At 32.0% G+C, this 138,683-nt stretch overlaps 7 protein-coding genes across 7 annotated transcripts in view; 6 read left to right on the top strand and 1 right to left on the bottom strand.

The window, feature by feature from the left end:
• The first annotated feature begins 13,551 nt into the window (after positions 1-13,551).
• Positions 13,552-26,910, top strand: LOC134684206 (mucin-2-like). Its single transcript, XM_063543480.1, has 6 exons — positions 13,552-13,670; positions 17,276-17,462; positions 20,008-20,090; positions 22,802-22,888; positions 24,420-24,440; positions 25,007-26,910. Exons 1-6 carry the CDS (start codon positions 13,616-13,618, stop codon positions 25,297-25,299), a joined length of 726 nt encoding a protein of 241 aa, XP_063399550.1. The 5' UTR covers positions 13,552-13,615; the 3' UTR covers positions 25,300-26,910.
• Positions 26,911-44,746: 17,836 nt separating this feature from the next.
• On the top strand, positions 44,747-50,028 carry LOC134684931 (E3 ubiquitin-protein ligase DZIP3-like). Its single transcript, XM_063544249.1, has 4 exons — positions 44,747-44,975; positions 45,726-45,955; positions 49,062-49,326; positions 49,667-50,028. Exons 1-4 carry the CDS (start codon positions 44,747-44,749, stop codon positions 50,026-50,028), a joined length of 1,086 nt encoding a protein of 361 aa, XP_063400319.1.
• A 9,440-nt stretch (positions 50,029-59,468) lies between these two features.
• Positions 59,469-64,385, top strand: LOC134684932 (E3 ubiquitin-protein ligase DZIP3-like). The gene is made up of 4 exons (XM_063544250.1): positions 59,469-59,691; positions 61,002-61,231; positions 63,623-63,908; positions 64,369-64,385. Exons 1-4 carry the CDS (start codon positions 59,469-59,471, stop codon positions 64,383-64,385), a joined length of 756 nt encoding a protein of 251 aa, XP_063400320.1.
• A 1,792-nt stretch (positions 64,386-66,177) lies between these two features.
• On the bottom strand, positions 66,178-78,412 carry LOC134684933 (uncharacterized). Its single transcript, XM_063544251.1, has 10 exons — positions 77,975-78,412; positions 75,195-75,438; positions 74,647-74,798; positions 73,978-74,048; positions 72,647-72,733; positions 72,065-72,154; positions 70,039-71,013; positions 69,184-69,405; positions 68,345-68,493; positions 66,178-67,495 (listed from the first exon to the last, which is right to left on the bottom strand). Exons 1-10 carry the CDS (start codon positions 77,991-77,993, stop codon positions 66,178-66,180), a joined length of 3,327 nt encoding a protein of 1,108 aa, XP_063400321.1. The 5' UTR covers positions 77,994-78,412.
• A 2,591-nt stretch (positions 78,413-81,003) lies between these two features.
• On the top strand, positions 81,004-82,509 carry LOC134684934 (uncharacterized). The gene has a single exon (XM_063544252.1). It carries the CDS (start codon positions 81,004-81,006, stop codon positions 82,507-82,509), a length of 1,506 nt encoding a protein of 501 aa, XP_063400322.1.
• A 101-nt stretch (positions 82,510-82,610) lies between these two features.
• LOC134684935 (ankyrin repeat domain-containing protein 50-like) lies at positions 82,611-83,855 on the top strand. Its single transcript, XM_063544254.1, has one exon. It carries the CDS (start codon positions 82,611-82,613, stop codon positions 83,853-83,855), a length of 1,245 nt encoding a protein of 414 aa, XP_063400324.1.
• Positions 83,856-127,800: 43,945 nt separating this feature from the next.
• LOC134684936 (uncharacterized) overlaps positions 127,801-138,683 on the top strand; it is a 115,354-nt gene continuing 104,471 nt past the window's right edge. The window contains exons 1-2 of the mRNA XM_063544255.1: positions 127,801-127,978; positions 130,008-132,559. Of these exons, the coding sequence (XP_063400325.1) occupies positions 127,801-127,978; positions 130,008-132,559 (2,730 nt within the window). The remainder of the gene's footprint in view (positions 127,979-130,007; positions 132,560-138,683) is intronic.

Here is a 138,683-nt window from a genome sequence, read left to right on the forward strand (position 1 = left end):
ATCCCCATCACATGTCAAAGCAACAATCCCATCACTAGTCACAGCAACATTCCCATCACATGTCAAAGCAACAATCCCATCACTAGTCACAGCAACATTCCCATCACATGTCAAAGCAACAATCCCATCACATGTCACAACAATTCAATCACTTGTCATTACAACAATCACTTTACATCTCACATCAATCCAATCTCTAGTCACAACAACGATTCATTCATTTGTTATAACAAAAATACCATCGCATGTCACACCATCAATCTTATCTTATGTCACGACAAGAATCCCATCACATGTGACAGTAACAGTTCCATCATATGTCATTACAACAATCCATTCACATGTCACAGCAACAATCCAATCATATGTCACAACATCAATTCAATCACTAGTCACAACAACAGTTCCATCCCAAGTCACAGCAACAATCTCATAACTAGTCAGAGCAACAATCCCATCACATGTCACAGCAAGAATCTCATCACTAGTCACAAAAAAGTCCCTTAACCTGTCACAGCAAAAATTAATTCGCATGTCACAGCAACAATCCGAATCACATGTCACAGCAATAATCCTATCGCATGTCACAGCAATAATCCCATCACTATTCACAACAACATTCAAATCACTATTCACAGCAACAGTCCCATCACATGTTACAGTAAAAGTCCCAACACATGTCACAGCAACAGTCCAATCACATGTCACATAAACAGTTTCATCGCATGTCACAGTAACAGGCTTATCACATGTCACAGAAACAGTCCCATCACATATCAGAACGACAGTTCAATCACATGTCACAGCAACAATCCCATCACATGTCACAGTAACAGTCCAATCACATGTTACAGTAGCAGTTCCATCACATGTCACAGTAACAGTCCCATCACATGTCATTGTATCAGTTCCATCACATGTCACAGTAAGAGTCCCATCACATGTCCCAGTAACAGGCCCATCACATGTCACAGTAACAGTCTAATCACATGTCACAGTAACAGTCTAATCACATGTCACAGTAAGAGTCCCATCACATGTCACAGTAACATGCCCATCACATGTCACAGTAACATGCCCATCACATGTCACAGTAACAGTCTAATCACATGTCACAGTAAGAGTTCCATCACATGTCACAGCAACAATCCCATCACATGTCACTGTAACAGGTCCAACACATGTCACAGTAACAGTCCCATCACATGTCATTGTATCAGTTCCATCACATGTCACAGTAACATACCAATCACATGTCACAGTTACAGTTCCATAACATGTCACAGTAACAGTCCCATCACATGTCATTGTATCAGTTCCATCACATGTCACAGTAACAGGCCCATCACAGTAACAGTTCAATCACATGTCACAGTAACAGTTCCATCACATGTCACAGTAACAGTTCCATCACATGTCACAGTAACAGTTCCATCACATGTCACAGCAACAGGCCCATCACATGTCACAGTAAAAGTCTAATCACAGGTCACAGTCACATGCCCATCACATGTCACATTAACAGTCTAATCACATGTCATAGTAAGAGTCCCATCAATGTCACAGCAACAATCTTATCATATGTCACTGTAACAGTTCCATCACATATCACAGTAACAGGCCCATCACATGTCACAGTAACAGTTCCATCACATGTCACAGTAACAGTCCAATCACATGTCATTGTATCAGTTTCATCACATGTCACAGTAACAGTTCCATCACATGTCACAGTAACAGTTCCATCACATGTCACAGTAACATGCCCATCACATGTCACAGTAGCAGTCTAATCGCATGTCACAGTAAGAGTCCCATCACATGTCACAGCAGCAATTCCATCACATGTCACTGTAACAGGTCCATCACATGTCACAGTAAGAGTCCCATCACATGTCACAGCAGCAATCCCATCACATGTCACTGTAACAGGTCCATCACATGTCACAGTAACAGTCCAATCACATTGCATTATATCAGTTCCATCACATGGCATTGTATCAGTTCCATCACTTGTCACAGTAACAGTTCCATCACATGTCACAGTAACAGTTCCATCACATGTCACAGTAACATGCCCATCACATGTCACAGTAGCAGTCTAATCGCATGTCACAGTAAGAGTCCCATCACATGTCACAGCAGCAATCCCATCACATGTCACTGTAACAGGTCCATCAAATGTCACAGTAACAGTCCAATCACATTGCATTGTATCAGTTCCATCATATGGCATTGTATCAGTTCCATCACTTGTCACAGTAACAGGCCCATCACATGTCACAGTAACAGTTCCATCACATGTCACAGTAACAGGCCCATCACATGTCACAGTAACAGTTCCATCACATGTCACAGTAACAGGCCCATCACATGTCACAGCAACAGTTCCATAACATGTCACTGTAACAGTCCCATCACATGTCATTGTATCAGTTCCATCACATGTCACAGTAACAGGCCCATCACAGTAACAGTTCAATCACATATCACAGTAACAGTTCCATCACATGTCACAGCAACAGGCCCATCACATGTCACAGTAAAAGTCTAATCACAGGTCACAGTCACATGTCCATCACATGTCACATTAACAGTCTAATCACATGTCACAGTAAGAGTCCCATCAATGTCACAGCAACAATCCCATCACATGTCACTGTAACAGGTCCATCACATGTCACAGTAACAGACCCAGCACATGTCACAGTAACAGTCCCATCACATGTCATTGTAACAGTCCCATCACATGTCACAGTAACATGCCCATAACATGTCACAGTAACAGTTCCATCACATGTCATTGTATCAGTTTCATCACATGTCACAGTAACAGGCCCATCACATGTCACAGTATCATGCCCATCACATGTCACAGTAGCAGTCTAATCACATGTCACAGTAAGAGTCCCATCACATGTCACAGCAGCAATCCCATCACATGTCACTGTAACAGGTCCATCACATGTCACAGTAACAGTCCCATCACATGGCATTGTATCAGTTCCATCACTTGTCACAGTAACAGGCCCATCAAATGTCACAGTAACAGTTCCATCACATGTCACAGTAACAGGCCCATCACATGTCACAGTAACAGTCTAATCACATGTCACAGTAACATGCCCATCACATGTCACAGTAACAGTTCCATCACATGTCACAGTAACAGTCTAATCACATGTCACAGTAAGAGTCCCATCACGTGTCACAGCAACAATCCCATCACATGTCACAACAGCAATTCAATCACATGACGTAACAACAATCCCATTGCTTGTCACAGCAACAATCCCAACAAATTTCACAACAACAATTCCAACACATGCCACAACAATCCAATCAAGTGTCTCTAATGATTACACCGCATCAATTAGCAACAAAACTTTAAAAATAACGTGGTTTGCTTTGCAGAATATATACAACTGTTTTGGAAAATAACAATGCTGCTGAAATTATTTTCCATTTTGTCTGCATTTTGGGTATTCTTTAAAAAAAAAGAACTATAAGAGAAACGTACTGTGCTAAATGCATTGATGCAAAAGTTACCTGATAAAAAGCAATAGCATAACCATAATCAGTAACAGGAAGGATGTTCAAGACAGTTTCCCTGGTGAATCATACAGTTAATCTAATATATGCCGACCATTTCATTTAATACAAGTTATCTTCACCATATTAAATAAATTTCAAAATAATTACACGGGTATATCTGTCAGAGAAAAGATCCCTCATGAACCAGCGATAACAAAATATATTACATTGGTTGCAATGAATTTGATTGATTTCTCAGTGAAATAAAAACCGATGATTTCACATGTGAAATAAACGTTGTTCTTTCACTCCTCTGACGTCATACATCAATAGACGTTGTCAAGACGTCAAGAACGTCGGATCAAAACAAATGCGTAGACAAAGACATAATTCCTTACATTTTCTACTCTAATTTCATTTAAAAAAGCTATTTGCCAATGTAATAAAAAGAATTACTAATCAAAGAATTTAAATCTCGAAAAATATTCAACTCGTGAGCGAACAACAATGATAATTTACTATGACGGAATTAGCCGTTTTAGTAAACACTCTTACTGTATGAAGGACATATGTGGACATATGTGCAGCATATTTACCCCCTGCTATTTCATCTTATACTAAGAAGTTAGATTTTGATATAATTGATCGAATAGAAAAGGACATTATTTCCTACAAAAGTAAAGGGGCTATTTTGATTTGTGGTGATTTAAATGCTCGCACCGCCACTGAAGAAGATTACATTACAAGATAGCTCCAGATATCTTCCATTGTTTGAATCTTATAAACCTGATAATCAAATTAGATTTAGAAAGAATTGTGATGAAACACTTGATAGTAGAGGGAAAGATATTATTGATTTATGCATAAGCAATCAAATGCGAATTGTAAATGGTAGATGCATGGGTGATTTACTTGGTCATTTTACTTATTTTAATAACCCTTTTAGCATTAAATTAGGTGTAAGACAAGGAGACAACTTGAGTTCTTCATTATTTAAAATTTTTATAAACGACTTCCCATCTTGTCTAGACTCCTGCCTGGATGCAGTTTCCCTGCACTCCGAGAAATTAAATTGTTTGATGTATGCGGATGATATTGTGATTATGTCAAAATCAGCCACAGGGGTTCAAAGTAGACTTGATCAGCTAGAAAAATATTGTGCTGACTGGTGCCTCAAAGTTAATATTAAAAAGACTAAAGTCATAATTTTTAATTAGGCTGGAAGGAAAATTCAGGTGAATTTTCGACTGCAGAATAACTTGATTGACCGTGTCGCTTATTACAAATATTTAGGTGTTCACTTTACTGCATCTACAAGTTTTCATCTAGCTAAAACTGAACTTTATAATAAGGCTCTTAAGGCCTACTATAAACTTAGAAAGGATTTTATCAATTTGTCTCCTGGAATAAAATCTTGTGTTCATATTTTTGATCATACCCTTAAACCCATTATGTTATATAATTCAGAGGTATGGGGAGGTTATATTGTTTCTTGTAATAAATTACAGTCTTCCTTATTTATCTTTAAAATATTTTTAAAAATCTTAAGTGTAAGAATCTCCATCTTAAATTTTCTAAATTTATACTTGGTGTACACAAAAGGAGTGTCAATTTTGCTATATTATCGGAACTGGGGCGTTTCCCCTTACATTATGATATTGTAAAGTCAATTGTAAAATACTGGTATGGATTTGAAAATCTTACAACTGAATTCAGTCTATTGAAAGATGCTTATAAATGCAGCCAAGAGCTTCACAAAAAGACACAGAAATAAATGTCTACTCAATTAATTCAAATGGTATTCAAAGTATTCATGAATAATGGATCAAGACATATTGGTTCTCATTTGCTAAGAAAGTATTAGTTTAAAATTAAACAAGAAGTAAAACATTTCGGACAATATAAATTTTTGAACATATCTAGCAAATTAATTCACACTAAATATATTATAATTAGCAATTGGTATGCTAGCCAAAATAAAGCTTCTGATGGAAACCTGTTTAATTATGTGAAATGTAAGCAGAATTTTCGTTATGAAAATTATCTTTCTTTAATAAAGGACTTTGATTTAAGAAGATCTATATGCAAATTACGTATTTCTGCTCATATGCTTCAAATTGAAGTTGGACGTTTTTCAAATATTCCACGAAATGAAAGAATTTGCAAAAAATGCTCCTCTGGCTGTGTTGAAGAGGAAATCCATTTTTTTAACTAACTGTGAAAATTTTAAATCAGATAGAGATGCTCTCTTTGACTTTCTTTGCCAAAGAATTCCTAATTTTTCTATACTTGATAATCAGCATAAATTTATTTATTTATTAAACTGTGAAGAGATTCAGGTCCTTAATGCTGTTGGTAAATTTATTAAAGTAAATATGAGTTAGTAATTGTATTGTTACTGTATGTACAAAAATGTTGTATCTATATATCTATCAAATAATATTCTTTTTCCTTATTCATGTATGCTCTGTATGCCCCTTGTGGGCCCTTAATTGGTAATAAAATATGTTCTGTTCTGTTCTGTTCTATGTGTCCTTTTCTGTCTTACTGCGGGAAAGACATATATGGCCTTTGTGTAAACAAATAATTATTTTTATCCCTTTCGTAATGTTTCTGAAAAACACCTTTCCTTCAATTATTGAATACATTTTATATATTTTATTCATCATATGGTTATTATTTTTGTTGCTGTTTTCTTTTTATCCATACTTTTCATCAATACGTCATATATTATTTGACGTCATTCGACGTGGTAATTGATTTGACGGCATGATAGTTGCTTTCAAATTTTAGAATGAACGATTTTTATGCTTTTATTGATAAGATAAGAAAGAATCATAGTATGAAGTAGAACAGTCGGAAAGCTGACCCCGGTTTGACCCCATTTCTTCAAGCAATAACGAACGTTAAGTGATTACCATATATGGGCATTTTTTTACGAAAAAAGTGAAGTTCGTTTTTTGGTATTTGTAGTTTTTTGCATGAATTTTAACTAATTTCCTTTCAAGTAAACATTCTTGATTATATAAGAAATATCTTACTCAACTCAATTATAGATTAAACTCATTTCTTTCTCTCAAAATGTGTCTTCAAAGTCAAGGTGTTGACGAAAAAAATTGGTCACATAAAATTAAAATCGTAATTTTCTTTCTTAACTTCTCGGGAAGCTATGCTGAATTTAAATTATGTTATGTAACATAACTTGGACTATGATATGTAAAATTTGTGCCACTTGATATGCCTAGATAAACAAATGTGGCACTTCGATGTGTCGATATTTTTGACGATGCGGGGCTGACGGTAATTCACTAGCTACGTCCCTTTGTTTGACACTATTTGGAACAAGATATTATTATATCAAGCACCATGTGCTGTTATTGACATGTGGATATTATCAAAATAATCTTATTTAAAATATTTTGATACTGTAAAACATGTGCCAAAAAATTAGAGAAACACATTTTATCACTTTTTAGAATTAATTCCCAGTGAAATAGACCCTATTTGTCCCAATGTGCCATAATAGGGATAATAATTTAATATTAATTTGATGTTCCAAGAGTTAATTTAATATTTATGTTGTGGTAAGTATTTTTACTGCTGTAACCAAATTATTTTTACACAGAAATAAATGTCTACTCAATTAATTCAAATGGTATTCAAAGTATTCATGAATAATGGATCAAGACAGGATTAAAATGATAAAAAAAAACAGGAGTTCCTTATCATTACTGATACCTGGGAAGGTGTTCTCGGAGGTATCATAAGATTCGTCCTAAGTCATAGGTAAGACCGATTTAAGGATGGACTTAGGATCGACTTAGGAAACTTTTAAGTTGCGCCTCGAAGCTATCTCAGGCGCATCTTTTGTTAGAACGTCCTAAACATATCCTATTTGCGAAATTTTACATAGTTAAGTAATTTTTCGATAAAAAAAATTTCAGACGAAACCATTTAATATAATTATTTACAACATTTTGTAATAACATGTATTTAATCAAATGCATGATTTCAAATGTATTTATGAAATATTATCAAATAGGATTTTGATATAAACTGTTTAACAATTAAGAAATAATTCATGGGGGCTTGAATATATCGTGATTTTACCACGGGTTGGCCCTTTATGACAAATATTTTACCCTGATCGAAGCGCTCTAGGTGTAGGCAAATATTTGCCGTTCCCATAAATTAACGCACTTTTAGATTGGCGTAAAAGAACGGAGCAAACAGAATTGGTGACATGCTCAAACTATTTACAAAAATATTATTTAGATAAATTTGAATGAATTTTAATGATAGTTTACGTATATATCTTGTATATATATTAAAAAAGGTCTTATACCACATTTTAGAACGTTTGTTCACATTTCCCTGTTGTGATGATTTTCGGAGTCAGAAGCGTGTATTTTCCCGTAAAATGCTTAAATTATTACGTCATCATTCTATGACGTCGTGTAATTCATTCATAAACAATCATATGACGTGGGAGAACAATCGGAACAGCCCAACCAATATATTCATATTTTACCACGGGTGTGTACTCAAAGCGTTTGAAGGACGTCATGTTAGAATTCGTCTTGAAATGAGAATATTGAATTCGTAGTGTCATCGTATTGTAAAAACACGAAGTTCAAAGTTTAAAATCATGCACACTTTCTTTATATGAGTTGATAACCGATGGTGAGTTTCTTTTCACGTTCATCTTATCGTAAAAAATAAATGAGAAAAAAGCCTGCACACAATTAGGATGAAGGTATGATGATCTTAAAACAACTAATTAGGTGTCCTAAAGATAGGACGACACATGTGATATATCATATGTTAAGAGAGCTTCGAGAACACGACTTCGGACAAAGACTTGTCATAAAATAGTCTTAGGACACGTCCTTTTCCTAAGGCAGCTTCGAGAAAGAAAAAAACCAATAGCCGCTCAACGCCCACTCCCCCCCCACCCCCCACCCACATACACAACCAGAAAATAAAATGAATGTTGGCTGTCTTAGTTCAAATTTAGGACTATACTTTTTCATTTACTTTAGCAGTATTCCTTTATCACAAAAAAATATATTATTATAAACAATGAATGAATTTTAAAAGAATGACAGTAAAAGATTTCTTTACCTTGTTTTTAGTTAAGTCACTGACTTAAAGAGAATTGTTAATCCAGTCAAATATTTACAGCTGAACTCGTCATTGTGGTTTTTTTTTCAAACTAACAGACTAAATGCGTGTACATTGTGTTCAAATGCCAGTTGACCAAAAATACTACAATGTCAAAAAAAATGTCTTTCGTTTGGAATTTAGTTCCAGTGGTGGAATTCTAAGGGGTGATAGAACGTAAGACTTGTTTTTTTTTTTATATTTGATATACGTATTAGTTATCTTTCATATTTCATATAGTATATATATATAAATTTTGTTTATCTGTGAAAAAAGAAGAAAAATAACACTATTAACAGACAATTTCGCATAATTTATAAACTTCGATCAACGGCGTTACGTTCTTATTAAAAGACGGTCAATTTAACATATTTAAGTAATATTTTCTTAATATAAGAACCATGATCAACCATGCTTTAAAAAATTATAAGGAATCTATTTCTGACCTTAATGGCAATTAAAAAACAGACAAAAGGAAAAATCTAAATTAGCGCCAAATGGTTTTTTCCGCGAAATTAACGCAATTTCAGAATTGCGGGTTTTATTATCAGTCCTATTGTTGTCTTAAGAAAGTAGCATCAATGGTCGTTTCTAAGGGCTTGTTTTCCAACTGTTAGTTCTTGTTCCCAACAATTGATAAATGTTTTAAACAAATGGCACCATAGCTTGAAAACCTTTCAGAAATGTTGTCTGTTTCATTGATATAGAAGTAAATACAAAGATCAAATTTATGGGTACCAAAATAATACACTATAATCTTTTCATTTATCAAAAATATAATCAAAGCTGATAAAAAATACTTTCAAAGAAAAAAAATCCGTGATTTTTATTAGATCTCTATGAAATCAGGAGTAGAGATATCGAAATGATTATTCGATAACATAAAAAAATGTTTGGACTTTATCGGTGTTTTTGTGGACTTGAACGGAACGTGTTATTGTGAACTTAAACGGTGTTTTTGTGAACTTTGGCGGGTGTAATCTTGTGGCTTTAGCGAAAAAAATGTGGTCTTTACCGGACTAAAGCAGAACATACATGTTTCTCTTTTTCTATATATAGATTATACCGTTGTTTTTCCCATTTGAATGGTTTTAAACTAATAATTGTGGGGTCCTTTATAGCTTGTTGTTCGGTGTGACCAAATGCTCCGTGTTGAAGGCCGTACATTGACCTATAATGCTTTACTTTTTTTAAATTGTTATTTTGTTTGGATGGAGAGTTGTCTCATTGGCACTCACACCACATCTTCCTATATCTTTATGTTTCTGATAAAAATCATTTCTGTTATCCCTCCATCTGTTTTCTCAGCACTTTGGCTAATGAGACTAACTTGATTTATATAACAATTTCAAAAAACAAATTACAACAAAACAACTTATTGTAAATACGCATTTTTTTCACAGAGTCAAGCTTGTTATCAAATTTTGTGTTTAGCATTTGCTCTAATTAACATAACTACATTTTACAATAGACTTCAGAGACAAAATATACCATTGAAATATATATAGGAAAACAAGGGCTGTAACAAATCATGATCACATTCCTTGTCAGTTCAAAATATACCATTGAAATATATATAGGAATACAAGGTCTGTAACAAATCATGATCACATTCCTTGTCAGTTCAAAATATACCATTGAAATATATATAGGAATACAAGGTCTGTAACAAATCATGATTGCATACCTTGTCAGTACAAAATATACCATTGAAATATATATAGGAATACAAGGTCTGTAACAAATCATGACTGCATACCTTGTCAGTATCATTTTTTATTTTAATTTGCGAGTACTCAAAAATATCAAGACCGAATGACATATTAATAAATACAAGAACTATTACTGTTTCCGTAAACTATTTTCTATATCTTTACCAGGCAAAATTATTTGTTTTGATGTTTAGATATATAAAAAAAAATAATCACAAGTGCTGTAAACCTTATTTCTCTAACTCTATGGAAATTTATCCCTTTCCGAACCCATTGTATAAAAATATTTAATCAACGTGTGGTTGCTGGTGATCTCAAAAGATCATTGGATAATTTTTAGGGTCATGACCGTTTTAGCTAACTGGATGATTCAAAATATGCTAACAGGTGTAAATGAAATTGACAACTTCGTGCAATGTGAAAGGCACTCGAAGGGGATTTTCGGTTTTCGTGGATTATCGGATTTATCCAATCTCGATAGTTAAATAATAAAAGGCGGCTCGGACTTTTTTTTATGTGTATGAAGCACTTCGTGGACATACGTATTAAGATTTTCACATTTAAGTCTTGACTACAAAGAAAAATATATAATTATACTTTACATATACATTATATTTACTCTTTAAAGGAAACATGTAAAAATTTGCTGATAAAATCACGCAATGATTATGTTGATCAAGAAGTAATTTAGAAAGTTTGTATAAGATATTCGAGATGCAACAAGTGTGATATCCAGATGTATATAATTTGCATAATCAATTTGATAAACGAAGAAAAACACAGTCTGTTACAAATCATTGTTGTATAACTCGTGATTTAAGTAATTTAATTAGCCTTTACTTGCAATTACAACGAAAAAGTACCTTTATAAAAATATCATAACAAAATGATATACTACCAAATTATTGAACGAACAGAGTTTCTGTTAACGAACCTCAACGTCAGTTTCAAGCAAATAAATTTGTAATAACTTGATCAGTGATAATGTAAAATCCACTGTACATTAAATTCAGCTGATTACAAATACATTTCGACAAAAAAATGTATCAATGTCAGGAATAATTTTATACCTGCATTTTCACACAACCCATGAGCAACAAAACTGTGACCGTTCTCTGAAATGTGAAATATAGAGAAACACTACTTTATCACACACTTTATGTCTTCATATTTAATTCTAGACTAAGCAGTAAATATATTTGCGCTATATATAAAAGTAAGAACAAATAGGTCTTCAACACAGATAGACAATTCCGCTTCCGTCGGCAGGCTTTAGTTGGCCCCTCAACAAAATGTGTACCAGTTAAATAAAAACGGACGTAGTACTAAACTACAAAACATATAAATCATGTGTTTTGTTATGCTATTGTTTCAGAAAAAGGGAGAAGGTTTGGATCCATTAAAACGATTTATCCCGCTGCAAATGTTTGCACCTGTCCTAAGTAAGGAATCTGATGTACAGAAGTTGTCGGTTGTTTATGTAATTTATACGTGTTTCCCGTTTCTCGTTTTTTTATATAGATTAGACCGTTGGTTTTCCCGTTTGAATGGTTTTACACTAGTAGTTTTTTGGCCCTTTATAGCTTGTTGTTCGGTGTGAGCCAAGGCTCCGTGTTGAAGGTCGTACATTGACCTATAATGGTTTACTTTGTTTAAATTGTTACTTGGTCGGAGAGTTGTCTCATTGGCACTCACACCACATCTTCCTCTATCTAAAAGAACTAAAATTAAAAAAAAACTTCAAGAGTAAGAGAGACCAGAGGCTCCTTACTTGCAAAAGAGGGACGAAAGATACCAAGGGGACAGTCAAACTCATAAATCTAAAAAAACCTGACAGCGCCATGGCTAAAAATGAAAAAGACAAACAGACAAACAATAGTACACATGACACAACATAGAAAACCAAAGAATAAACAACACGAACCCCACAAAAAACTAGCGGTGATCTCAGGTGCTCCGGAAGGGTAAGCAGATCCTGCTTCACATGTGGCACCCGTCGTTTTGCTTATGTGATATCAAATCCGGTAAATAGTCTAATTCGGTAGGTCACATTCATGAAAGGGAAGGGGTTGTAGTTACGACGTAAGGAACATATCCGATATCTTTTGTGAAACGGTTATTCCATAAGGGTAAACCAACTCGTGATGGCGTCCGTAAAATTTACGAAGGGATGATTTCAACTTTACCATTTGAAACTCTTGGTTTAATAGCTTCCTTGTGAGCAGCAACCCTCTATCAAGAAAATCATGATAGGAAATGCAAGCACGGGAATATCGTATCAATTGGGAGATATATACCCAGTATGCACAAATGCAACGGGTTTGATATGTTTTGTGAAATCTCAATCCCCTCTTTAAAAGAGACATGTAATATTTTGCTGACATTTGCCCTAATTAATATAACTAAATTTTATGAACAATGATAAAGTCTCTTAATCATATGTATGTTGAATTACGGTTTAAAAAGTGCGTTCATAAGCCTATTTGGCTGGCTGAAGTTTTATATCATGTATTTAATGTAACAATATACTTTAAATTCAGGTTGCGCTATAATAGAAATTCTTCTTCTTCTTCATTTTCTTCATCTTCTTCTATAATGATATTAAGAGACTTTTTATAACTTTCAAATGCAAATTTCAAAAGATTTCTGTAATCATCACAATTTTAATAACTTTATATAAAAACAATCAGTGATATTCTAAAGTGTTAACACCCTTTCTTGCATTAAATGAATATTTCAAAGATTCCATGACAATCTATTTCTATTCAAATCCTATAAAGTTTGAATGGTCTTGGGAGTTTAAGCATTACAAAATCCAATAAACAACACAACATATTTGATCGTAATTGTATACCCTCAAAGTTGACAATCAGTATTAATGTTTTAGAACTTTCTGAAATTTCCCAAAATCGCCGATCAGAAGACAAAACAGAAATACTAATTTAGGAGAGACATGTGAGCTTACAGTCGGTAGAATTTGCCAATTCATCAGACAACACATTTGTGTGTCCACACTTGTTATCAAGTAACTGAAAACGTAATTACAATTGATTTTTTTGTTTAATGTAATCAAGGAAATTGAAGTTGCAACAGATTTGGAAAAAAACATCGCTCAATTAAGGTATATATCTATAGATAACACGTTGTCTTTATTTACGTGTTCACTGAATTTATGTGATACAGACGTACTGTAAGGAGCAAGCAACATGCAAACAAAAATGTTTTTATATTTGATGTTCTTCATTTTTGAAATTTCTGCAGGTAAGACATTAGTTTATATTTCTTCATTTCAAATGAACAATTTGTTTGTGAAATATATGTACATAAAAATACTCAATGTGTGATGTGTTTAATCTTACTTCTTGGATGGTTAAAATTTAATTTTGATAACAGATTATTTTGCTTTACTCTGAATTTGCATCTGTGTCCATGCCCGGTGACATCACATATATAACTTACTATTTTTTTTCGGCAGATCATTGAATTTGGTGAATGGTTAAGATTAACCGTTTCACAAATGATATCGGATATGTTCCTTACGTAGTTTCTACAATCCACTCCGCTTTCATGAATGTGGCCTACCGAATAAGATTACTTAACAGATTTGTTATCACATGAGCAAAACGACGAGTTACACATGTGGAGCAGGATCTGCTTACCTTCCCGGAGCACCACAGATCACCCCTAGTTTTTGTCGGGGTTCGTGTTGTTTATTCTTTAGTTTTCTATGTTGTGTCATTTGTAATATTGTTTGTCTGTTTGTCTTTTTAATTTTTAGCCATGGCGTTGTCAGTTTATTTTCGATTTATGAGTTTAAGATTAAGTTTGTCTTCACCTCGCAAATAAACCAATAGAGAAACAGACTTCACCAAGTATATATATTTATTCTACCACTATATCTCGTGTAAAACGATCTTTTACTCTCACGACATTAACATTTCAATATTTAAAATACTCGGCAAGCCTCGCATTTGTTCAATATCAACATTTAACTGTCTTCGAGTGAAGAAATGTTATTTCACACTCGATTAAGTTTTAGAATCTTAAGTATATCTCAAATGTACCTTAATTATTCCCTGATGTAATGTTATCTTTTACTCAAAAGATGCTTAACATGACAAGTATAATATCAAGCATTTGGTTATTGATAATCCAAGTAAGCGTGTGAAGGTAGAGGCGATAGATAAAATGCAAATTTCATTTGATATATCAGAGTACTACCATATGAAATAATGGTATGAATATTCCAATGTATCTAGAATAAAATATCTAAGCCCTTTGTTGAAAAAATTATTTTAATAAAATTCAATGATTTTGTGGAATTCGTTCCAAATACCTTATAAAACTATTTTCCAAACATCGTCAGCTGTTAGTAATAACTAGAGGCTCTAAAGAGCCTGTGTCGCTCACCTTGGTCTATGTGAATATTAAACAAAGGAATCAGATGGATTCATGACAAAATTGTGTTTTGGTGATGGTGATATGTTTGTACATCTTACTTTACTGAACATTCCTGCTGCTTACAATTATCACTATCTATAATGAACTTGGCCCAGTAGTTTCTGTGGAAAATGTTACCGGTAGTAAAAATTTACAAATTTTATGAAAATTGTTTAAAATTGACTATAAAGGACAATTACTCCTTAGGGGGTCAATTGACCATTTTGGTCATGTTGACTTATTTGTAAATCTGACTTTGCTGAACATTATTGCTGTTTACAGTTTATCTCTATCTATAATAATATTCAAGATAATAACCAAAAACAGCAAAATTTCCTGAAAATAACCAATTCAGGAACAGCAACCCAACAACGGGTTCTCTGATTCATCTGAAAATTTCAGGGCAGATAGATCTTGACCTGATAAACAAGTTTACCCCGTGTCAGATTTGCTCTAAATGCTTTGGTTTTTGAGATATAAGTAAAAAACTGTGTTTAACCTCTATGTTCTATTTTTAGCCATGGTGGCCATCTTGGTTGGTCTGGGGGGTCATGCCACACATTTTTAAACTAGATACCCCAATGATGATTGTAGCCAAGTTTGGATTAATTTGGCCCAGCAGTTTCAGAGGAGATTATTTTTGTAAATGATATAAAAAATTTACGAAAAATGGTTAAAAATTGACTTAAAAGGGCAATAACTCCTAAAGGGGTCAACTGACCATTTTGGTTATGTTGACTTATTTGTAAATCTTACTTTGCTTAACATTATTGCTGTTTACAGTTTATCTCTATCTATAATAATATTCAAGATAATAACCAAAAACAGCAAAATTTCCCTAAAATTACCAATTCAGTGGCAGCAACCCAACAACGGGTTGTCCGATTCATCTGAAAATTTCAGGGCAGATAGATCTTGACCTTATAAACAATTTTACTTCATGTTAGATTTGCTCTGAATGCTTTGGTTTTTGAGTTATAAGTAAAAAACTGCGTTTTACCCCTATGTTCTATTTTAAGCCATGGTGGCCATCTTAGTTTGTTTGGCGGGTCACGCCACACATTTTATAAACAAGATACCCCACTGATGATTGTGGCCAAGTTTGGTTTAATTTGGCCCAGCAGTTTCAGAGGAGAAGATTTTTGTAAAAGATATATAAAATTTACGAAAAATGGTTAAAAATTGACTTAAAAGAGCAATAAATCCTAAAGGGGTCAACTGACCATTTTGGTTATGTTGACTTATTTGTAAATCTTACTTTGCTTAACATTATTGCTGTTTACAGTTTATCTCTATCTATAATAATATTCAAGATAATAACCAAAAACAGCAAAATTTCCCTAAAATTACCAATTCAGTGGCAGCAACCCAACAACGGGTTGTCTGATTCATCTGAAAATTTCAGGGCAGATAGATCTTGACCTGATAAACAATTTTAACCATGTCAAATTTGCTCTAAATGCTTAAGTTTTTGAGTTATAAGCCAAAAACTGCATTTTACCCCTATGTTCTATTTTTAGCCATGGCGGCCATCTTGGTTTGTTTGGCGGGTCACGCCACACATTTTTTAAACTAGATACCCTAATGATGATTGTGGCCAAGTTTGGTTTAATTTGGCTCAGTAGTTTCAGAGGAGAAGATTTTTGTAAAAGTTAACGACGACGGACGACGACGACGACGACGACGACGGACGACGACGGACGACGGACGCCAAGTGATGAGAAAAGCTCACTTGGCCCTTCGGGCCAGGTGAGCTAAAAAGGTGAAAGGATAATTGCAGTTTTCATAGAGTTTGAAAGAGTTTTGGTACTTTTTCATGGCATTTGCTATGGATTATGTGCTTATCGAAGCATTAACATAGGATAATATATAATGTTACAATGTATTTACTAATTGCATGGAAATCAAATAATGTGTATTAAAGTTTTGTGCCAGGGTTCTTAAGTTATTTCATGAATGCTTGACAAGGCTATATGTATATATATATATATATATATATGTCAGATGCTGCTCTTATTTATACTTTGAAAAGAAAAACAATGGTAACAACTCTCTCAATCATGTTTGACAGTAGAATTATTTTGCTATTACTAATTATATTCGGGCACACGAACTATATAAATAGTTATTTCAATTAACGATCATTTTGTTGTTGGGAAGGCGTATATTCCTTATTCTTATCAGGTTCGTGTATGATAAACCTATTTGTAACGGCAAGATTTTTATAACATCATCCGATTTTTTTATATTGAGGTTTTACAAATTGAGTATTTATCCGTCGTTGATCACATTTTATATTGAAAGTTGAATATAGTATTCTTAGGGATGTGCTGTCATATTTCAGCCAGGGAATACATATAAGAAATGAAAGATTTTTCCTTGTTCATATATTTCATTTTTTTCGAATTATAAATTTCATATTCCAGGTGCGACTGAATTTCCCTGCAAATTTCCTTCTCCATGGCGCAATAAATTATTTAAGTTATACACGAGCGGATTCAATCCAGACTTCATTTTTAGTGCTGATGGTCTAACAAATAATATTACTTGGCATGGTTCTTTAGTAGTACAACAGCAATGCTATCAAATAACAGAACGCTTTATAATTGCCAGGTATGTAAATTATTCAGTTATGTGCTCCTTGAATTTAGTTTAAAGATATTTATTAATAGTGGATTGGGAAACAAGTTTTGCAACTAATATTAGTCCTTTTTCACTTTGCGGGTGCAAGTGCTGCCTTGTAGTGGCATTACCCTGCTCTTTTTTCGAAATCTACAAAGGTGTCTTTAACGTGCAATATATACATGATATATGGCTCTATCTTAACACGGGTCAGTCATTTATCGTGCCTTTAAGACGGACCATCATCGTTTCTGCCAACCCATATTCGCAAACGGTTTTTTGACGCTGTGGTTACATTTACTCATCTTAATAGTCCAATCAATCGAGCATAAATTTCACCCTGACCTTAAAGAAATTGCAACAGAAGATTTTATAGTTTAAATCTTTAGCATTATAACCTAAATATACACAGAAAAAAGTCCCATACAATCTTACTTGAGGAAGACTAGAAACAACATCACCATTTAAACTTTCTATGGAGATTTGCATTGAAAAGGGAGATAACTCTGCAAAAAAAGGCAGAAATATCAATAAAGATTGATACAAAATTATAACTTTACCTCTTCTATTCATCATAATGTATTGATATTTGATTTTTAAGCCGTCTTTAGAGTAAAACAAACAACTCGAAAGGTGTTTTCATATCCTTTATCATGCTATAATATAGATTTCGTCATTCATTAGATGAGCACTTATTGAATTTTTCAATATATCAACGTAAAGAAACTCAAATTTAATAAAACTTATTAACCATGTATTCTTCTATTTTGTGGTGTAAAGTTTCCTTAAACAAGTAAGATGCTGAAAAAATATAATAAACAGCTATAAACAATACCAAATTTTCACATTGTTTTTTCAAAATGGTCCCAAAGCCACAAATTAAACCCCATCAAAATAAAACGAATCTTTCCCTTTATATTTAAACCCAAATTGACGACTTTGTTGCACACATCCTGAATGTTTTCACCATTGTGAATGCCAAATCATATCTGAATTTAATATCAAAGATAACACAATGAAACTATTGAGGCAAATGTATAAAAAATATAAGATATTTAATATCCAGAAGCTAATAGTTAAGACTAGATTTGAATATTGATTAGTAATAATAAATGACACAGTATATTCATTTGGGGAGACGACAGTTTTTTATTAATATATTAACTTTTGAAACATAATGGAAAATTGCTGTTGACAAAACGCAAAAAATACAATTTTAAAAGACAAAAAAGTTAACAGTTCATAAAATATTTCGCAGAATATGTCATAATAATTGCCATTGTTTTACTAGTTTAGTATAACTCATTGCCTTTAGCTCTACATGTTGTTTCTATTGTTATGCTCGTACATATTTATACTACGTGGAATGCATGTACAGGAGTATCCTTACGCTGGTACTGCTCCAACAGAGATACGAGGAGATTAATAATCACACTTGGTAAATTTTAAGAACACCATCACGATTTGTCTGTGTCTAAACTAACTAATGTTTTTACCACGTCTAAGATTGTTGTTTAACATCTAAATGATCTATGTCAATTGTCTGCTTAGTACCTAACGTGACACAGTTCCGAACATAACTGTTTTAACGAGTGTGAATTTGAATTGCTATACGACGTGTCCCAGTATTATATACATCAAACATTTATGTATTTATTTGTTTTGTGTTTCTGTTGTGGTTTCAGTAGGATAATGTGATATGTGTGTAGTCCAAATAATTATAAAGTAGCTTTTCAATACGGTCATTGTCTTCATTGTTGTTTTGACTGGTTTTGTGAATTTTTTTACAAGAAGTTCAAGATTCGTTTATTATGCGAGTCACTGTTGTGATTTCCTGTTCTGTATGTCTGTATGTCTTTGGTGGAAGATATTCGTTGCTGTTGGCGGTTTTGCATTTTGTGTTGACTGTTATATTATTTGTTTGTGCGCATCTTGGTGAGGAGTATTTGTGCTGTATAATTTCATCTAGATAAACATTGTCATATCAGCGGGATATTTGGCTACCATTAAAACCAGGTTCAACCCACCATTATTGTCTTAAAATGTCACGTACCAAGTCAGGAATATGACAGTTTTACTAATAGTTCGTTTCTTTGTATGTTGTCGTTTGTTTTTCTTGCACTGAATTGTCCCTGCTGTTATATCCCTCTTATAGTTGATGTGTTTTCCTCTGTATTAGTTTGTTACCCGGATTTGTTTTCTTTCAATCGATTGATGCGTTTTAATAATTGGTATACTACTGTTGCCTTTATCTAAAAAATTTTTAACCGTAATGCAAAAACAATCATGCTCGAGGGAGGAAACCATTATTCCAAATAAACAGAGTAGTTTAGTTCTCTTTACATCTTAATAGCAGTTGTTGTTTTAAATTGTTTTATTTCTATATGTACATCTGTACTTTTCGTATAGGCGGTGAGAATGATAAACAATTAATTATGTTAGTTAATATACATGAATTAAAGACAAAAATTATGACTATTGATCGTTATTAATGTTATTCTGAACCAAAAAAAATAACGATTTTTACAAATTTCAGGAATTATGCTAATCACAATTATCAATGTTACGTGATCTTTTATGATATTGAAAATCCTCTGAAGTTTACTTTTGAAACTAAAGGTACGTGTTTATATTGTGTTGATCATCTTAATATATTATAAGATTTTTAAAGACTTAAGATTACATGTAACATATGGGTTCTGTTTATTCCAACGAATAATGAAGTTAATCTCCAGTAGGATATACATGACAATACAATTCATTAGATTTTCGTGTTGATGTATTGTAATAGATTGATATACTAAGAGGTCTGTCAATGGTGCAACTATCCACTATAGCCCAAACATGTTAATTTAAGCATCAGCAATTTGTTCAACAATGCAAAAATCAAATCATATGCATTGAAAATTCAGCTATAAAAGGAACTGGATACCTAAAAAATGAAAATCTCATCAAAGAAAACCCAAGCACAAGATCAGTATTGCCAAAGATGTCTAGGCACATGACACTTGCAGAGCATATGTTACAGTGAAATGTGTATCAATAATACTATAAGTAGCAAAATACAATATAGAATATAGAACTAAAACAATAATGTGTAAGGTAAAAAAAACAAGTAGAACTAAATTTGTAAGTAAATAAAGGTGCAATGTATACCAAGGAACATTTCTATAAAGGTTCACCCTGTCGGGTCTTAAAATGAAAGATTTGGATTTTTGTTTTACATTTTTACCGTTTCCATAGAAGCAGTGGCAATCTTGGACCATTCCATAGCAAGGCACACAACTTCACATAGGGGTCCTCATTATACTAGAGTTCCATTCACATAGCTCCATTGCATTTCGAGAACAAGCGCAGACAATATGTATGGGAAAAAAAAGGAAAAATAAGAAAAAAACATACATGTATAAAAAGAAAAGAAAATAGCTGTTATATTTATAACTTGGTACAGACATTTATTTAAGTAAAAAATGGTGGATTAAACCTAGTTTTATAGCTAGGTAAACCTCTAACTTGTTTGACAGTCGTATTCGTCATAATAAGCATTACAAAACAAACAAAATACATCTTACTTGTGTCTATTCTGTGTTGGTCTTAGCATTATGTATTCGGGTTTAGTTTTTTGTAATTAGTTAATACTTCAGTTTCATTATGTATATCTCTTTCATATTCATTTGATAAAATTTACTGTTTGCAATAGCAATAATTGTTCTAAATAATGAGGATGTTCTTATCACAAGCATAAAAACAACACCGTATTTGGCACAACCTTTTTCATTTTTTATCTTCAGTTCTGTACAACTTTGTACTTTTGTTTTCACTTTTGATCTTTTATATCTGGGCGTCATTGGTGAGTCTTGTGTGGACGAGGCGCGTTTTTGGCGTATTGAATTTTAAACCTGATGCTTTTTGTTATCTATCAATCCTGTGTTTCTTTGTCATATATGTTCTCCTATTTATTTGTATTGTAGTCCTGTAATATTGTGTTGTCATTTCAATGTTATATTTAACTTTGCCATTAAAGTGCGACGTTTGGCATGCCACAAAACCAGGTTCAACCCACCATTTTCCCCCTTTAAAAATGTCATGTACCAAGTCAGGAAGATGGCCATTGTTATATTATTGTTCGTTTCTGTGTGTGTTGCATTTTAACGTTGTTTCGGTTGTTTTCTCTTATTTTTGAGATATCAAGATAAGACGTGGCACGGTACTTGTCTATCCCAAATTCATGTATTTGGTTTTGATGTTATATTTTTTATTCTCGTAGGATTTTGTCTGATGCTTGGTCCGTTTCTGTGTGTGTTGTGTTTCTGTGTTTTGTCGTTGTTCTCCTATTATATTTGATGCCTTTCCCTCGGTTCTGGTTTGTTACCCCGATTTTGTTTTTTGTCCATGGAATTATGAGTTTTGAACAGCGGTATACTACTGTTGCCTTTGTTTACTTAATAAGGATAATAATGCTAGAACGAACCAAAATAATTTCCAATACCCTTTAGATGTTAATTTGATGATTTCATTTTCTCTCTCATTAAAACAAACATACATGTATAATTTCTCTGGATTTTATGTCTAAACGTTGATCATTAGCACCCAGAATTAAAAGAAGTAGTCTGAAATAACAGTTAACATTTTTATATAAGATGTATAAAACAAAAGAAAAAATATCTATGTACCAATTCATAAAAGGATAATTTCAAGTGAGGACTAATGTCAGCACATTGTGCAGGTAGGACGTCTGGAGGGATACCTTACCTATGTATCTAACATATTTTATGAATACATATTATGTTTTTGTACTGTTAAGATATGTTTTTGTACTGTTAAGAGATGTTTTTCTACTTAACTATTGTCATTCCTTTTTGAACCAGGTTTATTCACCAATGACAGATTCATAAATAAGGCCGTTAGTTTTCTCAATTGAATTGTTTCACATTTTCATTTCGGAACCTTTTATAGCTGACTATGCGGTATGGTCTTTGCTTATTGTTTTAGGCCGTACGGTGACTTATATTTGTTAATGTCTGTGTTATATTGGTCTCTTGTGGAGAGTTGTCTTGTTGGCAATCTTCGTTTTTTATAATCAGTAACGTCAGATACCTGCGGCGTTATTTATTAGTGATGAAATTGTTATGTTGAAAGACATCTCTATTTAATGAATTATACTCTTTAAAAACATAAAATACACGATGATAGTTATAGGGTGAAAACGTGAACAAATATAATAATACATGATTCAGTTGATTAAGTGTGTATTTAGTTTCTTTCTTCAAGCTCATTTACAAAAATACAGTGTTAAAGCGTGTTAAATAAAAGTATTGAAACTCTTTCAGCTTTAGTTCAATACCCAAACCAGTCAGGAGAATTTGAAGATATATGTACCGTTTGTGGAGGAGATGGTGGTATAAGCGAAGCTGTAGGTGAGAACAACCCTCGTAAAATGTCTTAAACATTTAATTGAATAAGATTACAAAGATGAAAAAAACAGATACCAATAAAGCAATCAAAAGCATAATTTATCTTTAATTAAAAGACCGACAAAGAAATATCCATCTTACCCGATTGCAGAACATTATTATGGCAGCACAAAATGAAATTGAAAATAAATCTAACCTAGATCCATGATAATCCTGATTGTGACGCATTTAAAGTATGTTTGTAGCATGACATATCTTTATATGATATGATTGAATTATTCATAAAACAAGATAAGATTACATTTGATAACCATTCTTTTCTTAAAGAAACAAATCTGTATTTATTCTTTCAATCTTTCATTCAGTTTATAAGAAGTAAAATAAGGAATGTGTCAAAGAGACAACAACCCAGCCATATAAACAAGAACTATCTTTAAAAAAGATATCCGACGTATTTAAATTGGAGTATATGTTTAAAACTTAAAATCATTTCGATAACCTTCGGAAGCACAATGACTTAATGATGCAGGACCTCTTTAATAAAATCTCCATCTGAATGTAACTACAAGAAATTCTTTACTAAGTCTGGTTATATTAAGGCAATAATATATAAGAATAATGATTGTGATGACACCTAAAAAAATTATTTGTCAAAAAATCCAGTGCAAATAACAAAAAACAAATATACATTTACTACTGTTTACATTAAACTTAATTAATGGTTAACAAAGCTAGAAACTATTCACAATCAGGATTATCATGGATCAAGGAAAACTAGAATTAAGGTGAAATGATTCGAGTGATTTTCTTGTTTGACTGCATAGATTCTTCTTTACTGTTTTGACCAAAGAATTTATTGGGATTTGTTATCCATTTTCGTGGTTTTCAAAAATATAGGTGTCTGTATAGTAACTTAAGTCATGTAAGTGCCTGCAAGTGTTTTAACAGTTGGCATGAACCTCATGGTTTTCATTGAAATGACATGCCATTTTATGTATGTGCGGCGAAGTTCAAAACTGTACATGGTGATTTGTTTCAGTAATTAACGGTTTATAGTAAGAACATAAAAACATATTTTACAACCAAAGCAATATATCTAAGTACAAACCTACCCGTGAACTTTCCATTTTATATTATATATCCAATCAACTTTATTCATAATTACTTCAGCATGAAATTCAGCCAATACCATTTCTGTTATTTGTAATGAGCCACTCTAATGTCACTAATATTCAAGCTTTGAAACGGATTTGTTGGGTCTATGCTCTAAGATTTCTGCGAAATATTTGTGAAATTTGTTTTGTTGTTTCGTTATTGAATGGCAAGAATATATACCTACCTTTTTGTTGAGAATAAACTGTTTACAGGAATATGGAGACACTGCCGTTCTAAAACATTATTGTGTGTTAATCCCAAATACAGAAGACACACATAAATAACTCCTAACGCGTGGTAAATTACGTTACAAAAAAGAATTTCTAAAATTAGATGCATCATTTTTGCCTTCAGAAAATTTATCTGATTTCTTTTGTAGCTTCAGGAGCAGTGCAAACATGTAGGTACATTCAATTTTGTCATTAGATTAAAAAATAAATGTGAATTGTTTTACTTCGTTAATTTTTATAAATTGATTTAAATAAGCACGTTAAATGCATTTTTCTTGAGGATTGTTGATATTTATATTTTCATTATTAATGTATTTATTATGTTTCCATGAGCATACGCCGCATAGAATATTATTTTCTGGAAAAGCCGTAATGGGTTCTATTTCCTACCGGGTCAATCCGACGATTTTTTGTTTTTTTGTTTACTTCAATTTGGTGGTAATTAAACTCAAAACGCAAAGGACTCGGTCTCGAATAGATCAAAACTATTAAATTGATTTACAAAAATACTTCTGAAGGTATATTTATAGTACACATCATTTTCTTTTTCGTTTATAAGCGATAATATGTGTTTCTTGGTATGAATTTACTTGTCTCTGGAGATCACTCATCCACGATTAATTTATACATATAACTGTCTTTTGAAAAATGTCACTGTAGAATCTCTGATTATACACACAAATGTTCCAATACAAAACTACTACCTGTTTTATTTGTCTATCTATCATCCTTTCAGCACCTTCCGTAACATCTGTTCCTTGTAATCTACCATCAACATGTACCTCTGGAACTGGTACACTTTGTGCTATGAGTGATATCATACCAGGCTCCGCAGTGGGAACGACTGAAAGTCCGACTTCCAAAACCGAACAAATATCAACCGTAACTGAGGCAACAACAACAAGAACTGAACCAACAACAACAATAACTGAGCCAACAACAACACTAACTGAGTCAACAACAACCAAAGAACCAACGAAACCTACAAGAAGGCACTGTAGATGGAAAAAACATCCACATACCAAATGAAAAATGCAACATTATAATATGCAAATAAATTGAGTCCAACAAACTTTCATATCAAAATTTCATGGAATATTGCAATTGTTGAAGGTAAATCACCAGATTATACTTTTTGAGACAGCATTTTTTTATAATTTGCCAAAATGAAGATTTTACTATGCTCTTTTCAAAATTTAATAAAAAGTATGGGTCACCGTCCTATTTTTCAAGCTATGAGTCGTTGAAAATTGCCAAAAATTGGTTAGTTTGTGCATGAAAATACACATTAATGGCATAAAAAAAAATCTATGAAATAGAATTTTTAAATAAATTGTGAGAAGAGAGGTTTCATAATATGTTTTTAGAAAATAAAAAGAAAACATGGTGTCACCGAACTTGTTTTTTTTGCTATAAGTAAAAATAAAAAATTTCCCTATTAGCCCAGTATAAATTTTGTACTAAAAGAGTTATCTCCCCTTAAACGGCACATTTGAAAAAAATGATTATGAAACAAAATAAAATGATATTTTGTTAAAATATTTGTTATAATACGATAAATTAATAAATTAATAATCTAACCATTGAGTTGAAAATCTGTCTCCAAATTTGCAGATTAAGGCAAATAATTAGATTTTGTACTGTGATTGTACAATCCAAGATGGCGGTATACCATGTATCTACCTTTACTTGTTACGTGGTTGGTTGTGTTTGATTTTGTCAGTTTTTATGGACCCCTTTTTTTTAATTTATATGAGGATTAATCAATGTAAATATATATTGATTAGTGCTCAAGTGAGGTATGCTATGTATATTGAAACGTGTGTGGGTCATTTTATTTGGTTCATTTATTTTTTTCTTTATATTTATTTTTAATTTTTTTCCCAGAAAGATTGCTCATTATCATTTTATTACTTTCCGATTATTATTTCATTCATTAAATTTTAGTGACGTAACGAACCTCGCATTAGCATCAAAAATGTTTTCCCTTCTCAACCAATCAGAGAGCTCGATTGAATTCCCGTGGAAAATTTAGCTTGTGCAGATATTGTCTGCTAGAAATCATTCTCAGCCCAGACTTCCAGGTGTATAGATGTAAGGCAAAAAGGGGAATTTTCAACAATGTGCGCGATATTTTTGGAGGTGGTCTCTGTAGGAATCACGCGCTATTTTTCATACTGAAATAAGGGTTTTGAAGTAAAGGTGTTCTACAATAGTTTTTAGATAAGAAGTTCCCCCTCCTATGATTTTCATGTACATATATTAAAGCTGGCTGGTTTTTGATCCCGGTTTGCATTGGAGATTTAGCGGTAAACTTTGAATATTTACGTGTTGGGGTTTTATTTATTTAGAAAGCGGTTCGCTGGTTAAGTTACGAGTTGAGTTTTTTTTTCAAAGTTCCTGAATAAAAGTTGTCAGTTGGCGAATAACGAGATTCGGTTAACTGTTCCGCTGTTCAGTTGTTAAGGTTAAAGTTATTTATAATTGTAATATTGTAGCGTTAAAAAGCGAAATCCATATGCAAGTCCTGATCAGAACGGCAGAGTGAGTCGTTAAAGGGAGATATTGAAAGAAATCATTTTTGGTCTAAAAAATCTTGTTATAGACTGCACAAATAGACCATTGACTCGCAATCTGTAACTAATAAAATGTGCAGCTGATTCATATGCGTATTGTTTAATAAAAGTTGTATCTTACTGAATTATTTTATTACAGAGAAACGCCTTGTCCCTTGCCTGAATTGACCCTTCGATTAAAACTCATCTGGATTACTTCCCTTTGTATTGGTAACAACCTAGATTTTGACCTTCCCGTGAGTCTGCGTTTCATGATTACCTGATTACAGATTATTTAAGTGAAAGCATATTCAGGACAGAACGAGTCTTATGTTGTTTTAGCTTCCCTATAGATGTTTTTTTTTTATTGCTGGTGTATTTGGTATATAAATCGAGTTACTTGTTTGGAAACCCTGAACTAGTTTTGTGTGTTATTTTCGTTGTGTCGTACTTGAAACGACCACACTTGTGCGGTCGGGCTATTTACATTTGGTCCGTCTGTCTGTCTACCCCTTTATTTATTGTTTAACTTCAAGTTTATAGGAAAGGTGTTTTTTTTCTAACTCCTACAGCTCTATTATATAGAATTAGCGTAGGACGGTACTTCATATCTGAGCAATAAAATTACCTTAACAAACTTGTTAAAGAGGTGCAGTATATTTATAGACTACTACACAAACTATAGTGTTGAGACTGTGATCTCTCTGGTAACCGGGTATTGACAGATCCTATATATTTGGTATCAGTCCAGACTGTCAAGTAAGTGGTTCATTTAGTCCTACACTATGATTGCATGATTGCGGTCAAGTTCAAAGGTTAGGATCTGGTTGGCCCTCAGAGTAGTCTAGCATTCTTTATTTACCATTGGTGACCGAATCCAGATGTCGCACTAAACTGAGACTTGGAGATTACTGAAAGTCAAGAGATCTTGTTCCAGAACACTTTATTGAATAAATTATAAACTGGTGGCATAGACCGGTAAAAAATATACCTAATAAAACTCTAACATAGTCTAGTCGGGCATCACACTAAAAGAAGTCCTAGAGCGAAAGCATAGGTCGAACCTACCCTCGAGATAGATTATATGAAAATTTGGGTTGCTGTCTAGTTCAATTAAGGTCGAATAGACAGTACCACAGTTTCGTTTCAATATTTAACGTAGAAATTCTTTGTGATAAAGAATGTTGCTTATGTAGATAATATCGATATGTTTGAAACTATTTTAAATGGACTTTTCTTTATTCATGGTGTTATTGTACCCATTTAACGAGTTTAAAAAGAAAAACAATTGCTACATTAAATTATTCAAAACAGACTGCATATTGGAAAGAATACATCTATATATTCAAATAAATTCAATTATAAACCCTAAAAGACATTTTAGTGTGGTCAGTCTTGCTATGATCATTATTGATATGTTCAAGATCATATATTAAGTATTTGGACTGTACAAGTACGTTTCGGATCGCACGCGTACTTTTCAGTACTTTCCAGTACGATCAAGGTCTGTCAGATTATAAGAAGTTGGACAAGTTTATTAGATAGATTATTAAATTGTCCTGTCCTCAAGTCCCTATGCATTTGAAACATATTGAAAGGTTTTCTTGAGAGTTATTCGAAAAGGCTTCCAAGTTTTTGCAAATTTGATGTGGACATGGATATCATAGACAAACTTCGTTCGAGATATACAAAATAGATACTACAGCTTTTCATACACTCAAATGTAAAAAAAAAATGAAATTGCTTTTAATTAATGATTTTGACAAGGTATTCATTAATGATTTGTAGCAGACTTTGTTTTCTTTGCTAGTCAAATTGATTATGCAAATTATGATTTTGTTTTATGTTGCAATTGTAACATCTGTTATATAATATATAACATTCCTTAATCACTTCCATTAGTCACACTTCCGCCAATGCCGTGAATTCATTCGTCACAACTCGGGTAATTCCGTGCCTCCATTCATCACAACTCGGTCGATTCTTTACCTTTGCATAGAAGTAGAGTGACCGATTCACCAGAGATTGGCGGTTGTAATCACTTTTTGATCAATATATTCTTTATGATTTCAGCAGCAAATGTTCTTATATTTCTTCAAAAAGCACAGAAAATCCTTTTTCAAAAATCCTTTTGTTTTGTCTTCCATTATTTTTTGTTATGTTCGTGTCTTGCAGTATAATATAAACATAAATATATAGGACTCAAATCTATGCTCAGTTCCAAATCTATGACAAACGTGACGTTACAAACGCCATATAAAACAGATCGATGACTGATTTTGGTTTTTCATAATTTTACGGGGAAAATATAACAAATAACTTAACAATTGAATAGCGCCATACCGGGTATTACATCGTCGGCGCCGCTATCGAAGGTGGAATCCAAAGGTTTAAACACCAGATGGAGGAATTTCCCTCGACAACTGTTAGTGGATGGTTTAAAGTTGGATGTGATCTGTTATCGGGAAGAGGGACAACATGTGATGTACAGGGCGAATCCAATAAGGATACAACTGTTTTCAGTGCTAAAAATTTTAGAAAAAGGGTTATTTAATAGTAAATATCATCGGCTGGCAAAATTAATTAAGTGAAAGGAAAAAATTACCAGATTACAATTGTTTTCAAATCGTTATTACATAAAAAAAAATATGGATAAATGATGAAGTTAATATTATTCAGAAGAACAAATGTTTTCAGACTTAAATTATTATGAACTAAGAGACTGAAATGATACTTTGATAATTATACTACACATACTTAGTAAAACTTTCCAATTTGGGGTACCAACGTTTACTAAAACTTCAAATTAGAGGTAAAAAGATAATCGTCCAATTAGCATTTGTCACAATTTTCTTGATGTTTTTTGTTTTGATGTAGTTAAATGCCCAGATATTGCTATCTTATAAGCTGCACATCCCACATCTCCGTTAGCATTCTATCAGCCAACTTTTGTACAAATAACATGTACACAAGTATTTTTTTGCTTTTATTGTACTTGTACTTTTACAAATAATATCTCATGTTAGCCCACTTCCATAATGAGCAAGCGATAACGTAGATATTTCGGTTTTCAAAACTGTTCATTCCATTCCTCTTCGCGGTCCGCGTTTAAAATATGTCGATTTCTTTGAAAACAGCCGAAGTTTCAAGTGACGGGTGTTGGCTGTTGGTTGCCTAACATCCAGGGGCAAATAGTTCGTGCATATTCAGGACGAGAACAAAGTTACTATACAATTACAATAGGTAGGTTTTGTTTTACTGCCGGAAGAAGACCAAGAGATGTATGTATATTTCCAAGTCACCTTCAATTGTAGGATAAAAACAAAATAAAAATTATGTGCATTGTCAGAAATATAAAAAAGATATGAGTTCTCACTGTGAAACAAGTGGAAAGCCTAGGCTCGTACAAATACATTTTATATTTTCTGACCATATACATACATATAGTATATTTATCCACACCAAGAAATACAAACAGTTCTATTTTACATGTGTATACTTGTATACTAGTTCTAAAAACTCCTTTTAAGACTGTGAAACTCCGCAGGCTCTTCCCGTCGCTTAGTATGTGAGCAATATGCCCCTCATGGCCCCAAAAGGCAACTTTGCCCATTCTATTTCAGTCGTTTTGTCTCCCAATTTGTACATGCACATTATTTCTAACTCAACTTTTCTCCACCTTCAACAACCCCCACTCCAAAAAAAATACACACATTACAACCGAGTACCCATGCAAGCCTAAATTAACACGACATTTAATCCTCGCAAGTGGATATGTATTTGTGGTTGGCTTTGATCAGACTGTAAGGGGACCTGATTTTTTACTTTTCATTTTTTGCTGAATCAAGTGCCCATGTATTTCGCAGCCTTTGTTAACTTTCTCACTCCCTATTCTGATGTTGCTGTCTGTATTGTGCAGACTTTGTTTATACGATTACGAAACTTAATTTCAAAGATGTTTCCCAAACTTTATCGGATATACAATATTTATTGCAAAAATACACAAAGAATAAAAACAAAAGTAATAAAGTAACAAAACTTAGTCTGTTATGTATAAGAAGAATATAGATAAATCGTGAAGATGTTTGAATATAAATATATAATATAATATAAATTTAAAAAGTATAATACAACATTTCAAAGGTTAACAGTGAGAAGAAGAATTGCCGGAAAACGATAGAACAATCTATGTCAAATTACCGTTATAAGTGTTGCATCAACCTCTCGGCACTACGCATCTAGGGAAAGTTACTGTTAAAAATGTCACATAGATTATATAAGATAAGATAAATAATCACATAGATTTTGAGTCCATAGATTTGAACACAATATGTTTGTTCTGCCTTTGTTAGCGGCGGCGACGATGTCATCTGTATTTGCTATTTAAATCAATTCAAAATCCCGCAGTTTTAGTTTGTAACCCGGATTTGTTTTTTTCTATACCAATTTATGAATTTTGAACAGTGCTATACTGCTGTTGCCTTTATTTACTATCAACAGCGATCACTGATATATTTTATAGAATGAAGGTAATGCAATTCGTATCTTATCACCTATTTTCCTAAGCGAATTTTAGGAGGAATCAATTTTCTTATTTACTGATATACATCAGTGGACCTGAATCGGTTCCGCATATATTCCTCTGTTTTGAAGTACCATCACTTTTCCTATCTTCGACGTGTATCGGATATGTTCCTTACGTCGTTACTACAATCCCTTTTCCCTTCATGAATGTGACGTACCGAATTAGACTATTTACCGGATTTGTTATCACATAAGCAACACGACGGGTGCCACATGTGGAGCAGGATCTGCTTACCCTTCTTGAGCACCTGAGATCACCCCTAGTTTTTTGGTGGGGTTCGTGTTGTTTTTCTTAAGTATTCTATATTGTGTAATGTGTAGTATTGTTTGTCTGTTTGTCTTTTTCATTTTTAGGCATGGCGTTGTCAGTTTGTTTTAGATTGATGAATTTGACTGTCCCTTTTGTATCTTTCATCCCTCTTTTATCCACAGAACGCATCAGTTGTTTGCTGTTCGAATCGTCGTATTTCGATTTTTAATTGACGGAAGTGTTGTTTTGGGCGACAGCTCTAAATCCGGTGGCTGCATCAGCTGTTCCGGTTGTTACTGAACAACATCATGAGGTACAAGAGTTCTCCTTTTCTACATTTGAGAATGCCTGTACCAAGTCAGGAATATGACAGTTCTTGTCCATTCGTTTTTGATGCGTTTTGTTTTGTTTTTTTTTTTATTTTGCCATGTGATTATAGACTTTCCAAATTGATTTTCCTCTGAGTTCAGTATTTTTGTGATTTTACTTTTTACAGTATAAAGAAAAATAAAATGTAAATCACCTGTTATTTATTTTTTTACTTTAAACTGTTATAGACAGCTCTGGTACCTTATCGTGTTGTTCAATACCATTAATAGTAATTAATTTATATGTTTCGGAGTTAAGTGTACCGACCATTTTCATTGAACTAGTACATACATATCTTTAGAGGCCAGCTAGAGTCCACCTCCGGTATTTTCTCGCTGTGCTTGTGCTACATTGGTTGTCCTGTTCTGTTGTTTAGTCGGGCTGTTGGTTCTTTGACATATCCCCATTACCATTCTCAATTTTAGTTACGATACGTATTTTGTTGAGGAATATTGAAGGTTTAAAAATCAATGGTATGTAAAATATAGATCATGTCAAAAACTCCCACTGGTTGAAATATATATTCATACACAAAAAAGGTTCTAATGGGACATATGAAATTATTTTACAACAGACTTCAGAGATAAAATATACCATTGAAATATATATAAGAAAACAAGGTCTGTAACAAATCATGATTGCATACCTTTTTTCCGAAAAGGGGGGCCCGGGCCCCCTGCCCCCCTTAATCCGCCTATGGTAAAAGAACTTTAATTTGAGAGTATTAAAAATATCATGACCGAATGACATATTAATAAATAAAAGAACGATTACTGTTTCTGTTAACTATTTTCTATATCTTTACCAGGCAAAATTATTTGTTTTGATGTTTAGATATATACTGTGCTGTAAACCTTATACCCATCATTTTCAGGACAAAATGTTATATTAATGAATAAAGGAAAGATCATAGTTTCTGTAAACATACTTTATGTTTATTGCTAGCTAACATGTCTATATCAACAGTTAAACTCGTCAAAAGAATGATCTCAACTTCTATTAACCACGTGTCCAATGACTCTTACATGTCCAGGACAACATATAATATTACCAGTTATAAAAAGAATCACAGGTTCAGAAATCTGTCGTTCATACCAAGTATCATCAACAGACAAATTATTTTTATAATGAAATAAAGAATAATTAAAAATTGTATGAAGCACTACGTGGATATTCTAATAAATCAAGATTTTCACATTTCAGTCTTGACAACAAAGAAAATATATAATCATACTTTACATATACATTATATTTACTCTTTAAAGGGAACATGCAAAAATTTCCTGGTAAAATCACGCAATAATTATGTTGATCAAGAAGTAATTAAGAAAGTCGAGATGTATACGATTTGCTTAATCAATTTGGTAAACGAAGGAACACAAAGTCTGTTACACATCATAACTTGTTGTATAACTCGTGATTAAAGTAATTTAATTAGCCTTTACTTGCAATTACAACCAAAAAATACTTTTATAAAAATATCATAACAAAATGATACACATCCGAATTAATGAAAGACCACAGTTTATGTAAACGAATCTCAACGTCAATTTCAAGCAAATAAATTTGTAATAATGTTCACTTTGGTGAGTGATAATAAAGTAAATCCAATTGTACATCAAATTCTGCTGATTAAAAATATATTTCGACAAAAAAAATGTAACAATGTCAAGAATAAAAATAAACATGTACAAATTATATAGACACCACTTTATTACACACTCAATATCATCATATTCCATTATAGACTAAGCAGTTAAAACATTTGTACTATATTTAGAAATAAGAACAAAAAGGTCACCGTATAGCCTTCAACAATGAGGGAAACTCATACCGCATATTCAGTCACATGCAGCTTTAACAGGCATAAAAACATATCAAAATAATGGTTGCAAACCATATGTTCTTTCTGCAATGACAGGAAATAATAGTATATTCATGTTTCTTTAAACCTTATGATATATCTTTTCCGGAAAAAACAAAAATATATTAATCATTGAACATGTTACAAAAGAATGATCTCAACATGCACAACTTCTGTTAATAACATCACTATCTACAATGGAAGAAACATATGTCATGTTAATGAATAAAAGAAAGATCACTTTATCTATATCAGGTAAATATATTTATATTAAGGATTAGACATGTTAAAACAATAATCATAGCTTCGATTAACAACATATTATATGTATGTAAAGACAAGATATCCTATTACTATAATAAAAGAAGGAGCACAGGATCAGAAATCTGTTGCCCATAAATTGTATCACCCACAAACAATTTTGTCTTAACCAAGTAAAGAAGTATTAGAAACGTTAATGAACTACTACGTATACTAGTTTGAAGGTGAGCTATCATATATGAAGTATGAATATATATATATATAGTGTGAACTTTGGTGATTGGTAATGTAAAATCAATTGTACAAAGAACTCAGCTGATTTCAAAAACATTTTGGTCAAAATGTACCAATTTCACGAACTGAAATGTACCGGCTTAATTTCACAATCGATGCACAACACTAGATGTGACTATTCTCTGTTATGTAAAATATGTGTACTGGCTACTTAAAAATAGACATAGTACTAAACTGCATAACATATAAATGAACTTGAATAAAAAAAAATCTTCAAAGGTAACAATTTAAGGCAAGTTATCCCCTAACTTGCAAAAGTCACACAAATGCGACGGGTCTAATATGTTTTATAAGATTTCATTCCCTCCCTCTTAAGAAGAGACATTTACAATTTTGTTGATAAAATTATAATAACTATATCCTAACTTACAAAATCGGTGGAATTACAGTAACTTATGATGTTTTTTTGAACTATGTAATAATTGAACGCGTATATAGACACAATATAGACCTTTGCCATAGATCTGTATAGCTATTTGCTATTGGACACCTAAATTACACGTTTCTCTTAATATATATTCGTATAGAATTTGGATTAGAAAGTATAAACTTTTATACCAAAATTATGTATTGAACTATTGTTTGAATATCGGAAGGTCACGTAGACCTTTAATAGTTCTTCTTTAAAACTGAATAGTATCTTGTGTTGTATTATCAAATAAAAACTATGGTAACTAGTCGTTAAGTATATTGCGCCAACGGAAATTGAGTTCGAATATTGATTTTAATGACTCGAAAAAGCTTCTACATTTTGTAAATGAATACACTAAACGAAAGTGTAAGATGAATCGAAAATTTGCGCGAAAGTATGTTAGTGTTTAACTTTTCGATCTTCGAAACGAGAAGAATTGATTTTAAGTCAAAAAAAGCGCGGTGTCTTATCTCAAATAGACTAAGCTATATATCATTAAACTTGAACGTTGAAAGTTTTATTACAGGCATAATATCCTTCAAATACCACATTTTCAAATGATACTTAAACTCACACAAAAAACATAAAATATTGTTTTGATAAATCTATTCGATTGCTTGTTTGATGTTCTCCCAAAACACAACTCTTTCGTTAGCGTCGCTCGGATATTCAATGTAAGACTGCTGTTGTACTATCTCCAGCATAACCAAAGGCAGATTTTTCGACGGTATATTTTCAATAAATACCAAAAATAAAATGTTTTGTCCTTTTCTAGAATATATACTCTGCATTTTAGCCATGTTAAATTCAAACATGCAATAATATGAATCTAAAAACGATTGAGTGACAATGCAGATTGTCCTTTTACTTTCGTGTATTCCATTTGTTATATTTTGAGTGATATCTTCTCCAGCAACAAAGTCACGCTGATGTATACATAGACTTAAGTTTCTGTTCCCTTCTAATTCAGGAATGCATTCGTTTTTAACAAAAGCTGACTCCTGATCTGCATACGAAATAAAGGCATTATATTTGTAAACATTATCTTCCTCAATCTGTTTGTATCGCTTGTACCTATTTCTTGTCATATAGTACACATAACGCAGCCTCCAACGATATCGGTATAACAATCCGCCTGATAAAATTAACAAAGCAGTTATTATTCCCACGGAAATGCATATGATCAATAAGGTATACGTTTCGCATTCTTTTTTAAGCATGAACACGATATGTTTAAGTCGATTTAAAATCATCACAGTTCCGTTTTCCGTTTTACATTGATATGAATTGATATCATAAAAAGAATTGTGGTTGTCGTGCATCCATTGTATAAAGGTAAAAGACGAACAGCTGCACTCTAATATATTTTTCGACAAATCTATTTTTAGATTGGTCTCTCTAGCAATTTTTGAAATATTTTGCATTGTCATGACGTTGGAAAATTTCTTAATCTTGTTTTTTGATAAATCAAGAAATTTTAGCTTAACCATTTCCGAAATGTCTGGAGTAAAATCTGTTAATGCATTGTAACTAAGATTCATTGTTTGAACATTGCAATGGCCATCAAATACTTGAAATAACAAAGTGTGAATACCGTTTTGTGAAAGGTCAACGTTTTGCAACGCGATTGGTCCTGGAGTTTTGTAGCCACCTTTATCCAACATTATCCCCAGTTGATTTTGTCTTAAATTTAACGTGAGCAAATCACGCATATAAAAAACTACTTGTGAAAGAAAATTATTAGAAAAATCTAAAACTTTTAAGGTCCTTGGTAGAATCCCAGTAATACCTCTATGTGTACCAACAAAGACATTGCTGCTCAAATAAATTTCTGTGATGCCACTTTTTTCTAAATAATCAAACATATGGAAAGGAGGGTATGCTGTGTTATAAAATGTTTCTGACATATTTATCTTTTTTATTTTCGTCTCTTCGAAATCAACTGCTAAATATCTAAAGTAGTTGAAATCACATACAACTTTAGATATATCTAGATAATTGAATTTTTTTAATTTACAAAAAATACATCCCTTTCCAAACTGGGATATTGTACACCCGGACAAATGTATTATTTCCAAGTAAGGTAAATGTATAAACGTATTATTGTTCACCATTTCTAGTTTACATTTACCCGCTTTCAGTAGTGTGAGATGTATAAGGAGGGAAAACTCTTTTCCAAAGGCCAAACCCTCTGTTGATGATATCAGATCGGCTTCGAAATGTTGTAAATGATGAAGTTTTCGGATCATTTTTCCAGGTAGAATGTTCAGTATTTCTTAAAGTTTCACATTTAAAAACAGAAGCGATTGTAATGGGTTAAATACAGTTGTATCACAAGATTCTTTGGTATAGTTTAGGCGATTGTCTTCTAGCGATAGTTTCGTTAATTTTCCTAATCCTATAAACGCATTCGACTCTATACGTATCAGTCTATTATGGGACAAATCAAGCTCCAATAGCTTTGTTAAATTTTCAAATGTGTTATTTTGCAAGACCTCAATATAGTTCGAATTTATATTGAGAATATCTGTTTTTGGTGGGAAGTTTGGTATATCTGTCATGTTAGCATTTGAGCAATCGACATGCCGCAAATCCCGATCAGTCCAACATCTGCACTTATTGTTAAAAAAAACATACTGTATTAGGCTGATCTATGGTTTCACAACGGAAGCGAGTGGTCAACAGCAATGCACAAAGAATTCCCAGTATCATGTTTTTTTCATAAAAGTTGCTGTAAGAAAAAATACGAATATTATTTAAACGATCTGTATTACAAAAAAAAGATATATAAAGTTATTAATAGTTAACTTTTAAGTAATTATTAATTAAATATGAAATTTCAGCATATGTTCATTAAGTTTAAAATTGTTTTTGATTACAATTTGCAGATGTCATATGACATGCAACATTGGCAAGACAATGAAAATATTAAAGACAATTTGAAAAAAGAGGAAATTGTCATAGTTACTGCAGTAAAATGCTAAAAAATAGAAATATTAAACCTACATTAAATATTGTCTCGAATGGGATAGACGTCGTTTAAGACATTATACATTGGGGGAACGGAATTATTTATATGTCTGTGTAATTATATATTGTGCAACCGGATGGAAGAACTGCACATCTGTGATACATTGTCCCGTGTCATTGATTTGGTAATGAACATCCATGCTACTATTGACCAAGTATGCCCAAGTATAAATCTTTGAACCAACGCTTTAAAAATCGCAGTTCACTGAATATTTCCTGATGCTTTTTTGGTTTCGAAATTCTTAGATGTATAGAAAATGTGTATGTATCTTATGCATGTTATGTTGCTATAAGTAGAATTATAACAAAGGTAAATTCAAAAAGTACATAAAAAACTGACAAATATCGTGTTCATCTTACTCCTTTTTTTGTTTCGAATTTTTTGAAACTACCTCCGCTGCTAGTGCTCCTGATGGAGTTCAAGGGTTATATGTGTTTGATGCTGCTGCTACTGCTCAATGGTAAGTGATTGTTTATGCTACTACATTGTAATACAGTTGTATCAAACGGCTGTTTAGTGTTCTCAATGCTGTTCAACTTTGTACTTATTTGGCCTTTTAATTTTTTTGGGATTCGAGGGTCACTGATGAGTCTTTTGTACACAAAATGCTCGTCTGGCGTAAGTATACAAATTAATCTGGGTATCTATAATGAGTTTATCTATTATTTCGTTATATTTTAGGATTAAATTGTCCTAAAGAAGTATTTCAACAAGTTTTTGGTAACCTATTAAAATAGTACAATTTTTAACAATAAATATAAAAAAAGGGGATGTGGTGTGATTGCCAATGAGATAACTCTCCATGATGGAACAAAAAGCACATAAATGAACAACTATAGGTCACCGTACTGCCTTCAACAATGAGCAAATCGCATACCGCATAGTCAGCTATAAAAGACCCCGAAATGACAATAATGTGAAATAATTCAAACGAGAAAACTAACGGCCTAATTTATGAACAAAAATGAACGAAAAACAAATATGAAGCATTTAAACAAACGACAACCTCTAAATTACAGACTCTTAACTTGGGACAGGCACATACATAAACAATATGACGGGGTTAAACATGTTAGCGGGATCCCAAATCTCCCCTATCTGAGACAGTAGTGTAATAGTACAACATAAAAACTAGCTATAAAAATCAGTTGACAAAGGCTTGACTCATCAGATAGATACAAATACTACAAATACAACTGAACGTGGCCGGGAACTTTTACATCCAAACAACAAAAAGACACCAATTACAAATCTCAAAGTACTCGCAGTAACTGGCAGCTAGTTCACAGTCACTAACAGCTAATAAAACAAATCATGCATCGAAGACTAAATTATCAATAAGTTTTCATCCAACATTAAATGGATTTAGTGTAAAGACGTCATAAACAGTCAGAGAAAAACATGACCTTGTGCAACGTCAAGATACAGGTATCGACAGATTGAAGACCCCTGAATGTGTATATGTGAATAACAATGATATTTAGTTTGCTCTTAATTTACTGATAACAAAATCAATATTCATACCTATAAAAATAATATTTAATGATTTTATTACAGTGTTGAATTGGTAACCTTTTACAGAAAGTTTAATTTTTTATTAAAAGGACCGATAAGTTTACAAGGATCGTTTCTAAATTTCGGGCACGGTAAACAACAGTTCCGTAAAAATGAGGATATGCTATCCCGTTTGAAAAAAGTTTTCTACTGGAACAAAAGTCTTTGAACATGTTTTTTTATCTTTCTGTATTTGCAAACATCAGTGTCGAATTTCTTAAGGCTACTCCAGATATATTTAGTGGACACATTTTGATTATTATCTGTTCCTGTAATAGAGATACTCCAGACCATTCTAAGTTCACTACAAGATACTCTCGTAGTGGTACAAATAAACAAACATTAAAAGCTCATGTATGTTGTTTTTGTTTTGTTTGTTACACTACTTATACTTACTCCATCAGATAATCAACACTTCAAAAAATGAAATTAACATAGAGACCTAATGAGAAACTTTTTTAATGATCGACCACAAATTATGAAATTAATATTCAGAGTTCATATATATCATATATAACTCTTAGCATAATCATCACCATCTAAAATAAATTCTTCGTTTTTCACATAGAAACATAGGGAAAACTGAGTTATGTTTCGTCGTAAACATGGAAAAGAAAGTACCCGATAAAGCTGTCAGTTCCTTTTCGATGAATACATAAGATACAGCAGCGGTATTTTATGGAATTTTTTAATGATAAATTACATAAATTGACTAATGTTCAAAGTTTAAAGTAGTTATTCTGAATGATGGATTCCAAAGTTTACCGAAAAGAATTAGTTGTGTGTAATCAATATAATGTAAACTTTGCAGGTATACAAAAAAGAATAAAAAACGTTCATGATAAATATAATAAACATACCTATGACACGTATCAATCTAGACTGATAATCTGATTGTTAAACAAAATTAAATGAAGCACAAAAAGGAAGTTTAAAATTTGAATTAAAAAATACGCACATTTATTAGGAACTGCATACAAAAGATTTTATAGATTACACATATTCGCACAAAATCATCATAATTATGGAAAAAATTTCCGCATACCTTATATATTATATTTCAAATATACAATAGATAACAATAATATTGCACTATTATATGTTGACAGAATCATGACACAAATGGGAAATATTATCTACAGTTGAAAGGTTTATAAAAAATACATCTTAAGAACAATTTGAAATGCAATGTTCAGATGTATATTAATGTTTATCTTAATATTTTCAGATAAACTCGTGTAGTATGACACCCATGTAGTTATACAACCTTGTCTTTCAACTGATTTACATTTGTTTCTGTAATTAGTGAATACTGTTTTATCATTTATATCTTTTATATAGTCATTTTATAAAATTTACTGTTTGCAAAAGTATAAATAGTTCTAAATAATAACGATATTTTTATCCCAAGCAGAAAACCTAGCCGTATTTGACAAAATAAAATTTGAACCTTTGATCCTCAGTGCTGTACAACTTTGTTTTGACTTTCGAACTTTTGTATCTGGGCGTCACTAGTAAGTCTTGTGTGGACGAAACGCATTTCTGTCGTATTAAATTTTAAACCTGTTGTGCCTTTTGTTAGCTATTATTCGTGTGTTTCTTTGTTTAATATGTTCTCTTATTTATTTGTATTGTAGTCCTGTAATGTCATGTTGTCATTTTAATGTTATATTTAACATTGCCATTAAAGCGGGAGGTTTGGCATGCCACAAAACCAGGTTCAGCCCACCATGTTTTTCTTTTAAACAAAATGTCGTGTACCAATTCAGGAATATGAACATATTGTTATATTATAGTTTGTTTCTGTGTGTGTTACATTTTAACGATGTGTTTCTGTTGTGTCGTTTATTTTCTCTTATATTTGAGTGTGAATTCAAATTACTATAAGACGTGTCACGTTACTTTTCTATCCCAATTCATGTATTTGGCTTTGATGTTATATTTGTTATTCTCATCAGATTTTGTCTCATGCTTAGTTTGTTTCTGTGTGTGTTACATTTCAATGTTGTGTCGTTGTTCTTCTTTTATATTGAAAGCGTTTATCTCAGTTTAAGTTTGTTACACCGATTTTGTTTTTTCCATCAGATTCACTAGTTTTGAACAGCTGTATACTACTGTTGCCTTTTTTACAATTAGAGCGTTCCTCATAATGTTTATACATTAAAGATTTTCGAATGCGCCAATTTTCACATGTGTTATTTTCAATATTCGATACGTTGGTTACGATATTTTTATTTTGAAACACGCAAATGTAAAGTTAAACATTAGGAAGAAAGTGTCCATTAATAAACATCTAACATCTGATCAGAAGTCATTTAATAAAAAAATGTCTTTTCTTACGCAAAATACACTTAACAGTATGTTTAGCTCAACCATGTGAGAATGGCAAATTTGCGGAAGCTAAATGCAAAATATAAATAAAACGAACACTTGATAACATTCGATAAAACCTAACAATATTAGGTATATGTCAATATTTGAACAACGAATCTTTATGGGCCTTGTATTGTAAAACATTTTCGAAAACTAATCGATACGGACACATTACATGTATACTTTAGACGACAGGTAATATTTTGTTTAGGGTCATCTCAAAGTTAACAATGATCACCAGTACGAAACATTCAAATATTTCAGTACCCCAATTTCTCTCACGCAAACGAAAAGTTGGTCTTGTATACATTTACACTATTTTAAAACTGAATTTTCCGTTAGTTACAAAATCATTTTAGAAAACATAAACTGACTATTATACAATATGCTGACTAAAAATAGAGGGTGTGTATCAAAATATGAAATTTTTCTTATTGTATATTGATTGGACTGCCATATTGTTTGTGGATAACTGAATTGGATTCTTCGGACGCTTTTCTGTGAATTTATTATAATTTAAGGATTTAAGGACACCATAATTGAGAACAGCTGTTGTACTTTAAATGGCTTATATTATAAATACGTGAATTTGTTTTGATCTATGTTATGGTTAGTTTGATAAATAAAAGTTAACTTTGTTTAGATAAAGTTGAACAACATAATAAACAAATATTGCAGCACAACAAATGATCTTTATACTATCAATCTTTTTTTAAATGGAATATTTCGATGTTAAAGTTCCTTTGTGTAAGAATGCAGGTATTCTTAAATGTACAATGTGCTTGTGTCTTTTGAATCATACTGAAGTCTCTGATAGAACTAACATCATGTCTTAAATGTGTACTTTATATATTGAAATTTAGATAAAATTGAGAAACGAAATGGTCAAAGCGACAACAACCCGACCACGATAAGTATAGTAGTAAAAGATGTATACAGCCCCATAAACTAATGACCAAATCTTTTAACAAAAGATACTTCATTATGAGAATGCCATTCAATAACGTTAGGTAACTTTATCCAGAACCTTGCCGTATCCTCCTACTTGATCATTTTGTTTCAAACATTCGAAATATATGCAGTGTCGTGGAACAGATGTTCATTAGGAGATATACAAAAATCACGTAGGAATTTGTGACATGATTGCTTGCGTTCCTTTATGCTTCTCAACTTCGTACATTATTTGAACTTTTGACTATTAACTTCTTTTAATCAAGTGTCATTAATTAGTTTTCTGTAGATGAATCTGCGTCTGGTGTACAAACTTATAGTCTATCATCTTTGATGACCTGTTGGGGTCATCAACATATTGAAAGCAACAGATTGAACTTTTGCACATAGCGTTGAAAATCATTCTTTGGAAATCGAAAAAAAATATTCAACTTTTACAAATTTAATTCCATCTGAAACTATACGACAAATTAGAGATGCACTTGGCTATAATTTTAATTAATCGCAAGTAACCTTTTTATGTTTTTATTGTTCTTAATCAATAACTCTTTTTTACCAATTTTATTTTTTCTCGTAATATTTTTAAAATTATGACTGACAATTTAACATCAGATACAATCAGTAACACAGGTATTTTAATAGTCAAAATTAAGGAAATTACCAATTAACTACGAACAGGATTGTTTACCATTTGATCCCGTTTCATTGTTACTTATTATTTTTAATCAACTGAAAGAACTACCTCCGGAAACTCATGTTTGTTGATGTTACAAAAATGATATAATCCTATAACAGTCCATTCTGTAAAATAGTGAAGGTCTGAGGCAGCAGTGTATTAAAAAATGTATTGAGGGAGGGGGCTTAAAGAAATGTTATAGATTAGGACTGTTGAAGACTTACATTACTTTTACAGAATAGAGTGTTAGAGGCTATAAAGTTAAAATAAAACGTAAGTGTTAACAGTCTGTAGTAATCACTTATTGATATACTTCTCACTATTTCGGGAAAATATGTCATATTTTAAAAGAAAAGAAACATGACCAATGGCAACATGATCAAGAAAACAAACAAACAAAAAATGATCATGTTTAAGATATCTACCAAGGACACTTCAACCCGTGATTAACGAATATACAAAATTTAAGCCTGCTTTATACAGACAAATAAAAATGGCTTCGGCGTCCCTGTCAATAGAAGAAGAAAATTATGTAAGAATGAACCTGTTACTTACTGGAGTTTCTCCACGTGGAGTAAGAACTTTGTTTGATAGTGAATTTGCACCAAATTGCCTTGATGCCTCAATAAAGAAGGAGTATACCAAACTGAAAGACCTTCAATTGAAAATTCAAATTCTATTTTAGAAAGCTACTTATTATGTGAAAATATTCCCTTGGATGAAATGAAACAAAAATAGGCCTTGTCATACCTTGTCCTTTTACATGTTCATCATTTATATAGTAATGACAAGAAAGAACTAAAAGACATTTGTGAGATTTAGCGTTTGGAATACATGTAATGTTTGTGAACATTGAAACGATCTTTTCGGATATTTAACTGTTAATGTGTTAATGGAAACGTAATCTTTTATATCAGTTAGCTTACAGTTCATGTTTTAATGATACACGTAAAACTGCTATCCATTTTGTTCTCATATGCAATTTACTTAAAATCACTTAATTTTGTCCTCAGACTTAAAATTAAAAAGGATGTTTGAAATTATTTCAGACATAGTTTTGTTTGTGAAATGAAATGATGTTTTCGAATTTGATAAGATAAGTTTCTTTTAAATTTCTTTTTTGTTGGTATATACCGGTACTTGAAAACAAAAACAGATCTTGAGATATACAGTAGTAAAGTACACAATACTTCAGATATACGGTACACTTTTTAATGATTTCTTACATTTCAGGTTCTGGGATTTGGTATAATACACGAATCTTTCTGAGAGGCAATATTGCGTTGATATAAAGTAACTAAAATGGCAGAGGCGTACCTGTCAACTGATGAAGAAAACTATGTGAGAATGTGTTTGTTAATCACTGGGGTTTCCCCACGTGGTGTAAGAGCTTTGTTTGATAGTGAATTTGCACCAATATGCCTGGGTGCCTCAATAAAAAAAGAGTATAGTTTTACCAAATTGAAAGAACTTAAATCAAAGCACATAATAAACCAGTCTCAGTGGAATCTATTGTTCCCAAGATTTCCAGGTTAGTAAAGAAAAATAATATGACAAAAAATAGATTTAGGTTAATGTCAATATGTGAAATGTTGACGAATATGTATGTGTTCATAGTTAATTTCATGGTATGAACTTTCATTTATTTTTTCAGGACATACAAGCGACTTTTACATTGTAGATCCTACGTATTGTTTTAATATTGTTTTAAAATTCCCACATGTCCTGAACAAGCGCAAATTATTTGCAACTGATCGCGAGGCAAACAACAACGCATGCATCACTCTAAAAACATTTCATTTTACTTGAAAGACGAGAATACAAAAATCACAACAACACAATAACTCAATAACACCATGATGGAATGTACAAGTACCGAGCCACGTCAAATTGATATCGCCAAAATAGGTATAACAGTGGAAGTGATAATTCAAAAAGCAAACAAACAATACCTGAAGCGTGATTTAGAAGATAAACAATGTTAACTAAACGTCCATACATAGAATCTATAATTTAAGGCTATTTGTGAATTTTATACGGAATATGTAAGGTTTTGGTATCTTCGAATTAACTTTTACGGAAAAGAACGAGTGTACTTTGACATACTTCATTGTTTCGTTTATGTGAAGAAAATTTAGGGCAAGGCAGTGTTGGGATAAGTGATTCTTACACATTTTAATGTCCCAAAGTATTAGTATTGATTTTAGTTTACAGCTCTCATCAGATAATTGAAATTTCTCAGTTTTCATATCATATGAATTCGATGTTTCATATTATCCAGATGTTCCGGATTCAAAAGCGTTTGACGTTACTTTGATGATAACATTACTGAGAAATCTAACTCCTATGACTCCTCCAGCTTGTGGATATGATATTTTACCACCAACAATAGAGGTTACTCCAGGTGCGGATTTGGCAAGAATCAAGCATTACAGGAACTTCCTGGCTCATCTGGATGATGGAAAAATAGACATTGCATTATTCACTGCTGCTTGGACTGATATAGCTGGTGTATGTAAAATTATTCGGTTGTCTTAAGATAATTTTAACATATGCTATAGCCTTAAAGAGCTCTATGAAATATTTTGATCATCTGGTGTCGAAATTATTCTATTCTCTGAAGCGAATTAAGCAGAATGTGACCAAAAGAGGGACAAAGTTAACAGAGTCAAACTCATAGATTGAAAGTAAACTGACAACTCCATCACTAAAAATGATAAGGACAAACAGACAAATAATAGTACACAAGACACAACATAGAAAATTGAAGACTAAGCAACACGAACCCCACCAAAAACTTGACTTGATCTCATGTCACATTCGTGATTTCGGAAGGAGAATGTAGTTACAACGTAGGAAAAAAGTAAAATCACAAAAATACTTAACTTAGAGGAGTCCATAATAACATGGCAAAATTAAATAACAAAACGCATCAAAAACAAATGGACAAGAACTGTCATTTCCTGACTTTGTACAGGAATTTTCAAATGTAAAAAATTGGTGGATTAAACCTGGTTCTATAGCTCTTACCCTCTCTCTTTAATGACAGTCTCATCTGATTTCCTTTATATTTACATTGATGCGTTAAATACATATCCGATATCACCTGAGAAACAGTTATTCCCTAACGGTCAATCAACTCGTGATGGGTCCGTAAAAGTTACGAAGGGATGCTTTCGTTTTTCCGAAAATATATATTTTAAGGATGTTTTCATATACTTAAATCATGAAAATATTGATCAGAGGATTTATCACCTTGTTTACTTTCTTGATTTCGAAAATAAAAGTAATACTTAATCTGGCAAATAACATTGTCCAACCTATATTAGACTGCCAGTTTCTATATTTTCAGTGTAGTCATTTTTGTTTGAAGGTTTCAATTTCTTAATTATGTACAAAATCCCACAAAAATGCTACAAATGTTATCAAATAATTACATTAGTTGTATGTTTTATTATGATACTTTGTTCTGATTGTCTAACTGCACATCATGTGTTTTTCCTTAAACAATTGCATTACTCAATAACACTTTTCATAATTTGATAACACGTGGTCCCACAATAAAGTGCACAGGTGAATTCAGTAAAATAATTATAGTATTCGTGTTCTCATGATCATAGCTTACCAATGTAATTATAAGTATTGAATGCTTCTATTTGTAACTTCATCATGTTCATAGGGTTGTAAAAACGTTGACCGTGCGCCACTTAAGAAAGAAGCGCTTCCGCGCTTCATACAAAATGTACTTCGGTGAATGCTTTTACAACCCAATGAAGTGACAAAAAGAAGCATTCAATTCTTCAATATCCATTCAGACTTGTACAATAAATTATTTTGTAATACACGTAAACGAGGCTTTCGTCATGATGTAAGATCAACCGTAAAAGACATGTTCATTGGCAGTCACCATACACGCTGTTGACTTGAACATATTTTATAGCCTTAAGGAACACTATGAAATATTTTCAGCATCTAGTGTCGATAATATTCATAAAATTCTCTGAAGCCAATTAATCAATAATAAACCCAGCGTTCGTCAGTTTGAAAGATTGACTGTCAAAGTTATTTCCATTGACAGTCATCATACATGCTGCTAAAAATATAAAACAAATAAAAACAGCGTATGAAAGCTTATTGCTATCAAATTAAAATTAAGTAGTATATATTTATTACATAAATCTGATTCACGATTTTTTTTCAGTCTTGATGAAGTAGAAGAGTTAAGATTTGGACTTTATGACCTTTGTGTCGACTCAAACTTCTTCTGGTAGTACACCGACTAAGAATGAACCACTTATATTAGTTTATGATATACTATGTGGCTGTTGAACGAAGTGTTGACTATTATTTTTGTAATCTCGTTTGTCAGTTTTACTCATTTGCTTTGTCTATATGCCTATTTGTTTCTTTTAATAGTGATTAAGATTAAAACACAATATTAACGGCTGTGCCTTTATTTTTGACATTTTTGCCTATTATGTCAGTTTTTGTTCAGAAATTCTTGTCAGCACAACGGACTTTTTGTGACTTTTTGTGACTGTCATACAAGTGAGAGGTTATGTCGCTATCAAACCAGGATAAATCAACATTTTTTCTAAATGTCTGTATAAAGTAAGGCATATACCGGTTGTTCTCCATTCGTTTGATGCGTTTGAACTTTTTGATATTGTCATTAGATTAGGGACTTGAATTTCCCTCGGAGTTAATTTTATTTTAAGTTTACATTTCTTTTCAACCTTTTAAATATCTACTGTATTAATGCTACCCTCGAGTACTAACGGTTAACCAGTAATGGATTCGACTCGGTGTAAGTAAATTAAAAGAAACACGTTACAGTTCCAATGAGCTTTTACTGATACAATTTCATCAAAACGATAAATCCTTAATATTTATTTTCTACGCAAGGGATATAAACTTACATAGAAATATTAAGACTGCAGTCCATCAATAGTCTATAGATATATAAAATGTGGTATAAGTGTCAATGAGACAACTCTCCATTCAAGTAACAATTTATAAAAGTAAACGCTTATAGGTCAAGTTACGGCCTTCAACACGGAGCCTTGGCTCACATCGAACAGCATGCTATAAAGGATCCCAAAAATTATTAGTGTAACAAAATTCAAACGGTCTAATCTATATTAAAACGAGAAACGAGAAACACGTATGGAATACACAAACAGACGACAACCCCTATACATCAGATTAGTCTACCTTGTGTAAATCCCGTGTTTCGGGAAAGCTGTTTGAAATTCAACAAGAAGTCCAAAAAAAATTTATGTCAGATGATATCATCAGGACTACCGGTTGATCATCAACGGTATTGACCCAATGTTACACAATAAATGTTATTTGATTCTGGTCACTTTTACAGGTATAAGGTATATACATTGTAACAATAGTTTTCTGGGATATATTGTTTTCTTATTATCTTTTATCTACATGTATTGATTCCGTATTGAATGCACCAATGCGCTGACCGATGAAAATAACCAGATTATTTAAGATTTTTTTGGTGTATGAGGTATTATTTTTTTATACTTGCTTTTAATTATTTTTTCATATCTAAAAATGTACGCGTCTTTTACAATCTTGGATACTATCATATCTATTGCAGGCCATAACTAGACTAGGAGGACAAATACTGAAAGAGGAATGTGATCAATTGAGAACAATACATCTTGATCAGACAAATCAAGAAATAATGATGGACATCAAGCTTTCCAATGATGAAATAAAATTATTAAAAGAATCATTGGAAAATTTGAAGTCGTCCCATAATGAAATGAAGAAATCTCACGAAGAAGTAAAAAAATCTTATGTTCTGCTAGAACAAAAAGTTGCGACTACTCAGCAGGATGCAATTGCGGGGAATGTTAGAGGTAAACATTTGCGAATAACGCTGTCAAGATAGATAATTGTGTATCGTTGAAATGATTGGATAATATTTAGCACGTCAATCTACAGATTAACACTCAGATTTTTGTTTCTAGTAATCCGTGAATTTCAGGAGTAAAAAATATCAACAAGAACACAAAAATATAACGAAATACATTTAGGTGTGGTATCATTTCACATTGATGCAATTGAGAAAAGAATTGTAAATTAAGATTTATACGTATAAGTTATATATAACAACTTGAATTGTCATGATCAGTTTTAAACTATAAGGTACAACCTTGTCAAGAATCCTTTTTTCTAAATTTATAATTTGTTTTGTAGCACAATTCAGCAAAGTTCTAGAACAATGGAAATACAAGGGTAAAAAGTTCGAAAGTACACAGGCTTATTATGTATTGAAACTTTTACAGGAGAAGAGTTCTGTAATCATAACTGCTAGTTCTATAGAAGGGGAAACAATCACTCTTCAACATGTGGCTTGTCAAATGCATACAGATGGGTACAGTATTCTGTTAGTAAAAGATCCAGGTGACATTGTAAAACATTACAATCCTAACCAGAAAACTTTGTTTGTGATTGATGTTTCAAACCAGACTGAAATAAACTTTCGGGACCCAGTTTTTGATCGTATAAGAGACATTCTTGAAGATAAACAAACAAAACGTATTGTAGTATGTAGATAACAAGTAAACCAAGATAACACTTTTTTACACATTATTAATTTTATTTCATCTGTGTATAATTTGTTGTCAATTAATATGTGATTAACAAAAACTGAAAAGCAATCAATAGCTGAAGTATACGTCGAAACAAAAGTTACTGAGTTATCCATTTATTATGGTTTGTACGATTGTTTTTCACTATTATGTAAATTGTATTATGAAAATCCTAAACATGATATTAAACATTTTGTCCAGCATCCATATTGGGTTTATGAAGAACAAATTGATCAGCTTTAAACGAAAGGATGTTTTGGTAAATACTGTGCTTTGGTTTTATGTGTCATCTTTAATAACAAGCTGAACGAAGATATTTTAACGAAAGGTATTGATGTATAAACTAAAACTGTCGTAGAGACAATCTCGAACAGTCAATAGATATAGGAAGATGTGGTGTGAGTGCCACGCTGTTTATGGCTTGTGATCAAATAATCAACGCTGTTTATGGCTTGTGATCATACAGATATAGCTAAAATGTTGCTAGACAGAGAACAAATTATGAACAAAATATGACTCAACAGGTTATTAATCGCCCGTAATTATGACATGCATACATGGGCATTTAGAGATATTAATGGCGATGTTTAGCTACATTTGTTACACGTGATTAGTATGGAATAATGGAAACAATAGTTTACCGTTGCTGAAAAGTAATTATTCGAGGAAGCAAAAAAAAAAAAAATCAGGATAACATACACCGAGAGAAACACATCAAAATTAAAAGATACAACAGAAGAACAGAAACACAGAACAAACACACATAGCAACGGATTTAGGTAAACAATTGCTATAGGCCTGACTTGTTACGGAACATTTAAAGAAAAATCATCAGTTTACAGCTCTTTGCATAATTTTTTAAACAATAATTTCCTATGAAAGCTCATTTTTTATTAATCTAAAGGGCCACAATTTTTATTTCCATTAGTTAGAATTATTTTCTATGTGTGTTGAAATATATGTAGTAAGGTTTTAATTTTTGGTTAATGAACTTTAAATATCTTTTGAATTTTAAGGGCTTTGTTCTCCTATTTATTTGTATTGTAGTCCTGTAATATTATGTTGTCTTTTTAATGTTATATTTCACATTGCCATTAAAGTGCGAGGTTTTGCATGCAACAAAACCAAGTTCAACCCATCATTTGTTTCTTTAAAATGTCCTGTACCAAGTCATATATGACCATTGTTATAATATAGTTCTTTTCTGTGTGTGTTACATTTTAACATTGTGTTTCCATTGTGTCGTTTTTTTCTCTTATAATTGAGTGTGAATTCACATTACTATAAGACGTGTCACGGTACTTTTCTATCCGAAATTCATATATTTGGTTTTCATGTTATATTAATTTTATTATTCCCATTTCTATTCTCAAATTTATTAACATTGGATGATGAGAAAAATTACAGAAAATGTTCAAATAGGAATATGATGGAACATTTCATCAACATATGAAATCTTGATTTTGCCGATGATATGACTCTATCACATACCCACTACGATTTAAAAGAGATAACAAACCGTCTTAATAATTTTGCCAGTCAAGTTGGACTAAACATCATGACCATTAACATCAATTACCCAATTTCTAGTCTTATAGATAGATAATTTAGATGTTCTTATCACAAAAGCATAACCATACATAAGAAGTACAAAAAGGAACAATGGAGATGTAGGAAAGGGCATCATGGACAGAATAAACAATGCCAGAAATATTTTAGATCACTAAACAATGTATGGAAATTATAAACTGTACCAGAGTTGTGTATTGTATACTATGTAATGCTGAAATCGAACAAAACACTGAAGAAGAATCCTGCGCAATTTTTTGTCAAACAAAATATCTCATGAACCCTTCTAAGACTGTAATCAAGATAGGTACAATTTTATTGAGAAGGCGTTGGACATATGATAAGAAGAGGTATGAATTACATCAATAGAATACAATTACATTTGACTCCAGAAGGAAGGCGTAGGCGAGAAAGACAAACAAATAATTGAAACGTATTGTTGAAGAAGAATTAAAAATAAACTCATCATAGATACCAGGACTAAATTTTGTATATAAGCCAGACGCGCGTTTGTCTACAAAAGACTCAACAGTGACGCTCGAATTCAAAAAAAGTTAAAAAGGCCAAATAAAGTACGAAGTTAAAGAGCATTGAGGACTAAAATTCCTAAACGTATTGCTAAATACAGCTAAGGTAATCTATGCCTGAGGTAGAAAAACCTTAGCATTTCAAAATTAAAAAAAAAAAAAAAAAAAAGAAGACCATAAATAACACATGGATCAGTTGAAGAGATGGCAAAAGAGAGACAATGGAATCCTTTGTTCCTGTCCTTCATCACATTAGCATGCCGGGTAGTAAGTATGTTTCGAATCAAATCCTTGGGTCTGTAAAGAGTATAAAAGTTATCATTTATTAAATTCACGACATCTGAACGTTTGGACGGTATTACTGTTTTTATCTGTGTACAAATTAATGAAATTTTGAAGTCTTAGTAGAGCTCTTTGTGTAGAATGGGGCAATGGCGATTTGATTTTTAAATCATATAATTTAATCCGGAAGTTAATTTTGATATTTTGGCATTCGAACTTTAACTGTGATATTAACCAAGGATTTATTTCCAGGAATGAAATACCAAGACGCATAGTCAGTAACCAATATCCCGGAATTCTAAGTGCGTGTAATCTAAATGTATTCCAAAAGAGGATGATTTAATGCTTTATTGACTCTCCAAAAAGCCTCATGACAATGCGTGTTTGGCAAGTAACAAAAATCAATTGATTACAAGTTGGAATACTAATGTACACTTTATTTCTCAATATCGTTGAAGGATTTTATGAAGTTCATTAATTCCTGCGCTCACATTATGAAATGCAAAATATATTTACAAGCAAAATTGGTTCATAAGCAGGTCGATTTATCAAATTTTAAAATACCTTTTTTTACCTATTACTAGTATGTCTGTTTAATTTGTTCACACATTGTTGACAATATAATAGAATTTGGTGTGACTATCATACCAGTGAGATGTTTGGCTAGCTACAAATCCAAAATTAAGATACCATAGTCTATTTAAGAAAATGCATGTTCAAAGTCAGGAATAAGTCCGTTTGATGTGTAACAGTTTTTCATGTTGTCATTTGTCATTTGATTAGGGACTTTCCGTTTTAAATTTTCATCTGGTTGTATAGCTAACTAAATCTTCCACTTGTATGACAGTCAGATAGCCATCATGACGTGAAGAAGGAATCTTATTTACCTTAAAAGTAAAAAAAAATATGGGGCCTTTTTGAGGACCATATCTGAAGCAACTGCCCCTGAAATGTATTTTTTACAAATTATCGGAGTTTTTGCCAGTTATCTTTACAAAATTCTATATTTAATGTCATATTCAGATATTTCTTTTAAGATATAATGGGTTCATTGATTCGATGACATTTAATCTCAAGAACATGTAAACAATCGCATCTGCCCTCTTTTCGCTTATCATCAATCGAGGTCATGTCAAGTAAACTTTCGTCCTTGGAATTTTATTAATCTACAGGTAGGAAAATTGAATTACAACAATATGGTAAGGAACTATTTTATTAGGTTTTCTACTCTTTAAAATCGTATTCTTATATTCCTATCTTTATGTAACGTCTTCTTTCCTTTTATCCACTTCTTATATTAATACCTTAGGAGATATGTCAGTTTATTTCAAAAATCATATCTTTCGTCTCTCTTTTCCAACAATTTGAAATAGGAATAACTAAATCTTAATATATTTTTTCAAAGTCGGGAATCTCATCGGTGCTTTCCGTTGCTTTATCATGACCTTGGAATATATTTTATAAATATGTATGTAAACAAGACCGATAAAGCCATGCTTCATTTAATATACAAATATGCAATCAAAATTTTAAAAAAAATGTAAAGAGAAATATCTATCAACTCTTCATGATGAATATTTGTTCTTTCTTTGGATAATTACAAATTATCAAATGGTATTGTCTTTGTTATTGATCGTACTAATATGTCATACGAGTAGTCTTGTGTAACAATAAGAATAAATTCCTGTGTCACTGATGATGCTTTTGGAGACAAAACGCGCGTCTGACGTAAATATGAAATTTCAATCCTGGTATCTATGATGAGTTAATTAATCACTCACAAAAATTTATCATTTGACAAGGATGAGATTTTTGCGAATTACAAGTCCGGGATGGCTTCAATGATAATTATATTGAACAGCAAATATTAGGACTTATTGTTTGTATTATATTCTTGAGTTTCACAAAATTCACAAAAAGAAACCCGGTACATTGCGGTCTCATCTGCACGTTCTAAAAAAGATGTTTCCATTAGATTTTTTCCGTACCGTGAAACTGTTTATTCGCGTAGAGGTATGAATCATAGGTCAATTCTAAAAAATACTATAGATAACTTCCAGAAACATATTATTTTCAATCAATCTCTGAAATTGATACTATCAAAACTTTTGAATTTTCAACCCAATATACCACAATTCCTTATAGGAAATTGACAAATTGTGTAAAAGAAATGATCTACAGTGCTTTTCATTATAAAAATGGCAGTATACGCTATGAATTTTAATAATTTTGGATACCATACGGCATTATTCGTTAAGAGTGAACAAAAAGGTAAAAAAACTACGAATACTAATAAGTGATCAGTAGAGGATCAAGGAAGGCAAATCCTTTAATTTCATATTTAAGTGTATTGAATTTTCTTTTTTCTTTCTTTTCATTAACAATCCAAATTTTTCTGATTGAGTTATTTTGATATATATTTTCTATTAATAGAATTAAAAACACAAAAACCAGACGCGGCTTTTCTCCCTGATTTTAGACTATACCTCAAATATGGATAACCAATAAGCTTAGTATCAGAACCAGTGACAAACAAGACGTTTTTGTTTTGTTTTAAATTATCACTTTTCCCCAGATTAAAAGCGAAATATCAACTTCACTTGCATATTTACGCTTTCCAACTTATTCGGTTTTTAAAAGCTTACAGCTGATAATTAGGTTTATAAAACGTCACCAGTGTCAGAGCAGAATGTAAACGAACTAGGAATATGACAGAGAGCGCCTCGTCTTAAAACAAGTTTAAATATACGTATATACATTGACCTTGTTGATAAATATTCTTTATCAATTTCACAAATGATACATAATGGTCCTTATATTCTAGTAGCTTGCGTTACTTATTATCTAATTGCATGTTATAGTGTTCTTGTTCGTCTTTGTAAATTATTAACCTTAACTGTTCAGTCCAGTATTGATAATATCCTTTTGGCGTGGGTGTGCATCCCGCCATTATAATGTTGTGCTATTGTCATTTGTTTGTATTCAAATTTATGGCTTTCATTTTTGCTGATGTTTTTTGTCTATATTGCATTTAGTTTTTCTTATTTTACATATTTGTTTGTTTTCATTCTGATTAAGATTAAGACACAATGTTGTATCCTTAACTTTTATATTTATTATGTCTGTTTGTTGTGTTCTTACTTTTTCTTAATATCGTGCAATTTGATGCAATTGCATATAAGCTAGATATTTAGCTAGCTATAAACCAGATTTTATCCACCATGAAAAAGTATCTGTAATACACCGGGAATGTGACAGCAGCTCCTTCCATTCGTTTGAAGTGTTTGAGCTTTTGATTTTGCCAAAGGATTAACCAATTTGAATTTTACTTGGAATTCGATATTCGATCGAATTTTTCTTGATTGTACCATTGGGCAAACATTTATCCAATCTTTGCTTAAAGGACTGCAGCACAATTTACCATGACCCAATATTTCGAATTATATTCAAAACTAGTATTTTCTAAAATCTTGAATACTCCACTTGTAATTATAGTTTTCATAACGAGTGAGAATGGGATATCGCATGATATCAACTCGAGTTGGTTATTTTCTATATAATAATAAACAAGCCTTCTTAAATAAAGTAACGAGAGTTGATATTCAGCGATATCCGAGTTCTTGAACCTATTCATCTTATATGAACACTTTCAATGTGTTGATTTGAATTCTGCGAAATGTTTGATCTAGTCTTTAGCAAATTTCAGTTTGACGTCATATGTCCTTATCTTGTATCAAACTCTAACATCAGAAATTTTTAAAGACTTTTTGTACATGTCTGATAAATTTGAAAAAAAAAACTTCAACCAAAAAAAGCGAATGTAGAGAATATTTCATGGTGTGGCTTTAAAAATGGAACACTATGGAATTTACTTTAATTTGTAAAAAGTGTTTTAATTTGTTGCACGATCGTCTTATTCTATAAAAAATCAGGATTTGTTGCTTAAAATCATATGAAGGTAGCACTGCTTGTTTTTTGTACATAGCCTTTATGTCGTAATTGTATGGAAATTTTGTATTTGTTTTATCAAGTATAGAAACAAAATTTCATAGACAGGATTCGCTAATTCACAATTACACACTCAAAAAAAAAATTACTAGGAATTACCAAAAAAAAGTAATTCAATTACTTGATTCAAGTAATTGAATCTGTCAAAATTATTGATCATTGATAGTAATTATTGGTAATGTTAAGTAATTTCAAGTAATCCAATTCAGTAAACAAAATAATCAACATAAGTAATTCTAAGTAATATTTTAAGTAATTTCAAGTATTTATTACAAGTAAATACTAGTATTATATCAAGTAATTGTAAGTAATTCACAGTAAAACGTCAAGTAATTCACAGTAATAATTCAAGCAATTTCAAGTAATCCTTAGTAATAATCTCAAGTAAATCTCAGTAAAAGAATAAGTAATTACAAGTAATTCTAAATAATAATTTCAAGTAATCCTTAGTAATAATTTCTAGTAATTCTAAGATTAACTTTTAGTAATCCTAAGTAATAATTGTAAGTAATCCTTAATAATAATTTTAAGTAATTCATAGTAATAATTTTAAGTAATTCTTAGTAATAATTTTAAGTCATTCTTAATAAAAATCTTAGTAATTCAAAATAATAATTCAAGTAATTATAATTTAAATTAATCTGCTTAAAGTACACTAGTTCAAGAAAACAAAATCTAATCAATGAAATATTTATTCAAGAACAATTTAAGAGTAAATTATATCTCTACTGATTAATCCACACTCCCATAGATTTGTGTGCCATGTGTTTCTATTTATAGGCACTTATTTATAATATATTTATAGCTGGAAATAAAAAATTCTACACTGTTTTATTATAAATGTATATAATTTGAAATAGTAACATACCTTTTTAAAGAATGATAATATACTATATCCTTTGTTATAATCCATTTCTCTTGTTTGTTGTAAGTTAACATGGGCAATCTCCCCAGCATCTCTTTGTGTTACATTTTCATTTAAATGAATAAGTACACAAAGAGTAGCCAGAAACATGAAAACCCACAAAGTGTCCTTTTTGTAAGGGTCTCCTTACCTTTCATTTGTGTAACTCGTGTAAGTATTTCAACAAACTCTGTAAACTTTTGTTCAAATTCAAAACTGAATGAGCTCCAGCCAATTTTCAAAAATAGCTAACCAAAGTCAAATGAAACCTTAATTCGGATTGGCCGAATATTTTTTCAGTCTCAAATCAAAAACTACTTATTAAAAATACAGGGAATATTGTACAATTTTGTACATTTATAATAAATAGTTATTTTTTCTATTTTAGTAAAACTAAGTCATTTTACATTATGAAATTATATTAAACATAGATTTGAGGATATTTTGATATGAAAATAGGTTAAGTAGTGACTAGTAATTCTTATACTAAGTAATTCCTAGTAATGAGTAATAAAAAAGAATACTTAATTCAAGTAAAATATAATTACTTAGTAATATTTTTGTGTGTGTGATATACAGATGTATACACGTCAAATACATTGTAATTCTTGAATTTTTACAACAAATAATACTTAGCAATTTGTATTAAGAAATCAATAAACAAGAGCTAAACTCACAATAAAGACATCATTACAGCAAATGGCTAGATACCAAACACCAAAATTGATATCAATCAAATTGAAATCTTATCTAGACGCAATATTCAATTCAGAAGTTGTAAATATATAGAGTAAAATTATATAGTAATCATTTTAATTAACCTATCTAATCCTACCTAGTAATTAGAAGTAATTTTAGTAAATCATTTACTGCATTTAAGTAAAAATGAATTACTAAGTAATTTTTGAAATAGTTTTACTAAATTCAAGTAATCAATTTTTACTTAAAACTATTTGGATTACTTAAATCAAGTAAAAAATAAATAAATTAAGTAATTACAAGTAATTTCTTCAGAATATTTAGTAAAACTAAGTAAAAGTAAGTAATTGTAAGTAATAGTAAGTAAATATGTAAGTAACATAATTACTCAAAATGAGTAAAGAAAAATTACTAAGTAATTTTTTTTTAGTGTGCAGTTAACACCATTAGCTGATTATTTTAAGTTATAATACGACGGGTACCACATGTGAGCAGGATCCGTTTACACTTAAGAAGCATATAAGATCACCTCGGTTTTTTGTGGGGTTCGTGTTTTTTAGTCTTTATTTTTCTATGTTGTGTTTGGTGTCCTTTTTTGTCTGTTTGTCTGTTTCTTTTTCAGCAATGGCGTTGTCCGTTTATTTTCGATTTCTGAGTTTGAATGTCCCTCTGGTATCTTTCGACCCTCATTAAAGAAAAGTGACTATGCTCAATAGTCACACAATATGCATAAAGGTCAAGGTGCGATAATGCCTGTTTTTGCCCTCCCCCTATTTTCTTATTTTTCAAATTCTATTTTGGAAAGCTACTTATTATGTGAAAATATTCCCTTTGATGAAATGTAACAAAAATAGGCCTTGTAATACCTTGTCCTTTTACATGTTCATCATTTATATAGTAATGACAAGAAAGAACTAAAAGACATTTGTGAGATTTAGCGTTTGGAATACATGTAATGTTTGTGAACATTGAATCGATCTTTTCGGAGATTTAACTGTTAATGTGTTAATGGAAACGTAACCTTTTATATCAGTTAGCTTACAGTTCATGTTTTAATGATACACGTTAAAAACAGCTATCCATTTTGTTCTCATATGCAATTTACTTAAAATGACTTAATTTTTGTCCTCAGACTTAAAATTAAAAAGGATGTTTGAAATTATTTCAGACATAGTTTTGTTTGTGAAATGAAGTGATGTTTTCGACTTTGATAAGATAAGTTTCATTTAAATTTCTTTTTTGTTGGTATATACCGGTACTTGAAAACAAACACAGATCTTGAGATATACAGTAGTAAAGTACACAATACTTCAGATATACGGTACACTATTTAATATCTTACATTTCAGGTTCTGGGATTTGGCATAATACACGAATCTTTCTGAGAGGCAATATTGCGTTGATATAAAGTAACTGAAATGGCTGAGGCGTACCTGTCAACTGATGAAGAAAACTATGTGAGAATGAGTTTGTTAATCACTGGGGTTTCACCACGTGGTGTAAGAGCTTTGTTTGATAGTGAATTTGCACCAATATGCCTGGGTGCCTCAATAAAAAAAGAGTATACCAAACTGAAAGAACTTAAAACAAAGCACATAATAAACCAGTCTCAGTGGAATCTCCTGTTTCCAAAATATCCAGGTAGGCTTTTATTCTGCTCAATGAAATCGCCTATTACCACGACATCCTTTTAAGAAAAGAGATGTGTTTGAAAAAATGGACACACGTGTAAAACATCAAAAGAACAACAAACTATCTACATAAATAATAAAAACCTTTATACTATGCAGATTATTCGTGATAAAGTAGATGAAAAGTCACGATTTTTTTCTTGCCAAAAAATACAGATTGCTCATCTTCGTCAAAATTAAACATGCAAGTTATATTGTTTGTTCCACAAAACAGCCTCTTAAAGTCATTTCATGATATGCAGGATAAAGATACATATACTGAAGGTATGCATATTGTTCGAATCTAGATTTTCAATAGATCTTTTTCACAAATGACAGGCTTTAAAAATCTTGGATTAATTATTCATGGACTTTCTTACTAACACCTCGAACAGGTGTGTCTAACTAGAAATGTATAGAAAGCTGAATGTTTGTTTTTGTACCAAACGTTGCTTTTTGTCATAATTGTGATTTCTTGTTATTGCTTACACATGACAATATGCTGAAAATAGTTAAATGTATTCCCAAGTGACAAAATTCAATAGTTTCCATTTGATTCTAATATTTAAAAATCACTTTTAATCTAAGACAGACAATGTTTTCTCATCAGTGTGCTATTCATCATAAATAACTGTTAACTGGTTGGTTTGAGTCACATTCATGATTTCACCCCTTGAGGAATTTGTGTCATGAAGAAAATTAAAAAAACTAAATTAATCCGTGAACATTGACGATGATGATGTTTCAATGGGCATCCTGATTTCTATTGTAAGGCATAAATGTGAAAGGTCAATTATCCCTTTTATTGTTGGGCACAAAATTATTCCTAGGCACAAAAATGCGCATCTTGATTTTTGAAAAGTGTGATAAAAGATACCTATAATGCTATGGGTTATGGCAAAAATACATAGAAAATACTCTTTTGTCATCTTCCTGATTAAAATCCAATTTTAACAAATATATCCCTCTGGGGAGAGATGCTTTTATTACCATGTTGAGGGGTTGTTCCCAACCTGTGTAACGTTGAATTTATAGAATTAAAAAATATGTACATGTAAGTATGAGTAAGTAGAGTTGAGAGTCTATTCTATTTCAATATTCTTATATAATTACACTTTGTAGGGATGAATGGTTTCATTTTACTATTTATGACTGTGTTTCAGATATATATGTTTAGGACGATTCTTATTAAGTACCTCCAGAACATGTTTTGTTAACCCCAACTAGACAAACATCACCCTTAAGTATTTGTTTTAAATTTGTCCGCTCACTTATTTTTAGATGTTCCCGATTCAAAAACGTTTGACGTCACGTTAATGATAACATTACTTCGACATTTGACTCCTATAATTCCTCCTGTTGGTGGATATGACTGTTTACCACAAACAGCTGAAGTCACGCTAGGTGCTGATTTGTCAAGAATTAAGTATTACAGGAACTACTTGGCTCATCTAGATAATGGGAAAATAGACACTACATTCTTCAATACTGCATGGATTGATATAACTAGTGTATGTAATGCTATTTTTTGTATAAAAAATGGTTACTTTGCCTTTTGTAATCACTTATATCTGGTGATTTTAATTTTAGTTCGTTATAATGTTTTGGGGTTTAATAGGACGTCCATTTTTACTGAACTAGTACACATTTTTATTAAGGACCGGATATGGTCCGTCTCTGCTTCTGTGATTTTCTAGCTATGTTGAAGACCATTTGGTGACTTTGGCTGTTTTCTGATTCTTTGTTCGGGTTGTTGTCTCATTATATAAAAAAGAAGATGTGGTATGATTGCCAATGAGACAACTATCCACAAAAGACACAGACATTAACAACTGTAGGTCACCGTACGGCATTCAACAATGGGCAAAGCCCATACCACATAGTCAGCTATAAAAGGCCCCGATAAGACAATGTAAAACAATGCAAACGAGAAAACTAACGGCCTTATTTAAGAAAAAAAATGAACGAAAAACAAATATGTAATACAAAAAAACAAACGACAACCACTGAATTACAGGCTCCTGACTTGGGACAGGCACATACATTAATAATAATACATTACCCATTCCAATTCATACCTTTTCACTTTTCTATCTGTGAAATAAAGATTCATATAATATGCAACAGGTGCGAAAGATACCAGACACAACATTAAAAACTAAAGACTAATCAGCACGATCCTCGTCAAAACATGATAGGGTTGATCAGGGGGGATAGGCAGATCATGCTCCACATGTGGCACCCGTCGTGTTGCTCAAGATATTACAAACCCGGTACATAGTCTAATTCGGTAGATCAAATTCGTAAAAAGGGAACGGGATTGTGGTAACGATATAAGAAACATATCTCATATCATCCATGAAACGGCTATTCTATAACAATCAACCATGATGGCGTCCGTAAAAAATACGAAGGAATGATTTCAACTTCACCGTTTAGTACTTTTTGTTTAATAGCTGTCTCGTCAGCAGCAACCCTCTATCAAGAAAGTAATGATTGAAAATATAGGCCCGTGATTATCGTAACAATTGGGAGATATATATTTCGTATGCAGTCGCTGATGGAATGTTGCTACATAGAAGTAGTAAGTTCACAAATGAGAAGCTGAAATCCTCTCTTTTGTCGTAATTTTTTGTCAACCTACCGTCATTGTCGATTGCTCAATTTAAGTCAAAATGTGAGGTAGACTTAAATGAATCCTGTATCTCTAGTTCGATGGAAAAGATGCGTTCACTTTAGTCACCGAATTTTTAATTATTTAGTGATAACATCATCTTTTTAACGGAATGGAAAATTAAAGGATATTGCAAACTTTTTTCTACCTAAGATATTCCTGTTTGCAGCCAGCCTCATAATAAAAGAAAGTAGTCTACAAGAAAAGGGGCACAATTAGTTCAACCTGGGTGAAGTTTAGATTCTGACGTCATGTGCGCGATTGAACGTTTGAGCCATGTTGATCTAGCAAGTCGTATTTGGTACAACTTTATTGAATTGTGTGTCCTCAATGCTCTTTAACTTTGTATTTGTTTGGCTCTATAACTATCTTGATTTGAGCGTCACTGGTGAGTCTTTATGTAGACGGAACGCGCGTCTGGCTTACTTAATTATAATCCTGGTATCTTTGATAACTATTAATATATGCCTTTTTGTGCATCTTTGTCAAATAAGATAATCTGATACTATTGTTTATGATATTCGTATTCTTGTCTTTTAGTTTGCTAATGTGCGTTGTCTATATGCCTTTTGGTGTTACCTCGATAACTCTGTTGTAGGTCGTCTTTCATTTGTGAAATGTGCTTCTTTGTCTATATTCCTTTTTATTTTTCTTTCGTTATATACATGTATATGACGTGGCTCTATACTTAAATATTCCGTCATTGTACTATTGTACAATAGTAACATTGGGTATTCTCGTCTTTTTCTTTTCTTATACGCTTGGTCTGTATGCCGTTTTGTGCTTCTTTGTGACATGTGTGTATGTTGTTTTGTGATTATAATGATAGCACAATGTGGCTGCTGTATTATTGAAATTTTCACCTATTGTGTCTGTTTGTTATGTTCACACAGCATTGTGAATATAAAGAAATTTGATACGACCGTCATAAAAATGAGAGGTTTAGCTAGCTTTGAAACCAGGTGTAATCAACCATTTTGCACATAAGAAAATATCTGTACCAAGTCAGGAGTTTGACAGTTGTTATCCACCTGTTTAATGTGTTTTGGCTTTTGATTTAACCATTTGTTAGGGATTTTCTTTTTCGAATTTTCGTCGGAGTTTATTATTTATTTATATAAAAAATTGTGTAATATAAATAAATATCTCTTCATTTTTCTTTAACATTTTAGACCGCAAATATCTAACTTTACCCGAAAATAGTGTTAGTACTTTTGTGTTTTTTCAGGCCCTTGGTAGATTTGGAGGGCAGAAAATGAAAAAGGATTGTGAACAGTTGAAAATCAAACATCTAGATCAGACCAGCCATGAAATAATGAACGCCATCAGACATTCATCTGATGAAATCAGAGAATTGAAGGCATCAGTTGAATATTTGCAGTCGTCTGAAAAAGAAATGAAGACGTCATATGAATTATTACAAGAAAACTGTGAAGAAGTGCAGCATTCGCATGTAAAGCTTCAAAAAACAGTGACGTCCTATCAGCAGGATACAGTGCCTTGGAATGTAAGAGGTAAATCTATGAGGCTTATAATTTTCATACAATTGTGTAACGAACAGTTCATAATTCTTCTTTGTTTTTTATCCCGGTGTGCTGTACTGGAGGTGACGTTGTTATTCTGTGGTGTACATATTGTTTTAGGCCAAGTCAGTAAGCACTTAGCTTCATAAGGAATGTGATTTTTTTTAATTCACATAAAAACTATGCTAAATCATAGGAAATATAACCTAAAAAACATTTTTTACCATATTTGTGCAAATATCGTACTTAAACTGTTTCCATAGTAACTAAGCTCATATAGCATGCTATATAGTCTATAACTTTGGGAAAATCATCAAAAATATGGCATTTAAGCATGTCAAAACAACAAAGAAACTGTAGATAATATTTATTTTCAATAATTCCCATAAGGATATGATCAATTATAACAAATAACAATATGCCAGTTGTAACTTTATATATTATTTTGTAGTTGCTATGGTAACTTGAAGAAAACATGTGTTTTCGGTTAAAAATCAAGAAAAATGCGTTACAATTGTTCAAGTCCCCTGCTTAAAAACGCAACAGAGCTGACTTTTCTAAAACACATTTTCTTGAAGCAAATTAGCTGTACTATCAACTTATCAAATAAAATTTGGTAGCCCATGATCTAAAAGAAAAAAAAATTTAACAAAAAATTTCCATTTTTTGGGTAATTTCACAAATTGATCAGGAAATATTTGGATACAATGTGATGACCTACAATATTTTTTTTGTCATTTTAGTAAACATTTTAAATGGAAAACATAACAGGGTCAAGGACAATATGATAACAGTCATTTTCACAAGTAAAAAAAGCCCATAGCAACTGGATTTACACCATAGCAACATTAAAAACTACCTTTGAACCAGGCCTATGTTGCTTAAATTTTAATTTCTGGTCATGTTCAAATGTTTTATCATGTATCTAGAAAGTATTTACAAGCAACATTGAATTACAACAATACTACAAAAAAAAAATATGACCCAACAGCCCTTTTAGCCATAACAAATATTCCATTTCAACATAATTGGTGTTCAGTAAAAGAAGTTTTTTGGTAAAAAATCACATTTTTTTTTACATACATGTAGCAAGGTATGATAGTTGTTTAAAAAAAAATATATACATGCAATGTCAGAAGATAACATCTGCACTGAAAGCAGCAAAAATGAAATACTAAGCAACATTTAAATTACCTTAACAACAGAGTAAAGTGTTTGCTAAAATTTTCAATCTTTTAATGTCACTTTGGAATTGCACCATTTTTTTTTATAATATTATTAAACAAGGTGTTCACATTTAATCCTGTATTCCATTAACAGTAAACACAATCAATAACAACCTGCACATCTTTCTTCAACACGGTTAGCTGTGAAAGTCCATACTTTATCAATCATTGTCAGCACAGAAGGTACACATTATCTCAATTAACTTTTTTGATATTCACAAAACCATGCTAAAATTTACAAACACGAGATTGTACCACTTTCTTTTAAAAATCAAGACAAAATAAGCCATGGCATGTGTTCATTGCACAAAAATGTATTTGTTTTACCAAAACCAGCTTGATCACACATCAAATTACATAAATACCTTAAAATTGCATCATCAGATGATACTATATAATAGCATCAGTTTTACATCAATTGGGACTTAATGTTGTTTCTGCTTAGTTCATTCACAATTTATGTAAATGGTTTTGATCTTCATATATTTAGTAAACTCATGTCTATTGTTGAAGGCTGTATTATTCCATTTTTGTATTCATAATAATAGTGGGAGTGAATTAGCTTTGTATTAAATATATTTAAGGGCAGGTAATTTTTTTACAGATAGTTGATCAGGTTTTTGGTCAATTCATCATCTACTAATTATTCAACTGAATATTTCTAAAATTGCAATTTTAACCTCAGTGATAATTACATCAGATATTTGTTAGATATCTTTCCATGAAGAAGTGAAATAATGCTATATAGGTCTATTGTTGGTTAAATATATATATATAAGGGTATGATTTTTTTTAATATTCAAAATACATGTATAGGAAAAAGCTGTGGTACTGGATATTTTGATGTCAGATCTAGAGCTTTTCACAAAAAAGATGAAAGTTTCAAATCAGATATTTGCTACTTGATGTTAAACTTACATCAAACAAACTAAAGTATTATTTTTTAAGCATTTATAGAGAAGATTTTTAAAAATTTAAACTACATGTATCAATCAGATCAGAGGTATTGGAAAAAGACCAAAAATGTTAAATGTTTACTGTACAGTATTTGCTAATACAGTTAGCTGAGACATCTCAGTTCTTGATTCTTCTGCTATCATATCACAATCGTCATAAACAGTATTTGATGCTTGTCTTTTTTTTAGTGAAAGTCTGCTAAAAAAACTAGCAATTTGAGAAGGAGAAAGAAAGTGTTCAAGTTGAAATTTCCGGATGCCCTTACTGTTCTTTACATGTCTCATCTCTTTTGCCACATCATCTGGGTCACACTTATATCCAGTAGATTCACCAAACTGAAATTTCTCTGTCATGTATTCTATTTGCTCTTTTGAAAATCTCTTTACCTCTCGCTTATTCTTTAATGCCCATCCTTTCTTTAATGTAGATTCTGCTTGTAATGCATGTGTTGTACCAGAATGAAGTACTTTTTCAGCAGAACTTTTGCTTTCCATTAAAGAAGCATGTGTGATTTGTGTACGCTCCTTTATATTCAAATTATTCTTAGGGAAGGTATGTTTACCTCTGTCGAGGTGGTTACATAATTGTCCATATTTCAAAAATGTTGCAATGCAACCGTCTTCAGGACATGTAAATACATTACTACAAATGTTGTCTTCTTCTTCGAGCTCTTCATTTCTAGTTACAGGTACTGGAATGCTTGTATTCAAGGATGATTGAGCAATGATTCTCCATATCACAGTACTTTCACATTTTTTAACAATAGATGGAATTTCATTTAAAGATTTGGAAGAGAAAAATTTGCCAATGCCAATTTCAAATTGCTTCCAAGCTGTAATTTCATTGTTTGAAAAGAAAAAATTGTACATAAAACTTATATTTTCAATCTTGGATGTTTTTAAACTTTTGATGGGACTAGGTGGCAATGCAACAACTACTTTAACATTTTTCATTGTTTTTTCTACAGCTGACTTGAATTCTATAGCTGTTATTACATTATTGCCTTCATTTACATATCTTCTTATGCATGCTTTGACATGGGCAGCCTTTCTGTCACAAATTGACTTTCCACCTTGTGGATCAGAAAAGTCCATCCTATTTACTTTTATATTGTACGGATTGTCATTCAGAGCAGTGACTGACAATATGCCATATGATGAATGGTAACATCCAGCATTGTCCGATCTTAAATACAGAGTGTCAACGTTGTTGTTAGTGGAATTGACATGGTGTAGTAGGTCTTTCAATATAGCATTAGAAGTGACAGCATCTTGCGTAGCAGTATCAAAGATGTGCAGAACTGTCAAACTGTTTTTTCCTTCTTTTTCTTGGAATGTTATGACACTGACATGCCAGGAAAGACCACGTTTGGCAAACCAATTAGACTGAGATTCTCTGAAAAATAAATTTACTTTGAAAAACAAAAAATAGCACAAACACAGGGTGTTCAAGTAAAATATGTATGTTAAGGTGCCTTTAACAATTTAAAAAAAATATTGTGCTAGCATATTTATAGGTGGGGTTGAGCACACACAAAACTGTAAAACACATGTCCTGTCATATGTTTTTGTGCCTGTCCAAGAATGAGAACCTGTAATCCAGTGAACTAAGATTGGGTTGATGTCTGCTATTTTTTCTCTTTTATTATGTGTACATGTTAGTTTTCTCTGTTGCATTGTTTTGCATATTGTCATACCAGCCCTTTTCTAGCTTACAATACATTATAGATTATGTCCATTGTTGAAGGCTGTAACCTGTATCTGTAAGCATCTTTGTCCTTTTGATCTAATTTGGATAGTATTTAATCACATCTCCTTATTTTTAAACAGAATGTGTGAAAAGTATTGATTTTCAAATGCAGAAACTAAAAATATAGACATACACAAAGGCTAGTCATTTTCTATCTAGACAGAACACTATAAAATCTTTATGACCAACTCACATTTTTTGGTCAGATTGTAGATTGTATAATGAAACTATGTATGCATCTATAACTTGTTGGACTGATTATCTAAATATTGATGTAATTGTTACATAAAATATGGCAATTATAGTTGTAGAAGAAATGTGAAAATATAGTCTATATCATGTGGCTAAAAAAGTATTTGCAAACAGGAAGTAGTTCTATGGCAGTTCCACATTTACAACTCTTCATTGTCATTAGTTGCAGACCAAATATGAATTCATTTAAAATACATTTAATTTAATAAAACACACATATATATATATAAAACATTTATATACCTATACTGTAATGGAAGAAATTTCATTGCCCAGTCTCTTTCAATTAAAGCTTCATTTGGTTGCAATGTGTCTAAAACTTTCCCCCTTGCCCTGTCTTGGTTGACAGATCTCACAATGTGTTTCTTCCACTCTATAATTGTTTTAATACCCTGTAATTAAATAAATAAAAATGTGTCAAAGTCTCAAAATAGCCAGGTTGCAAAATATATGACTTATCAATGTAGAATGTTTACTATGTAACTGCAATTACATCAAATATAAAAAAGAAGATGTGGTATGATTGCTCATGAGACAACAACTAACCACGAAAGATCAAAATGACACAAACATTAACAACTATAGGTCACGGTACGGCCTTCAACAATGAGCAAAGCCCATACCGCATAGTCAGCTATAAGTTTTACAATTTACTGAAAAGTTACCTCTCAAATCTGGACAAATAAGAAAAAAAACCTCAAACAATTCCTTAATATCAGGCAAACAATTTCATCATAAGTGCAGTCTTCCTTTTAAGTTTAAGGGATCTAGGTAGAAAACTCTAGTAGTTGGCTACACAAAATTTGTACTCTCTTTCACAAATTTTGCTGAACAAAGTTCCAAACTCTTAATGAATGAAAAATCATTTAATGCTGCTATTCGGGATTGTGATTATGATTAAAATTGTGTACATGATATGGGCATGTGCAAAAGTCTTTAGTAGTTGGGGCTAAATAATTTTGAACATTTATCATTTTTTTTTGCTACATTTTTAAATGTATCCTAGTGCATGTAGTGTGTAGACACTGTCCAATATAAAAAAAAAAAAACAAATAGTGCCCTATATATTGTTGAATAAATACCTGTACAATAATGTATTTTGTGTCATCTTGTTGTTCTTGGTTTGTATATGTTATGCTATCTGCAGCATCCTCTATCAATTTCAAAGTTGTGGTCAGAGCTTCACAGTCATTACAAGAAAGATGATGGGTATGTGTACATTTACTACAGAAACTGTTTTCTTCAGATGACAGGCCAAATCTGCCACAATGATCAGGAACTTCTGAGTCCAAACTAACATGTAACTGAAAAACAAAAAATATACTGTAAGCTTTACCTTTAAAGATAGTAAAGCAGTACGAGACTGAAAGTTTAAAAAAAGCCTCACTTTTGAAGGACGTACAGTGACATACACATGATACAGATGTAATTGTTTGTGTCAGTCTTCACTTGAGGAGAGTTGTCTCATTGGTAATCCTACCACATCTTCATTTTTTATATTTCGTATACACAAATACAACAATTTCTTATATTTTGGTATGCACAAAGAAATATGATAAAAATATCAACCAGATTCTCAAATTATTTACTAAATAATTACTGACAAATCATTAATTAGCTGAGTGTCATATAATTTGTTTTTATTGAAACATACATGTACCTGGCAGTCCTTTATTTATTGTAAAAGTTTGACTGCATTTAAAAATAAGTTACAATTATGACATATATACAACATTTGAACGAGATCCATCAAGAAATGAAGGTTATTAATACAAAAACCTATCTGGTCAAAACAAAATGGTTGAAGACAAGTGGTCTGACAGACAGGTCAAAATTATGTTAATGATGATCACTATTTGTAATTCACCAATCTTTTACCCTTTTCTGAAACAATAGTGTAACATTACAAATAGAAAGGGTTCATAATATAGAAATACCTTGTAGTGCAGTTTTAAATACTGCTTCCCTTCCATGAGCTGCTTGCTGATCTTTTCTGCCCATTCTTGTCCTTTACCTCCTTTTCCTAATGTCATTACCACACTTTTCAGGTTATCGAAAGCCTGGCTACCATCAGCAGCAAAATTGTCTAAACCTTTCATGGACTTTCTCACATTAGGCTCAATGGCTTCAAGCAGTCTCATGTAAGTCCTTTCAGATAGAATATCAGCGTTCTGGGTTTCTTCACAATACTTTAAATACAGTGTTACTGTTCTTGTACGTACACTATTTAGAATAATCTTAGGAACTTTGAGTGTAATACCAGATGAGATTTTATAAGTGCATTCTCCAAATGGTGAATCAGTCATTATAGCTGGTGAAAGTATGAACTCTAAAAAGTTTTCTATCTGTTGAATAGTAGCCTTTTCTCTAAATTGTTTTTTCTGTAAAACTGGCTTGCCAACACCAACAACCTCAGCATGTTTACGAGCAGATGAAAATTTGTATCTTGACAAATCTGGAATATAGTCTTTGAGTTGATTGTAACTGTAATCTTGTACTAGAAGAGAGAGAATTTGTCTCTGTGTTCCCCAACTTGACATACTGCTATATGCTTTTGAAAATGACTCAAGAGTCTGATCTTTGTATGCATTAGATTCATATAGAACCTCCTCAAATAGTGATTCCTGTTGTGGAACCAATATACCAAGTACACTGTGCATTATTCTTTTTGCTTTCCCGACATAATCATTTTTTGTCCTCTCAGATGCAAGATCAAAGTCAACAGTTAACGTTTTTTTCACAGGACTTATATCTACTGTTTCCAGAAAAGAATTCAGTGACATTTTCCTTTTTCTTGATGGACTTTCCTGTGAATCTTGCCACTCTGAATATTGAGATGACTGTGAATACACAGATTCTGATATGCAGTCGTCCATGCTGTCCATGCTAAGGCAGTCTGTTTGCAAATTTTCCTGAAACAGATGTAAATTATTTAATTTCCAATTTCACACGTATCAAATTCAAAAACAATTTAAGTCAATATATCTGATAGAATTGAATATTAAAAAACCCATACTCAGTGCCTTGCAAACCACTTTGATAATTGCATGTCCCATTAAAGATTAATCAAATAGTTTTGAAGCAGAAAATGTTATCACAACATACAATTTGCTTAAAATATGTGGTTTTGTTTCAAATATATATGATAAACATGATTTAATGGTTTCTTAGTTGAATAAACACTAGAAAACATTGAAAACGAAAATTTTCATTTCATATGGTTGAAGAGTAAGTAAATCAATATCAAAATATACATGTATAAAATTTGCATACCCTACAATTATAAGTACCCATTATGAATTTAAATATACAGTACTATCATTACAGTCTGAACCAATGAGCATATTGTGTCATAAATGAAAAGACAAATGTCATTGATTATTGAAATTGAATTTTTAAAAAGTCAATCAATTAAGAGTTATCTCCCCATGACTATAAATAAATTAGAGATTTTTTTGGCATGTCTTTTATTTGAAGCCTAGTTATAAATATGATTGTAATCATTAATTTGATTTCATCTGTTATAAAAATAGAGCCTCTAAAGAGCCTGCATCACTCAAATAATTCTATGTGCATAATTAGTAATAGACTCTCTCTTACAAACATTGCAACTAGAATAGAATTAATGACATCCATCTTTTATAGTTAGAAATAATAAACAGAGGACAACAAAGAAAAACAAGTACGGATAATGAAGGCCATAGACTAAATAAGCTTACTTGGCCTGTGGGTCAGGTGAGCGAAAAAAGTTATCGAATTATATAACCATGAACAATTTTTCAATAGCAATTTGTTACCAGCAAGACACAAGTCTAATATTTCAACTATTGCTGCTTTCTGTATAAATCTCAATCATTTAGGAGACAACCAGGTGTATACAGTTGCAAGCAGTCTACCATCAAATGGTTTATTATAAATAATTATATAGACTACCAAAATGTGATTGAATATGATGACTATTACCTCATCAATCTGTAAAAATGCAGCTTTCTTTGCACCCTGTACTGTCTGTTTGCATTGTGTGACTTCACCATAACCATCAATTTGTGAAATCTGTAAAAGAAAAATACCTTTACAACTATTTTATCATTTTTATTAGTCCCTACTGATGAAGAGTAGGCGACTTTAGGTTTGTCTGTCTATTTGTCTGACAAGTTTTTAACAATTTTTTTCTTCATGCTTGAAGATAATGATTTGATAATTGGTATATATTTGTTTATCATGAGATCAAGTTTGAAATTTTGTTCCGGTCTGATGATTTTGTACAGAGTTAAGTTCCTTTAACTTAGAAAATTTACTAAAATAATGAGTGTTCTGCCTTTTTTTTTTACCCGGTATGGGACTTTCTATTGCCATGCAATAGTCACAGCAATAGTCACATAATGCATGTTACCATATAATATGGTTATCATCAGTTTTACAGGACATAATGTGTGTACCATGTGGAATATAGACATAGAGTAACCTCTTTGGTTTTATGATTACAGGACTACAGAATGTATATATTATACTATTGTTCTTAAAACAATTGTATAAAAGACTTGCCTCTTCTTTTGTTTCTTCCATTATAAATTCAGCATTTGTAGACTCAGAAGCTTCAACATTGCAATTACTATTCATGCTACTTGAAGGCTGAAAAAAGATAACAGAGTGAAAAAGATGAACACACACATTTATCTCATCTTTACAACTTTAAACTGACCATTATTACTTATAGCTGACTAAACGTATAGGTTTTCTCCTTTTTATTACAAACTTGGTAAATGGTCTAATTTGGTAGGTCATATTCATGAAAAGGGAAGGGTATGGAAGTTACAATATAAGTTGCATATCTAATATCATCTGTGATACGGTTATTGAACTTTGGTGGATAGTTGTCTCATTGGCAAACATACTGCATATTTTTATTTTCATTATGCCATATGTCTATGTAGGTGACATAGAAGGATAATAGAGAAACCAAAGAAGGTCATTGACTGAAATGTCTTACAAAATGGTTTAATTATTATAATAACTGTAAATACTAGTATATAATAAGGGGTGGGTAGATGAATCATTGTCCATTTAATGTTCAAAGTCCATGGGAAAATATTACATGCATATCTAGACGAGAAGATGTTAGTGGATATTATTATGAATCCTGCTCTGAACTAAATCAACAAATGAAATTCAAATCTTAAGTAAATATAAATTTCAATACTTTAATAAATATTAGCTATCAGCTGAATTATAAATTACAGCTATTTTCCTAATACAAGTAGAGCAAAACTTTGGTTAGCTCGATTGCTTTGTTTGTATATGGTACAATCATATTAGAATATGATATTTACAGGTTAAACTTTGCCTATAAATTTATTGTTATAAGATGTCAATCTTGTCTACAAATCTTGTATAAACAATTATACAAACAAAGCAAGCAAGCCAACCAAAGTTTTACTTTGCAAGCATTAGGAAATCAGCTGTAAAGGTTTTATCTTAAGCCCTATTGCAATAATGAGTTAAATGAACCTGTCAGTATAGAAAGTTTAATGTGCTTCAGTCAGTATCCCATTGTGTCAAACAATTGAAACATGTTCCATTATCACACGTATCTAGTAGGAAATTATATGAAGGAGCAGACGTACAAATCTAATATAGGTGGCATAGTTACCAATGCAACCTGAATATCAATCTAGTACTCCAGATAAACAGATCTATGTTGCTTCCAATAATCATAAGTAGGCCAATATTTTTTTGGGTGATAATTCTTCTTAAAAAGCAATAATGACTTAACAGGAACTGATTTAAAGCAAAAGAGCACAGAACGTTAAATTTTTTTTTTTGATAGGAATAGAACATACTGGTAAGAAAATTTTCATATCCTTGTTTTGACTTACATTTGGTTCAACTCTGTTTTCCTTGTCTGCCATTCTTTGAACAAGTTCTTTTCTGCATCTTGAACACACCCCTGTAAAATTGAAATTGAAAATTTAATTGTAGCAAGAAAGCATATTTCAAGACATTCATTTTCATTTAAAAAATAAGAATGATCATATGGCTGATTCACTTCTCCTGGCTCCTTGGGCTAATTTGCTTATAAATGATAGTACAAAACGGGTGGTTCATTTTTTTTATATGCATGTCCCAAGTTAGGTACATCGTTAGTAGTTTTTGCATGTTTATTCTTTTATGTTCTTAAAATTTTTTCCTGTGGAGATTTTTTTGTGTACAACTTTTATAGACTTGGGATGATGTCTGACATATTGTTGAAATGTGTAATTTGGTGAAGATTGTATGTTTACCTCTAGTCTAGATGTATGTGTTTACATTTGTTATTGGGGGTCTGTCTAATTTAGCTGGGGTAGCTTATTGTATTCAGTGACACAATTTCTGATAACCAAATGTATGTCTGTATCAGGATCAAAATGACATGTACATCAGATTTTTTGTTCAAAGAGTCACATGCAGACTACCAAGTTATTGGTACTAGCTCACATGAACATTTGATTCATATATATGAGCTGGCAATTGGAACAGCAACAAAATACATGTAAGCATGCACAAACCTGATCCAATTCCAAGTAGGACATGATGATATTTCTTGAGAAAAATAGACTGCTCCTTTGTGATAGTGCCTTTCAAGTTGCTCTTACTGTTTGTACATTTCCATCCTATGGAACATAGTGTACTTGGTCTCCAACCAACACCAAGAGCAAACCTTTAAAAATTGAAAAATTAAAAGGTAATAACTTACTAGAACAATAAATTCTATGTAAAAATCACAACAAAAACAGCCATGATATCGAGTCAGAAAAAATCTTGTTATTACTTCAGTACAGATTGTTCATTTGAGGGTGGATTGACTTTTTTTCTTCTAAAAACAACTTATTTTTTAGACTCAAATAAATACAATGATCTAGTTACCCTAATCTTTATAGCACACCTCAATTTTTTTTTCTCATATACATGGGGTCATTGCACAAATCCTATCAGGAATGTGGTAATTGACATTTTCAGCAGTTACAACTTTAGAAAATTAATCATAATTTGGATAGACAAGGGCTCAAGTTCTGGAAAGTTATTCTTATTCTTAGAATAAAAGTAGCCTAGGTACCTGTGTTTCGGGCATATAGTTAGCGTATCATCATCTTCCTCAAAAAGACCAGCTCTTATCTTCAATAATGAACTTTCACTGTCAATACTCCTACGACTTATTGAATATTTGTAAAGATGCGAGTCCACTGAATCTTTACAACAAGTTAGTGGAAGAATTCGACTTGGCCAGGTCTTTTTATATTCAATTAAGCCACACTGCTGTACTGTTGAATTAACAAAACTGCAAACAAATTGTGACTCGCCTGTAAATACAAATACATGTATGAATATCATAATGTGAATGTATTTAAGAGAAGTTTAGTTAACAATGGTTAATAATAATTTGTTTTACACCTTTTAGCAAACTTTTATGCAGACTTTACTATATTATAATACAGTATTGTCAAATGATTGTGTTTTGCTCATTGTTGAAGACAATATCAAGTGAATTTCATTTGATTAATTATACTCTATGTTATTTGTACAAGCTGGTCTTATTGGCAATTATAATCACATTTATAATTGCTACCTAGATCATATACTGTAAATTCAGAAATTATTGCGTGCATTTATTTTTGCGATTTTGTCATTTTACACTTGAATGCGATTTTAATTTTTACGATTTTGAGAAAAGTCATGCTTAATTCAGTTAAAATTTTACAAAATGCGAGTTTTAATTATTGCGTTTACAACTCAGTCGCATTATTCGCAATAATAAAAACCTCGCAATAATTTCTGAATTTACAGTAGATGAAACAATTTAAGATTGTTTTCCCTTCATGATTAGAATAGGTAACTTATCAACTAGTTTGAACTCATATAAGCAACACGACTGCTGCAAATGTGGACCAGGATCTGCTTACCCTTCTGGAGCACCTAGTTTCACATCAAAATTTAGTGGGGTTTGTGTTGCTCAGTCTTTAGTTTTCTATGTTGCTTTTTATGTACTTATGTTTGTCTCTTTCTTTTTAAGCCATGGTTTATTTTCAACTTATGAGTTTGAATTTCCCTTTTGTATCTTTTTCCTTTTGATCTATTGAATAATAATAATATTTGTATTTTAAACAGTAAGCTATGGACAAATTAGATAATTTGCATAAAAATAGAATGGCATGAACTATATACTTTCAATAACAATGAAATTAGGGCATTTTTGGTAATGCATGTTTCATTATCATGAGTATAATACATTATTCTGATTGGCTAACTGCACACCACATGATTGTTATTCCTCAAGCAATTGCATTACACAATAAAGCATATATCAGTCATAATAACACAAGGTCCCACAATAAAGTCCACACTCAGGTGAATTAAATAAAAAAAAAAATGATATGACTTGTGGTTTCTTTATCCTAGCTTAAAAAAGTAATTATAAGAATTGCATGCTTCTTTTTGTAACTTATAGGGTTGTAAAAGCTTTGACTGTGCCCAAATTTTGGAATGAAGAGCTTACACACTTCATACAAAATGTACTTTGGTCAACACTTTTACATCCTAAATGAAGTTACAAAAAGAAGCATTCAATTCTTAAATAAATTTAAATATTTCACACTATAATGATCATGTGTACTGTACTACAAGTCAACATGCACAACTTGGGGGTAAATTTACCTTTAACTAATAATCTTCAACCTGATATGGAACAGAGCATCTAACATATGTACAGGCTTACAAATTAACAGACATACATACAGACCAGAAAACATAATCACCATCATAGGCACAGTGTAAAAAAATAACCATTGTTTAAACAGCTATGTGAACCTCTAGTCCAAATAGTTATGACATCTGGCAAGGCTTTTTAAAAAAATTTCTGGGAGTAGGAAGGCGTCCCAGAAAAAAAATAGCCTTTCCAGACGTCATCATTATTTGGACAAGTCAACCTCTAAATGTTTTTTGCCTAATTGAGTTATTGGGTTGATGTCCTCCTTGACCTGGCTTTTTTCTATTATTTACATTATAGACCAAAAAGTTATAACAAGCATGCATGAAGTCTTTAGTCTCAGCATGTGTCTCATATTATATTATAAACATATGTGCATGCAAAAATGATAAACCTGATTGTTATTTTTAAGCCCTTTTAATTCATCATGTTCATAGGTATAGGAAGATATGGTGTGAGTGCCAATGAGACCACTCTCCATCCAAATAACAATTTGAAAAAGTAATCCATTATACATGTAGGTCAATGTAAAGTAAACCATTATAGGTCATAGACATGATAAAAAAAATATTGCGTTAAATAAATAGGGTGGGCATCTTTAAATAACATATATATTAAAAGAAAAAGTTTGAGTCAGGATTCCTATGATAAATCTCATTATTGTGCTCTTTCCAATAAAATATTGAATTGAATTATGAATGATAAATTTACAAAATATATTTGTTTGTTGTTTGAGATTTCAAAATCACCCCCCCCCCCCCCCAAGTTTACTAACATCCATAATCTGACATATTATCTAAAACTTACCATTGGCAGATCAATAGGGGGGTCAGGGGTTTGGAACCCTCTTTTTTTTATGACAATCAATGGTGAATGCATTTGAATGGGAGCATATAGTTGGACACCCCTTTTACTCTGGGCTGGGCCCCCCTTTTTTAAATGGTTGGATCCTCCCTTGTTTACACTGAAGGAACAGTTATCACCTTCATTATGACATCATGATTATATTCAGGGACAAAGTCAGTCATTAGTTTAGAACTATCTTTTGAGAAACTTTTTTATTACCAATACCATGTTATAGTATACATGTTATACAGACTTTTAATGTTAATATGAATTTTAAAGAAACTTACAGGCATTGTTTTCTGTCATGTTTAATAACGATTCCTCCTCCTGTTCCACATTATCATTGCTTCAGAGTGTGAAAAACAAAACCGTCTGCTTGTCTGCTTGTTGACAATGACAATCTTGTCAACTTCCTGTGCATTTAGTTTATCTCTAGGCGAAGAGTTCAATCAGGGGAGATAATCATCTTCAATACAAGCACTTTTAGTACTATGTTCTGAAGCAAATTTTGTCTTTTCTAGTTGCTGGCTACCAATTTTTATTTTTGAACTTATTAGTCCAAATTATTCATTTTGGAGTACATATCGAATATTTCCACAACTGTGTTGCGTTTTTGAGTTTTATCATTTCACAGAAGTCAAGAAAAATTCTGATTTCGAATCAAAAAGGACCATTTTATCTAACAAACAACAAATTAACACATATTTTTGGGCTATTAATCACTATGAACACTTGAAAATGTCACATACAATCAGCCTGAGCAATATTTTTTTTATTTGTTATCTATATCAAAATAAAACACAATACTGTAACAATTCACATTTTTCAACAAAATTGTTTATCCGTTACCATGGAAACAGTGGATATACAACTTCAGTAACATGTATATGAATTACCAATCATATATGCTACCATATATCAAAACATCAAAAGGAAATATTTTTTTTCACTTTCCGGTCATAATATGGACAATACTTATAGTATAACTAATCGCCGTATTTGAATATCAAAAAATAATACAACGCGTGACCGAACGACGCATGGATTAAACGAGTGCGCAGCACGAGTTTAATCCATAGCGGCGTTTGGTCACAAGTTGTCTTATTTTTGATATTCAAATACGGCGATTAGTTATACTTTTTATTACATTGTCAAATTGCTTTTTTTACGAAATTAATGTACAAAATGTAAGGAACTATATGTTTTTCCTACGCATGTTTTGTTTCGACGTTATCGACGTCTTGACAACGCCTATTGTTGTATGACGTCAGAGAGTGAAATAACCACTTTTATTTCACATGTGAAATTATCGGTTTTTATCTAACTGGGAAATCAATGTAATTCATTGCAACAAATGTAATAATTGATAGTTACTGACACTGTCTCTTAACATGTTCTCTAATTTTGTTTATTTATGTTTTTCTCTGTCACATGTTTTCTTTAGTTTATCTGAAACGTAATGTTGTCATTTTAGCGGTATTTTTAACATTGCCATATAAGCGGGATGTTTTGTCATAAAACCATGTTCGAATCACCATTTTTGTCTAAACATTGTCTGTACAAAATGCGGAATATGGAAGTTGATAACATATAGTCTGTTTTTATAAATGATAATGTTTGTTTTAGTTGATATGTTTCACTCGAACTTGGGTTGTGATCCTGATTTGTTTTCGCTAAACGATTCATCAATGTTTGACACCTTGTAACTCAAAAATTAGAACAATGACCAATACGTTTGATTATATTTTAAAAAGCATGGCAAAATTGTCAAATTAGGAAAGTATTAGTATAAAAAATTTGATCTTAGCAAATATATAGTTTATATGGCTTTTTTTCCACACATTTTACTTTAAAAAAATGCCAAACAAAAGAACAGCAAATGTTTCGCACTACTAATATTTTATTTGTTTTCTCAAAATTCAAAGTATTGTTAGTTTTCTTGTTTTTCTGTGCGCTGTTGTTTGTTTGTTTGTGAATTTTGTCATGCTATGTCGGTATATTTTCAACTTATGCGTTTGCATGAGCCTTTTGTATTTCTCCTCTCTCTCTCTCTCTTGACATATGGATAATATTTTGACATCTGTCATTTAACTACATGGTAAATAATAACTGAGCATGCTGTAAAATTTACAAATTGTCAACATACATGTAATTCAAAAAGTAAAAGAATGTCATGTTTAGGAATCTGTCAAATAACTGTTAGACACTATTTGTTCATGATGTTTATTAATATTCTGTGATTATATGTCTCTGACATTTATTACTATTATGTAACATTTATTCTAAGTATTTTTTTTCAAATAAAACGGGAATGATATATGTTCTTGTTATTTAATAATTATATGAAGATGTGGTATGAGTAGTACCAGTGAGGTGAGACAGCTCTTCCTTTAAAAGTGAAATGCAAAGGGTTTTAAAAATTTTGTTTGTTTTATATTTCAATCAATTGTTTGAAATAAATACTAAAAAAAATGTTGGAAGTGATTTGTGTGTACTCGTATTACTGATAAAACTGGTAATTTTTTGTTGACCCGGAAAAGTGCAACATGATTATCTCCCTTTGTTTTGGAATCCTTGTGACGTCATCTGTGTCCATCCATTCGGAATTCACACATTGTAAAATGTAAACAAAAGTCAGGTCTTGACTAACACCGAAAAAGAGCTATTAAGGGTAACAAATGATGTGTGTAATACAATTTTCCGGAAGTCTTAGCTAAGACAGACTGCTACTTTAAAAAGGAGGCGAAAGATGCTAGAGCGGAATTCAACTCAGAAGTCGAAAATAAATTGACAACGACAATGATTAAAAAGAAGACAAGACCAACAGACAAACAGACAAACAATATCGCACAAAATATAGTTTTGACAAATCAAGAATCCCTCCAAACATTGAGGGTGTTCTTATGTGCTCTTTAAGGTTAGGAGAACCTGCTCGATATATGGCACCCGTCGGGAACCTGTTAATGAATTCTTGTCGTCTATTTCTATATATCATGTCATATTTGTTTTTCGTGTATTATTGTGCTCATTGTTCAAGTGCTGTTGTTTGTTTTTCCGTTTTGATTGTTTTACATAAACATTGCTTGTCCTTTTATGGCTAACTGTGCGAATCGAGATAGGTTCTTAGAAGCAGTACGTTGACCTATACTACTATGACATTTTGGTCTTCAGTGTAATTAGTTCTTATTAGTAATCATACCTTATATCAAACCTTTATGAATTTCTAAATTTAAATCAATGCCAATAATCTTGTGAAAAAAAATATTTTGTAGCACAAAACAACAAAATTCTTGAAAAATGGAAAACCAAAAATCAGATGTTTGTAAACACAAGAGCTGCCAAGCATGTTCTGCAATCTCTACAGGAGAATAGTTGCGTAACCGTAGTTGCTAGTTCTGGTGTAGGAAAGACTGCCATCATCCAACATGTGGCTTTAGAAATGTATGTAATTGGATACGATATACTTCTAGTGACAGATCCAGGTGACATTGTAAAATTTTATAATCCAAACAAGAAAACCTTGTTTGTTATTGATAATTTATGTGGGAACTTCTCTTTAGACCAGATTGATATCAAAATATGGGAGCCAGTGGTCAGTCGCATAGAGGAGTGTCTTGAAGATAAAAATACAAAAATTATTGCAGCATGTAGATTGCAAGTGTATCTAGATGATAAGTTTGACACATTATCAATTTTTAAATTATGTGTTTGTAATTTGTTGTCAGAAACCATACGCTTGTTAATACCTGAAAAACAATCAATTGCTGAGGTATATCTCAAAACTAAAGCTTATCAAGTTACAGATTATTATGACTTGTATGATTGCTTTCCACTTTTATGCCAATTATACAATGAAAATCCCACACTTGATTTAAAGGATTTATTTCAGAATCCTTTTTCCGTTTATGAAGCACAGGTTGACGAGCTGCAAAAGAAAGGAATTCATGCTAAATATTGTGCCTTGGCTTTATGTGTTGTATTCAATAATAAAGTGAACGAAGACATATTGACATTAGAGATTGGTGAAGAAACCAGAAACATAATTGAAAATACGTGTGAGGCGTGTAAACTTGATAGAGGGACATCAAGGCTCCTTTTGAAAGACGAAATGGATTCTCTTTTAAATACATTTTTACAGAAACAAGACACAACATTTGGTTACCTGGAAAACCAAATTTTCTACACAACTATGCATGATAAAGTATTTCACATTCTTGTTAAATACTTTGGACAGAAATTATTCGATTGCTTGATCAAGAATGCTGACAGCGGTTTGATTCGGGAGAGATTTTTACTGGACAGGAACGATGACATGGATCAGTTTATCTCTATTGTGCCCTCTAAGTATCATCAAGTGTACATGCAGAGAATGATTGACGACTGGTCAAAAGGAAAATTACAAGATGTATTTCATAATAACAATATGAAATCATATCAGTTCAGACAGAGATTCTTGAGTTATTTGAATAAATATGACATATCTTTTCAGAGGAAATTAGTTCACACCGTTGATCTGAATTACAATAAGTATAATTTTGTAGGGAATAAGGGATATGATAAAGACGTTATTTGTGACACTGTCATGTTACAGTGTTGTTTTATAGGAGACATTCCGATGATCCAGTTTTGTCTCGGTCATGATGCTAGTATGGACCAATGTGGGTATCGTGGTCAGTTCCCCTTAATGATTGCTTGTAGATATCGTCATACAGAAGTAGTCAGAATGTTGTTAAACAAGGGAGCAAATTATAATAAATGTGATAATCAAGGTTGGTCCCCTGTTCTGATAGCTTGTGCGCACGGTGATATAAAGACATTTTGAGACTGTTGATAGAGAAAGGAGCAGATTATACTAAATGTAACAAAATTGGTCAGTCAGCTGTGATGGTGGCTTGTTTAAATTGTCATACAGAAATAGTAAGAATGTTGTTAGACAAAGGGGCAGATTGTAATGAGTGTGACAGTTATCATCAGTCACTTGTAATGAATGCTAGTCGAGATGGTAACAAAGAAATAGTAAAGATGTTGTTAGATAGATACGCGAACTTTAATAAATGTGACATCTTAGGCAAGTCACCTGTTATGATGGCCTGCATACATGGTCATACAGATATATTAAAGATGTTGTTAGACAAAGGAGCGGATTATAACAGATGTGACACTTTTGATGAGTCGCCTGTCATCATGGCTTGTATACATGGAAATACAGAAATAGTACGGATGCTGTTAGATAAAGGAGTAAAATGCAATAAAGTTGACAAGTATGGTCAGTCACTTGTCATGAATGCTTGTATTCATGGTCATACAGATATAGTAAGCATGTTATTAAACAGAGGAGCAGATTTTACTAAATTTGACAGGAATGGTCGTTCACTTGTAATGGCTTGTATTTATGGTTATACAGAAATGGAAAGGATGTTAGACAAGGAGGCAGCTTATGATAATACTTATGATAAATGTGGCAACCAGTATAGGTCACTAGTGATGACAGCGTGTCAACAAGGCCATGTAGAAATAGTAAAAATGTTAATACACAAAGGAGTAAATTATAACAGATTTGATAATCATGGTCAGTCACCTTTGATGATGTCTTGTGAACATGGTAAAACAGAAATAGTAAAGATTGTGTTAGACAACGGGGCAGATTATGATAAATGTAATAAAGTGGGTCACACACCTTTGAGTGTTGCGTGTATACATGGTCATACCGAAATAGTGCGGTTGTTATTAAACAAAGGAGCATGTTATGATAAATGTGACAATAATCGAAAGTCAACTGTTATGATGTCTCGTAGACATGGTCCCACAGAAATAATTAGGAAGTTGTTCTTCGGTAAAAGAGCAAAAGTACTAGAAAAATTGTTAGACACAAGCACGGATAAAAGTGACGATGGTTGTCAATCACCTGTACTGATTGCTTGTAGATATGGCCATACTGAAATAGTTCAAATGTTATTAGACAAAGGAGCAGATTATAGCATATATGACAATGATAGTTGGTCACCTCTAATGATTGCTTGTAAACATGGCCATACTGAAATAGTAAGGATGTTGTTAGAAAAGGGAGCATATTATGATAGACGTTATAACGATGATTTGTCACTTGAAAAGATTGCTTTAGACAATGGGCATGCAAATATTGCAAAGATGGTATTAGATATGTTTTAAGGAAAATATCATAATAACTATGAGTTTCGTTTATTCACCGGAACTTACAGGTGTGGTTATATATAGAAATAATAAGTATGTTGGAAAAATATTTTTATATATGACACAAACTGCCAGTTACCTATATTGATAGCTTGTTTAATAAGGTAACCAGAAATCATAAGGCTGTTATCAAACAAAGGGACAAAAGGACCAGCGTATACATGTGTCAATTTAAGCTAAAAATTGAAATTGGGGCCCTGGAGTTTATATTGTATACAGGTCTTGTATGTTTTATTCTTCTGAAATAATGTACCTTTTGTTGAAGGTCCATCAGAACTTCTTTTGAAAGACGAAATTTTAATTATTCAATGTTGATAATATCAAAAAAATAATTCTAATGAGAAACGGTTATAATGGATAGATTTTTTTTTTATTTTCTTCTATAACAATTTTTCTTTTTATATTACCTATACTTTAGTGAAGTCATTTACTTATACTAAATCTTTCATGTATACGCGATATATAACAATAATTTTTTTCTGAAATAGAGTGTGACTATGGTAAAAATGATTTTATCTGTATTTTTTATCGCTTGAAAGTAAAGCTGTAGTGACTAAGGCGTCTTCCCTGTATTTTTTTGTCGTCCATGTCACACTCGATCAACAACTTTTTTCAGCTAGGCGTAATTCATCCTTAAACAGGACACGTGTTACGGTTTTTTCCTATTCCTTTTTTTAGGGGAGAGGTATGTTTTGCTTATATCATATATTGTACACTCATATGAAATGGGTTTACAAAATTTTATCCAAAGTGTACAGCTTACAGAACATGCAGTCGTGAATTCCTTCATTGATCTTAGGAACTGATTTTTTATAGTTTACTAGTCATATCAATCATATTCTTTATGTATAATTATAAGTATACATGTGTTGTTATTCTTAGTAAAAATGCATTGTAACTATGCACTTAATTAGAAATAAAATTCACTAATTCTTACCAGCTGGAGACCTAAATAGATTAAAACATATCTGAACAAAATTTCCCACAACATTCTCAAATTCTAATAAATTGTGTATTCATTTAAATACACCTTCAACCCTTTTTTCAGAAAAAATATCACACATAGAAAACCAATTATCAAAAGCATTACGTGTCGACTTTATCTCAAGACTAATATAAGTAAAAGACAACTTTTGGTGTAATATAAATAATATCAGTGAATCATTTTGTTGTTTTGTGTAAAATCTAAATATTTCCTCGATCATTTTTGTTATGATTTATAATCAAATGTCTTCGGCCAATTTTAGAATATTAATTTGATATTCATTCTACATATGTTGATTTATGTACATCATAAACGTTAATTATTATTCATCTTGATAGAAGTTGAGTTTTATTAAATACCACTGGCAATTGTACTATTCTTTAAATTTTTAAATAGAAACATTGTGTTCTTTTGTTCTTTTATTGGCTTTGAACTAGTTTTCACTAGCTGTGATTATTCTCAGATTGTAACTTGTGTCTTTCGGGTATTTTGTTTTTTGTATCGATTTTATGACTTAATTCCATTCCAACTGGCATTTATATTTGTTTTTATGATGTGCTGTTACACCACTGTCTAAGGTTAGGAGAGGCTTGGGTGCCCGCAAACATATTTAACCAAGCCGCATTTGTAATTTATATGTTCCAAGTCAGAAGTCTGTAGTTCAGTGGTTGTCGTTTGCTTCTGTATATCATATTTGGTTTTCGTTTATTGTTATGTACGTAAAAAAGGCGTTAGTTTCTCCTTTTGGATTGTTCTATTCTGTCATCTCGGGGCCTTTACTTGGTATGGGGTTTGTTTATCGTTTAAAGCCGTATGGTGACCTATATTTGCTGATTTCTACGTCATGTGGTTTCTGGTAGAGAGTTGTCTCATTTTGGTCATACCAAATCTTCTTAGTTTTATATAAATATTCATTGTAATTTAGATTGTACACTGTTATCATAATATGCATTATGTTAAAGATTGGACTTTTAAGATTCATAACTATATAAATGTATTCTGTGTAGTATATGTAATTGATAATCTAATAAAAATGTATTAAGTATAGCTCTTTGTAAGAACCAGGCAGGGTGCCATATACATGTGAATTATGAGGGTTTCAGATTTTATCCATAAATGGCCTAGAAGAAGCAGTAACTAATTACTACTCAAAAAATAAATATGAGTGGAAAAAAACGAGTGGTTGCCATGGTAACGGACACTCTATTTTTTGGTTGTTAGACATAGTAAAATCTTTTTAAAAAATCAGCTAAATCACTACAATTCAGTCCCTGATTAGGAATAGAATCAAGCATTTTTAATTAATTTTCATATGTAACATTGATACAACTTTGTTTAAGCATCATTTTAGTTAAGATTGCATGTAAATTAAATTTGTGAATATTTTGAAAAAAATTGTTAAAAAATGCATATTTTCAACTTTTCTCAATTTGGGATTTTTAAGAAATTATCAAATTTTCTATGTTGTTTTTTCAGAAAAGAGCAACTGTGTATAGCATAGTTAGCACTATAGTTATATAGTTTGGATACTACTTTACCAAATTAAATAGAAAAAAGCTTGGGACTTTCTTCAGTTTTATCACCATAGCAACCGATTTTTTTCTTGGAAACGGACTTATTATTTGCAAAATATTGCAGTTTTAGAGCTTAAATGTACCGAATTGTTTCATAACTGATTAAAAAATAACATTTAAGCCTAAGCTTACTCTAAATTACCATCGTTAATAGTTGCTGACTTCAAAAGCTACCATGGAAATGAACATTACCCATAGCAACAACTATTTTAAAATGTATCAAGAGAAATTTATGTAAAAAAGTACATATATTATATATAGACGCTGTTTATTATCAAGTTGGAATATGACTGCATGCTTCGCTTCACTCACAGTCTTGTCTGTTCTATTCAGAAGGTTCAACAAGTGTTATATATAATGAAACATTGGGATTAGAACCGAAGGTTAGGAAAAAGGGGGGGGGGTAGGTTTATTTAAAAAAAATCATACATGTAGATTCTTGAAAAGATAACGTTTGGTCGGAAAGCCTGGTTATGAATAGAATAATGATTATATTATGAATAGAATCAATTTTATTTTCAGAAATTTCATATACATGAATAGTTCATCTATATAGCTTTGGTTTAGCTTCAGAGCTTAGTTAATATTGCAGTTCAACTCCGACTTTTTGATTTTTTGTTAAAAAATAATAAAAAAACATTCATTTTTTTCGAAATCATGAAGTATTGTGGAATTGTCAAATTTTCTCATGCGTTTTCCCAAAAATTGAAAATATGTAAATCATAGCTAGCGTTATAGTTACAAGTTTGAATACTACCTGACCAAAAAAAAAACATTGCGTGGTGCTCTCTTAAATTTTATCACCATGTGAACGTATTTTCTCCTTGGAAACAGAGTTATTATTTGTTGAATTCTGCAGTATAGGGAATTCAATGTTCTCAACTGTTTCCAAACCTTTATGAAAAGACATGCATTGAAGCATATAAAAGCTCTAAACTACAATCGTTAAGTATTATTACAACAGTTGCCATGGTAACACATATCACCCATACCAGTCAATCAAATTTTAATCATATAGTTTATGTAAAAAATTACATATAATTCTGTTAATAGTGTTCAGTTTTCTAAGGGGAATATAACTGCATGCTTTGCTTTGTTTCACTCTCAGTACTGTCATGACTGTATTTGCTTATTGAAAAGACTCAACAAATTTAAATATATACCCTGTTGCATTTTGGGGGAAGAGTGGAGGTAGAGTCGTTTTTGTTTGAATCTTTCATAGATCAGGATCATGCAAAGCTAAGGTGTACATAATAGTCATTAACTACCTCAGATATACTGCAAAGTTCAAATGTACACTTAACTGATCCTTACAGTGTAATTCCATAAAATAAAAATAAACAGCGCATGTTACGCCCGTCGCTTTTTCTAAGAATAATAACTTCTCAGTGTCATCTATACTACTAAACGAAATACCTCATTTCGTGTGTTGCTTCCCCTCCTTCCAAAATAAATTCATCATCATGCCTCTGTGTCCTAAAGGTAAAATTTATAGTCGCATTTGTCATCCATTCTTATGATCATTCAGTTTGGGTAATTTTGGATAAAAACGAAAAAGAAAGCGTCCGAATATTTTCCCGTCATTGGACAAAACTTTAAGCCAGATTAGACTTCCAGTTTGAGTTTTTCTGTTCTTTGACATACAAAGACTATGAATAATCTATATAAATTTGCTTTCTGCTATCATTTTGAGTTCTAGCATGTATCATCCTTGCTTAATGTGTTTCAGTTTGGGATATTTTAGGAGGGAAACGAAAATGAATAATATTTTCTATTCACTATCAATTAGTTTACAGTGACGGATACAGAACTTTTCATAAGGGAGGGGGCTGAATGACATAAGAGGGAGGGGCGTTCCTCTTATGCTTCAGTGATTCCCCATAAAAACAACTGGGATCCGCCTATGGTTTACTATCAATGGCTGTCACTGCGGATATATTTCTGTATGCTTACATAAATTTACTATGACTAATATGAATAACTGTATTTGTTATAATCTACTATAAATTCCAATGGTTATCTATAATATGTTCAAAGAGTACAGAAACAAAGAAGGTATAAAAACCGGTATTTGAAAAATAGGGGGAGGGAAAAAATGTTCTCAGTCCCTAAGTACCTTTTAACTTTTGATACCTCTCCTGAAATTCTCCAGTCAGTATATTTCCCCACGATTTCACGGGTGTATTCTAGTATCATAAATTCATGAAAACTAATTAAGGGAGGTTATGATTTAAGATATACACCCATCACCAAAGTTTGATAACTGTTCAAAGCATTGTCTGAAAACTGGAATATCCCCCCTTTGTATACGACCGCAAATATTGAAATTTTTTGGTCGTATATTGGTATAAGGTTGACGTCGTCGTCTTCTTCCGAAGACATTTGGTTTTCGCACTATAACTTAAGTATAAGTATATAGAAATCTATGACCTTTAACACAGGGTTTATGACCATAAAAAGATGGTTGAGATTGATTTTTGGAGTTTTGGTCCTAACAGTTTAGGAATTCGGGGGCTAAAAAGGGCCCAAATAAGCATTTTCATGGTTTTCGCACTATAATTTTAGTTTAAGTAAATAGAAATCTGTGAAATTTTTGCACAAGGTTTAGGACCACAAAAGGAAAGTTGGGATTGATTTTGGGAGTTTTGGTCCCAACAGCTTAGGAATTAGGGGCCAAAAATGGCCCAGATAAGCATTATTCTTGGTTTTTGCACAATAGCTTTAGTAAAGAGAGCCGTGGTGTAGTGGTTAGTGCATCAGACTACTAACACAAAGGTTCCTGGTTCGATTCCCGTTCGGGATGAAAATTTCAGGAACTAAATTTTCGTCTCTCCCTTGACACCATTGGCGAGTATGGTCTTAAGGAAACAATGATAGTCCGTCGGAAGAGGACGATAAATGGCTGACCCGTGATAAGAGAGAGCCATATCTCTTGCACGTTAAAGACACCCTTGTAGATTTCGAAAAAGAGTAGGCCAATGCCGCTACAAGGCAGCAATCGCACCTGCAAAGTGGAAAGGGATTAATATAAGTTGCAAAACTTGTTTCCCAATCCACTATAAATAAATATGTTTAAACTATACGTGAATGGAAATCAATGAAATTTAATCACAAGGTTTATGAACACAAAAAAGAAGGTTGGGATTGATTTTGGGAGTTGAGGTCCCAACAATTTAGGAATTAGGGACCGAAAAAGGGCCCAAATAAGCATTTTTCTTAGTTTTTGCACCTTAACTTTAGTATAAGTAAATGGAAATCAATGAAATTTAAACACAAGGTTTATGAACACAAAAGGAAGGTTATGATTAATTTTGGGAGTTGCGGTTCCAACAATTTAGGTATAAGGGGCCAAAAAAGGGGCCAAATAAGCAGTTTTCTTGGTTTTAGCACCATAACTTAAATAGAAATTTATGAAATTTAAACAAAAGGTTTATGATCAAAAAAGGTAGATTGGGATGATTTAGGGAGTTTTGGTCCCAACTGTTTAGGAAAAAGGGGCACAATGGGTTCAAAAATTAAACTTTGTTTGATTTCATCAAAAATTGAATAATTGGGGTTCTTTAATATGCCGAATCTAACTGTGTATGTAGATTCTTAATGTTTTGGTCCCGTTTTCAAATTGGTCTACATTAAGGTCCAAAGGGTCCAAAATTAAACTAAGTCAAAAATTGAATAATTGGGGTTCTTGCATATGCTGAATCTAAACATGTACTTAATTTTTTTATTATTGGCCCAGTTTTCAAATTGGTCCAAATCGGGGTCCAAAATTAAAGTTTGTTTGATTTCAACAAAAATTGAATTCTTGGGGTTCTTTGATGTGCTGAATCTAAACATGTACTTAGGTTTTGATTATTGGCCCAGTTTTCAAGTTAGTCCAAATCGTTGTCAAGAAAGTTTTTCCTTCAAGATCAAATGGTCACTTTTAGAAATGTCTTCACTTAATCAGGTCATTTAAGGTAAACTATACAGTTCTAAACTCAGTGGTGGATCCATAATTTTGTGTAAGGGGGGACGCTCCAGTCACACTTCAGTTATTCCCCATATAATCAACCAATTTTTTCCCACAAAAGGGGGCCCGGTAAGACAATGTAAAACAATTCAAGCGAGAAAATGGCTACTAAGATTATCTTATACTATTGCAAAGGATGATATTAAACGATTCGCTTATGAAACTGATCTGGTTCTCGGTTTTAATAATTTTTAAAGTATCAAACAAAGAAAAGTAACGCATAACGGGCATATCTCGGGAACAGTTAAAGTGACGCCAACTAAATTCACACTTGATCTCTGTTTTGTGGTAATAAGCATTGTGTATATGTTTCATAACATTTGGTTGAGGCAAACTAAAATTAGAAAATGACAGACATGCGTGAAATTTATGATATAACCCCCTTTTTTTTGACGATCAATGCATTTGAATGGGGACATGTAATTAGACACCCCACCCCCCCCCCTCCCCGTTCTGTCCTAAGTTAGGAACCCCTTTTCAAAATGGCTGGATCCGCCCCTGCCAAATGACCCTTCCATGAAATCAAATGTAAATATAGAGAAATATAATTGCTTGTTGATAATGTAAGAGTAGTTCGGGAGAAGACCAAGTGACCATATTTCTATTCCCCAGTCACCCTTAGGGGTTCTTTTGTGAAGAGCAGAAGCTCTAAAAGTATCAGTAGGAGACAAAAATCATTTTGAAACCGTTGTTGTTTATTATATTTATTGTCATTAAGCATAGTTTTAAATATTAGTGACTTGAAATAACAGTTAAATTCATTTCATTTGCATTTTCAAAATCTAAGGTTTTTGTTGCCATGACAACAAAAAAATGTTTTATATTCTACCTTTTGTAGTGGGTTCATATATGTTTTAAACTTTAATCAATTTAAGGCACAACACCAATTTCATGTTATGATTTTGTGACAAAGTAAAATCTTACCAGAAAAAAATAGTGTTATTCATGTGTCTTTCAACATTTGATAACATAGATTTTGTTGCCATGGAAACTGAAATGGTTCTAAAATTATTTTTTCTAAATAAATTTCAAATAGTGTCTGTACTTAAATCATTATTATAAACACCACCAATTGCATAATATTATATAATGACAAAATATAATCTTACTGAAAATAGAAGGGAATTTCACTTTTTTACAATTATTTCAAATATGAGTTTTTTGTTGCCACGGCAATAGAAATTTGTAATATATCACATTTTTAAGAGCTTTCTCTGATATCTATATTTAAATCATTATTAGGCACACTTCTTATTTTTATACTATTATTTTGTGACAAAATATAGGTTTTCTTGGAAAAGTAGCGAAATTCACATTTTTGGAGATTTTCAAAGTTGATAATAATTATGATAATATAATATGAAAATGTATGATTCGGTTTGCTCAAAACATATTTTGTTTTGATTTTTATTGTCAATCCTAATAAAATATATTGACATTTGAAATTTTTTGATTTTTGCCCTAAGTAGCGCTCCATTTTAGGTAAAAATACTGCCCTGGTTACCATGGCAACCAATACAATTTTTGGAAAAAAAGTTTGAATTTTTTTTTCAGGGGTTAATCCTACTACTGTGATAAAATTTCATGTCTTTTTGAAAGGGTCATGAATCACCCTCTGTCTGCATTTTACAAAGAGCTGTACTTAAAACAGACTGATTTGATGTTTCCAATCACCCACAGTAATTAAAATTCACTTCAATAGCTTTAATTTGGCTTACGTTACAAGTAATTGGATTTCATTACTGTTCATCTGCTATAGTATATATGTTATATCAAAATTTTGTATTTCGCAATTCATCGAAGGTTTAGTAAAATTATGAATTGCCAAAGATAAACTTTTAATATAACATATATGGCAAAGTATTCACCGAAAATATTACCTTAGCTCTATTTTGCAAATTTTCGATTTTTGGAGTCCATTGAACTCATTATCATGCATCATTCGGCAATGTTGGTTTGGCCTTTTGAATATATACCTGTATGCTATAGCGACAAGGTGTTTCGTGAATGGTGTACATGTCTGTCTGAAAGTTTCTTATATGACCATGATGACTTCAATTGTGTTTGATTTATTAAATAATAGTAAGATGTCTATGTCTGGCTGTCGGTCAGGGTTCATATACTTTTGACCTTATGTTCCTAATTAATTGGCCAAGCATAACTTTTACATATGTCAGTTTCTATAATAAGGCACTGTAAGGATCGGAACACATTTATTTTTATGAAACATTGACAATCTTAAGCGCATTTGACATTTCTAATGAAACCCTTGATATTATAGACGTTCAACAAATATACTATCATTCGTAAATGAAAAAAGACATTACAGCATTTGCGCTTTGGTACTCTACAGTATGTACTATATAGTTAAATCAATCCTTATCTGCGTCCTTTTTTTAAAGAGCTTAAAAAGTTCTGTTGCACAAAATGTTGGTTATCGTTCTGTCCCAAATTACACATGAAATGTGCTGTTTTTGCTATGATTTTTTGTTTGATGGATAACATTTTGGTTTAAACGTTGTATATCCACATTATTGGCTAACTAGTGTCGGTCTACCTCAAGTGCACTAGACCGATTCACAGAGCTAAATCTTTCTTTAGATAAAGGCAACAGTAGTATACCGCTGTTCAAAACTCATAAACCCATGGACAAAAAACAAAATCGGGGTAACAAACTAAAACCGAGGGAAACGCATTAAATATAAGAGGAGAACAACGACATAACACTAAAATGTAACACACACATAGAAACGGACCCAGCACTAGACGAAACGCCACGGGAATAACAAATATAACATATATATAACATCAAAACCAAATAGTTTACATGAATTTGGGATAGACAAGTACCGTGACACGTCTAATCGCAATATGAATTTACACTCAAAATTAAGAGAAAACAAACGACACAACGTTACAATGTAATACACACAGAAACGAACTATAATATAACAATAGCCATATTCCTAACTTGGAACAGGCCATTTTAAAGGAAAAAATGGTGGGTTGAACCTGGTTTTGTGGCATGCCAAACCTCGCACTTTTATGGCCATGGGAAATATAACATCAAAATGACAACACAACACCTCAGGACTACAATATGAATAAATTGAAGAACACAATTGACAAAGAATCACACGAACAACAGCCAACAAAAGGCAACAAGTTCCAAATTTTAATACGCCAGAAGTGCATTTTGTCCACACAAGACCTACTAGTGACGCCCAGATACGTGTTTACTTCTTCTTTTTTTTTAACTTTCGAGGTGAAGTGTTGAATAGAAAAAAAGATAATAGCTTTAATGTTCATCCGTATAGTTACAGGCTTCAACCACTTGCAGGTAAAAAAATAATAATTTCTGATTACTAGTATTAAGTCTGGTCACGCATTTTCTTTCACGATCGAAATAATACGTTGCATGATCTTTCACGACCAAGTTTGATGGAAATTCATCAAATTCAAGGTTTTCATAAACAAATTAACGCTTTTAATGGAAGAACATACTTTAATTTTATTGTACTATCAGATACACCATAGATTAAATTTCAAATATATCATGATATTCTGAATTCTAATGCAATTTGGATGTAACAACTTTTTTCATTGGCTAAAAGTTGCCGACAAAACCACAGTTGGCAAGCGTAACTAAGGAGAGACCCGCCATTTTGAATTGATGAATCAACAAATGTTCGATAACTACTATATAATCGAAAATAAAACTACACCTACCTCGAATTTGCCGTTTTAATGTAATTTTGAATTTGAAGCGTACAGGTAAAGGTAACGTAATAACCTCCAGTTTGTAAGTTTTCATTTGTATGACGTCACGTTTAGCCATGACGTCTTTGTGCCAAAATCATTCATGAAGTTTCGCGGATTTTTTTTATTTGACAAATTAAGACATTTTTTTCAAGTTTTATCGTATTTTTTCTTTTTGTAATGCATTAGAATCGGAATAACAGTACTGTAGTTGAAGAGTTGTCACCGTCAAATCTACAATTGACGGTGGCAACTCTTCAACTACAGTACTGTTATTCCTTAAATATGACCATTATAGGTACAAAAAGCGTGTTATTTGTAATTAATTGTATAAACACGCATTGCGCCTTTTGTGTTTTTTCAAAAAGTTCTTCATATTTTCTTTATTTTTTTTTCACTGTTATGTTGAGAAAGTTAAACCATTTTGACAGACATATTTTTTTGTTCGGATTTGTTCCGCGTTTTGAAAATTAAGAGATTTTTTTCAAAGATTCTGAACAAGGATGTACATTAAATGTCTTTCACGATCCGTTACCAGAACTTTCACGATCGTCTCTCAATACTTGACCGCCGTTAGATATTCTTTCACGATCATTTCTCTCGATAAACCGAATGACACCCGTGAATGAGATAAACCTATACCATTTAGTCGGCTATAAAAGGCACCGATATGAAAAATTCATGGAAAACTAACAGACTGATTTATATAACAAAATAATTTACCAAAAACAAAAAATGACAGACATGAACCAACGACAACCATTTACCAACAGGCTCTGACTTGGTTTAGACACGTAAAGAATGTGTGTTAGAACTCAACCTTTCCTTAACCTGTGATAGGGGTGTTACAGTACAACATAAATTAACTCATCAGATCGATACAAAGCAGAAAGACATCTAATAAAAAAAAAACTCATACCGGACGTGGGAGTGTATTTATACATCTCTAACAACAAATAAGACAGTATCGGAACATAACAAATATATATGTACTCGCTACGAAATCGGAAAGCGTTCGACAAGCCACGCTGTCTCCGTTTTTCATCAAATTCTCATTTATAAGACTTAGTGTACTTTTATAATTTTCGAAAATTTACACAAACAGTAATATTGTTTTTTGCAATCAACTTCGCCTCTAGATCCCACACTATGTCTCTTCGACAATCCGCGATAGAATCCGCTACTCTTCTTCCGTAAGATGAGGATACGGATCGGCCGAGTTGAGACGAATGAAATCTGTCAGCGTTTTATTGGTCGAGAAAGCCCAGAGAAAACAAACGACCTTCGATAGGAAAACTGACAACCCTTGTCAATTAAGATCGGTGTCGAGTGCACCCACAAGAGCGGGTTTCGAACTTACAATCTCAGTGCTGACTGGCTAGTGATTACAGTAGTAACTGCTAAGACCACTCAGCCACGGTGTTTAGATATATCACCTCGTTCGCTATGATCGCGTCTAATTTACTTTTTTATCTTAATGAGCGTAATTACTTAAAACCTTTAATTTACTCAACTCTTCCTTAAAGGGGCACTAGCTGTCAAATTTTTGGTCACTGATCTGACTCAAATTCTTAGATTTGATTTATAATAATGTTAAACATTTATTCAAACTAGCAAAAGTCTAAAATAAACAGATTACAGAGCATGGGGTAGATAATTTGTAGATTCGTTTCGTGTGTATTTTGGTTCAACGCCATCTAATTAAATATCGATTTGACCTCAGATGACCATATAAGCGTGTAAACTTGAATAAAGATATGAATAGATTAAACCAACACGTGCAATTGGATTTTTGAGGTCTGTTTGAGTTTAATTTATAGATTAAAAATATATGTTTCTCGTTGTTTTTTACCGTATAAGAATGATTTTATATGGATCGAATCAGTAATCAAATGATTTACCGTAGTTTCATTTTCATTGTTGACATCGTTTTCTTTAAATAACCAGTACTCGTACAATCTCTAGCAAGGGGTTAAACTGAAGTTCACATGAATACGGGTTTAATGAGGTCGACTAATTCACTTACAAGTGAATGAATATTTTTCAATGTTTCTTCGCTTAATTTGACAAAATTGAACCATTTTGTCTTCCAAGAGCGAATTATTATTTCAATATTTCACTTTCATTATTGATAGAACAAAAAAATCTTACTTTAGTTTTTTTTATATATCTTGTAACTAGTGCCCCTTTAAGTACAAAGAGTTGGTCTGCATTTTATACTTTACCTGTATATTACTGTGTATTCAAAAGGAATACCACATCCTAAATGTTAGGGCGATGTTGTAAACCGAGCCTGATATTTAGATATAATCCGGGTAAACTTATCTGTACTTTAAAATCAACTTATTCTAAAAGGTTACCTTTTTTACACTGGAATAAAATCTTTGAATATTGTATTTATTGATGTATGTGAAGTTAGCAGCCGGTTCGTTAATCGATATTCGATATGCAATATCCAACCGGCTGCTAGCAGTCAGTTCGATATTAAAAATTTAGTTTAAAATCATAAGAAATCTAAATGCTTGATAACATTAACAGCATTATTTTCATAGTTCAGAGATACGTAGGAAACCTCTTCAAGCTGTCCTGAATTCTCATTGTCCTCAAATATAAACCCTGCATATTTGTCGTTATGCATTGTAGATTTTTGCCACTGCTGGTGGACGTTTCATCCCCGAGGGTATCACCAGTCCAGTAGTCAGCACTTCGGTGTTGACATGAATATCAATTATATGGTCATTTTTATAAATTTTCTGTTTACAAAACTTTGAATTTTTCGAAAAACCTAAGGATTTTCTTACCCCAGGAGTAGATTACCTTAGCCTTATTTGGCACAACTTTTTGGAATTTTGGGTCCTCAATGCTCTTCAACTTTGTATTTGTTTGGCTTTTTAACTATTTTGATCTGAGCGTCACTGATGAGTCTTGTGTAGACGAACCGCGCGTCTGGCGTATAAAATTATAATCCTGGTACTTTTGATAACTATTTATCAATAAAACAACTTTAAATATGTATTTTTATATATGATTTTTCTTAAAACAAAAAGAAAAACAAATAACATATAGTGATTCTACCTGAGACCGCTTTAAAAAAAGGGTGAGACTTCCCTGGGCTTTCAATGTCCATAAAATTCAAGTAAATCATAGATTATGTATATATGAAGGTTTTATTAGAAGGATTTCTAATATAAGGCAGATTGCGAGATCAGGGGCTCTAGCCATTGCATTGTGCCCTTTGTCCTGAAATTTTGACAATCTTTTGCTGAAAAGTGACAATCTAAGCCCCCCCCCCCCCCCCCGTAGATATCGAAGATGACATTATTCTAGGAAATCCTTTTGATACAACCTATATATATATACACAGAGTCTATGAATTCGTCGAATGTTGTGGATATTGAAAGAACAGGGGGTATCACTGTCATGTAAGCGGTCTCAGGTAGGTTTTCGCTGTATATTTTAAATATTCAACTGGCACTTTGGACCCTCCTTAAACATAAAAGACAGGAAATTTACCCTATTTCCTCTTAGTCACGTTTGTATATACCTATTTACTTAATGTCTGCTTAATATAAGGCAGATTGAGATATCAGGGGATTCTCGCCATTGCCTTGTGCCCTTTGTACAGAAATTTTGACAATTTTTTTTACTGAAAAGTGACAATCTAAGCCCTCCGTAGATATCGAAGATGACATTATTCTAGGAAATCCTTTTGAAACAACCTTAATGTATACAGAGTTTATAAATTCGTCGAATTTTATGGACACTGAAAGAACAGGGGGATCTCACCGTCATTTTAGCGGTCTCAGGTAGGTTGTCGCTATGTATTTTTTTTTTGTGCTTTCCTTATATGTTTCTATTTATACTTATAAATGTTTTCTAGAGTGATCGTGTTTTTTATTTTTAAGAAATATAAAATATAAAACAACTGTGTTGATGTCGATTTTTTGATAAAAATCTATATTACATAAGGACAAATAAGCAACTTACAAAGAATTGATACGGGTTGGATATTGAACATCCATTATTGTGACAATCTATAAAAGGACCTTTTGTGTATTTACTAGTTTAGTTATAACAGCATTTAATACTTATTCATTCAACCAAACATGCTTTACTTTGAATAATAGCATACCTCTTCACGGTTTAAAAACCACAGGCAAATTTAGCTCGGGACATTACAAGGATCTATTTTAAGAAAAAGTAGTTATTTAATCAAAAAATATCACAACACATTACAAAGGAATTTTTTGAGTCGATTCAGGTAGGCGTTTTACTACCTTTATTTACGCTAATAACATGTTATTATTGCTTGTATTTTCTTGTACTGACATCACCATATGTACAAGACGTTTTTGCTCTTAATTTCATCACTTTTTGTAAATCGACCAAGAATTCTTCATGGGTTATAACGCAACATGTTACGGTTTTTAATTGTATCGCACGTTCGGTATAAAAAAAGCTAGTTATTTTCTTTTGAACTATATGAATTGGTAGGAATTTTCACAGTCATAATTATAAGAAGGGCGTTTCAAACCTAAGCCGGGCGTCGTTACCCAAATGTGAACGTTGAGACCCCACCCATAGCCTTAGTTTAATTTTGCCAAATTAATTTTGTTTTTGTCAGTAAGTTATACCTTACTGAATCGCATATTGTGACAACCTTTAAAAGGACCTTTGGTTTAGTTTGAACAGAATTAATTAAGATTCTTATTAATTCAACAAACCACAGCCAAATTTAGCTAGAAACATTACAAAGATCTATTAAAAGGAAAGTGGATATCTAATTGGAAATATCACAACACATTACAAAGTTATTTTTTAATTGGTTAAGGTAAGCGTTTTGCTACCCATATTTACGCTTATAACATATTACTCTTTTTTTATATTTTCATTGACTGGTTTGTCATTTAAAACATTGTTATATAAACATTGTACTAGACTAACAAATACAATCATTTTGCTCATAATGTTCAAAAGTGTTTGTTAACCATAAGTTTTCTCTAATGGTTATAACACAACCTGTTTACGTGCGTCTGTCATACAAGTGAGAGGTTAAGCTAGCTTTAAAACGAGATTTAATTCACCATTTGCTACATAAGAAAATAACTGTACCAAGTCAGGAATAAAATGGTTGTTATCCATTCGTTTAATGTGTTTGAGCTTTTGAGTCTGCCATTTGATGAGGGACTTTTCATTTTGAATTTCCTTCGGAGTTCATTCTTTGTTGTTTTACTTTTACTTACCAATAAAGCAGTATCATATAGGTGAGAATGCAAAATTTTCTACGCATCAATAGCTATTATTATTTGCAAAATACACAATTGGGTCTACTAGGATGAAATTGTCAAATATGTATAAAATATATGATTTATAATATCTGTTTTGTGAAAGAAATACCTGATGTTGTTTCAGAGTTCGTTATATTATTATGAAAAGGTAGAACCCACAATAAGCACAACTGTTAAATTTTAATGCAGTACTTTCCAATGTGTTGAATTGAATACACGTTTAAGTGTACAGCAGGTACATATTTCTCGTTAACTAACATTATGGAGTGTGAAATGTTTACAAACAAAATCTTACTTTTATAGGTATACATAATAATGAAAAGCACCATACTCTGCACCAAAATGAAAGTTTGCATTATTTAGCAACCTACTACTGAAGTATCTATCAAAATCGTAGCATTTCCCGCATAAGACATGCCATTCTCTTCAAAGTGATAAATAATTATCCAGATTAATATTGACCAACAAGATGGCGACAGTGTCTCTGTCTACAGAGGAAGAGAACTATGTGAGAATGAGTTTATTATTGACCGGCATTTCACCACGTGGAGTAAGAGTATTGTTTGATCGTGAATTTGCTCCGATATGTTTGGATGGCTCAATAAAGAAGGAGTATAAAAAACTGAAAGAACTTCAGTTGAAGCACATAATAAATCAGTCTCAGTGGAATTTACTATTTCCTAGATATCCTGGTAAGTATTGATATGAGTGTTTTGTGTAGGCATCAGACGAATCTTCTGTTCTCGCGATATCTCGGAAAGCACAGAGATGCGTGTTATATTACAATGTAAATGTTATTTGAGTTGCAGCAAATTATTTTTTTTTTTTTTTCAAAGAACCATTTATTTGATAGGAACATTTTTGTTTTAGTTAGATTGTATGCAAATAAACTCATCATCTTGTAGTGTAAAGAGTTGACAGGTCAAAATTGTAAACAAATTTAAATGACCCTAAAATTGACATATAAGTTACCTTAGTTTATTTTTAAGTACATAGGAGTAAGTAATTTTGAAGTAGTATAACGTCTATAATCTGGTATTAAATTTGCTTTCAATCGTTATTACATTTAACAATAACAAAAATTCAAAATTTGTCTTGTGAATAATCTTTTAAATCAAAAATGGATACTGTCCTCAGAAGAGAATCACGCTGTCTCTACAACTATCTTTGTTTATGGAAGCGGTTTATTCTCAGTTGAGAACTTCAGTCTTTATGCAGCTATATCCCAACAGCGCCTGCATTTGAGTAAATAACTACTGCTTGTTGCGATATTCAATTGATTGCGTTTCCTGTTATAATTTTATTCATATAGAGTTCTTTAAAAGCTATATACTGAACCAATAGTTTAATTAACTCATCCGTTGGAAAAAAAATTCTGAAATCGTCTGAATATAGTTGAGCGCGATGGAATATTTACATCACATATTACCAAGGACACGTTCTAAATGTCGTGACCTCAATCTTTTCAGCTTTCACCCGATCAATTATCAATGAGACTTATCACCAAACGAAAAGGTCCGGTCAGACCTCTAAGATTAATCATGTTTGAGAGTACTTTTAACTATTTATTGGAAAGTAGAAAAAGTTAGGAATATGGCAGTTCTTATTCATTCGTTTGATGTGTTTGAGCTTTTGATTTTGCCATTTCATTAGGGACTTTCCTTTTTATATTTTCCTCGGAGTTCAGTATTTTTGTAATTTTACTTTTTGTTACATAAATATGACCTGATTTTGAAAATAAAATACAAAAATAGCAGGAACTTACATTATTAAGTCATGCAAAATTACTGTAATCTTAGCTTTTAAAATTGTTTTCATTTTTAAACGGTTTTTGTCTGAAATAGAAGAGGCCCCACTTATGTTCAGTCTTAATATTCAAATGTGTGTTGTATTTGATGACAATACACAACTTATTTAAAAGTTAAGACTGAACACTTATGCTGTTACTTCCATTGTAGACAAAATTTCTGAAAAGTGATCTTTCATACATATTTGAGAATTTCTTCATATTTAAGCTTGATTTTGAGTGTCATAAATAACCTAACCAGCTTCGATCTTTTAGATAAACTAATTAACTCGACTGCAGTAGACGCTCAAGTGTTTAAAACAATTCAAGAATATCCATAAGATGTACTTTAGGTTCAAATCTAGTCCTTACCGGGCTATTCCTTTGTACTTACAATGACGGGTAGGCCAGAAAGAGGAACGAAAGATACCAAAGGCACAGTCAAACTCATAAATCTTAAACAAACTGACAACGCCATGGCTAAAAATGAAAAAGACAAACAGAAAAGCAATAGAACACATGACACAACATAGAAAACTAAAGGATAAACAAAACGAACCCCACCAAATACTAGGGGTGATCGCAGGTGCTCCGGAAGGGTAAGCAGATCCTGTTCCACATGTGGCACCCGTCGTGTTGCTTATGTGATTACAAATCCGGTAAATAGTCTAATTTGGTAAGTCACATTCATGAAAGGGAAGGAGATTGTAGTTACGACGTAAGGAACATATCCGATATCATTTGTGAAACGGTTATTCCATAACGGTCAACCAACTCGTGATGGCGTCCGTAAAATTTACGAAGGAATGGTTTCAACTTCACCATTTGGAACTCTCGGTTTAAAAGCTTCCTTGTGAGCAGCAACTCTCTATCAAGAAAATCATGATAGGAAATGCAAGAACGGGAATATCGTATCAATTGGGAGATATATACTTCGTATGCAGGTGCTGCTGGAATGTTGCTACTTAGAAATGGAAAGTTCACAATTGGAAAGCTGAAATCATCTCTTTTGTCGTAAAGTTTTTTTTTCAACCGACCCTCATTGTCAATTTCTAGATTAAGTCAAGATATGAAGCCGACTTAACTGTATCTGTAGTATCCTTTATCTCTAGTTTGATGGGATAGATGCGTTCAACATAGTCACCAAATTTTGAATTGTTTAGTGAAAGAACATCATCTATATAGCGGAAAGTAGAGTTAAAGGATTTTGCTGAGTTCTTATCTTTCTTGCTGAGAAGTTCCTGTATGAAGTCAGTCTCATAATAAAGGAACAAGTCGGCAAGTAGAGGGGCACAATTTGTTCCCATTGGACAGTCTGTTGAAAAACACGTCCTGCGAACGTAACAAATATGTTGTCAATCAAGAAATCAAGCATCTTGATAATATCAGTTTCAGCGAATTTTGGCCAAAGGGCCAAGTGAGCTTTTCCAATCACTTTGCGTCCGTCGTCCGTCGTCTGTCGTCTGTCGTCCGTCGTACGTCGTCCGTCGTGGTTAACTTTTACAAAAATCTTCTCCTCTGAAACGACTGGGCCAATTTAAACCAAACTTGGCCACAATCATCATTTGGGTATCTAGTTTAAAAAATGTGTCCGGTGACCCGGTCAACCAATTAAGATGGCCGCCATGGGTAAAAATAGAATGTAGGGGTAAAATGCAGTTTTTGGCTTATAACTCAAAAACCAAATGCATTTAGAGCAAACCTGACTGGATTAAAATTGTTGATCAGGTCAAGATCTATCTGCTCTGAAATTTGCAGATGAATCACACAACCCTTTGCTGGGTGACTGTCCCTTAATTGGGAATTTTAAGGACATTTTGCTGATTTTGGTTATTATCTTGAATATTATTATAGATGAACATAAACTGTAAACAGCAATAATGTTCAGCATAGTAAGATTTACAAATAAGTCAACATGAATGAAATGATCAATCAACCCCCTAAGGAGTTATGGTCCTTAATACTAGTAGTCAATTTTTAACAATTTTCATAAAATTTGTAAATTTTTACTAACATTTTCCGCTGAAACTAATAGACCAAGTTCATTAGTTTAGTTTACACATATTTATTTATAGTGGATTGGGAAACAAGTTTTACAACTTATATTAATCCCTTTCCACTTTGCGGGTGCGAGTGCTGCCTTGTAGCGGCATTAGCCTACTCTTTTTCGAAATCTACAAGGGTGTCTTTAACGTGCAAGAGAAATGGCTCTCTCTTAACACGGGTCAGCCATCGTTCATTATAGATAGAGATAATTGTAGGCAGCAAGACTGTTCAGTGAAGTAAGATGTACAAACACGTCACCATCACCAAAACACATTTTTGTCATGAATCCATCTGCTTTCTTTGTTTAATATTCACATTGACCAAGGTAAGCGACACAGGCTCTTTAGAGCCTCTAATTTGTTTGATTCAGAGTGATTCTTTACAAAGTAGGATTTATCCCTCCCTAAGACAAGATACTTGCAGAATTGATCCATTCTTCCGGAACAACTGAGACCACTTAGTTTTTGATAGAGTTCGTTTCTTTTCGACTAATATATTTTAAGACCAGTCAGAACGAGACGACTAATGCCACTTAATATGTATCTTACATTTATGTTTCTATTTTTCCAGATGTTCCTGATTCAAAAACATTTGACACCACTTTGATGATAACTTTACTTAGAAATCTGACTCCAATGATACCTCCTCATTGTGGATATGACAAAGTACCTAAAACTTCAGAGACCACACGAGGAGCTGATTTGGCAAGAATCAAATATTACAGAAATTACTTGGCTCATCTGGATGATGGACACATAGACACTACATTTTTTAACACTGCCTGGACTGATATAAGTGGAGTATGTTATACAATTCACAACTTTTGTCAAAATAGCTATTGTGTGCTTTGGTTGTCACTTGGTGTCCGTCTTTCACCTTTTTTTTCAAAACTATTTTCCCTGAAACTTCTTTGTCAACTGACACTTAATCGCCCAGCATCATCATAATGTGCTACGGTAACATTTATGTCAATTGATCTAGTCACCACACAAACATTGGTATCCTAACTAGACTCATACTATTTATTTAAAGTATTTGCTGTAACTCCAAAATTAAACTCCCTACCCTGCAATTAAAATGGATAGCAAGGCATGAGACCATAAAGGCAATATTTACCACAAGAAAATGTAACAAAAGGTTAAATAAAAAAAATAATAACCCTTGAAACGGATTTTTTTATACCAACATAAAGTGAAATGATAACTATGATGCCCTATTTACGATTTTTGTCCCGTCTTATAGAGTTCTTGGGAACGTTTAAGCCACATATACATCAAGTATTGTTAAAACCACATCAAGTCCATACGAAATCATATCACGTAAAATCGAAATACCATTAAGTAATGACTATTCCATATTGAGTTATTTCAATACATCATAACGTAATGTCAAAACGATTTTATGTAAAGAAAAAATACAAAAAAATGTATGATCGAGTTATAATTAAACAACATAACGTAATATCAGAGTACCACATAAGACAGCTGTGGTGTTCCATTAACATAACTATTGTACTTTTGAAGGCATAAATGACTGAAGATTAGGAAAAAATAATCTTGAAAGATAAGTTTAGGTTATGTTTCCCGTCAGAAATAATTTTGTTTAACTTTTTAGGAGTAGTAAATAGTTATGCTATATTTTGGGTACTTTGCTAATTTACATAGCGGTCATTTTTCCTTATCATGGTGGCAGCCATTACAATGGGATAACATATGCCCCTTAAATAAAAATGCCAATATGTCTGTTTCTATGTCGAATCAACAATTTGCTGCATATAGGGGAAACACATATAGGTTGAATTTTAAAGTTCAATAACTTTTGACTTTCTTGTCTACATAAGTTTTTGGCCAAATTCTTTCAAAAACATGATGATTTCAACCTTCCCATTCCGTAAAAAGTCAAATTTAAGCATTTATTCTCAGAATTACACACCTTTTTTGTAAATATCCGCCAAAGGAAGTTTTCAAAGACACATTAGTTGTATATCAATGACTGAAAAGAACGGGATTATCCGCAAATTTTATATATTTTCAATCTTAAACTAAGGGAAGTAATTAAATCAAAAGGACAAAAGTAACGGGGTTCAAATCATATGAATACAGTACCTTGAATTTTGGCAAATGAGCCGTCATTTAAGGATAAGAAACTTCATTGATTCTGCTTTTTGAAAATAAATTTAACATCCAAATTTTCATATAATCTTTTTCTTTTATTAACGCAAATTATTTCTCTACTTTGGGATAACTTAACTTGTTTTGTGTATTATCATTATTCTTTTAGAATGATATTTCCACACATAGCAATTAAATATCTAAGTCAAATTAACAATATTATTAAAGGTAAATACACATCTTGCAATATACCAGTTTCACATAAGTGACTTATCAACGCTGATCTCGAAATCTTATGCGCGTTTGAGTATAAATCCAGCGATAATTAACGATATCATACGTGACAGGGGGCTCCGTCAAATTGACTCTAATATTTAGCAACACAATAATAAATCAACCGATAATATACACACCTCTCTCTAGTGTTGCATGCTGGAGATAAATCAATTTTACGATATATATATTAATAATCGTTTATTTTATATATTCAGAATATTTATTAAGTAGTTTGACTTTTTATACAGAGAATAACACAAATTTACAATAAAAAGATGTGATATGAATGCAAACGAGACAACTATCCACCAAATCCAAATGACAGGTGAAAGCAACCATATGTCACCAAAAAAGCCCTTGGGAATGAGAAAATCTTTATCGCATAGTAGGTGCTTCCCGATTTGCTACGTATCAGGTACGGTTGGTATGTAACACAACCGTTGGTGCTGTTTTTGAGGTATCATTTAATGTATGACAGTATTGTATTCATAATCAGGCGATGAGATTATGTTTGCTGTTTTTACTAGGCCGCACCACTTCCAGTAAACATGAAATCCTTCCACTTTCCTGGATTGGTGTTTCCTTAAAGATGCAATATTTTTTTTAATCTATATATATGTTTCAATACAGCATAAACCTATAATCAAACAGAAAAAAATGGTCCAGAAAAAAATCAGAGAAAATGGACTATTTTGTTTCCCTCCATGTGTTGACATGCACCAGAAACTGGAGTTGTAATATGGTACCTTTACTGAAACTGAGTTGCCTCGACCTTTAGATTCTATATATAGGTTTGCGTTTCTGTTTGTTTGGTTATGTTTTGTTTTGTGTATAATTAGAAAAACAAAAGGAACAAATATAAAAAAGAAGGTGTGTTATGATTACCAATCAGACAACTATCCAAAAGCGACCAAATGACCCAAAAATAAACAAAAAGGCTTTCTAATACTAATAGAATTTAGAGTAAATCAATAACTTTCATAGTCATATCTCAAAGGTGTCGTTATAACTAGTAAACGTTAAAATGTCAAAATTGTGTTGATTTCTGATCATTATTTTACTTAGGAAACGACCATTAAACTTCAAGGAAGGAGGCCCCAAGGGAGGGTACGTTCTATTCATAAAAATAATTCTGATCCCCAATTTCATGAGAAAAAAAATATTCTGTTCAAGCAAATGACAAAAAAAATTATCCTGAATCCAAGTTTTCCCAATACATTATAGTGTTAAATTTTGAAAAAAACATAATGTATTAGGAAGCAGTGATAAATTAGATAAAAATAAATTATTCGCGTGTAGCTCAAACAAAAAAGTATAACCCCCTCCCTCACATCCTTAAAGCATTTTTGATCATAAATTATTATCTCTTTAAATATTGTTATTACCTCAATATTGTCTATTATCGCGAGTAAGTTTGTGTACTCTATACGAGGGATAAAGTTAACCAATATCCATTCATTAATCCTTTTATAGTACACCCATGCTCGAAAAAAGTCTTACATCACAGCGTATGTCTTTCACTTATTACGGCAATAATGTGAAGCTATATTTATTGCATAAATGCGATATGAATATCTCTTTCTAACTTTTGGTATTAACATGAAATATTATGTTGCTATACAATGTCTTTTGCACCATTTACAACTGATATCTGGACTCGAAATTAAGGATCGTTTGCATTGGTTGGTAGTTGTTTCTAGGTACTTTGTTCAGGTTTATATGTATCATGAATACAATCTTAAAATACCTTTACTCTAACGTTTTTTTTATTTTTCACACTCGGCTTACAGTGAAAAAGATATATGAACCTTTGTGTTTTAAAAAGGGGCATGTTTCTAAAATTTATATAGCATGTTATTTATGATTTATTTTTTAAAGACAAACAACTAGTTCGAGGGTATAAATAATTTTCCATAGTTAACCTCTACTGCATGCTAATCATTCCATCTCCCTTTAAATAAGCGCAAACTACATGGCTTTTTGTAATTAGGGTAAATTGAAGTATTAATTGCTCTAATTTACTTTCAAACGTTGGGCACCATGTTCCTACAACACGTTACACTTAAAATGCGGTGTCGAAGAGGGTTTTACATTGTTGGTTAATTCTGGTTCTGTTCGTTTTGTGATATCATTTTATCAAATATTACCTCGAGTTGTGGAAATCGATTTGATAATGTTTACGCTTTAAGTTTTTTTAACTAAAAATGCATTATAGTCCAGTCAAACTAAGATTTAACCTCAAACTAATTGCAACAGAAAATGTTTTAGTTCTAATCTATACTATTATGTCCTTTATATACACAGGAAAAAGTCCCAAAAAATCTAACTTGAGGAAAACTCAAAATCAGCATTTTTATTTTCCTATGGAAATTAACATTGGAAGGGGAGATAACTCTGGCAAAAATGAGTCTTTTTTGGGCAGTTTTTGGTTGTTTTTCTTGAAATTTATGTAAAGTATGATTCTTTAATGGGGTTGTAAGTTTGAATATAACTAAATTATATAAGCTTCTGCTCATGAAATGTACAAAACCGAAGTGTTATGGGTAGTTTTATTTTTTTTCGTGCATTTTTCATTAAAGAAATTGCAAATTTGAAGCTTTGTAACCATTTTGAAAAAATAATGTGAAAATATGGTATTGTTTGTATCTGTATATTATATTGTTTCAACAACTTACTTATCTGAAGAAACTTTAAACCACAAAAAGAAGAATACATGCTTAATTATTTTTATTAAATTTGAGATTCTTTAAATTGACATGTTGAAAATCTGGATTTCTTAATTTATTAGTTGACCATTTATTGAATTTATATCTTGATAAAATATATGTAAACACCTTTAGAGTTGTTTGTTATACTTTAAAGACAGCTAAAAACTCAAGAATCAATACATTCTGATGAATAGAAGCGGTAAGGTTATAATTTTGTATCAATTTTTATTGATACTTCTGCCTTTTTTGCAAGAGTTATCTCCCTTTTCAATGCAAATCTCCATAGGAATTTTAAATGGTGATTTTTTTAGTCTTCCTCAAGTAAGATTTTATGGGACTTTTTTCTGTGTATATTTGGGGTATAATGTTAAAGATTAAAACTTAAAAATCTTCTGTTGCAATTACTTTCAGGTTAGGGTCAAATTTATGCTAGATTGACTGGACTATTACTGTCGCAATTAATGCAAGAAGGAAAGATGGGACGGATGTACATGTATACGGTTTTCCATATTTTTTTTATCCTAGGATGTTTTACTTTCGAAGTGCATAGCATCCAGTGTGATATCATCCGTCATTGTAAATTTTCTATATCTTAATTCAACCCTTATACAAATATATCTCACAATGCAAATAAATCGAACATTTTTACCCTTGTTAAATTTGAATAGAATTGTATTTCCCTGGCACATATGTTGTCGATATACTACCCTTCAATTACTTGAACCTTAGCTTGAGAATTATTTCCCAAGTTAGTAATATTGAATTCAGATATATACATTTTAAAATATAGTAATCAAATCTTGGATCGTCCGCGAAAACGGCAAATATAATCCTGGGTTTTTATTAATTCGATGAAACGGTTTTCGTCGCTGTTTGGGATTTGTCTTTCAATTACCTCCATTTCATGCACAAGTTTATATTCGGACGAAAAGTTCCGGCTTGCGCTACTGCAGGAATTGCTTTCATCACGACAGTTATACCATGAATAGCAGGACTAATCGCGAAGTAAAACATTCCGTTAACTGGTATTAAATCTTTTAATACTGGTGATTGCACCTTACTGAAGTGACGAATTTAAATGATCTATTTCGGTGTACTTCCGTAACATAACTTTCCTTTCGCTTTTTACATTTAGAGGACTGCTTTGGTGTCTCAAATTTGTCTTTGAAAAAGTTGGACGAAGTTCATGTTATGGGATTTTTTCCCAATTTCATTTTTTTTTAAATAACTCGTTAAAAGCTTTATAGCTTTTCGATTAATAAAAAATGCAAAATTTAACCTGTGTCGAACCTATGTTCTCGGGCGGAGTCTATAGCAACATGCACTTTTTTTTCCGGCAGCAATCATCAACCTCTTTTTCCAAATTTCATAAACGATTTGTTTTAATTATCATGAACTTTTAATTGACACTTAAGCACATGTTACGTCGGAAATTAGCGTCTTTAGGATCTTAGACGTTTTTAGATGTTTGGACAAATTGGCTACCGTTTAGTAATGTATAAAAGCATTTTATTCCTTTAAGACCCAAATTTGTAGTTGATAACTTGGCATTTTTTACTCCTCGTGTATCAAACTTTTGTTTTGATCAATTATAAAAAAAAAATACGCGTTATTTGCTTTGAAAAATGAAATATCAACTTGGACAAAATGACTACCGTTTGAAAAACGACTGTGTAGAGAAGATTTTATTGAATCAGCAATATTTGAACTCGCATGAGGCAAATATTTGTACTTTTGTTAGTTATTATTATGTCTTACTCTTTTTTCATTTTCATCTGCTATATCTACTTTTAGTCGTTGAGTTAACGAAAAAGGTCGAACATTTTTTTTAATTCCAGCTTTATATGCAGCCAGCGAGTCAAATGAAATTAGGTAAAATAACGGCTTTAACGCCAAAAAGAATCGACACATGTTGTTGATCCTGACAAGAATCAAAAAGATCGGAGAATAAGAAATAGGATCACAATACATGAGAGTTAAAACAGTTTTTCATAAATGTACCGTTGGACATCCGGGTTTTTTTCACAATTGCTTTCTTATTTTAATCCTCAAATATACTAGATAATACTTAGAATATGATCAAGAGCTGTAAAAACATAATTCAAAACATATATTAAATTTGTTTTAATATTGGTTCGTGTTTTCTAACATTTTTATTTTGTTTTTGCGGACGAAATTGCGAAGATTCTGTTTTAAAACCTAGGGGTTGTAGAATCATCGTGCCCTACGTTTGAAAGTAGAAATAGAGCAAACAATACTTCATTTCACCCCCATTACAAGAAGCCATGTAGTTTACGACTATTTATAAGGAGATAGAAAGAATGGCTTGCCTTGGAAGGACAAGTCCCCTTCTCTAATAAAATTTCAATTTCGACAACTTGGCATTGTTTGTATCTATAATTTTTTTTTAATTTTTATTCAATTCTTCAACATATATATACAACAGATATATTACATATTACACTCAAATATCACAAGGCAATGTTTTAAGTATATCCACATATATACCTTACATTTTTTTTATCTTTATTCAATTCTTCAACATATATATACAACAGATATATTACATATTACACAAATAGGTCTAATCAAAATACATTTGTCTATATATATAAGAAATCTGGTGAGAACATCAGTCTCCGAACAGTTCATTAAATATTTAAATATCAAAATTATCTAAATTGCAAAAACATGGTATAATATTAACAATGTCATCATAAAACTTTTCTCTCTCCTCGTGATAGAGGTTGCATTCACATATAAAATGAAACTCATCTTCAATTTTGTTATCCATACAATGTTTACATATTCTTTGATCCAAAGGCGTTTTATCATATCTGCCTTTTTCAATGTGTAAATTGTGGTTAGAAATTCTTAATTTACATAATTGTCTAATATATTGTTTTGGATATTTAACTTTATATAAGTCTCAGGTTTATATTCCTCTTTTAACTTGTAATATGTGCGTAGTTTGTTTTGCTTTTCACCTGTCAAACATGAGAAAAAATAATTTCCATATCTTTCTTGTAATATCTTTTTCACTGCAGATATGAGTTTTCCTTCTGACAAAGTTCCTTTATTATTCCAAACATGGTCAAAATTAATTAATTTTAGAAACTCAAAAATTTGTTTATTGAAGGTACATGGAAAGGTACAATCAACTTCTTCGATTGACTTATATGCTAATTTTGAAAAATTCAAAAGCGGGTCTTTATACAAATATAGCCAGTATTTAAGAGATTGTAAAATAACAAATACAGAGATTGGATAACGAACAAGTTCTGTCATACTGGCAGTATTAGAAGCATATTTCGTGGCACCAAGTACATATTTACAATATCGAATGTGAACCTTTTCAGGAGCAAAATTTAAAAAAGTTTTTTCTAAATCATCATTTGAACCTTAAGTTAATCTTTTGTCCAGGTTAAGAATGTACGGACCCCACAATTCACTTCCATAGAGAAGGACTGGTTTTACACAGGAGTCAAAAAGTTTTAAAAGCAAATGTGTATTATTATGTGTACAGTGATATTTACGTTTAATCATGAAAATTACTTTAAGTGCTTTCTTACTAAGATCTTCAACTGTAGTACTGAAAGAACCAGATGCTCTCATTACAATACCTAGGTATTTATACTCTTGAACGTTTTTGATAAGATTTTGCTCAAAATAAAAGTTACAGTCTTTCAATAATATACCTGATTTGTTAAATACTAGTATTTGAGTTTTTTCTATATTCAATGATAATTGCCATTTTTGACAATAAAGTTCCAATGAGGATAAACAATTTTGTAGCCCTTCTTTGGTTTGAGACATTAAAATTATGTCATCTGCATACATTAAACAATTTAGGCTTGTATTCCTTATATCTACTGGATCACACTTTTTATCAAGGTATCCTGGAAAGTCATTCATAAACAAATTGAAAAGAAGGGGACTCAGTATACACCCTTGTTTAACACCAACATATGAGAGTATGGAATCAGTCAGTCCGGAATCTAGTTTAACTGAATATTTAACACATTTGTACATGTCTTTAATTAAATGAAAAACATTGCCACTAATACCTTGCTCAAAAAGTTTAGAAAACAGAAAATTCCTCCGAACTGTGTCGAAAGCTTTTCTAAAATCAACAAAACAGCAATATAGATATTTTTTGGCCCTGAACATTTTATCCACAATAGATTTTAATGTATAAACATGATCAATTGTTCTATTAGCTTTTCTAAAGCCTTTTTGATTTTTGCATAGTATGTTGTTCTCAGTTACAAAAAAAATCTAATCTGTTGCACAAGATCTTTACAAACAACTTACTTAAACAGCTAGATATTGCTATACCTCTGTAGTTACTTGGATCTCTAACGTCTCCTGATTTGAAAAGAGGTTTAATAATACTTTCTGTCCAACTACTAGGAAATAAAGTTGATTTCAAAATGATATTTAAAAGTTTGCAAATACAATTCAACATATTCACACTAGAATGTTTAAGCATCTCATTACTTATACAGTCAAAACCAACACTTGTGTTATTCTTTACATTTTTTATAGCTTTCAACACTTCCTGCATATTTATGTCACAATCAAGAAAAACACTAAACCCTGCAGGAAAATCATCCTGTTCATTACTACAATCTACATTTAATAGTTTATTAAAATAATTATACCATTCATCAGAGGGAATATTGGAACTCTGATCACTGTTGTCCTTGTAGTCCAGCAGCTAAGTCCAATATTTTGAGACAATTGATCGTTTTATGGTAAAAGCATGAAATTTTGCACAGTGTTAGTTATGATGCGTATAAACATTTTTGGATATGGAGCCTTAAAAAAAATCACAATGGCCGCCAACAGTCATGAAGCACAGTCCCAAAATTTAGGAAAATTTATCATTTGAAAATAAAAGCACAAAACTTGGGATATTGCTATTTATGATGATTATTAATCCTATCTGAATATGGAATAATAATAAAAAATCCATAATGGCCGCCAATTTTAAAATGGCCGCCAACAGTCATTAGACAGAGTCCAAAGCTATGGTATAATTTATCATTTGAAAATAAAAGCACAACACTTTGCATATTGCTAGTTTATATGGTGCTTATTAATCTTTATTGAATATGGAACAATAAAAAATAATTCAATAATGGTCGACAAATTCAAAATGGCCGCCAACAGTCATGAGGCAGAGTCTAAAAAAATTGGTATAATTGATCATTTGAAAATAAAAGTACAAAACTTTGGATATTGCTAGTTATGATGCTAATTAATCTTTTCTGAGTATGGAACAAACAAAAATAATTCCTTAATGGCCGACAAATTCAAAATGGCCGTCAAAAGTCTTATTATCAGAAACTATTTCGTGTATCCAGGTGTAATGATAAGTCGTTATACTAAGGCTATTTTTTTCTTTTTTTTTCTGTAGACTTAGCTTTAATTTTTTATAACCATGCATTGGTAAGCTTGATAACTCGTAATTGTTTGTCAGTAACTAAATGTACAATGATGTTCCATACGGAACCTTCTGACCTTGTTTGTTTATATTGAAATTTCAATGGCGTTAAAATCACGTGATGTCAGTTCGTTATATCCAATCAAATTGCTCTACTGTCAATTAGGGGATTTTTCAGTCTACAGCAATTACGTTATTTCTTTCTGGGATATTGCTTCAAAATAATTTGCAATAGTTCTGGGTTTTATTCAACAGGAAAACTCTTTTTTTGCCATCCCTTTTGACATCAAGGGAATTTTGTATGAATATTTACATACAGTCATGATGGTCAGAATATCGATCTTTTTATAATGAATAAAAAGAAAATTCTATGAAAAAATAATGTAAATGGTTTCTTATTAACCAACTCTATATGCCTGTTCAAAATTATGGCATGGGCATCGTTTTTTCATATAGTTTTCCTTTCATTTTGGTTGAGCTTTTTTCGCGGGAAAATCGAGAAAGAGGTAAGGAGCATGTCATTTCTAAATTCCTAAAAATACGTTTTGCTTGACCTATATTGCCTGCCACAAGATTGATGACGATGAATGGAATGTACTCAAACCAATGGAGGCCGGAAATGGGATTTTGTGAAGTTCTAGAATGTTTTTAAATATTCGGAAGTTGGGATTGAAACGGGCATTAGAAAATTGGCATTTTTTGGCAATAATTGAGAACAACAATGAAAACTTACCTTTAGAAATGTTTTTTTATTCAAAAGTGCAGAAAAAACGTATTTTGCACTGTTTTTTCTACGCCAGAAGTACCGTAGTGACATCAATGCGGAGTTTCCCCGTGTGTTAAGTTCAAACACAAATACCTAACGAACTGACAAGATGAACGATCTTAGACTACGGTAGGATATATCTAGAAAGCTATTAACAATCAACAAATATTTGTGCTTTGCAAAACTTTTAGGATTTCAGGTCATTGAATCTTGAATTACATTTTTTTTTGTATTTCGATTCAAGCGTCACTGATACGTCATTTGTAGACAAAACACGCGTCTGGCATACAGAAGTTATCCACAATGAATATATAAACTACTTTACGATCATACTTCTTACCACATGGCTACTGAAAAGACGTTTAGGGTATCCAGTATTGAATATGACATCCAACTATATCAAATAATATTGATTGGTCAAATTGCATCCTATGCCAAGAAATAAAAGATGAAAATCTCATATGCCCATTTGATTCTAAACGTCTCAATGATGGTGCTGGTTATCAATCTTTAGTTGACAATATTAAGAAGTTTCATGAAATACGATTGATGCATGAAGGCGTGAATGTGTGCATTGAAAAATGAGATGAGGGATCTGGAATAGCACAGTCTTTCCTTGACCAAAAGGCATGTTGGCACAAATCTTGCAACCTAAAGCTGAACAGGACAAAGTTGGAAAGAGCAGAAAAACGAACCTCACATGAGAGAAAAGATGATAAAGCAACCACATCTAAAAAGAAAACTAGACATAGCTTCTCCGTTCAGTCCACCAGTTACCCGTCTGCGTGCTTTTTTCTGTAATGAAAATGGCCAAGAAGCCCTTCATGAGTCCTCAACGTTTGAACAAGATACACGTGTGAGAGAGTGTGCAGACAAAAATTAAATGACACGTTGTTACTTGCAAAGTTCAGTGCTGGTGATCTAATTGCACAGGAAGCAAAGTACCACGCTAAATGTTTAGTTTCCTTATATAATCTTGCATCTCGAATTGAAATTAAAAAGGATAATATCGAATCTAAGAAGAAACGTAAAATCTATGGGATTGCATTTTTAGAACTAATCTCTTATATAAATGAAACAAGGTTATGCGATGTAACCATAAGTGTTTACAAGTTGTCAGATCTATGAAAACTTTATATGGAAAGAATAGCATGTCTAGGTGCGAGTTAATAGTACACGACTTAAACACAGAATTGTAATTTCCCTAACTAAGATGCTTACAAACAAGGTCTTGAAAACATTCTTGCTTTCAAAGATGACATTGGTTCTGCATTGATAATGTCTTTGTCAACATATTTAAAGCAGCTATGTTTGTTCGTAAAGATATGTTCGCATCAAATTCAGAATTTAAAGGAACCTTCCCAAAGGGATATAAGGAAGCTTCTGTACCCCAGCCATTGCTTTCTTTGGTCAGTATGATTCAGTTTGGACCCAATATTCAGGATTCTGAGTCTACATTAACAATAGCACATCTTCTGATGTATAGTTGTACAAAGGAACCATTTAACCTTCACACGAAAGATTATGAACCTCCAGTGTATGCTTATTTGGGAATTATGATCCATGTAAGACTTGAAAACGTGATCTAGTATATACTTTCTTCAAACTTGGACTGTCTGTCTCCTACGACCGAGTGTTAGAAATGTCTACTTCCATGGCTAATGATTTTTGTCGTCGTTATGTCCAAGAAGATATTGTTTGCTCTACCAATCTACTACAAAATATATTTACTCCATCTGTTGTAGACAACATTGATCACAATCCAAGCAGTATCTCATTAATAGATTTATTCCATGGTACAGGTATATCTTTATTCTAACATATTTCAGAGGATGTTCAATGCGTTGTTCAAACATTTGTCCAATCTGAACCAAAGTTGAAATGCCACTCAAAGAGAGTTTCTCTTTCTTTTATCAGAGTATTATTCAAATTTTCCTCCAGCTGTACTAAGATTCAGTGAACCGGATATCCCATTAGTTGAAGGAGAACTTTCAATTGATATGTCCTCATTTGAAAATGCCTGTACCAAGTCAGGAATATGACAGTTCTTGTCCATTCGTTTTTGATGCGTTTTGTTTTTTTGATTTTGCCATTTGATTATGGACTTTCCAAATTGATTTTCCTCTGAGTTCAGTATTTTTGTGATTTTACTTTTTTTTTCCAGAAGCATTAAAAGGGGGTTTCAAATGGCTGAACAGCTGTGGATAGGTTTTGGCACTGAAAGAAATTCCGATTTATTTCAATTCATGGATTGTGCCTTGCTCTAGGACCATGAAATTGAAAGTCTTTCCACTGTTCCATTCATTCACCGGTTGTGACAGGGTCTCAGCTTTTTCTGGAAAAGGTAAGCAATCAGCTTGGGACACATGGTCTGTATATGAGGAGTTGTCAGAAGCATTTCTGCAGGTTATTGAGAATCCAAATGAAGTGGAAATTTAAAAAGTGCTAAAATTAATAGAACGATATGTTGTGCTTTTGTATGATCGGTCTAGTACAGCTAATATGGTGAATGAGTTCAGAAAACAGTTATTGACACAGAAGACAAAAACAATTGACAATATTCCTCCAAAACAAGATGCACTTATTCATTGAACATACGCAACGTACAGCTTACCAATGTAGTGTTATTTGGGGCAATTTTTAGTTCCAAATCCAATTATGCCATCACTAGATTTATTTGGTTGGCAAAAACTTGATGGTACTTGGGTACCATTCTGGTCTGTGCTCGCTGAGGCTTCAATATAATGCTAAGAGCTCATCCGCTGTGGCTGTTAGAAATGATGTCGAGGAGCATGTAAATTCTTGAAAGCAGCATTAAAATGCACAGCATTATGCAACTGCACACCGGACTGTGGAAGAGATACTGTTTGAGACTGTGCTTTCTTTTGATTTTTTTGTATTTGTATCATAGTTTAATTATAATTTTATTCTGTTGTTGTGTAAAATAGTTAATTGTGAATGTTTTTTTTTTGTTTCTTATCTCTTTCTAAAACAAAATACTCCATGCACTGATTCAATACTGCATATGTTTTGGTTTTTTTTTTCATTTCAGGAAAATTAAGTGCATTACCTGTAAATGTGAAAAATAAGAACTCGTCAAAGACGCCATTTTGAGTTGTATCAGCCATTTTTTTTTCATAGTTAATGTCTTCTGTTACATTAAATAATAATACGTTTGTATATACGTGTTTGTATTGAAATAGAAGCATATTCGATACAGTGTGGTCCTGGCCATTGATTGACGACCTAAATTATCCCATTGACTGGGACAGATTTGGTAAACGTTTGTCGGTAACGACCATTGCTCACTTCTTACTTATTATAGAATGTAAACTGTGGGGTCACCAAAGGTTCTTAACGCCTTTAATAATAAAATAATTCGAAAAAATATTCAGGAATAACCTTTATGTTTTGATTTATATTATTGATATAAATCAACACATCGTATTATTCCGGATTCGTTTTTCGAATTGCTTTTTTTAGGTGTTGAGAACCTTTGGTGACCCCACAGAATCAGTGTCTTTAACAAGTACATAGTGAGCAGTGTTTGTTACCGACAAACGTTCACCTAATCTGTCCCAGTCAATGGGATAATTTAGGTCGTCAATCAATGGCCAGAACCACACTGTTTCGAATATGATTCTAAATGATTCATTATTTTTTAAACATTTTTATACCATTTTTAAAAACAAACGTCAAATGACTTGTTAAACGGCGCCATTTTGAATATTGCCGCCATTTTGAAAACATTATCTATGCACCCAGGTATTAATAATACATTGTCGTTGTCTTTGTCGATATCAAATGATCAGTTTCACGGATTTGGTAACTTTCTATCACACAATGATGGTGTATACATACTAATACTGTAAAACTTAGACATTTTGACGCGCCATTTTGAATTTGGACGCCATTTTGATGTTTCTGTATTATAAGGTTCAAAAAAAATAATTATTGACATATCTTTATTGTATTCCCTTAAGTTTGTGACATCTTTTGAACTCATTTAAATTGCAAGACTTCATCAAGTGAATAATGTTATACTTATACTTATGTCGGCCATATTGGATTTTTTTTTCGTGGCTCCATATCTGAATTTTGTCTATACCCCTTAATCTTTCACTATGCCAAGTTTCATGCTTTTACCATAAAGTGATCAATTATTCTGATATCCGCTGGACTATTGTCAGAATATTTAAATTTATTAATAATATCCCAATAAGCTTTGGGGTTTTTGTCTTCTAATTCCAGCAAGGAATCAAGCATCTTTGCTTTATACTGTCGTGTTTTTTTCGTACTAGTTTTTTGAACTGCTTTTTTAGCCCATAATAATTCTTCAACTTTTCTTCGTTTACAGAACCCTTAGAGAGTGAACGAGAAGATTGGATTAAATTACGATACATTGATTCACACTCGCTGTCAAACCATAAACTAGATTTCTTTCGTTTACGTTTTTTAGATTTAAACCGGTTACCCTTACATGCCTTAGGAAGATTTGAATAACTTCTAAGTTTATCGAGAATATTGTTAAAAATATCTGTTAAATCCTCGGTGGCTTCATCCACCCCATTTCTTTGTGGTACTCTGTCTTTACTTAAGAATGATTTAACATTAGATTCAACTTCTTCTGATAACATCATCTCTATATAACATTTTTGAACCTCATTGTTCCAATGTAAACCCTTAGGTATTGGTCTCCCAACTTTTTGTTGAACTTGAGAAAAATTTAAAGATAAACATACATTTATAGGACAGTGATCAGAGTGGACGGTAAAATCCTTTACAGTAAAAAAACATACATTTTTTAGCATATTATTACTAACAATACAATAATCAACAACAGCACTACCATTATATTGATGAGAAGTGGGTTTACCTAATGCATCCCCTAAAGTTCTTCCATTTAGAATTCGGCTTCTAGATGATATGCAAAGCTCTAATACACGTTTTCCGTATTCATCAGTCTTAATATTCTTTTTAGTACAATATCTCCTATAATGTACATTATCTGCCAAATATGTATTAGGAAGTATATCTTGTAAACTTTTAACGTGATCAGATGAAATAAAATCCAAATCATTTTCATTAATATGGGCGTTTAGGTCCCCCATAATGATGGTCTCCCCTGAATTTGAAAACTTACTCAGGTCTTGTTCACTCTTTTCTAGTGTTGTTAACTCACTTTTTAGAGATTTTGAATAGCTAGACTGTATTGGTGAGTTGTAAGCAAAACAGACAAATATATCAGATATATGTGAAAAAAAAGTTTTACTTAGTTTTGCCCACAAAAATTCCGATGAATTACCTTTGATTAATGTAATTCCTTTACTAACATTAGTTTTGGCATATAAAGCAATGCCTCCGTGAATAGCTTTACCTTTCCTGGGGCTAGCACCCTTTTTAATAAGGTATAACCTTTCAGACATAGATTGTCTTCCTTATCAGCCTTTGTTTCTAATAGGCATTTACTATCAGAATTTATATTCTCACAAAAATCAGGGTCATTAAGTTTGTAATATCTATTACCATCTTCCCTGTAAAATAAACCATGAACATTCCAAGAACTGATTGTTAATTTGTTTTTTAACATTCCGAATAATAAGGGATTCAACAGAAACATTAAGAGTTGAAAAATTAAAAAAATTAAAAATTTGAAAAAATAACTTGACCAAGTTGAGGATTTACTTAGCTGAGTTATTGATTTTATCTTTTTTTTTTTTTTTTTTTTTTTTAATGTGTATCCTTTAAATTTTGAAGGAAAAAGAAAACAATAAAAAAATGTGAGAGAACAAATTAGGACTAGAAAAATTCAAGACAATTGACTAGATAATAAAACAAAAAAAAAAAAAAAAAAAAAAAACAAGAAAAATGAAAATAAAATATATCATAGGTACAATAAACAATACTATATATTCATTGTGTCACTGTATATATAACAGTTATACATAAATATGGTGGGACTAGTTAATTCTTGAACATTTGAAGGGCTGCAACAGTGTTTACAACCATTTCGACCATTTTCATATCCTTGTTATCTACAAATCTGTTATTAACAGTGTTGTTTCTCATGTCGTGCTTGTTCATTTGATCTTTATTATAGCCATCATAGAAACCATGGTTTTGGTAGCTTTTGTTACTGAATGTACTATTTATTGGTACTTTGTTGGTTTTTTTGTAAGAAGGCCACTTCCCATTTAGCACAAAATGTAAGGTCTTTTTCAAATTTCCTGCCAAGACTCTTGTTCCTTCGTTAATGTTAATGTGAAGACCATCTTTGTCATAAAGATTCAACTTGACATTATATGATGTGTTGTCAAGAAAAAAGTTAGAATTGTCACACCATGTAACATTTTTGTTGTCTCTTATTTTTGAGTACAATGTTTCATTGAACTGGCAAATGCTTCTAGCAAGCCTAGTTGTCCTACATGGTAAAAGCGATGAGATGACGATTCTTGCACCAAGTCTTTCAAGATTTTCAATTATTTCTACATATTTATCCACTGCGGAATAAACCACATCAGGTGAATGTCGTATATCATTTGTTCCTACATGACAAATTATGATACTGTCAGTCAGGTCTTCATACTGTTGAATATATCCTTCAAGGTCTGCTAATGTGGCTGTTATTTTAGCCAGACCCTCCAACTGAAAGGATGCTGTCAGCCGCTTGAAATCAATGCACTTTGGAATGGAACTATGATGAAAGATAACCCTTTTTTTAACAGGGTTTTGTTTGAGAGTGGAAAAAACAGTGAATGACACTTCTTTCTCCTGAATCACTGAATCCCTTGATGCTGAACTCTTTGCATTGTGATGCAAATTTGACTGGTGTTTGAATCCAGACGTTTCTAAGCATGAATCATTCTTGGATTGCTGTCCATTCACAGCTGACCATTGGCCTCCTAATACTAGTATATCATCTTTTACTGTTTGAAGCCTATCATGTAATTTTTCAATTGTGGCATCTTTTTCCTGCAGTTTAGCATGTTTTTTCATGGAGGAGAATTTCTAGTTCAGTTTTTTTTTCAGTGAGAACTATTATCTTATTTTGAAGCTTTTCCTCCGCTGCTTGAAATACTTCGTTTGTTTGATAACTATTCCTCTCCAATTCTTTTGCTTTACTCATGAGTTGACATTTTTCTAACTCAAATTTTTCAATTATTTTCTTCTTGTCAATATCTGATTCTTGTATTTTTTCACGTAGCATTTAAAAGCTCTCTTGCATGGACTTGTTTTAATGTTTCTATAGACTCAGGAGAAGTTTCAACTTTATTCATCAAATTTAACACATCTTTTACGATATCATTTCTAAGACCTTGGAGATTCGTACGGAGTAACGTTTCAAAGTTTTTTTTATAGTTGAATGTGCATTGAAAATTTCCGATGACATATTAATCGTGCTTTCTTCTAAGATAGATAACCTCTGCTGAATCTAAGAGGATTCAGAATGTGGCTCATTTGATATACTATTGTTTGATTCTGTATTAATAGTAAAATTTTCATTTTTTGCCTGCAGTACTGGTGTGATTGGAACCTTTTCCGTTGGAGTTTTAAGTTTAATGTGATCTTCTTGTTGTAAATTTTCTGAATTTGTTGATAGGATTTCTAAATTTGTAGAAAGAGTATCTGAATTTTTAGATTGAATTTCCATGATTTCATTGACAGGTGCATTTTTTCGAATGGTATGGTGATTCGTGGAGGACTAAATATCATCTTCTCCGTTTTCAAATTGAAGACTTTTTGGAATGGTCATTTCAGAACTAGATGACAAGTTTTTAACTATTTGTAATGTTTTTTCAAATTCATTTGAGCACCACTGTTCAAAGAATTTCTCTTGAATCATTATTTTACCTGTGGTCAGGTACACAATTACTTTCTACATTAAAGTATCCCCTTCATAATCCCCAATACTTTCGGAAGAGTGTACTTCAAACTCCGTTCTTTCTGTTATGCCTTGTGCAGTAGTGTCGTGCCAATCTACTTTGACTGAGGGGTTATTTTTGTTACCTATGATTATCGATTGTCCTAATGCATGAAGCCAGAAATGCATTCTTTCACGAGATGTAATAAATATATGGTACAATATGCAGCTTTCCTACACAGTGACAGATCTATTTTTTCGAATGGTATGAGCATTTTATTAGTTTTTTGTGCCTTCTTATAAGGTGCTGATGGTAAGGTATATATATTTTTCAGTTCAGATAATTGGTAACGGTTTTCATAGTTCACCGCCATTTTCTTTGTTTACAAATTGATACACTATATATAAATAGCTTGTTATCTACTGATTAATCCCATCAGTGATGTCGGAATCTTGTGAAATTTAAAATTATATTACATGAAGTATGTTTCTGTTGATTATCGCTTGTAATGTTTGCTTAATTAAGCATTATTAAATGTTAAGTTTCTGCTTCAAAAATAACGTGTAGCCGGTGTTTTCACCGGAAGAATATATAAGTATATCCACATATATACCTTACATGTCTTGCAGTAAATCTTTTTCACGACCGATATTGGGATCTATAAAATATATATGCTTCTCACTGAAGGTATCCAAAGAAAGTACCCAAAGATTTTGCGACGATGCAAATATCAAACTTTAAAATATAAATAAAAATATTTAACTAATGAATTCAAATAGCAAAAGCTATGCAATTAACAAATATATACTTATTAAGCTTCGTGTAAATCATTTAACAATAAAATACATCAAATAAGAAATTTAGAGTTTTACCAAGGGAGCTTATAATTTAATAATAACACTGTCTGCCACACAGCATTTCGGGGACTCTCCCTCTGGTATCTTTCCTCCCTCTTTTATAGCTGACAATGCGGGGGCTTTTCTAATTATTGGGGGCATTATGATGACCTATAGTTGTTAATTTTTGTGTCATTTAGTTTTTTGCCAATCATAATACATATTCTTGTATATATAGCGATGTCGTTATTACGACAACGCTATGTCATTAAAACGACATAGTGATGTCGTTATTACGACATGATATGTCGAAATTACGACAAAGCTATGTCGTTAAACGACATATTATGTCAAATTACGACATAGCGATGTCGTAATAACGACATGTTATGTCGAAATTACGACATGCTATGTCGTAATTACGACATAAAATATTTTTTTCGAATGGCCCTTATCGGCTTCCGTACTTCTTCGTCTGTCATCTTTCTTGGTGTTCCCGGCTGCTTTTATAAACCAGTTGTTCTGTTTTGGCACTTTGGTATTCCACTCTTACATTACAGACCATTACACACCACAAGAAAGCCAAACAATATTTTGACCTCCGCAATATATGAAAAGGTATAATATTGAATCTAAATTATATGAAATTTGTGGGGTAACAGAACCATATATAGCGGCACCCCCTTTTTTTCCTTTATTCTGTATAGCGACACCCACTAATAATTAAGTATTGAAGCAGCCAACCGAAAAAGTTTTGCTTTACATTTATTTTTTCATTTTTCTTTTGTTATGAAAGTCAATTTATTTTGTTAAAATTAATTTTATCTGATCATGTTTTCTAAGAACCTACCAAAAATATACAAAACGTATTCATTTTATATTGATATAAAGTTATTACGAACAAAATTTACATAGGTTATAATTAATTTTTTTTGTTGTTTATCTGTTTTTTGTCTATGTATTTTCAGGGGGAATTAACTCTTAACTATAAACCTTTCGTTCCAACGGCAAATTGCAACGGTTGCTTGAAAGTATACTCGAGTATACACCATATTGTTTAATATGAATACAAGAAGTAACCACATGAAATAAGTTCCAATTCACATCTGAAAATTCGCAAAATAATTCTGCATATGATTCATAAAACATACTTTATTATAAAGTGTATTCAACAATTATTTCCAAAAGTAAAATGACGGCTCCCAGATCGTACTACGGTTGATACGGTAGCAAATCGGGAAACCTCTAGTAAGCTCTAAAAGGTCACGACACAAACAATCTAAACGAACAAATAAGTCGTTATCCGGTTGCTGTAAAAAATTGATAACAGTTGTGTTTATGAGTTTAAAAAGTATTAATCTTGTAATTGCTTTCTTATACTTACTGCGCTAGCTATGCATGTTGCTGTATGTCAGTTTGATTTTTCGTGAAAAGAGAAAAATATTTGGATAAAATAAAACAACTTAAACATTAGAATACATTTCATTTTAGTTCTGTTCTAGTATCAATTCCCAGTTTTTCTTAAATATTTTTTTTACATCTTCTTGTGACATGTTTAATGCTAAACCCCTAACGAGAGGGATTGTGCTTGATGTTCATATGATGAAGACATAATCTTTCAATCAGTTTAATTGAGGTCTGAAGCAGGCATGTCAGTAACTGCTAGTCGTCCTTTGTTAATTTATGGACTATTGTCATTTTGTATAGTTTCTTTTGTTACCTATTCTAACATTGGACTCGGACTTCTCTTACTGAGTTTTACTGTGCGTATTGTTGTGTTTTTGATTTTTCTACATAGGCTAGAGGTATTGGGGGAGGTATTTAGGGTAGCAATACACAGTTAGGAAAAAAACTTAAAATTGACACTCATAATTTTTAAACACCGTCTTTCCCCTCCTGTCTAACAAAGAAGGCTTTATATGTGTGTTATGCATGTATATACTTATTGAAAGAGAATCTTCCATAGATTTGATTTCTAATGGTCAAAAGGGCTGAAAAATAATCCCTCTGTGTGTAACCATGGCAACCATCTGCATTTTTTAGATACAAAATATAGCAAAAAAGGGGGGTGAACATGTCACAAAAGTGATTACAGTGATACTTTTCCTGAATCCATAGGTTTATATATATCAAGTGGTCCAAAAAAACATATACATTTCTGCTCGTTTTTCGATAAAATTGAATTGAAAAGATCGAGCGCAAAATCTTTGTTGATAAACACTACAACAATTTATGGACCTTTGAACGGTACGGATAGGAAATACGGACTGTCAATCATATAAATGGCATATAAAACATGTTAAAATCAATCTAAATGTTCATAAAAACCCACTAAGAAGGCTATATTATTCTTCAATTATCTAAAAATCAATTTTATTGTACAAAAACTTTCATATTTAAAAAAATTACAGGGGCCATAATGCGAAATTAAACTTCTAACTGTGTATTGCTACCTAGATCTCAAAAAAACATGTTAACCCCGCCGCAAGTCAGGCGCCTCTGGCCTTTGTTACTCTTGCAATTTTTTATTTTAGTTTCTTGTGTATAATTCGGAGTTTAGTATGACGTCCATTATTACTGAACTAGTATACATATTTGATTAGGGGTCAGCTGAAGGACGCCTCCGGGTACGGAAATTTCTCGCTGCATGGAAGACCCATTGCTGGCTTTCGGCTGTTGTCTGTTCTATGGTCAGGTTGTTGTCTCTTAAAAACACATTCCCCATTTCCATTCTCAATTTCATGTAAAGGGTTGCGGCCTACATATAAGTTAAGTATCAAAGACTCGAACTTTTAATTTTCTTTTCAACAAAAACAGGTTACTGGTAACTTTTGTGTGAATTTTTATGGGTACAAGGACATTGTAAAGTTACCGACACCACTAAATAATCGAAATTTTCACTAATGGTAGTATGGAAGTATACACGAAAATTGGTAAATTTTTTCATTATCCTTTGTCAAGGATGCAGTATATCTTGTGATATGTTAGAAATATGAAAAACACAATCATATGTCACCGAGAATGTTTTCAAGCTACTGGCTGTGGAAACATGAAACATTTTTATGATGGATTATACAGTGGAAATGTTTATGGTATCATAATATGAATATTTCAAGGTATAATAAATGATAGGATTTCAAAAGTGAGAAGATAGCTCTTATAAAATGCTTTCAGAATACCAACAGAAAAAAATTGAGTCATCATGCGTTTTATCCTGTTTAGCATATATGGCATAATATAACATAAGATAGAACACTTTCCTGTAAATAAAACCTGGCGCAAACAAACTTTACTGTTTAAAGGGTTCGTGTTGAACAGTCTTTAGTTTTCTATGTTGTGTCTTGCGTACTATTATTTAAATTTATCGGTCGTCTCACTGTCTATATCACTCTGGTCAGCTCTTAATATTATTCCGTATCATGTCTTTGTGACGTCAAATACGTTGACCTGGCCTTAATAACTTTGACCCGGACATATCAGCGACGTCATAATGTTTGAACCGACGTTAATAACTTTGACCCGAAGTTATCAAGTCATCTTTTGTGTGCTGGTGAAACAAAGAAAACACTTCCGAAACACGCAAATATAGCCCGATAAATCGATTATCAGATTATCTGCATATTGATATTGTAAAATATCAGCTGCTTGACATTATATGCAGGCTTTTTGACCTCGTTCGCTACGCTCACTCGACAAAAAGCTTCATATTATGTCTCGCAGGTATATATTTAACGATATCAACATATCAACATATAACGTAGATAACCTGATAATCGGTACTTATTCATCAGATAAATATAGATTTTACCATTGCAACGAGTGTGATATGATATTTCTCCACCTAAAGTTCAATTTTCAAATAAAAACGGGAGCCGCGACGAGCGTTTTGAATCTTCAAAATTTAGCTGTTGAGAGATGAGAAATATTGTATTGCACGAGATATAGTTGTAGATTATGTTTCTCAACTGACTTTTAAATCTGTCAAACAATGTCTTTATTCAATATAACGCTATCGGCCATGTTTTCTTTTTTTGTGACGTCCAAATGGGAAATTCAGAGGAAAACAAAAAGCTAAGAGATCATTATTGAACTTTTTCTAATAAAGGTATGAGATCAAACGAACAACACTATGATTAAATAAAAATAATAAGGTAATAAGAAAAAGAATAAATCGACTAAGAATTGGAGAACATGCTTTACTTAATATCCCATATTTTTGTCTATTTATTTTAAAACCATTCATGTCAGGGTGACCCTCTTGTTATTCAAATAAAACGCTCCCCAACTTATAATAAAGAACTTGGTCAAATCTTTATTTTTGTGTAGTAATTTAAGTGTGAGTGCTATTCTATCTTATATAGGCCATTGACAGATTAGGAGGACAGAAAATGAAACTGGAATGTGATCAGTTGAAAATCAAACCCCTAGATCAGACCAACCACGAAATAATGATGGACATCAAACGTTCCAATGATGAAATCAGAGAATTAAAAGGGTCATTGGAAAGCTTGAAATTGTCTTATATTGAAATAAAGAAATCTCATGAAGAAGTCAAAACATCGCATGCATTACTACAGGAAAAGGTGGCTTCTTCTCATCAGGATACAGTACCGTGGAATGTCAGAGGTAAATATTTGGAAGTAAAGCTGTAGGTGTAATACCACCAAATCATGGTACATCACATCCGGTTGCAAATATTCCCTTGAATTTGACCGTTGTAGGTAATTTATCCTACATTTTATTGCAGTAAAACTATTTCTGTGTCATAAACATATGTCTTGGGTATTTCAAAAGACCATTATTTTTTAATTGTGATTTCTATAGAAAATTTTGTAATCTTGAGGTTACATGGTGACTAAACCTTGTACACAGATAGAATAAGGGGAGAAATTTGATTGGTTAACTTCCAATGATGGTTATTTTCTTATATGCAATGAAATGTTATGTGAAACTTTTTCTATAGAACTGGACAGGATAAAACTTTACTCAAGCCAAGTATTTCTTAATCTGAAACAATGATAAATTCTGCACAATTTTTTGAAAAGTGCAAATTTAACAAAGACTAATAGGGGGAAATCAATGGTGGTATTACACCTGTAAAGTAAAAAAAAAATCAACAATGGAAATAACGATTGATCTGTTTGAATGTAAGAAAATAAACACAGAGGGGGGGGAGGTAAATCGAAAAGATTAAAAAATTAATGACTAAAAATAACAGTCAATTTATCTGAGGAGTCATTTTATAACCTACAGTTCAAGTTTAACAATAAAAGGTACACAAACTAAAGTAATGCTAGCGGTGAAAAGTAAAATAAAAAAAATCCTGAACTCAGAGGAAAATTCAGAAAAGAAAGTTCCTAATCAAATGGCAAAATCAAAAGCTCAAACACATCAAACGAATGGATAATAACTGCGATATTCCTGACTTGGTACTGGCATTTTCTTATGTAGAAAATGGTGGATTGAACCTTGTTTTAAAACTAACTTAACTTCTCACTTGTATGACAGTCGCATCAAATTCACATATATTGTAAACGACATTCACATGGTTATGTTTAGGTCATTAAAAATGGTGAAACTGTACTGTGAAGTTGTTAAAGGTAACCCAGTATGAATTTAAATGGCTGAATCAGATGTAAATATGCGGCTTTCATATTAAATAAAGGCAACAGTAGTATACCGCTGTTCAAAACTCATAAATCCATGGACAAAAAACAAAATCGGGGTAACAAACCAAAACCGAGGGAAACGCATTAAATATAAGAGGAGAACAACGACACAACACCGAAACGCAACACACACAGAAACGGACCAAGCATCAGACAAAACACCACGAGAATAACAAATATAACATGAAAACCAAATACATGAATTTGGGATAGACAAGTACCGTGCCACGTCTTATCTCAATATCTCAAAAATAAGAGAAAACACAAACGACTCAACGTTAAAATGCAACACACACAGAAACGAACAATAATATAACAATGGCCATCTTTCTGACTTGGTACAGGACACTTTTAAAAGGGGCTAAAAGTGGTGGGTTGAACCTGGTTTTATGGCATGCCAAACCTCGCACTTTAATGGCAAAGTTAAATATTACATTAAAATGACAAAATAATATTACAGGACTACAATACAAATAAATATTAAAATATTTGAGCCTTATATATTTTACAAGATAAGATGTCAGGTGAAAATTAAAGTATAAATGATGGATGATTATATTGTAACATTGGTTCTTATAGTTACTAATAAGTCAACATTGCCCAGGTACACCGAACACAAATGCACAACTACGACTTTTCCGTAAACAAAGGGAAATAACAACAACAATTGTCCAAATAGTCTGATTTTATATAAGCACAATATGTGGTTATGTAACACTTGGGTAACATGCATTATTATCTAAACTTAGCTCATCGTATGTTGTAAAATTAAACAACAAAGTAAAAAACCTGCACAATCCAGCTACAACCAGTACTATAGAATTGTGTCTAAGACTGTAGCTGTTTCGTGTGTATCTTCAGAATTAAAATTTGTGTTACGTTTCAAGGAATGCCAACTAACTCATAAAAAAATTATATCAACAACGCTTAATTGAATCCTTGAATCTCCATGATATAATGAACTTTAATCAATGTTTATTTTGTAGCACAAATCAATAAAATTCTTGCAAAATGGAAAATCAAGGATAAGATGTTTGTAGACACTAGAGCAGCCCATAATGTCCTGTTATTTTTACAGGAGAAGAGTTGTGTAACCATTACGGCTAGTTCCGGTGTCGGAAAGACTGCAACTCTACGGCATGTGGCTTTACAAATGGGTAAAGATGGATACGATATACTTTTGGTGACAGATCCCGGGGACATTGTTAAGTTTTACAATCCAAACCAGAAAACATTGTTTGTTATTGATGATTTATGTGGAAATTTTTCTTTAAACCAGGCTGATATCAAAATTTGGGAACCAGTTATTTGCCGTCTTAAAGAGTTTCTAGAAGAAAAACTAACAAAAATAATTGTAGCATGTCGATTGCAAGTGTACCAGGATGACAAGTTTGACACATTATCTATTTTTAAAACATGTGTATTTAATTTGTTGTCATTTGGTTTGAGATTGACAACCGCTGAAAAAGAAGCAATAGCTGAGGTACACCTCCAAACTAAAGCCAAGCAGATTACGGATTATTATAATCTGTATGATTGTTTTCCACTTTTGTGCCAATTATATCACGAAAATCCTACACTTGATATAAAAGATTTTTTTAAGAATCCTTTTTCAGTTTTTGGAGCACAGGTTGACCAACTACAAAAGAAAGGATTCTTTGGTAAATACTGTGCCTTAGCTTTATGTGTTGTGTTCAATAACAAATTGAATGAAAGCATGTTGAAGGACGAGATTAACGAAGAAACAAGAATTATCATTGAGAATGTTTGCGAGTCTTGTAGACTGGACAGAGGGACATCAAGACTTTTGTTAAAGGATGAATTGGATTCTCTTTTACACACATTTCTATCAAAGGTGACATGCCAAACTTACTATACAATGGAAAACCATAGATTAAAATATAGAATCCAAAGATTCTACACAACTATACATGATAAAGTATTCGATTTTCTAGCTAAATACTTTGGACAGAAAATAATCCATTGCTTAATCAAGAATGCTGACAGCTGTTTGATTCGAGAAAGATTTTTACTGAAAAGTCCAGACGACACGGATCAGTTTATCACTATTGTGCCCACTGAGTATCACGAACTGTACATGCAGAGAATGGTTGATGATTGGTTAAAGGGGAAATTACAAGATGTATTCAATAATAGCAACATGAAGATATATCAATTCAGAAAGAGATTCTTGTGTTATTTGAATAAATTCAGTACATCTTATCAGAAACAATTAGTGCATACCCTAGATGCTGACAACATTTTAAGTTCAAGCGATCAATTATCTTATTGTGAAGTTGTTTGTGACACTGTCATGCTACACTGTTGTTTTATAGGAGACTTTTCAATGATCCAGTGGTGTTGTAATCATGAAGTTGATGTTAACCAATGTGGGTCTTATGGTCAGTCACCTTTATCACTTACTTGTAGATATGGTGGAACTGAAATAGCAAGGATGTTGTTAGACAAAGGAGCCGATTATAATACATGTGACAGTTATGGTGAGACATTTGTTATGATTGCTTGTAAAAATGGACATACAGAAATAGTTAGTTTGCTGTTAAACAAAGGAGCAGATTATGATAAATGTAACAGCTTGGGTCAGTCACCTCTAATGATTGTTTGTGGAAATGGTCATAAAGAAATGGTTAGTATGCTGCTAGAGAAAGGCGCAGATTATAATAGATGTGACAGTTTGGGTCAGTCATCTTTAATGATTGCTTGTGGACATGGTCAATTTGAAGTAGTAAAAATGTTGTTAGACATAGGAGCAGATTATAATAAATGTAGCAACAAAGGACAGTCACCTGTAATGACAGCGTGTCGACTAGGTCATACAGAAATATTAAGGATTTTGTTAGATAAAGGAGAAGATAATAATAAATGTAACAACTTTGGTCAGTCCCTTGTATTTATGGCATGTAGATATGGTCATACAAACATGGTAGGTTTGCTGTTAAACAATGGAGTAGATTATAATAAATGTGACAATTATGGTCAGACACCTATAATGATAGCTTCTGAAACTGGATGTAAAGATATAGTAAGGATGTTGATAGATAACGGAGCAGATTATAAAAGGTGTGACATTTCTGGTGACTCACCTTTAATACTTGCTTGTAGAGAATGTCAAATAGAAATAGTATGGATACTGCTAGAAAGAGGAGCTAATTATGATAATTGTGACAAATATGGTCAGTCACCTTTATTAGTTGCATGTAACTGTGGTCATACTACAATAGTTAACATGTTGTTAGAAAAAGGAGCAGATTATAATAACTGTAGCAATTATGGTCAGTCACCTGTTTTAATGGCTTGTAGATACGGTCACACAGAAATAGTAAGAAAGTTGTTAGAAAAGGGAGCGGAGTATGATAAATGTGATTGTGATGGTCAATCACCAATATTTATGGCTTGTATGTATGGTCATAAAGATGTAGTAGGGATGTTGCTAGATAAAGGAGCAGACTATACCAAATGCGACGTTTTGGGTCAGTCACCTTTACATGCAGCTCATAGACATTGTCATAGAGAAATTGTTTGGATGTTGATAGAAAAAGGAAATGATAAAAAAAGACCTATTATTTTTGTGTAAAATTGATTAACAACTTTAGGTCACATGGAACGATCTAGAGCATTTACATATAGTATGGACGTCTGTCTGTTGTATGAAACAGTATGTTGTGCTCTATATGACTGTTTGGTTAATTTTTTTTGATTGATTGATGTCTCCTTGGCAAAAACCCATATCTCTTTTTATTCATTTATATTGGAACAGATTGTAATGAATTTGAAAAGCAGAAGGTTGGATAATGACGTTATTTAATGAAGGTTAGGTATTTACAACAGAGACTGTTGGAATCCCATGGGAATATTGTTCTACGTAGTCTTTGTTGTAATATCTTAACTTTCGTCACCTGTAAAATTTTAGAACTGTACCAGTTCATATCGCACATTACTATTTTCTGTTGTAAATACCTAACCTACGTCATTTTTGAAACTTTTAAGAATTGAACAAGCGTTGTTTTGGTCGGTTTTAATTGTATTAAGTTAAAGATTGTTATAGTTAAATCAGAATAGATTGATATGATTCATTTTGCATCTGAATCATACTGATGAAGGATATTTGTAATCCGTAATATTCATAGATAATTACATTAAATGATTCGGGTTTTTTTTTTACATTGGTGTTGTTTTGTACACTTTTTATGTGTTTATGAATTGTTTATATGTTATTGTTGTGATGCTAGATCAATTATGTTTTCTTCTTCGTGGTCCATATCACAGTGTTTATCAACAGTTAAAACCCCTTGAAAACTGCTTGACAGAATTTACCCAAATATGATTTTTCTACTGGATTAGTAGCTATTCACCAGCGATTAGAAATTTTAGTTTTAGTGAGGAATTTAAGGTTTCTTATTTAAAAACATGGAAAGCTATTTTTGCTGCTAAGTTTGCTTCTCAGCAACTTATTAATAACAGTTTGTAATGTAGTTTGAGTTAAGCTGTTTCCTTGGTAAATAACTATAATTTCAATATTTTATATGTTGGGGTCTTTTTTATTATCTAAAAAAAGGAATTGCTATTATGGCTATTGTTAAGAAGCTATAATGTTAAAATAGCATAACATTAATTATTATTAAGGTGATTGAAATGATAAAGACGTCGTAATGTATATGTCATATTACTTATGATTTTAAAGTAAGTTTGCTTATTTGCTTAGTTATGGTGATTATATGTCCAATAAAAACTAGTGAGAGACTGTGATACAATGAACAAAACTATAATATATAATAAATCTTATAATAATATAAACTTATCGTATGTTCGGAAAGATAAGCTTTTGTCGCATTTTGCAGAGAAATTGGCTCACGTTAAAACCCAACCGTCTAAATCATTTGGTTACTTCGATATAAACTAAGTCTTGTATACATGTTTTTGTTTTATATATATTTATTACGTATCTATAACGTATTATCTACAACAAGTATGTCATTCAGTGAATGTTGATCGTAAGCTCATTAATTTTCGAGTTTTTTGTAGAAGCTTAACGGGTTGTAGCAATACATAGCACGTGGAGCCCGTGACAAATTAGTGAATTGTTAGAGCAGGATATTTAATCTTTTATATTTTCCATTCGTTCCCATTTGCAAATAAACTATTCCTTAACAGTTATTTGTAGTATTAAATTTGTTCATTCAGAATAATTAATTACCATTTACCTTACAGTGCACGTTTGTTTACATTCTTCCTTCACGGTGTTCCCCTTGCTCTTGCACTGTGTGGTGGTTGAAGTTCTAAAGAGATGCCTTGAAGTAAAGGTCACTGCATAAAGGGAAATATCAGCAAATTAGTGTAAATGTAGACAATAGTTCAATGGCAGTACTTTTGGAAGATTTTAATGATATGAAGGGATTTATTTTACAAGAAAAATCATATACACTTATTTTATAGTTGAAGTTAGCCATTCTTGAAAAGTATATAAAACATATTCACATTTTTTTAATTTGAATTTTCATATGATATTTACATTGTAAATGATACAGTTCTCATTAATGTATTGAAATACTGAATTGTTGTTTGCAATCACCCCCTAATAAATATTTTCACTTTACTATACTGGCTTTTGTGTTACCTATTTTGCATATAATTGAATATCAATACTTTTATAGAATATAAGGCAAAGTATACTTGAAGAGATTACTTTAGCAGTATTTGGAAAAACCTTTCTTTTTTCAGGGTCCTCAATGCTTTTCAACTTCGTACTTTATTTGGCCTGTTGAACCTTTTTAGATCACCAGGACAAAAAGGGCCAAGTGAGCTTTTCTAATCTGTCGTCGTCCGTCGTCGTCGTCCGTTTTCGTCCTTTAACTTTTACAAAAATCTTCTCCTCTGAAACTACTGGACCAAATAAAACCAAACTTGGCTTAAATCATACTAAGGGTTTCTAGTTAAACAGTTGTGTCCGATGTACTCGCCTATTAACCAAGATGGCCACCATGGCTACAAATAGAGCATGTGGATAAAATGCAGTTTTTGACTTATATCTCTAAAACTAAAGCACTTAGATCAGATCTGGCAAGGGGTTTAAATTTTCATCAGGTCAAGATCTATCTTCCCTGATATTTTCAGAAGCATCAGACAACCTGTTGTTGCCCCTGATTTGGAAATTTTAAGGAAATTTGCAGTTTTTTAGTACGTTTTTATCTTGAATATTATAATAGATCGAGAGAAGCTGTAAACAACAAAATTGTTCAACACAATAAGATCTACAAATAAAATGGTCAACCATAGAGAGTTATTGCGCTTTAAAGTAAATTTTTCACAATTTTTCGTAAAGTTTTGTAATTTATTTCAAAAATCTTTCCCTCGGAAACTACTAGGCCAAATTTAACCAAACTTGGCCTGAATCACCCTTATGGTATCTCGTTTAAAAAATATATCCGATGACCCCACCCATGAAATTAAAACAAATCTGAGCAGGAGTAAACATTTTCATCCGATCAAGAACTATTTGACCTTAAATTTTTCATACGCAGCAGACAACCCGTTGTAGGGTTGCTACCCCTGAATTGGTAATTTTAAGGAAATTTTGCAGTTTTTATACGTTCGTATAATGCTATGATGTCGTCGTCGGCGGCGTCCAAAGACACATTTGGTTTTCGGACAATAACTTTATTTTAAGTGATTTGATCTCTATGAATTTAAGCAGAGGGTTCAATTCCTCAAAAGGAAGGTTGGGATTGATTTTGGGGCTTTTGGTACTAACAGTTAAGAAATTAACGGCCAAAAAGGGGTCAACAATAAGCTTTTTTGTAGTTTCTGGACAATAACTTGTGTATAAGGGTTAGGATATATATAGTTATCAAAGGTACCAGGATTATAATTTAGTACGCCAGACGCGCGTTTTGTCTACATAAGACTCATCAGTGACGTTTATATCAAAATATGTAGAAAGCCAACAAAGTACAAAGATGAAGAGCATTAAGGATCCAAAATTCTTTAAAAAAAATGTGCCAAATACGGCTAAGGTAACCATGCCTCTGATAAGAAAGTCCTTAGTTTTTCGAAAAATTCATAGTTTTGTAAACAGGAATTTTATAAAAATGACCACATTATTAATATTCATGTCAACACCGAAGTGTTGACTACTGAGCTGGTGATATTATCTGGGACGAAACGTCCACCAGTAGTTGCATCGACCCAGTGGTGTAAATAGTTATCAAATGTACCAGGATCATAATTTAGTACGAAAGCTCTGAAATTGTACCACAAAGTTCCAAATCACAAAGAAAAGGTTGAAATAGAGTTGGAGAGGGGGTAGGAATTAAGGGCCAAAAATAAGCATTTTTATATTTTCCAGAAATATCTTGTGTTTAAGTGTATAGATATCTCTGAAATTGTACTCCAAGGTACCATACCACAAAAGGGAGGCTGGGAATGAGTTTTGGGGTAAATACTTCAAAAGTGAGAAGCATTTTTTTTCGTAATTGTTTTGGTTGTTTCTTTATAATATACTTTTTCATTTTTACATAGAAAGAATCTTCAATTGCACAGTATTTGTCGATAGCAAGAAATCTTGAATTGCACAGTACTGCACAAAAGCACAGTATTGCACAATAGCAAGAAATCTTCAATTGAAAATTAATACAAATCTTTTAAACAATTTCAATGGGATTTATTTACACTCTTTAATTTTGGAGGATTCTAACTTAGTCTTACTATATTGGATTTTGGGCCCCATTTTTTTAAGAAATTGGTCCACATTCAGGTCCAAAGAATCCAAAGCATTTAAAACGTTGTTTGATTTTAACAAAAACTGAATTGTTGCGGCTCTGTGATATGCTGAATCTTATTGTGCATTTAGATTTTTCATTGTGGGCTCTGTTTTCAAATTAGTCCATATAAGGTTTGAAAGGTCCACAGATGAACTTTGATTTCAACTAAAATAATAATTTTAGTGGTTTTTTTAAAATGCTGAATCTAACCATGTTGTTAAATTTAGGATATCAGACTATACGAGGTAAATGTCCCATTTCAAATTATAAGATCTTTTACCACATTTATTTAGTTTTCGAAATCTATAATATGTCAAAAATGTTATTACAATCAAAATTTAGACAGACCTCTGCGGTCGTTTCAGGCTGCGCTCAGCAAAGCATTGTATTGGTTATTATCTTGAAATTTGAAATAGATAAAGATAAACTGTAAACAGCAAAAAAGTTCAGCAAAGTAAGATCTACAAATAAGTCACCAAAATGGTAAATTCACCCCAAAAGGAGTTATTAGCCTTTAAAGTCAATGTTTAACAATTTTTGAATTTTTCGAAAAACTAAGGATTTTCTTAACCCAGGAGTAGATTACCTTAGCCGTATTTGGCACAACTTTTTGGAATTTTGGATCCCCAATGCTCTTCAACTTTGTATTTATTTGGCTTTTTAACTATTTCGATCTGAGCGTCACTGATGAGTCTTATGTAGACGAAACGCGCGTCTGGCGTATAAAATTATAATCCTGGTACTTTTGATTACTATTTGAACCGTTATAAAAAGAGCAAATCTGAAAAGAGTAAAATGTCCAGAATGATGTTGAGCTCTACCAATTTTCCATATACATCAAAACTCTTACACAAGTTCTTTAATGTGATATTGTCCATAAATGACAAATTTAACCCTTTTTTTCATTTTTGCCTATTATGAAAACTATGATAATTAGAGAGAAACTTGTTTTTCTGTATGCCTTATAAGATTTGAATTATAATTAATAAATAAACGGTCCAACGATTTACAGAAAAGAACCGAAAGGACCAAAAAGAACCGAAAAGGACCGAAAAGAACCGAAAAGAGCATAATATAATTATTATTTAAAGTTTAAAACAATGTACAACAACACCCCCCCGTAATAAAGGAATGTTTAATTCAAACTTAGATTGAACATTCATTGGGATATGTAGACTTACAAAAAAAAGTTAGATTTCTCTGTATCAAATTAAGGCATTAATAAATATTTCTGAAAAAAAATCAAAGTGTCATTTCCTTGTTTTAGAAAATAGAATTGTAACATTTGAAGAAAATTTTAATTCCTGCCACATGTAGTAAACCTTGGCAAACTTTATGATGTTCTTGATTCATTTTAATTTGTTTATTCAATTTACGGTATAAAACGATGAGCTACATTTCTGTTCTTTTCTGTAAATCGTCGCTCTTTTCTGTAAGTCGTCGAACCAATAAGTAAACACTTTAAATCACAAAATGTATGAGCGAGGCAAGATCTATAATTTAAAGTCACATTTTGCAAATAAACATGTAGTTAGTAGATTCACTGACTGTTACTCTTCATATGAGTACATGTAATTGCCCTTAAAATGACGAAGATAGAGAGAAACTAAATAGACTTAACGATCAGTAATGCAAGATCACAAAATATAGATTTTTGTCAAGAAGTCTATTCTCGTTTACAATGGTAGAGAGTGTCCTTTGTTTGATATGCACATAGACCGAGGTGAGCGACAAATGCTCTTTAGGGCCTCTGGTTTATTCAAGTGTTTCTAATTAGTCTTTTGTAGACTAAGGGACGAACATTTGATATTCTGGGGTAGGGGGGGGGGGGGGGGGGGGGGGGGCAGGAGGATTTTGAAAATAAATAACTCAGCCTTGATAATC

The sequence above is a fragment of the Mytilus trossulus genome, chromosome 9 (genome assembly GCF_036588685.1).
Source record: "Mytilus trossulus isolate FHL-02 chromosome 9, PNRI_Mtr1.1.1.hap1, whole genome shotgun sequence".
NCBI classification, from domain to species: Eukaryota; Metazoa; Mollusca; class Bivalvia; order Mytilida; family Mytilidae; genus Mytilus; species Mytilus trossulus.

Bases quoted from the DNA above. Each gene is read 5' to 3' on its own strand.
- LOC134684206 (XM_063543480.1), top strand. From the start codon at position 13,616: ATGCAAACAAAAATGTTTTTATATTTGATGTTCTTCATTTTTGAAATT. The intron at 13,671-17,275 runs GTAAGACATTAG...TTCATATTCCAG, and splicing joins CATTTTTGAAATTTCTGCAG to GTGCGACTGAATTTCCCTGC. The intron at 22,889-24,419 runs GTGAGAACAACC...TTTCTTTTGTAG, and splicing joins TGGTATAAGCGAAGCTGTAG to CTTCAGGAGCAGTGCAAACA.
- LOC134684931 (XM_063544249.1), top strand. From the start codon at position 44,747: ATGGCAGAGGCGTACCTGTCAACTGATGAAGAAAACTATGTGAGAATG. The intron at 45,956-49,061 runs GTATGTAAAATT...TATCTATTGCAG, and splicing joins CTTGGACTGATATAGCTGGT to GCCATAACTAGACTAGGAGG. The intron at 49,327-49,666 runs GTAAACATTTGC...TTTGTTTTGTAG, and splicing joins AATTGCGGGGAATGTTAGAG to CACAATTCAGCAAAGTTCTA.
- LOC134684932 (XM_063544250.1), top strand. From the start codon at position 59,469: ATGGCTGAGGCGTACCTGTCAACTGATGAAGAAAACTATGTGAGAATG. The intron at 59,692-61,001 runs GTAGGCTTTTAT...ACTTATTTTTAG, and splicing joins CCTGTTTCCAAAATATCCAG to ATGTTCCCGATTCAAAAACG. The intron at 61,232-63,622 runs GTATGTAATGCT...GTGTTTTTTCAG, and splicing joins CATGGATTGATATAACTAGT to GCCCTTGGTAGATTTGGAGG.
- LOC134684933 (XM_063544251.1), bottom strand. The intron at 69,406-70,038 runs GTATTTCTATAT...TTTGTTTTTCAG, and splicing joins ATTTAAAACTGCACTACAAG to TTACATGTTAGTTTGGACTC. The intron at 68,494-69,183 runs GTATTTATTCAA...ATTTAATTACAG, and splicing joins CAAAATACATTATTGTACAG to GGTATTAAAACAATTATAGA.
- LOC134684934 (XM_063544252.1), top strand. From the start codon at position 81,004: ATGTTTGTAAACACAAGAGCTGCCAAGCATGTTCTGCAATCTCTACAG.
- LOC134684935 (XM_063544254.1), top strand. From the start codon at position 82,611: ATGTTGTTAGACAAAGGGGCAGATTGTAATGAGTGTGACAGTTATCAT.